This window comes from Brienomyrus brachyistius, chromosome 8 (assembly GCF_023856365.1).
Source record: "Brienomyrus brachyistius isolate T26 chromosome 8, BBRACH_0.4, whole genome shotgun sequence".
Classification (NCBI taxonomy): domain Eukaryota; kingdom Metazoa; phylum Chordata; class Actinopteri; order Osteoglossiformes; family Mormyridae; genus Brienomyrus; species Brienomyrus brachyistius.
Window position 1 is genome coordinate 16,788,136 of NC_064540.1, and position 138,709 is coordinate 16,926,844.

Here is a 138,709-nt window from a genome sequence, read left to right on the forward strand (position 1 = left end):
TCACTGCAGGCCGACAAATTGGAATCGCGTATCTGCAGGAGAAACTCATGTCTGTCAAGATCTCTAATATCTCTGGGTCTGAGGATGTTTCTCCCATTGGTGACGTCAAGTACAGACTCTCAGGGTACAGATACACATCCTGTTATGCATTGTGCATATCTTCATAACAATCTTTTTAAACAAACATAGCACTTTATCTATGTGCCATTTATGTGACTTTGCTACATTTCTTACATTACATCAGAAACATTTTTACGACTCAGTTAAATGTATACATTGGTTTCCTTATTCATACATTCATTTAGGGTCTGACCTGAATAATACCCATAATTTAATCCCCCAGAATGTGAACTTTGAGCCTCTTGGCAGTACAGTTGCACAGCAGACCAATCGCATTGCTTTGCACCCAGTCTGCAGTAATCAGGCTGATGGTGCTGCTTCAGGCAATGCTGCAGGCTCCCGTTTTACTCACAGTGTGTCCCGGTGTCTTGCTTCCTCCAGTATGAGAATCACAGACTTGGACCTGCCGCAGTCCTCTCTGGGCCTCGTCCCTGGCACTGGCATCAGTCTGTCCATTGGCGACGCCTTCATCAATCTGCACGGAGACTGGCATGTCACATACCTCGGGTTCATGTGAGTGTCACTGCAGTCTTTTTCAAATGGACAAACACGTTTTTAGGCTGGACAATGACAAAGACTTTCTCGCACTGCTCACTACAGACAAGACAGTGGATGCTTTGATTTGGCCGTAAGTGGTCTGACCATCAAGGCCACCATCGGTGTGGGCAGCGACGAAACGGGACGACCCACCGTAAGCAGCGATGACTGCACTGCCAGTGTGGGTGACGCCAACATTGATTTTCATGAAGGGGCCAGGTATGGATATTGAACACACTTTTATTGAGGCTATGAATTACAATAGCTTCCTGAGAGATTACCATCATTTCTCCAGTGACTCGTCATGTGATAAGTAAAGCCACAGTTATGTTACTTCAAATGGGGAACAAATCTGCTAGTGCCTGGGAAGGAGATTCAGTGCAACAATAAATATGTTGTAAGCAGTTGTGTAAGAAGGAGTTTAATATGGGGGGAGGGTGTGCAACCACAAAAAAAAGGTCACATCATGAACAGGGATAAAATGGTTACCAGTTTCACGATAAACCTTAAAATTTCTGAGAGTTACTATTGTTACGACCTGGGGCCTGTATTACGAAGCGGGATTACTGGCTTATCGGGGTATCTTGTCGGATTTAAGGTAGTCTGGGCAAAATCTGACAAGTTACCCTGATAAGTCAGTAACCCCGCATCATAGTACAGGCCACTGGTCTAGGGTCGAGGCGTAAACAGCGAGGACAACTGGAGAATTGGACTGAAAAGAAATGACTGACAGGAATTCCTATAGTTAAAAAAACGATATATTTCAAATATACTTTGATATGTAATATGAAACACCAGGGTGAACTTTGAGAGTGACCAAAATTTTGGGAGAGACCAAAATAATAAACAAATTAAGTGAACGACGTACTCGCACACCAACAAAGACTCCCCTAAAACGAAAGAAAAGGAAACAAAAGACAAATCACTACCCAAACCCTTACTGACCGCAAAACAGAGACAAACGATTTGCACACAGAAAACAAACGGCAGCCACTCCCTACAACCCTTACACAGATATATAATATATGTATATATATATATACACACACACAGGTTATTTACACAGGGCAACCGAGTCCAAAACGCAATCCAGAGAGAGTAGTCAATAACCAAACAGTAGGTCAAAAGAACCAGCAAATAACACAAGGGCAAAACAACCAAAACCAAATTGAAATCCAAAAGAGACAGTACTGAGAGTCAAAATAAGATCGTAACGGAAATCAAACACAATAATCGCAAGCAAATACAAAGGCAGCAAAAGCTGTAAGACGAGGTTGTGGGGCGTCTTCTGTGGTCCTTACGGCTGAGAGGCGGGAAACAGGAACAAGGCGATGAAAACCAGTTCACCCAGTTTTGACACGGCACTTGGAGGGAGAGATGGAAAACGTGGAACTGGATTGGGTGGACTCGAAATGGGATGTGAAGAGAAAGTGGAGAGACATTCACACCCACATATACGGACGTAACACTATTACCATTTCAAGCATTAATTGCGTTAATTGCAGCACTTTGAAGAATTCACATTTAATACTGTCCATTATCAAATACAGTTAGCAGCATCCAACATGAGTTTGTTCTGTCTCAGGGACAACATGGTGGAGGGCAGCGACAGAGCTTCAGAGAGTTTTAATGCTAATGCACATTTGATGTGATTTTTATATGTTTACAAAGGGTCTTGGTTATATTATTTAAATGGTTATGCAAACAAAAAGTGGTTACTGCTTCTAATTTTAATATGTAGTTTTCAGTATAAAATTCTGTAAAATGATTTGTGTAACAGTCCTTTTTGGAAAATTTCAGCACATTTTAACAATAACGCCACAAGACTGATAACCTTGATAATTTTGGTCAATATAATTATGATATTTAAAGTTAATTTAATCTCTAATATGATGTGGGAAAGATTTTTAAATAATTAAAAAATAAAGATTTCATCATTTAAAAAATAGTAACAGTATTTATACTAACATCACTTAATAACCAGATCCATATGATACAATTATTTTGTCTAATATAGGAGTACAATCTTCATAAGGCACAGGTGTCAAACTCCAGTCCTGGGGGGCCCGGAGCCCTGCATATTTTTAGGTTTCCCCTTATTTAACACACCCGATTCAGCTCCTTGTGCTAATTACCGCACAGCTCTTGAGCTGAATCATTTGTGGTGGAACTAGGAAAGAGCTAAGCTACACAGGGCTCCAGCCCCCCAGGACTGGAGTTTGACACCCCTGTCAGGAGGTATATAGGGCTCTGTTTACACTGGGTTTCAAACTGCATCTTGGCTGCAGCATCACAATTTGACAGCTGAGACACATCACCATTTTTAGTAAACTCCAGAAACCTCAAAAAAGTGAGCAAAAACATTCACATAACATTGATAATACATACAATGTTTCTAATTTTCCTGAAATGTTTGGAGAAATTGCTAAGTATTATTCCTGCGAAACTGTTGTTTTATCTTCGGAATAGTTTATTCTGTCAAAAGCATATATGGCAAAATCATTGGCACCCTTGAAGAATAAATACAACCAAAGGAATTTGCATCTCTAAGGAAAAAAAGTTTCTTGATATTGCTTTTAGTGTCTAGGAACGTTATTGTTGTCTATGAGCATTGCTTCGTTCACTGGGGTATAAATATGAAGTAACACACAGGTAAAATCCTTTTGCCATCCATCAACATGGATACGGAGCCTCAGAAGGGACATGGAGAGAGAAAAGAAATCGGTGGTTGAAAAAGAAACATGCACTATTGCAAGATCTCATGAAGGTGAGACAGACTTTTGCAAGATCTCACAAAAAAATGGCGAGATCACAGTAAACCTTTTGCCGGATTTAGCAATACATTTCCATTATTCCATTTAAAGTATAAACACAGTTTGTTGGACACAGTCGAATCATAATCAATAGATGCAAAACACATAATATGAAAGTCCACCAGCAGGCGGGCGAAGGAGTCAGTTGAACCCAAAGGTGCTAGACAGCTGGGTCGAACCAGCCCTTCTGCGTGAGCACAGCACTGAATGGAAAGTCCTGGCATCAACCAGGCGCTGCTGTTTTACGTCCACCAGCAGGTCGTTAGCGCATAAAAAAATCGGTAACAGGGGGGTGGACACCTTCGGCACTGCAAAACGCCACCAGAACCGCTGGCCACCAAAACAGACAGCCTCGACACGACTGCCATAAGTGTGTAATACTGCTGCCATTAGCGGCCTCCAAAGTTGGGCCCTAATTCCCGGTTCGCATGATGTATTCACCACCGACTCAGGCAAAACACCGACCTGCGCGCCCGAGTCACAGAGGGAACAGCGACCGGACAGCATCTGAGACGAAGAGCAGGCTGCCGCTAAGGAGCACCGGCCTGTGCTTTTCCCGCCCCCTTAAATTGGCAAGGGGTGGTGCATTTTTTTGCTTTGTCACCGGAAATAATGTATGTTCTAAATAATAATGTCATTTCTTTTTTTTCCCAGTTGGTTGTACAACCTTTTCACAAGCTTCATCGATCACGCCCTGCACGATTCTTTAGAAAAACAGGTGACTGACTAATGTTATAGCATGCCTTAATGTACAATACCAGCCAAAAGTTTAGATACACCAAGCCTCTTACAAAGGAGTGCATGACTTCACATGACCTGGCAATCTGGCCTAAACCCAGTAGATATGGTTTGGGGGGAGTTTGACCAAAGAGTGATGGAAAAGCAGCCAATGAGAGCTCAGCATACATGTGGGACCTCCTTCAGGACAGCTGGAAAAGCATCCCAGGGGGGCCACCTCATGGAACTGGTGTAGAGGAGACAGGGGGTCAGACAGTCCCCAGGTGTAATTGGGGTTAATGGCCTTGCTCAAGGGCCCAATGGTGGCATCACTTTGCCAACCCAGGGATTGGGACCAGGAACCCACAGTGCTGCCCCCCAAATATATATATATTATTTATATGTTATTTTATGTCTTTATAATTATTCTGAAATGCAGAGAATAATGCAAAAGAACCTTTATATGGATGTATCCAAACTTTTGACTGGTACTGTATAAGGAATTACAATGTATTGGACAGACCACCTTATCATTTTCACAGTGACAATGATTCTGTCATGAGATCACACTGTTTTCTTTTACAGATCTGCCTTTTGGTGCATGATGCCATATCTGATCTAAACCCCCACCTGAAAACTCTGAATGGTATGATCCACACAACTCTACAGTTTGAAGCAGCGACATAAGCTCAATTAATGTGACATACTTATTATTTCAAATATGTTATCTTGAAAGAAGAGAAGTTCAGAAACGGATGTAATTTGCTTCTTACCAATTTACACTACAATAAGATGCTGGAAATGTACCACGTGTTTTTTAATCTTCTAGTGCTAGCTAGAGTGGATAAATATGCCGAAATTGAATACTCCATGGTTACTCCTCCCTCCATTTCAAAATTCCTCATTGAGTTAAGCTTAAAGGTGAGATGCATTTTTCCTCAAAACAATCTGCTTACTTACCCAGTAAAACAGTACCTTAGAAAAAGTCTAAAGGAATATGATTGCACCATCTGTTTACGTGTCTTTGTGTATTCAGAACCGTTTTCTGCTTTAGTAGAAACCTTTCAACTAACCACGTATTTTTTACTTTACTTATCCTAATCGTTTACTGAATTAATCTATTCTGACCAAGAGCTCTGCTGGTTCTCATGTACCTGCAGGGTGAGTTTTACAACATCGGCCAACACCAGGACCCTCCCTTCTCTGCGCCACCTTTCTCCCTGCCCCCTCAGAACAGCAGCATGCTGTACATCGGCCTGTCCTCCTTCACAGCCAATTCAGCAGGCTTTGTCTACAACCGAGCTACACCTCTCAGCCGGTACATCACCGACGACATGGTGAGTGAGCTCCCAGTGAGTCTGCCACATTATTCGCTGGCAGCTGCTTTTAACCAAAGCAAATCACACTTCTTACAGTCTGATGATGCATTCCCCGCTATGCTCACAAAATTTCTATATCCCTGGTAGTCCTTCGGGAGGAATTATTCAGGTTTTGGTAGCCTGAAATGAATTTTGACTAGCCCAAATAAAAAACGAAAGGCAAGGAAATTCAAGAAAAAAACACCTTAAAAATTTCAGCATTAATCCTAAAGGTCATTCTTATCATTTCACATCAGGGAAACCAACCAATATATAAGGCAACATTAAAAAGCAGCAGCGGTGACCTTATGGTATGACCCAAATAATCTACCCAGGAATGACTTACAAGAAAGAAATGGAGAGTTCTGGAATGGTCAAGTCAAAGCCCGGATCTGAATCCTATTGCTGTGCAGTGATTTGAAGCAGAAGTGCATGCAAGATACCCTTCAAACATCACACAGCTTAAGGAATTCTGCATTGGAGAACTTCCTGCCAGTCCGTGTCAGAGATTGATAGATGGTTATTGGAAATGTGTAATTGATGTTATGTCAGAATAACTATTAGGGCATAGGGTGTCCTAACTTGTTCCTCAGTAGGAATTGGCATCTTAGTTAATTTCTTTTCATAAAGAAGTGAATTTGTTTCTTGTTTTTGCATAAATGATGCAATTACATCACCTTTATCTACAGATATAATTTGAAATAAGATTTAATACTGATAGGCTGATATTTCTTAATAAAGAAACTTCATTGTCCTGGGGGCATCTGGCTAGCAATTTTGAGAAACCCACTACCTACTGGTTACACGCCCAAAGCCCGGTTTTTATGTGTGACCAAGGTGCTTTTCCCTTCTCTGTGAGCAGATCCCATCACGCTTTCCCATAAGATTGAACACTAAAACATTTGAAGCTTTTGCTCCAGAGGTAAGCCTGTCTCTCCCTACAGCATCCATGAACCTTCTGATAACAAATGACATGGAGCAGTGGATGTGAGATTCAAATCTCCCTGTGCCTTAGATCTCCAAACGCTTTCCTGACATGATGATGAAGCTCCTGGTGAAGACATCTACACAGCCCAACGTGACCTTTGAGCCCAATAACGTGATTCTGCAGCTCACGGGAACTCTCACGGCCTACGCCGTCCTGCCCAACACCACACTGGAGCCTCTCTTCATTTCTAAAGTGGTTGGTGAGACAGAATGAAATTGTAAAGTTTTCTGATACACATGTGACAGGAAAATGACTCATGATCTCTGCAGGAAGCCAGTTTCAGTGGCAATTTCTGGATAAGTGGACAGAAACTGGCTGGATCACTACAACGGTACAGGTAAGTATGTTTGAAGCATAGACCAATGTACAGTCAAATGACAGGAGAAAAAAGTACAATCACATCTTTTCCTTGTAGAATTGACAGCACAGTGGAAGCTTCATATGTGGGAGAATTTCAGGTGAGAAAAATACTATTACTATTTCTGAAACACTATTCTCACTATTAAAGCACTGTCAATAGTGTGTGCATTTGCTACCACAGGGCTGCCATACTATTTTCTCAGATGGCTGGACTACGACTTTCAAATCAGGACAATTATGTGGACAGATGCCATTGGATATGTATGTATGTAACAGCTTTATTACCTTGAAAATAATCTGTAGGTTTTGCAAACAACCCCAATGCTTTTGATATAGGTATTTTTTGGGAATATAATGGAATAACATAAATTTGCCGTAAGATTTCTTGTGAGTCTGAAAGCGTTAGTTTAATGCCAGATGTATGAGAGTTGACAACCTTGTACCATATACATTGAATAACGGTATCATGACTGTTTTACAGACAACTCTCAATGACATCTTCAAGTTGGTTATGAAACTGTTTGTAATACCAAAAGTTAACGGTAAGGGCATGAATTTCTTTCACAAAACTTTCCTTAATGCTAACATCGGAATGAAAGAATGCAAATGACAGAGATCAGAAGAGTTTTGGGATTAGGAGAACACAAGGTGGTACTATACAATGTCTCCATTTGGTTCCTTACATTCAGCTACTTGTAGTTTTTCATTATAGGGGTACAAAGGTATGAGAGCATACCATGACAAAAGAATCTGAAGTAGTTCATTAGTGTGCTTTAAACTGTGACGTCACAACATGTTAATGTCTGTGACACATGCAATATGCTAATAGAGTAATATCACATGAAATATCCGCTAATATACATGACTATCAGAGGAGTAAACACAAGGCAGCTGTGGCTAGTTAACAAGAGAGCAGGAACAAGAGGTAAGACTAATGAGCTTCAGGCATGGCTGAGTAACAATCACGCCCAAGGGGAAGGCAGAGATCAGACAAGCAGGGTGGGGCTGGACGTCACAGTCGACATGTTGGTAACCACTGCTTTAAATCTAAGTAAAACCATTAATGCACTAATGCTATGAACAAATCCTGCCTGCACAGGATACCTTCAGCAGGGTTTTCCTCTTCCCGGCATCGGTAGAATGAACCTCATCAACAGCAAGCTGCAAGTCCAGAAGGTAACACTAGTCACGCCCCTGAACAGTTTTAAAACCTGACAAATGCTCTATGCTGAAGTAACATCTCTGTAGCTCATTGTTCGTCGTTTCATAGCTATGGAAGCCGAAGCCCTCGCCTTCCATTCTGTTAACTCTATAACCCTCACTGCTCCAGGACTACATGCTGATTGGAACAGATGTTCACTTCACACAGTGATGTCCTTGTACTCAAGCTCCGGGACTGGGTGTATAATCTTTTTTCTTACTGCTGACAACAGAAACACTTCTATATCAATGTATAAATGTTGTTTAAATTTTTTACATTAGACGTTTGTAAGAGAGTATTGTAAGAGGAGAATTTTTAAGTTTTTTCTTTTTTTACTTTATCCCAATGATTTCTTATTAATCTTGAATATTGCAATTCTCATGTGTCTTGTTTTTCTCCATACTGCATCTAAATGCATTTATATATTTTCAAAATAGAGTAAATAACATTTAGTACTTCCTTATGCCTAGCTGCAATAAATGTCGTTTTGATCTTCTAAAAAAACACATGCAATAAATATACAATACAAATGGAATATAGATAGATTACAAACAAAATTTCAAAAATTGCTAAATTTAACAAAATTGCTAAAATTTCTGAAGTCCTTTTTTGATTTTGTTATTACGTATTGAGTATACATTAATGACATAAAAAATTAAACAACTTTAGCATAAAGATGAATAGTGTACATCCTGAATAGTGTATATCATGACGCTTGTGTACAGCCCCAATACTAAAAATGCTAGACTGACCTGCATGCATTTGAGACTTGTCACCCAATGAAAACGTTTGGCACATCATGAAACAAAAAATACGACAAAGGGGACCCCGAACTCTTGAGCAGTTGAAATCCTGTATTGGGTCAGAATGACCCACCAGTTCACTTTCAAAACTCCAGCAGCTGGTCTCAGTTCCCAAACATTTACAAGTGCTGTTAAAAGAAGTGTTGATGCAGCACAGCAGTAAACACGCAGCACAGGGGTAAACACGCAGCACAGGGGTAAACACGCCACACAGAGGTAAACACGCAGCACAGGGGTAAGCACGCCACAGAGCGGTAAACACGCAGCACAGGGGTAAACATGCAACATAGGGGTAAACACGCAGCACAGGGGTAAACACGCAGCACAGCGGTAAACACGCAGCACAGCGGTAAACACGCCACAGAGTGGTAAAACACGCAGCACAGGGGTAAACACGCAGCACAGCGGTAAACACGCAGCACAGCGGTAAACACGCCACAGAGTGGTAAACACGCAGCACAGGGGTAAACACGCAACATAGGGGTAAACACGCAGCACAGGAGTAAACACGCAGCACAGCGGTAAACACGCCGCACAGCAGTAAACTTGCAGCACAGCGGTAAACACACAGCACAGCGGTAAACTTGCAGCACAGCGGTAAACACGCAGCACAGGGGTAAACTTGCAGCACAGCGGTAAACTTGCAGCACAGCGGTAAACACGCAGCACAGTGGTGAACACGCCGCACAGCGGTAAACACGCAGCACAGCGGTAAACACGCAGCACAGCGGTAAACTTGCAGCACAGCGGTAAACACGCCGCACAGCGGTAAACACGCCCATCTCCACTTTTTTGAAACATGTTGCTGGCATCATATTCAAATATGTCATAAAACTAAATTTCTCAGTTTCAGCATCTGATATGTTGTCTCTGTTTTGCTTATAATTAATTATTGGTTTACATGATTTGCAAATCATTGCACTATGGTACTGTTTTTATTTACATTTTACACACCGTCCCAAATTTTTTGGAAACAAGGTTGTATTAGGGCTCACAAAAATAGCTAACACTACTTCCCGGCACAATCAAGTTTTCCACCGGGCTAGCAAAACCTACCAATACCCAACCCAAGGGGCTATCAGGAATGATCTCCTAAGCAAAACAAAATTCCCTGCTTTATTTCCCTTTTCCACATGCTTTGACTTTCTGTTTGCAGGAGAATCTTTGACTGCTGAGCTGTTGATCATGATGATGGTTTATCCATTAGGAAGCTTAAAAACTGAGGGTAGCAATTATTATCGGCTTGTGCTGCCATCTTGGTTCATTTTCAGTTATAGTAAGAGTACTCTGAACGCATTAAAGCAAGCAAGTACAGTTTTATCATCACACTAGTCATTACACTGCATATGTTGACGCGAAATAACGTTATATAAACAGTATATAAAACCAAATTAAAACCAAATGATATAAAGAGAAAATGGATATTACTGGCCTGCAACCCTAAATAGGATAAGTGGTTAAAGAAAATGGATGGATGGATGGATCCATACAAAATGAAAATAAAACGGTTGTGATTCGCCTGCTATCCGTTATGAGGATGTCGTTAATTGTTTTTTTTTTTTTTTTTTAAATGTCGTGAATAACACTGAAGCAAACGAAAGTAATTAAAAGTCTGGAGGTTTAATTCCTTAACTTCTGAGTAGAAAAACTGCAGAGAAAAATTGGAGTATTCACCGAAATGGCCAGGGAGACATCATTCACAGGGCATCTGCAGAAATACTTCAGATGCCAGCAAAAATCGCTATTCTGGGGCACTGACTTTGCGCCGCGCTGTCACATCACCTAAGACAAAGTGAAACTGGCTGCTCCTAGAAGCACACATGCCCTTTGCCAGCACAGAACAGCCAGACGATGTAGGGCACCTTCTAGAGTGCCAGGAGAGTACAGCTATGCGATGCGAGGCGCAGACGTCTGAAGGGGCACTGACTTGTGGGTGATGTTGCAGCAGGACGACAAACATTTCATTAAAAATGTGCAAAGATTGTTAATAGAGCTGTCAAGTTATTCTTTTTTAAAAAACACAATTAATCACATATAAAAGCATGTTACAATACCATCAAAAAATTTTATAATCTGTATGTTCAGGACAGAAATGAGATTCTTTGTGTTCAAAGGTACGGAAGAAGCAAAAAGTTTCCAGTGTGTACAACACACGACGCCCGACGCCCACTCAGCCCCACCCTGCCACTGCCCAAGAGAAGCAGAGCTGTCAGTGGCAGAGATGCCTAGCGCATCCTGTTGGGAGTGAACGCACTAAAAAAATAATAATAATACAAATCACTGCACCCAGCAACACCCGACTAACTCAACACCCAACTGACCCAACAACTAGACATGAAGCCATTTGTGAATGATTAATGCGGAAGAGTTGCTAATCCAGAATGCGGAGAACTCTGCATTACAAGATTGTAGAGAGTGGACTTCCAGACTAATAGAACTGCAAAGTCCGATGTTACATCCTCCATTGTTTTTCTTTCTGTGCTATGGGTCTTGGGTGTTTCTCAATATAGTAGCTGACTGTACTTGGTATCTCGTGTACCCATTTCACATCCTCTTCCATTGCAGAAGACCAGTTCCAATACTAAGAACGGAAGTATAGAGGATCTTAAAAATCTCCGGATGTCGTTCTTGCCCCGCTCCAAATATCAAGGATGCATCGGTTGCATCCTCACCAAACAAGACCGATCCCATGATTCATTGCAGAGGAGGATGGGGTCCCCTTCCGAGCCTAAGTTCCTCTTAAGGTTTCTTCCTGCTAGAGGGAGTCATTCCTTGCCACTGTCACCTCAGGCTTGCTTGGTGGGGTTCTGGCTGGTTAAATGTAAAGTGCTTTGTGACAATAACTGTTGTTATAAGCACTATATAAATAAAATTGAATTGAATTGAATTAAATTGAATTGAATTGAATTGAATTGAACTGAAGTGAATTGAATTGAATTGTGTCCCAAGTTCGTTCTTGGAGGCAAGTTAGCAAGACCGCTCTTGCCGAGGCCACAAGAACAGGTTTCGAGTTCTTGGGCTGTGCCCAAATTCAGGGATTGTATTCTTTGAAGGATGCGGTATATGTAGCCTTTGTAGGTTATGTCCTTCGATTGTCCATGCAATGAATCGTGGGATATGGTTACTGCATACGCATCACCTAATATGTCATAAATGATAGGAAAAATCTCAGCACTATATCTAGCCTACTGTCCTAGTGAGAAGCTCTCAAACAAGGGTCATTTTGAATTTTTTAAATTGTACTTTTTTAAAAATTAATTTTAGGCATTTTGCCAAGCCTTTCGGTTGAACTTCCAACACACACACCTCTTTTGCTAGGGTATGTAAACCTTTGAAACTTCGTGGGTAATGCTACCTTTTCTGTAGAATTCAAAAATTAAATCAGATCCGACGTATCTTACATACTTTTCCTCCTACATGCCTCTGAAAATGGTTACAAATTTAAAATCACACTCCTTTGACAGCTTCTCAATCCAACAGTACACTAAATAAAGTGTTCAGAGTATTTTCCCTGTCATTTACCATTGTATTAGTGTTATAGCAGTGTCAAAGTAATTCTTTGAAATATGCTCGATTTTCAAAAACAAATTTTTATGTCCTCATTTGACCATTTTTGCAGTTTTTATATTTTCCTATTTTTGCGATGTATTCTTATGTATCTGAAGATGATCTGACAAAAATTTGGTGTGTTACTAAACGTCCTTCTGGAGTCATGATTTTTATAATAGAATTAGCTGTCATGCTCTTGCTGCTATATAAATTCAATCAAAACACAAATATTACAGCTCACAGTTTCGGAATTCTACAGACAAAGTTAGACAGGAATTTTCAAAGCTGTACATGTCACATCAAAGGAGCCATGAATGTCGGAAGTTGGACCGAAAGACTCATGCAGAAAAATGCATAGAAATAAGTAACATTGCAAAGGCCTGTAGTTTCAAAGCTGAAAGAGATACAAAGTTAATATTAAGGATTTCTCCGTAAGTCTGGTATACAAACACCTGTGAATTTTTTCAAAGCAATCTGAGAGGGTGATTTGATACGGAATGACTCAACTGCATTGTGTGAGCTTCTGTTTTTGCCATCGCTGACGTTGTGGGATGATTCACATTTAATTATGCGAAAATCTCTTCCGGATTTCGAAGTGTGAGTTAAGGGCTGTGTGTATGTTTTTCTTTCACTTTTTCCTACAGCAAACCGAAGTAATGAAGCGCAGACTTAACTCATTCTGGGAATAATTACACAAGGTAACCAAAAAACAAAGTCAAGCTTCTTTTTATTTAGAGTGTAGAGTATTTTTATTTAGAGGATTTTCACAGCTATATGCTGCGGACACTGTACAAATTCTTTTATTTACATACTACCATGCATGACTAACACTGTAGACTCCTGCTTCTTCAAATGTTTTCTCTGTATTTTTGCAGCCGTTATGTCTTTTTGACACGCAGCCACGCATAAGATGAGGGTGTGCTTGGTAGGTATTTTTTATGCAGTAATTTATTCTTAAAACGGTCGAAAACAGAAATTGCTAGAAACATACATTGTATATTAACATTTACTCAGGATTCTCCTGGAATACGAGTTATTATGACACTAAGACTGTTTCGGCAAACTATGGTTAAGAGAAAAAAAAGAGAGAATCAGGAAATACAAAAATAATGCCCAGTTTTGTCGTTTGAAGTTAAAATTAGAACAAACGATACATATTCTAGAAACTTACGTGCATGAAAGCATATTCCTATGAACAAAAAGCAGAAATATCCTTGCAAGGCAACTCAACCGCCAAAATGAAAACCAGACATTCCGGTTTTATGAATGAATGAATGAATGAATGAATGAATGAATGAATTTGCAGAAAGCGCTGGTGCAACAAAAGAAAAAAACAGGATAGATACAAAGTAAGATGAATGGAAGATTAAATAAATAGAATAAAAACAGAATATAAACAAAATATAAATAAGTATATAATATGAAATTGAATATAAAAAGAATGTAAAAAATTTAAATCTATAACTAATTTAAAAATAGAAAATGATGACAAAAAGTTTAAATGTTATGTTATACATATTCCTCTCCTTGTGATTCAGTTTCACAATAAAAATGAAAATATTGCACATTTCAGCGGCATAATAAGAAAATAGGCGATAAACATGAAAACAAAGGACACAGTAGTGAGATAATGGCTCTAGGATAAAAAACTGTTTTTCAGTCTGTTTGTTCTTTATTTGTGGAAATCAGAGCTAGATTATTCTCTGAGCTCCACACAGCCTTTGCATCCGCCCTGATCCATACTTAATTAAACGGATCGGGTATCGGCTGTATGTGACGATCCACATCTGACACTTGTTTAGTTTTTGGCAGTCTGTACAAAGATAGCTTCTATTTCTGCTTAAATTGATTTGTATGATCAACCGCAGGACAGCTCATTCCCATTTTAGTGGCGTTTTGCTAGGCATTCATGCTCAGCAGTAACGCTGCAGTCTATTTGCCGCTCAGTGGGGGGGAATTGGGCACGGTCACTTACTCCTGCTAACATCCTGTCTGTTATAGCCTACTGTATTTTGTATAGCGCGTTTTCACAACATTGCATGTAGGAGGAAAACATCAAATACGTGGGTAACGATCTGGAAGTATTTTACGCTTGAAACAACAACTAGCAGCACAGCGATTTGCAATCTTTGTAAAAAAAACTAAGTTTAGAGAAGTTGTGAAAGTAGTGCTTAATGGAAAATCCATGCAATTACATGCAACGTGGGTAATATGAAAATTAGCAAATGGATAATTTGGGATTCGCTAGCTTGGGCTGTTTTGCACACTCGCTACAGCTTGTGACATACACTATATTGCCATAAGTATTAGGACACCTGCCTTTGCACACACATGAACTTTAATGATATCCCATTCTTAATACAATAATAGTTTAATAGTACAATAAGCGTTTAAGCCTGATGTTTCAGTAAACATAAGAGAATAATCTCAGTCTCCAGCCCCACAGTGAGACATACAGCTTATTAATTAAACTGGCTGCTCCTAGAAACTGGTATTGGATCAGTACCTGGGATCAGCCGTGAATCCCTACTTTGGACTCCCCGAGATGAGTCCCACCACAGTCGCATTTTCTGGGAACTTGTTGAAAGCATTGCTGGGTATAAAGTAGGGGGCTCAACACCAGTGCTGAGTCTGAGGGAGCCAATGGGAGCCAACTTTAGTTCTCTGAGGGTGGTCAGTCAGAAAGTCCTTGATTCAGTGACAGGCAAGTTGGGAAAGACCTACGTCCGTTAGTTTGGTGGCCATCCTGCAAGGAATGATGGTATTAAAAGTATAGTTGAACTCTACAAAGGGCGCCCCCCCCCCCCCCCCCCAGCATTCAAGATGGGTCAGTATGAAGAGCTGTGACTATGGCGCCCTCTGCAGATCTGTTTGCTCTGCATGTAAACTGCTGTGAGTTGAAGGTGGGTGAGAGACTGGTTATGATGTAGCTCTGGACCAGCTTCTCGTAGCAATGACCGATGTAAGTGCAACAGGACAGTAGTTATTAAGGCTGCATGTGCTGGTATTCAGAGCGTAGATATGTGGTCGGACTGGCCTGGGTGTACTAGTGATGTTATCCTATAGCCATTCTTAATGTTAGAATTGGCTTTTTCCAGTGTATTTATTCCATGGCTGCACATTTAATGTGTTGCTCCAGCGTGGGAAATAATAATTCTATATCAGCATGGTTGAAGTCTCCAGCTATGTTATGCACTGCTTCAATATAGGTGTTTTGTGTGATTGCTTAAAGCATTATGTAGGTGTTTGAGAGTTATGTTACCATCTACATTGAGTGAGATATACACTGCAGTAACTATAACAATGGTAAACTCAGGTATAAATAGGTCTGTATTTAAGTCAAATGTTCCAGATGAGGGGAACAGTGACTTTCTAGGGTCTTTGTGTTAGCAGACCAGTAGCTCTATACAGAAATGCATAACCCGCCCCTCCCTCCTTTACTCCTACCCGAGTCTTTGTTCTGGTTGTGGTGGTGAGCTGTGCAGCCTTCTAGCTGTAATTAGTACGAGTAAAAAAAGTCAAGTCTCAATTACAGAATGCTGGAATCCTCAATGAGTTTGTTCACAGCGATTTGTAGCTTCTGTTCGTCCATTTTGTGGGGGGTGGACCTGGTGTTGGAGCGACAGATGCTACAGATAGTGTGCTTGTTTTTGTAGCCTAGCGAGTGCCAGTCCGGCAGCCTCGCTTCTGCTTCCTGTGTCTCCGCCACTGCTTCCTCCTGCCAGTGCTGATAACAATCCAGGGAGAGCCTGAAATCTTGGCCATGTCCTCAGGTATGTTACGATATTACAGTAATTCAGTTGTAATCACATGTTTTTGTACAAAAGATCTTGGCGACTAAAGATCGGATTCACTAAACTAAATTAAGAACATAAGAACTATACAAACGAGAGGAGGCCATTCGGCCCATCCAGCTCGCGTGGGGAGAACTTAACTAATAGCTCAGAGTTGTTAAAATCTTATCTAGCTCTGATTTAAAGGAACCCAAGGATTCAGCTTGCACTATGTTATCAGGAAGGCTATTCCATACTCTGACTACGCGCTGTGTAAAGAAGTGCTTCCTTAAATCCAGTTTGAAATGTTCTCCCGCTAATTTCCACCTATGGCCACGAGTTCGTGTATTTGAACTAATGCTGAAGTAACTATTTGGTTGAACAGCATCCAAACCTGTTAGAATCTTATATACCTGGATCATGTCCCCCCTCAGTCTCCTTTGCTTGAGACTGAACAGATTTAGCTCAAGTAACCTTTCCTCGTATGACATTCCTCTAAGACCAGGAATCATTTTTGTGGCCCTACGCTGCACCTTTTCTAAGGCCACAATGTCCTTTTTAAGATATGGTGACCAAACCTGCACACAATATTCTAGGTGAGGTCTCACCAAGGAATTGTATAATCTTAGCATTACCTCCCTTGACTTATACTCCACACACCTGGAGATATACCCCAACATCCTATTGGCCTTTTTTATTGCTTCCCCACACTGGCGAGAATGGGACATGGAAGCATAAACATACACACCAAGGTCTTTTTCATGATCAGCTACCTTTATTTCAGTGGGACCCATAAAATACCTGTACTTTATAATTCTGCTCCCTACATGGAGTACCTTACATTTGTCTACGTTAAATTTCATCTGCCAGGTATCGGCCCAGTCACTAATTAAATCAAGATCCCGCTGTAGCTGCTGAGCCGCTAATTCAGTATCTGCTACACCACCCACCTTGGTGTCATCTGCAAATTTCACCAGTTTACTGTATATATTGGTATCTATATCATTTATGTAAATTTAGTACTAACAAATAGAAACACATAAAAACACACAGATGGGCCGCCATCTTGGTTTTTTATTTGAAACCTGTACAGTTTCCTTGAAAGATATTTGAAAAGAAAATGCTCTGCGAATGAGTGTCATTTTCCCATCATGCTCTTGGTTTTGAATAATGTGCAGAGGGGACAGAAAAGTTTGAACTTCATTCTGTCTCTAGCCCATTATTGACTCTACTACCATGGACATAAGCAGTCCCTCAAAACAAACTCCATACAGGAAACTCCTTGAGGTCTACCTTGTGTATGTTTAATGTGCTGCATGGATAAGCGCATCTTATTCTCAATTAATGCATCCAATATTCAGCCACAGCTTAATCTGGATCATGCTGCCAATTCTTACATGATCTGGAAGTTAACATGGCACTGTATTGCTGAGATCAGAGACTGATGTGTGTGACTGGTTCTGCAGGAAACACGATGTCTTTGTGGTGCTTGCTGGTGCTTCTGGCTCTCCCAGACCCCACTGTGAGCACCAACCCTGGAGTCAAGGTCCAAATTACCCAGCAAGGTTTGGACTATGGTAGGTTCACATGCTATAGCTAAATGTATAGCTAAATAGCTAATGCCAGATGACAGGCCTGTTCACTGTTGTTAGCCTATGGATAATCCTTATGCACCATTTCAAGCATGTGGTCAAGTATGCTAAACACTAACTATGTTTCAATCCACTGGATGCCTATGTTCTTAGTGACAAAACAAAAATGTGCTTCAAAAACTTTGGTCGTGGAAACGGCAGTGCAACGTCTCAACGTCAAGCATTTATGCAAATTAAACAAAGTTATCAAGTTGGAGTTTCCTTTAAACCTCTTCATTATTCAGGATAAATAAAAAAGATTACCCGTATTAACAGTAGCAAACCTAAGTAATGCATATTAGAACTGAGAATTTCCTCTATTGTTTATTACGCTATACAGTATACTGTATAAACATTTATAAACAAGGATGCACATAACTGGTAAGCAAGTATGCATTCACCTTTAAAAGCGATGTTTGGCAATACACAGTCATAACAGTGCAAATGCGTACGTATCTTATGAACATTCACTCTGACATGACAAGAAGTTATTCTGCATTTTAACCTTTGTATGCTAATTCGTACTTCATATGCGGTGTAAAGGTTAAAATGCATGGTAGCATTAGCTCAATTAGTCCAAACTGTACATGGTTATCGTTCAAAGAAGATGCAATAAAACAAAATAATTACATTTTGGGAGGCTGTACGGAACAAATTATCTTATTATCTCTTAAATAATGCTTTTAGTGGTACAGAATGTATTTTGTGCACGAAAATGAGCGCTTGACATACAAAAGCAGTAAGAATTTCATTGTATGACATTCTGATGTGAAAATGAAATTTGATTTGCTGTATTCAGTCCATTATATGGTCTCTGCGTGCATCTGAAGTCTGCAGACACGCAGACGAATTTATTGTAAATTAACTTGTTCGCGCAAGATAAAAAATTGCACCTTATGGGACTTCAGGGGCTCCGTACAATCACGCACTTTTTAGCATTAAAGTGTTTTTGTGCATAAAATATCTTGGATGGGAACAGCCAACTGATAAATGAAGATGTTAAAGAGAAATAGATTTGCGAATTTGAAGTATTACAACCAGCATTAATTTGGAATGTAATGAATGGTCATGAAGAGTACATTAGCATTCAAAGCTGGTGAGTATATCAAATGGCTGTGGAACAGCCCTAACGCTAACCCAATCCCAGATAACAGGGCTACATAACTGCATCTGAAAGTATTATGGTGACATAAAGCCAGCTTCAGCTGACATGCAGCAGGCTACACATTTCAGTAAATGTTCCTTCCCTTCTGGTATCACTGCAGGCCGACAAATTGGAATTGCGTATCTGCAGGAGAATCTGATGTCTGTAAATATCCCTGATATCTCTGGATCTAAGGATGTTTCTCCCATTGGTGACGTCGAGTACAGACTCTCAGGGTAGAGAAGCACATCCTCTTATGCATCCTGCATATACTAATAACCATCTGTGTGACCTTTTTTAAACAAATGCTACAGTTTACCATAAATTTTTATCTGTGTACCGTTTATCTGACCTTTCCACATTGTTACATTATTTCTGGAAAAAATTTATAGCACAATTTAACAGTTTACCTTGATTTCCTCATTCACACATACATTTAGGGTCTGACCTGAATGATACCCATAATTTAATCCCCCAGAATGTGAACTTTGAGCCTCTTGGCAGTACAGTTGCACAGCAGACCAATCGCATTGCTTTGCACCCAGTCTGCAGTAATCAGGCTGATGGTGCTGCTTCAGGCAATGCTGCAGGCTCCCGTTTTACTCACAGTGTGTCCCGGTGTCTTGCTTCCTCCAGTATGAGAATCACAGACTTGGACCTGCCGCAGTCCTCTCTGGGCCTCGTCCCTGGCACTGGCATCAGTCTGTCCATTGGCGACGCCTTCATCAATCTGCACGGAGACTGGCATGTCACATACCTCGGGTTCATGTGAGTGTCACTGCAGTCTTTTTCAAATGGACAAACACGTTTTTAGGCTGGACAATAACAAAGACTTTCTCGCACTGCTCACTACAGACAAGACAGTGGATGCTTTGATGTGGCCGTAAGTGGTCTGACCATCAAGGCCACCTTCGGTGTGGGCAGCGACGAAATGGGACGACCCACCGTAAGCAGCGATGACTGCACTGCCAGTGTGGGTGGCATCAGTGTCAAGTTTTATGGGGGGGCCAGGTATGGTTCATCAAGGCTATGAATTACAATAACTTCCACAAAGATTAGCATAAATTCTCCAGTGTCTTATTGTGTGCTAGGGGAAGCCACAGTTAAATTACAGGAAATGGGGACAAATCTGCTAGTGCATGGGATTAGCAGAGGGAAATTCAGTGCAACAAAAATTTAGTTGTAAGTGATATCAGGGGGGCAGCATGGTGGTGCAGTGGTTAGCACTGTTGCCTCACACCTCTGGGACCCGGGTTCGAGTCTCTGCCTGAGTTACATGCGTGTGGAGTTTGCATGTTCTCCCCATATCGTCGTGGGGTTTCCTCCGGGTACTCCGGTTTCCCTCCAAAGACATGCTGAGGCTAATTGGAGTGGCTGAATTGCCTGTAGGTGAATGAGAATGAATGTGAATGAGAGTGAATGGTGTGTGAGTGTGCCCTGCGATGGGCTGGCCCCCCATCCTGGGTTGTTCCCTGCCTTGTGCCCATTGCTTCCAGGATAGGCTCCGGACCCCCCGCGACCCAGTAGGATAAGCGGTTTGTAAAATGGGTGGATGGATGGTAGTGGTATCAGAAGTAGTTTTACATAGTTCGGGGTGGGGGGAGCTGCGTATATTGTCACATTACAATGTACACATATGCAAGTCACATTAAAAATATGGATGAAATAGTTACTGTAAAATTCCCAACAGTTAATATTACCTTTTCAATTTTGAATTATCATTACAACCACGGTTGATTACAGTGCTTTGATTAACTTATTTGATGCTAGACAGTTTTTAACATAAGTTGTAGGGAATCCTTACAAAGTCAAACATGTTTATTTGTTATTTCAGGCAAATACACATTATACAGTGAAACGAAACATTGCTCCTCCAGTACCATGGTGCACAAAAAACAAAAGGACAGAAACAACAAAAGACTAACCAAATGCAATTATAGGACAAGACAATGTACAGTGTTCCTATTTTGTTATTGCTCTGCACGCGGTTATTATGAAATCCTCGTCAAGGACGGGTAAGGATTTATTTGCAATTAAACTACAAATGACCTGTGGTCAAATGCGTCATAGACCACCTCAGTGTCAGGACAGAAACACTCGCGGTAGAAGAGTCACTTTTCTCCGAACACGGGGTATTTATTCAAGCCCAGGCGAACAAGGGGAGCAAAATGGCCGAGCTTAGGTTGAGCTGTGAGCAAAGCAGCTCCGGCTTCAAATGGGGCTTGGCAGGGGAGGGGAGCGAGGAGCCTTCAGAGGCTGGCAGGCTGCCGCAGGAATCGAACGAAAGAGGGTCCCTGGGCAGAGCAGACGAAATACTGTATGTCCAAGACAATAACCTCATTTGCTTTTCTTTCACAGTTGGTTGTACAACCTTTTCACAAGCTTCATCGATCAAGCCTTGCGCAATTCTTTAGAGACAGAGGTGACTATCCACAATGCCCTAGCGTGTCTTAATGTATAAGGAATTATAACGTAATTTTTCATGAAAATCCAATGATTTCTTTTACAGATCTGCTCTTTGGTGCATAATGCCCCCCTGAAATCTCTGAATGGTATGGTACTCATACAACTCTAAAGTTTGCAGAAGCAAGATAAACCCAAATAATGTGATCCAACAAGTATTAAGAATGAATACATTTACTAAACTTTGTTTTGCCATTTCAAATGAGTCAGTTTGAAAAGTTCAGAAACGGATGTAATTTGCTTCTTACCAATTTACGCTACAATAAGATGCTGGAAATGTACCATGTGTTTTTTAATCTTCTCGTGCTAGCTAGAGTGGATAAGTATGCCGAAATTGAGTACTCCATGGTTACTCCTCCCTCCATTTCAAACTTCCTCATTGAGTTAAGCTTAAAGGTAAGATGCACTTTCTTGAAAACACTCATTTGTCTTGTTACCCAGTAAAATGGCAGTTTATAAAAAGTCATATGGAATACGGTTGCATTTTTATATAAGTCTTTGTATTTGAATTTTGATAAGGTGACGTATAAACAGTTTTCTGCTTTAGCAGAAACCTTTCAACTAAGAATACATATTTTTCATTTTTTCAATCGCTTATTGAATTCATGCTGACTATCTATTCTGACCAAGAGCTCTGCTGGTTCTCATGTACCTGCAGGGTGAGTTTTACAACATCGGCCAACACCAGGACCCTCCCTTCTCTGCGCCACCTTTCTCCCTGCCCCCTCAGAACAGCAGCATGCTGTACATCGGCCTGTCCTCCTTCACGGCCAATTCAGCAGGCTTTGTCTACAACCGAGCCGGAGCTCTCAGCCTGTACATCACCGACGACATGGTGAGTGAGCTCCCAGTGAGTCTGCCACATTATCCACTGGCAGCTGCTTTTAACCAAAGCAAATCACACTTCCTACAGTCTGACCATGCATTTCCCGCTATGCTCACAAAATTTCTAAATCCCCGGTAGCCCTTCAGATTTTGGTAGCCTGAAATGAATTTTGAATTAGCTTATATAAAAAAAGCAAGGCAACTGAAAAGAAAAAATAAAAAAAACATTTAAAAATTCGACATTGACACACATCATACAGGTCTCATCATTTCCTGTTAGGCAAACCAGCCACTATATAAGGCAACATTAACTGGCACCAGCAGTGACCTTATAACACAGCAGTTTGTCAGTATCACGGTCATCGACATGAAAGCAAAAACAAACAACTCCTCAGACAGCTACAGCTGGACATCCAGGGATAAAATAAATTGATCAGCAATTTTAATAATTAAAATAGGATGTTGGGTTACATCTCTGGTGTATGGCGTTTAAGTCAAGGGAGGTGATGCTATGATTATATAATTCCTTGGTAAGACCCCACCTAGAATATTGAATGCAGGTTTGGTCACCATACCTAAAAAAGGACATTGCTGCCTTGGAAAGGGTGCAACGTAGGGCCACGAGAATGATTCCTGGTCTTAGAGGAATGTCTTATCAGGAGAGGTTAGCTGAGCTCAATCTGTTCAGCTGTTCAATTTTTCCTCTAAATAGCAAATTAAAAGAGGAGAAAAGGCAAATAACAAAGGGAGTTTTATTTTGCTTAGGGGATCTTTTCTGAAAGCCCATTGGGCAGGGTGTTTGGTAGTCTGACGGAAAACTTGATTGTCCTTGGATGTCAGGCTAGTAATTTTGCGAGCCGTGCTGGAACATTTCAAGTTTAATGTGTGAAGCACTTTTCCCTTCTCTGTGAGCAGGTGCCCTCAAGCTCTCCCATACGGTTGACCACCGAAACATTTGGAGCTTTCGTTCCAGAGGTAAGCTTGTCTCTCCCTACAGCATCCATGAACCTTCTGATAACAAATGACATGGAGCAGTGGATGTGAGATTCAAATCTCACTGTGCCTTAGATCTCCAAACGCTTTCCTGACATGATGATGAAGCTCCTGGTGAAGACATCTACACAGCCCAACGTGACATTTGAGCCCAATAACATGACTCTGCAGGCCATGGGAACTCTCACGGCCTATGCCATCCTACCCAACACTACACTGGAGCCTCTCTTCATCCTTAACATGGTTGGTGAGGCAGAATGAATTGTAAAGCTTTCAGATACACATGTGGCAGGACAATGACTGTCACTGCCCATGATCTCTACAGGATGCCAGTGTCAGTGGCAATTTCTATATAAGTGGACAGAAACTGGCTGGATCTCTGCAACTGAACGGGTCAGTATGCTTGAAGCATAGACTAATGTACAGTCAAGTGACAGGGAAAAAATAAGTCCGATTAATAAAATATTGTAACTTTTCCCTGTAGAATTGACATGGGACTGGGAACCTCATATGTGGGAGAACTTCAGGTGAGCATAACATACTGGCACTATTTCTAAAACACTATTCTTACTATTAAAATACAATCAATTTTGCTATGATATAAATTGAGTAGTGTTATCTAGACCCTTTTACAGATGAAACCTCTCTTCAACATCTTCATCAAACTGGTCGTAATACCAAAAGTTAATGGTAAGGGCAAGAATTTACTTCACAATAAAAAGCATGAATATGACGTAAAGATCTGAAGGTTTTTGGAATTAGGAAAAACATAAGATGATACCATATAAATATATCCATTCGCTTCCATATATTAAGCTCTTTGTGATTGTTTATTGTCTATCAAATCCTCAGGATCGTCATATATCTGAAATTTTATTTCTCTAAGTGGAACCATTTATGCAATAACGTTCTGAACAAATCCTGCCTCCACAGAATACCTTCAGCAGGGTTTTCCTCTTCCAGCCATCGGTAGAATGAACCTCATCAACAGCAAGCTGCAAGTCCAGAAGGTAACACTAGTCACGCCCCTGAACAGTTTTAAAACCTGACAAATGCTCTATGCTGAAGTAACATCTCTGTAGCTCATTGTTCGTCGTTTCATAGCTATGGAAGCCGAAGCCCTCGCCTTCCATTCTGTTAACTCTATAACCCTCACTGCTCCAGGACTACATGCTGATTGGAACAGACGTTCACTTCACACAGTGATGTCCTCACACCCCGTGACTGGAGATGTGCATAATCTTTGCTGCTTTCCTAACAGATGACAACAGAAAGACAATTATATACCAAAGTATAAATGTTTGGATATCTAAGGCAAAGAGGTTTGAACCTCACATTCACTGATCCATGTCATTAGTCATCAGAAGAGCGATGGGCACTACAGGGAGAGACAGACTCACCGTCATGGAAAACAAGATTTCGCAAGCCTGCGATTTTAATGACGGTTCCTTTTCAACATTTTCCAGCATACAGTCATGTGAAAGAGAAATGCACCTTCCGCGCTGCAGTGGTGCTGTGTGAAGTGCGGTGAATGATGCGAAAACTGCACTGTCGGTATCAATAATGGTGAAAATGAGTATCTAATCAGATATTAATTTTTAATATCGATTAGTATCTGAGAATCGATTCTTTGACAACTCCAGTGTCTCATTATTTTCAACTCCAGCGTCAGCTATATCTTCAGTTTCTGATCTTTTGCGGTACATTTTTAGCGACGCAGCAGTGAAAAAGGTCCCCCCCCTTAAAGTTTCCAGCTGCGCCACTTTCCGAACGTTGCATAGGCTGTTTAAACCGGTATTGCGATAAGAAAAATTTATATAAGAACAAGAATAAAAAATGGTTTTTGGTATGAACCGGTATACCACCCAATACTATCCTGAATATCACAAAAGCATAAGATGCAGGATGTTTTGATATTTCAAAACATGGTGCACATGAAAGGTACGAAATATCGCACTTTTTACAATATCATTTAGCCCTAAGATCACAAAAAATGCAGTATTTTGTAAGATGATGCCGCTAAGCAATGGGTCTGATCTTTGTTTTAGCGGCAATTCTGACATGGGAGGAATCGTAGAAAGTAAATCAAGCTAAATGATTTAAGTCAAAGCGATGACAAAGACAGGCTATGCTACTCCGAGAGGCTAAATGGTCAACCGCGCTTTACTGGGTAAATTTGTCACACCTGACAATCCTCTTTTAAGATTATTGCATTGCAGTCGTGCTGTGATAATATTTAAGTTCTGCTTTGCAAGATGTCCATACCGTGGTATTTTCATTCCCTTTTTATGTGATATGCTTCCACACAATTGACCACGTATTTGAACCCTGTACCATCTTCCTTCCACCATGTTGCCAAGTAATCCAGAAGAAAAATTTCAATCAACGCTTTGTAATCATGGAGTAATCATGACAGCTCAAATCTGTCAAGTCTGTTTTTGTCTACCATAATCATTACCAAATTCTCTATCACTGTAAACAGAAAGTCAATGTGGTGATACAGCATTTATTTATTTGTGTCACTGGTAAATGTAAATGACAATCAGGAGAGGCCTGGATGGCGATCAGGAGGTAGGGATCTTCCTTTCCTGACAGCCCTGTGGTGATTACCTCCCCATACAGCTCAGGGATGAGTGGCTCATGGCATAACCTCTCAGGCTCTGAGAGTTGGCAGATGTGATCTGGAGGGAAAGCACCACAAAACATGTGGGCCACTACGCAGGTAGCTGAACACTTACTGCATGGTACATCTCTATCACACACAGCAGCTAAAATGAACAAAGACAGGTCATACCTTGACGAGCACATAACCACCAGGACTGATGGGAGAAGTGTGGGTGTCATCACCATGGAGTGGAACATTGTCCCGCGGAAAGATCACCTTTATATTCCCCTCGTTTCTTCCACACAAGTCCTGTGTGGATCTTTTACTCTCCTGGAAAATTAAGGTTATGTAAACACAGATTTAAACAATGAGTCCCTACCTAGAAACAGTGGCAGTTTACATTTTTGCACACAAAACAGTGCTTGCAGTACTTACTCCCTCCACTAGGATAAGCTGTGTGCTTCCGATCAGGCTGGTATTGATCCGTGCTGCCTCCTCTCTGAAAACACTTATCAGCTCCTCTAGACGGTGCTGTTTCACCTCCACAGGCACGTCATCTTTGAGACGGTGGAAAGCATGGGTTTTCTGAATGGAAAATTAAAAAAAAAATAAAGAAAAATGTGACAATTAAAGAGATCTGATTCCTGCCATATTTTTACCACTTTCTTGTCCAACAAACAATTTTAAAATTATGGCATTTACAAGTAAAAACTATATGCTGTTGGAAGGCCAACAACGTATTCCCCAGACAGCCCTCCACCCACCCCCCCATTTTATCCTAAATTACCTATGGGATTGATTAAGTAATTTATTGAGTCAATGAACTCCCTTAGTGAGTTACCACTAAGTGACATGTTGGTACAATATGTATCAAAATGAAATAGGCCCCACACCATCACCTATGCAACATTTCTGGGAAGCCTGTAAAAATCCATCAAATACCTTTGCTGCCACCTAGTTTTACTGCTTCAACTTTGGTGCAATTTGTCTCAAAATGACTTTCATCCATGTAATGTTTTTGAGAAGTGGCAATAAGATCCATCAAATACCCTTTGAGTTATCACATTCACAAAGTCAAGTATCTTTTGCTGTCATTCTTCTAATTGCTGCCACTAAGTGGCGTTAGGTCAATTTTGGTGAGATTAGGCTTAAAATAAAATCAGTTACAGAGTTTTACCTATACCATGCTGTTGTGAAGTTTGAAAAAGTTCCAGCAAATTCTTTTTGAGTAATTGCGCTAAGGAGATGAGTATTTCCAGTAGCAACAGACCAATCCCAAAACTATATGTATTCCCTGTCTGGAAAGTACAATAACAATGAGCAGGTGATACTTAAAAATCATCCACAAAGGGTTTTTAGCACATCTTCACCACCTTCACCACTGCTGACCTTCCTCATGCTGTAGGCAAACAAGAAAGCTGTCTGGTAGCACACCTCCCTCAGCAAGGAAAGTGTTTGCTGGTGGTCCTCCTCAGTCTCCCCACAGAATCCAGCAATGAAGTCACTGCTGAGGCTTACTCCTGCAGTGAGAAGCACATACACCATTCCAGAGCAGATTCACACCCTCTAGTCATTACAGAGCTTATATAGCATGGGCTCAGCCTGAAGTAGCATCACGACAACCTCATCAGTCAGCACATAGCCATCGTTCACCAAATCTGACTGCTGTGCAGTTCAGACACTCTCAAAGCCCAGAACTCTCACTCACACTGAAAAAAAAATAAAAGCAGTCACTCACAAAAATTACCGAAGTCATCCTACACGTAAAAATAGGCTGCTCTTTCCAACACAAGCCCAGTAGATTAAGTGCGGAAGGAGTACCTGGGATTATTCTCCGTATGTTTGCTACAAGCTCCAGGTATGCTTCTCTTGTGTAGCTGTCATGGTTAAACATACGCAAATAAGTTTCATATTTCACAAAATAAAAAATTATACTACCAAAATACACCTCATACTATCATCGATTGACCTTCCAGCTGTTCAACCAACTCAAAAAATGGCAGGGGGATGGGGGACAGTAGCATGTAAGTCTTTACCCCCGTCGCATGGCCTGCAGCACTTGACTGCTGCCACTTTGCGCCGGTAAGTGCAGCTGCCTGCAAATGTTCCCCCTCTCCTGGATCAGCTGCAGAACCTGCACACACACACACACACGATGACCATAACCCTTGCCTCCTCTTAAACAGACAGACATCATGAGGTTGCAATAAACCAGCAGGCTCACATTTTGGTGTTCATGCAAACCATGGGGCCTGTTTCACGGAACAACTCTGAATAACATTACAGCGACTGACTTCAACAATCACTACCACAAAGTACCACTGGGTGTCACTATTTATCAAATTTAAAGTATCTGCAAAATATTCTGTGGCAGTGGGGGATTCCTTTAGACCAGGGGTCTCAAACTCCAGTCCTGTAGGGCCGGAGCCCTGTGTAGCTTAGTTCTTTCCTATTCTACCACAAACGATTCAGCTCAAGAGCTATGTGGTAATTAGCACAAGGAGTTGAATCAGGTGTGTTAAATGAGGGTAAACCAAAAACTGTGCAGGGCTCCAGCCCCCCAGGACCAAAGTTTGAGACCCCTGCTTTAGACCCACGATATTATCCTTGTTGTTGCAGTTGTATGTTGTATTATATTAATACGTTATATGAAACAATATAAATATACCAATAAATATAACTACTAACTGTTGAGAGATTATAAAAACAGTTTTATGGCCAAGCTGAATATCGTGTATATTTTGATGATTCAGTTCAGTGTAGGACACTGTCTGTTCTGACCGGTTATTGATGCATCTTGACCTGTTACGTTGCCATTTAACAAATATAAAGAAAAATAAACACATGAGAAGGCGGGTTTGCAATAAAATACATCCACAGTAGTTATGGTTCAGTGTGATGGAAGTAATTGGCATACCTCATCTGGGAAGTCCTTGGGGTGTGGGGAAGTGAACCGGATCCTCATGTCTGGATCAATGAGGGACACCTTGTCCAGCAGGTCTGCAAAGCGCAGGCCGCCCGGGCGAGGCTGGTAGACTGTGCGAAAGCCACGGCTGAGAGGGGCTGCTTCCGGCCCGCAGAATCGCAGCTCTGACGTGTCCCTGTAGCTGTTCACATTCTGACCCAGCAGTGTCACCTCCTTCACCCCCTGCAGGAAAACGACACACCTCACAAAACACACTTACTTACAAATGCATGCATGCATATCATGAAAGGAGCACATTCTTCTGGCAGGACAAGAACAATTACTATTTAGAATTATTACATTTTTGATATGAAGCAATGTACTGAAAGGTCTGTTTTTATGGTTCATCCGTTCATACTGATTTTTTTATAGATATCATGCACACTGCTGTTCCTGCACACACCTGCTCGGAGAGAATGCGCACTTCCTGTAGGATGGAGGGGGCGGGTCTGCTCCTCTCCCGGCCGCGTGTGAACGGCACGATGCAGTAGCTGCACATGTTGTCACAGCCACGCATGATGGAGCTAGAGCAGGACCACCGACAGAATCAAGGCTCAGTGACTAACTGCAGTGCAGCAGAATTACTCAAATAAACAGTAAGTGTCAGAGTAACCATATCGTAACAGTGCTATACTCACACAAAGGCACTGTGACCCTGAGTAACATAATGGATGGGCATGACATCTGCGTAAGTCTCCTCCAGGGAGAGAAGCACATTGCTGCCCCTCTGACCGCCATGTGCCAGGGAGAGAAGGCGAGGCAGGTCCCGATACGCATCTGGGCCAACCACAATGTCCACCAGCTTCTCCCGCTCTAGAAGCTCAGTTTTCAGCCTCTCTGCCATGCAGCCTGGACACACACACAGTTTTGACACACAGATGAGTACACGTAACAAAATGACTTCAGTGTTATTTATGCAAGAAATATATACGCCTAGAATAAACTTGCTTATTTTGCCATCTCCTAAGGCGAATGCCTTTGTCAACAAGCAACTCAGTCACCTAGAATCCCTATTTTCATTGGAGTTTGGGCTTTTGGCCGTCTCTTTTTCTGGGCTGCAAGCTGTTGCAGTCTGTTCCAAATGGCCTGCTCTGCCTTCTCTCTGAAAATACAAAACAAATACTTAGATATGTATGCACTCTGGGTGACAGATATTTTTTCTGCAAGAGCGAAAATGTATTAAATTCTACCTTACAGAGCAAGTTACCAGAAGGACCACGTCTGCCTGCAAGAGAATAAATCATTTCTGAATTTTTGAAAGAGCAAAAACAGCTTAGCACTACGTTAACCAGCAAAAACACCAGAAAAAGAGACGGCCAAAAGCCCAAACTCCAATGAAATAGGGATTCTATGTGACTAAGGTCTTCGGTTACCTGTGAAATCTCGCTTGTGCGGTGATACCCCGTCCTCTGCAGAAAGGACCACGCAATCTCTGTATCGTTCACATTCATCTGACAGCCGTAGGTTTCGAAGTACACTGAAACGAGTCGTTCGGTTCTGAACAGTTACAGACGTCTTGATAAACACAACTATTAAGCCAAATAATAATATCTATTTTATCTCAATTAGGGTCAGAAAATAATGGCCAACCTTTCCGTGAATTCCCCATGTGCGGGTCCTCTGAAAGATAGAGAGGCATGTCCTCTAGCTGCTGTTGATTTTTAGACGAGTTTTCTTTTAGCGAAGCATTTCTTATAAAATCCTGGAATTTTGGGCCGGTTGCTAGCTTAGTCTGTAAATTATTGGTATTTTTTGTTGTCATTTCTTTTATTGACGAGCAGCAATACCATCGCTTTGCGGGCAATCCGCGGGCAATACACTGCTGTAGTACGCACATTAAAGGTCTTACACAGTATGTGTTATTCATATTAATTCCAAACTGTTATAAAGTAATAGGCAATACTACGGCTCTAAATTCCTGTATGACTATTTTGATTTTCTTATTGTTTAGCTTGCCAAACGGGCAGCGAGCAGAAAGTTTTTCAGCAGCTGAAGTAATTCAGTAATATGATTGTAACCCAAACGACTCCACTATGCTGCCGCCATATTAACGTTTTTATTCCTTGCTATAATTTTTTTTTCTCTTTAAAGCAGATATTACTCCATCATGTGACATTGCTGTCAAACTGCCCTATTCTTGCCCGTCTGTATAGAAATTCCGTAAGAAACACACTCTGCTGTCCGACCCAAATACCTTCCGGAGGGATGCGTGGAACGACGAGACTAAAGTACCGTGTTTCTCTGGGTTATATACTGCAAAATTGCTACTCACTAGTATCTATATGGTTCATAATAGATCAGATGTCCTCTCGACCATGCCCTGGATAAGCAGTTGGAGGATGGGTGGATGGACAGATCACTATTTAGGAATGCAGTATGTTATAGTAGTAATAGTAATATTTTATATTAACCTAAGCCAATGCGATTGAAACGTGAACATTTTTCAATAACCAATTTTATTGGAATTTATTTGAAATATACACTTTGTATTACTTTGTGAGCTTCACCAAAACAGCCTGCCTACACATTATGCTCAGCCCTGACATTCTGTAAATTAAGGTGGAGGACGAAAGATGTATGTCTCCTCATTAAAGCCAAATAGAGCGCATATATTAGTATGAGACAGAGTGTGAAATGGTTATTGAAGCATTTGCTGTAAAGGTGAGAACGTTCATGTGTGATGTCACAGCACCTCCGTAATTAGAGGATTTAAAAGGCGATGGTCTGAGGCGAGACCATGAATCAAGATCCTACAGACCCTCTCTGGCTGCAGAGATTAGTGCTGTGCCCATCACCTGGGGGAAGAGTGTGTAAGGATGACATTAATCTATATGGGCTGCTGTGGACTACAGTGATCTGCAGAACACAGAGTGACAGTATATTCCAAAAAGTCAAAGCACTAGGGTAAGTGCCTCTAAAACGTATTGTTGTCCATCTTCTTCTTTTCCTCTCTACTTTAAAACTGTGAAACTTAGAATAAGTTAGAATAAGAATTAAAATAGTTGGTTTTCTTAGAATTATGTCTATTGTGTAAGCATGTAAAGCCATATCAAAACTGCTTGCTTCTGTATATATAGAATGCTACACTAGGCACCTGGAATGCTATGACCTTTTGCGTTTTGAACTAGAACAAGCCTAGTTTTTGACCTCACTGCAGAGGACGTGACAGGCGTGTCAAGTGGTTGATTGGCTGGTGTGGTTATCTGTCTTCTCTGACTTCCTTTTGAGCATGAAAACACTGCTTTCAACTATGCAGGATGCTGCCCAGTTAGGTAAAACACCCTGTTACATTAGTGTTGTCAGTTTCCTCTGTAGTAAGCTAGTAATTTGAGTGAAAAATACGAGCTCAGTGTTTTAATAGTAGTATAATTACCATGTTTTGTTTGTTTTTGCTTTTTTTAGTACGATTGATGATAATGGATAAAACTACGCTGCTGATGTTGTGCTGCCTGGTAATGCCTACATCCTCTTTCACACTCTACCCCGGTCTTAGGTATGTTCAACAAATGTTAACAGATATGTTAGCGATGTTTCAGACTAATACATTTTATTTTAATATTCAGTTGAGTCTGTAGTTCAGCTATGAATAGAGCCTTATACTTACACTTACACACTGCTAATACTGGAGTCTAATGTATAGTTAGCATCATTTTAAAAAACAAATCGTTAGCTAACTTTAACATTCCTGGACCTTCTTTTATCAGCTTTCTGAAAAGAAAATGCAATGTTCTAGGTCAGCATCCAGTGACGTGTCCCTAATAGAGTCTAATAGATAATAGATAGTAATTTAAACAAGAAGCTTTTGAAATTGTGGCTAAAATGCCCATTTATACTATTGCACTGAGAAATTTAGGTTATATTCTCAGTCCATCAAAACATTCTGAATCATATTTAAAAATAATTTTGATTAGCCTGCCTTTTAAGACTTCTCTGGTCATTAACATACCAAGGTGGCAAAGAAAGTGGGCACCTCTTGGCTTTCTGACACAGCCAAAGTGTGACCTCATTGTCTCAGGCTGTTTAAAGCAGAGCCTTAAGCAATTACACAGGCCTGAACCCTGAATCACAGCCTAACCTCACGGGCTCCAATCATACGGAGCTGTCAGCTTCCTGCTTTCTGCAGACATGCAAATACAGAAGCACAAGGCTTTTTCCCACCCAGCATCTCTGATTTAATGAACCCATTGAAAGTGCAAGTATGGGCTTCCAAATTTCAAGAAAGTGCTTCAAAAGAAATTAAATGTTGCGCAGAGTTCTTATTTGCCTTCTTCTCAAGTCTTTCAATGAGCCCTCTTCATCCGTGTCAGATAATCTGGACACTTCACGGAACAAAGAAAGACTGGATAGCGTCAAATGGTTGATCTATCCAATGAACTTGAAGGGTCATTATCAATGCAAAGAGTACTAGACAATGAAAAATTACACAAAGGGTCTTATAATATTTTTTAAATGTGAAGTGTGTGACCTTGACATGGATGGATGGATGGAATTTTTAGTGCAATGTAGTTTACACTTTCATAGAGACACATTGATAGTGGTGCCCTGCAATGGGTTGGCAGCCCATCTTGGGTTGTTCCCTGCCTTTTGCCTGTAGCCTCCAGGATAGGCTCCAGCCTCCACATGACCCTGTATAGGACAAGCGGTTACAGAGGATAGATGGATGGATGGATAGACATTGATACGGTTGGATTTCATTTGTTCCAGATTTGACCAGAGAGCTCTGGCTTCGTTCTTGGTCAGCTCGTCCGCAACGCTCCCCAACCAGCTGCCTCACACCGAAGGCAAGACCAAACAAGCAGCTGACAACAGGTGAGTGATACACTCAGCCTTTCAGCAGTTACAATACAGAAGCTACACCTCTTGCAAGTTCAATAGAAAATGCCAAATATCACTATGAAAGCTCGACCATTTCCCTTATGGCTTACACATTCCCTCCTGGTGAGTTTTAAATGGCATGGTAGAGAGAATCATGCGATGCATTCTGTCTGCCCCCTTTAGCAGATCCATCAGGCATGCTGACGCCATCTTTACCAACAGCTACAGGAAGGTGCTGGGCCAAATTTCAGCTCGAAAATTCCTCCAAACAGTGATGGGGAAGCGATTCGGGTCAGTAGCTTCACTCGCCACGTGATTCTTGAAAATGTATAATGAACATTTCTATCTTAAGGTATATAACTTCAGAATGGCTTGTTTATGCTACCAATCAATATATAATAAACATATACACACACATACACACACAAATGAATTCCAGTTTAATACCCTGTTAATTTGGAAACTTAAGACAAGTGTAATTTCTAGAATGTCGTTTTTATGTACTAGTGTGGCAGAGGCAAGAGACCATGTGAAACGTCAGTCAGACATTTACAAGGACACGTACAAGCAGGACCTCACTGCCATCTTGAATGAACAGAAGATCAGAAGGTGGCAACAGGACGTCACAAGACACAGGTTAGCGGCAGAGTATCACGATCAGCCAGGATCAGCGGCTCTAACTACAGCAGCTCACAGCCACAGAGCAAACTAACCTACCAAGCTTTCAGACCACTAACAGGACACCCCTCTCTGGTTGTTTCAGCTGCAGCGGGAGTACTTGTGGGCGGAGTGAGACTGCATTTTCTTCCCCTGGGGGACGGAGAGGCGGAGCCAGCGACAGGTGCCTGGAGAAGGCTCATTGATCACACCGTTATTGTTAGTTTTCATTTCAGCGCAATCAGGGCATTCTGAATGAAGAAATCCATTGTGGGAACCCACTGTAAATCCAGACATATCTTACACTTGCATAGTTCTTCATTCTTTGATTTTGAATTGTTTACTCAGAATAAAGCAAAGGAACCTGCCTAACTGGGGGTTTACTGGCTGACTTTGGCTGTTAGGCGCCTCAAACTGAAATTAAAAGCCATTTACTAGTTGTGTTGAATATATTCACAATTTGACTACAAAAACCTAATGAGGGGAGCTAGACAGCCTTAGACAAAATGAGCAATTTGAGGAACATTATTACATCTGCTCTACTGCTCACTGCTGGGACCAGCATTCTAGCCTCCACCAGGGCTCTGTGGATGTGGGGTTTCCTTCAGGTATTTTGGTCCCCCCCCCCACCTGGGTTGTTCCCTGCCTTGCACCCATAGCCTCAGGACCGCCCATGACCCTGAATAGAACAAGCGCTTTAAAAAAAAAAAATGGATGATTTTATGTGACCAGGTGGTGATCTGAAATCACGCAACACTACAGTTAGATGTTTATGGTGAAAAAAAAGAGACATCTTTCATTTATCCCCTTTAATTACAAAAAAAAAAAAATCCCAGGTGTTGAACAATCTTTTGTGGACAGTCTGGTGGCGGACTTTACATCAGGGGGAGGATAGAGGATGAATGACGTTGCACACATGTGGCTGAGAGACGGTCCTGCTTCCTACACACAAACACGAACTGACCAACAAAGCGCGTCTAAACTGCTGAGGCAACATGCAGAACAAGAACTGACAATGTACAAAACCAGGAATGTACAAATGATAAAACCTAGCCGATCACCCTCTCATATCTGTATCTTAAATACATAAAAATCTTATAAGGCTCATTAAAAAGAAAACGAACAAGTCTAGGTCTTAAACAGATTGAATGTTCCTCCTCCTAAGAAGTCATCGCCAAGTAAAATGCATTCATAACAGCATTGCTTTACACTAGACTGTATTCGTACACAATTTTCCAACAGAAGCTAAATCCAAAATTTCTTTAACAGCAACAGCTTGATCATCCAAAACAAAAAAAACGGGATCGAATTTGGGGAGAAAGTTTAACAGCAACTCGCCAGAAGCACATATTTGTCCAAATACGGAGAAGTAAAAATGACAGGATCCCCAGTCTTTGTCGTCATTTGCTTCCAAGTCTGAAAGACAAAAGTAAAACATTTTTAAACAGTCTTGCAAAATGCAGGGGAAAAAATGGTCATAAGCATATTACACACAACTGTACCCATTTTAGACAGTGACGGCTGAGGATGTTACCGGGGTCTCATGCATGTTAAGCGCGAGGGGGGGGGGGGGGGGGGCACGTGACCATTTCAATGAGAAGCCTCTTTGCAAAAAAGCATACCTGCCAACATTTACATAAGCAGATAAGGATTTGCATGTAAAAGGAGGAATAACCAGATGTGTTTGTTTTGCTGTTTGTTGGATTGTGCATCTAGATTGTATTTCATAGACAATCTGGCAACTAGGGTAACAGAGAGATGTACAAAACTCAGGAAATCTATATGATGAATCTTCATAATGAAGTTTGAGGACCATGCAAATTACTCCTAGAGTTTCCTAGAAGAAACAAAGCAAGAGGGTGCTGGGAGATTGAGCCTTGAAATATAGGAGAAACCTGTGGGAAAAAACAGTGTTGGCAGGTATGGGCGAAAGCCAAACCCAGCACATATGACTAAGAGGTCCGACCGCGGTCCAGGTGGGGTGTCGCCTTAAGAACGCATCATCAGTGAGGGACACGCAAACAGGCAGGCGGGGACTGGACCATGGAGGATGGCGTGACATTTGGCAAGGTCCGTGAAGCCACACACTACATGGGGGGGGGCGCAATGAAGATGGGGGTACAGTGGCAGGCAGCCCTTACTTCAGGCTGAGGCGGGGCTGCACTTTATTAGAAATGGCATCTTTACCGCAGACTCCTATATTTTGCCAACCTACTACTTTGCTCTGCGGCAATCCTAAGAGAAAGACAGAAAGAAGAAAGGAGGGGACAGGAAAGTTCAGGATACAAGCACTACAGGAGACAGGGGTTTAGGCAGAAGGAGTTTCAGGAATCACCCGAGTCGACACTGAGCCCGGAAAGCTTCTACACGACCCACGGGATCCGACGCTGGAGCAGCGGACAGCCGAGCGGCAAGCCGCTTCAGATCCACCTGCCGCGCCTTCAGGTCCCAGCGGCTGCCTAAGGGACATACCTCTTGACGGCTTTCTGGGCCAGCATGCGGTTTCCAACCAGGAAAGTGAAGCTGCCGATGATGGCCAAGTACTTCAGTGTCTGGAACATGTCGAGGTGGGTCCAGTATATGTACATCAGGCCCAGCATTGCTGAAACGGGCAAATGGGACATTCTGAAACAAAGCACTGCTTAGGTAAAACACAAGCTCGGGCTGGTAAGTGGCTCTGCAGGTTGGGCCTCTGTGTCTGTGAGCAGAAGGTCACTGGCTAGAATCCCCTGTCCAGCAGACTGATGGTGCTGCTGGGCCCTAGAGAAAGGCCCTTAACCACAACGGCTCCAGAGACTGCTTGACCCTGCCTCAACTGTATGTCACTGATGGACGAGAGTCTTCTACACAAATACATGTAAAAGCTTGTGACCAAGTGGCTTCAGTAAGCATACGGTCAAAGACAAAACCTTAGTTGCACAAAGAACATATTTATTCAAGCTACTGCATGTTCATAATACAAACAAAACTCCTGCATGTTCTCACTCACCTGCATGGCCCAGATGGAACAACACAGAGCTGGGAGAGAAGCTGAAGTTGGAGATATTTGCACCAAGCCTCACCCACTGGGTAGATGAGGAAAGACCAAAATAAACAAGTGGCAGGCAAGGTTTCTACATGACTATCTACTGATGAACAAAATAGTCTTACTAATACATTAATGATGATAAACTTAATTATTTTCCCCCTCCCCAATGCAGAGAGCAGAACAGGGCATAATGGCCTCACCAGGATGAGCAGCAGGAGTAACGGAGAGAGGACCAGGGCTGTGAACGTGCTGGATACAACAGTCGGGGGCTTCTTCTCTGGCTCCCGAAACAAATGCTGTGCAGAGACCTAGTATCAGCACCGCCTCCCATCAGGCATTTCTGAAGACCGAAACTTGTGACCGCTCCTTTACCTTGATCTCAGGCTTGGGTACGTAGAGAGTTTTGGACTGGATCATGGACGGAGCCTCTTCATCCAGAAACTTCAGCACAACATCAGCCTTGACACAGAGTTCAACTCCCATTAACGCACGAAAACGTGTCAATCCATGCACAAGTAGATGAAGATGAATGTAGGTGCCTCTCGATGGGAACCGTGACACTCACCACGTTCCAGAGAACGGGGTTCTCCAGCGTGGCGTCACCCACAATGAGGTAGAGGGCATAGGTGCCCGAAATGGAGTCAAACTCGGACTTCCTCTCCGCCGTGTCCAGCTCAAACTTGTACACATTTTTATTGTCTGGCTCGGCCACAAACACCACCTCCTGGCCAGTTTTCTGATTATGTAGCCTCACAAAAGTCTACAGAGGGCAGAAGGGAAGATGCAAAATCATCTGAATGCGAACTCATGAGAGATCACTGGAGGAACAAGAGCATCCATCAGTGTGTGTGTGTGGGGGGGGTGTGTGTATGGGTGTAAGCATAGAGTCATGCTTTGGGGGGAAGGATGCATGTCTCCGGTGGCCTCTACATACCTGGTGGGGTGTGAGCTCTCCACCTGAGTTGACGTCAACCAACTGGAAGGACATGGCAAAGTTCTGGTGGCTGTCGGCTGTGAAGGAGGCCTTGGCTTTGGAGGGATACTCCACCCTGGGCAAACAAAAGGCAGACCTTCACACGATGTCCTGTGCAGCTACTAAGGAAGCAGGCAGGACCAGGAACTAACCTGGTTGTCTTGGTGCCGATGCTCTGATCCTTGTCCACTACAGACAGATCCATATTAGTGATGGACACTTCAGTGGACACTTTCACTTTTAGCTAGAGAAAGAAAACCAAAAACCATAATCTGATGCAAGCCAGGTCTCCTGCAACTCAAATCACTTGAAAATTGTACCTCAAGTCTCAGGTGCAAAGCAGCGCATTAACAGTGACAAGATAGCAGCATTTAAATGCAAATTGTATTCATTATTAGAGTCGAGGAAGGGTTTGTGATGAACGCATTAATCTGTCATGCTACAGTATAGTCCTTGAAGCATTCAAGAGTAAAAAAGGCTAATTTTCTTTCTTAAAAGTGCTAATGTGAAGACTACATCTATTCATGCGGGTGACCTCTCTCCAAGGTCAGCTTGTGACAGAGAAATCACTCTGTGAGTAGGACTGCGCAACATCGCACCAAGATTGTAGGGCGCATGAGCAATAATCACAGGGCTTTAGATGATTTGTCCAAATGCTGGCTTTTTGGTACCATACGGACAGCAGTACACATACAATACCGAGAGCCTTACTGTAACATCCAGTTAGTCATCTGTATAAATTCAGTGTATTATTATGTGTAGAATTTAGAATTTAAGTGATTAATTATCATTGTTGACACACCACAGCACAAAACGAAGTGTGTCCTCTGCATTTAACCCATATGTGACATTGTGACATAGCAGGGGGCAGCTAATTCAGCACCCAGGGAGCAGTGCTTGGGGGCGGTGCCTTGCTCAGGGTACCTCAGTGGCGCCTTCCTGGTCGGGGATTTGAACCTGTAATCTTTCAATTACAAGTGCGCTTCCCTAACCATTAAGCCACTACTGCCCGATAAATAATATCAGAATAAGTAATATTACAATGAGTAATAAACATGTCAGACTATAAACAGCAAAAATTATGCAACACCACCTACGTCTTTCTACTTTGTTTATCCACAATATTTCCAATTTCAAAAGATCTTGTGGGTTCTAAGCTGTCCTGTATTTTACACAAATTAACTTTTGATGCACCTAATTAATATTTTAGGCATCCAGCTGAAGTGCTTATCAAATTGTAGGCATAAGTAAATGTTCATGCAGTACAAAAACGCTACCGTTTATGCCCATTATCTACAGCCATGGTGATTATTGCGTATGCATCTTATAATCACGATTAAATCATGTGATATCCTGCAGCCCAATCTATGAGACAAATACATTTTGCTTATTATGAAGGGCTACACTCATGCCTTATAAAGTATGACCAAAACCACCAAAATAAATGAACTTCATTACTCTGATCCTCAGCTGCAGCAGTCCAGCCTTTGGACCATTTTGAACAATTCCACACTTCAACTAAAGACGTATAACTGACTAAGAAAGGCAATTATAATTAAAAGAACAAATAACTAAAGTGTTACAGACTATATACACCATATTGCTCCCCTAGAATTCTCATACAAAAACATTAAAAACATTGGTTTCATTCGGAAAACTTGATCAGAATACATACTGGTAACTCAGTTTCGTCTGCAAGAATGTATCAAGTTAAAGCAACCACAAGCTAAGTAAATATATAAGGAAAACAATTACAGATAATCCATCCATCCATGTTCTATGCCCACTTGTCATATGCAAGGTACAGATGGTCCGGAGCCTATTCCGGAAACTACATGTGATAACTGAATTACAACTGGCACAGTAATGATAAAAGCCCTTTCCGATTGGATAACTCACTTCCACATGGTTGGCCACCAAGCGACTGTCTCCAGTCACAGCCACAGAGAACTGGTAGTAACCACTGGCAGGTTGGCTGGCCATAAAATTCAGCTCAAAAATGCCACTGGAAAGAGGAGCAAAGAGGGAGGCAATGTGACAGACAGATTTAAGACAGCATTCACTGGAGACTGGAGCATTTCATGAGCGTACCATCCGGTGCATTTACTCACTCTTTCTGGGTGAAGGGCTCCTGGCTCAAAACCACACTTTTTGAGGCCATGGCATGTGCAGACTCCACCTGCACACTGACCGCGTTCAGAGGCTGTGATAGGACATCTGTGACCTGAAGCTTTTGGGGGGGGGGGGGGGGGGGGGGGGGGGGGAGTGGACATGGTCAGTACCTGAGAGAAACACGCAAACCATTCAGAAGCAGGGAAGGGAGGCCGGCTGCCCGGTTACCTGCAGGACGGGCTGTCGGTGGGACACTGTAGCCGGGCCCTGGGAACCGACCATCACAGGGATATGGAAGCGGTTGCTGGAGAAGGCAGCCGCCGCACTGGCAACACTAAAGGCCTCCGACAGCGAGTCCCAGGACTTCTTACTGAAGATGGAGTTCACAAGCTGGATTACCTGATCCTAAGCAAACAAGGTAAAAATGAAACCACATGCAGAGTTAGGGAACAATACATAAAGCATGTGTCTACATGAAGGTTTTCCCAGTGCAGATTTGGAGACAGCCTACCACGCCAAACGAGCTCACATGAGATCAAGAACGCAAAATTAATGGATAGCTAACAAAAATAACTAAATAAATACTTCACACACTATTATAGTTATCCAAGTTTTACAGGAATATATAAGGATGTTGGAAATATATAAAGCAACCTTTACCCTCTTCGTAAACATAAAGCAGAAAAGATTCTCTTTCTATAAACAAGGGTCCGCTTTCCAAAAAATCCCAACTCTGAGGGAGGGAAAGATGCATACCTCTTTTAGGGGGGGCTCCATGTCCACGTGATCGGACAAGGCGTAGGCTGCAGTCACGAACAAAGCAGTGGCCTCAAGCCCCTCTTCAAACTGCAGGTAAACTCCACCCAAGTCATCCAGCCTTGCAGCCAAATCCTAAGAGCAGTATGCAAGGCACGGGGATTACGTACAGCATTCATGGTATTAAGATCCCCACATAATTATACCGTAAAAACCAAAATAATCGGCAACTCGAGAACGAAAGACCACTGTGAAGTGGCAGCAAAGACAACTGCATCAAATGGTAATGCTTTCAGAGCCCAGGACACCCTGAATCCTGCTGGGCAGACTCACCTCGATCTCCTCCAAGATCCCACCCATCTCCGCTTGCTGTGAGAGCCGAGAGGCAGTCTGAAGTACCTGGATGATCCTGCACAAAGATAAGCTACTAGTTTGAATATTGTGGTTGAATAACCAAGCCTCCATGAATCAAATAAACAGCACTTCCTTTGTCACACCTACCTGTGATGTCCTACATCTACTACAACTAGCAGATGCATGCATAGTAGCAGCTAGTAGTAGGAACTATTAAGATAATTATTTTAAGGAGGAACATGCCTACATACAACAGGCCCTCCATATTCGCGGATTCAGCCAACCGCGGACTGACAATATTTATGGGGGGGAAACCAGAAAGTTCCAAAAAGCAAAACTTGAATTTGACGCAGGCCATGTACCACACTGAATTCACGCGAATGAAGTGAAGGGATCTTGAACTTAATCTTGGTCATTATTCCCTAAACAATACAGTATAACAACGATTAACATAACATTTATTAAGTAATCTATATTAAAAATATATATCAGGATTTACACAAGTTATATGCAAATACCACACCACTTTATATAAAGGACTTGAGCATACACAGATTCTAGTATCTGGGGGGGGGGGGGGTCCTAGAACACCCCCACGGATACCAAGGGATGACCATACTCTATTTTTGGTTCTATATTATAGAATTGACCGAGTTCTACAATGACTATTAAGAAAAAGATACAAAATGAAATAAAATTATATGAACACAACTGAACACAAACGGCCATTTAATTATGTATTCATATAAAAATTCTGATAAAAATTCAGACAGTTCCCTGGTAAACGTCCTGACACACTTACGCCAAGACATTGTCCTCTTTGGTGATACGAGCCACAAGAGCACTGACTACTTCCTGGGAGGCCAGGGGAAGTCCCAGCGAACTGAGCGCACTGACAGAACGGTGGATCTGTGTGACAGTGGAGTCCTCACTGACTGCAGCCAGCAGGAGATCACGAGTCTCATTGGATACTGGTATCTGCAAGTCACAAACCAATAGATACCAGACAGATAAAGAGCCTCCATGATTGTGAAAAGAACAATTTTAACAAAGTTAGAAATCTAAACCAAGCTCTTTTCCCAACCGATACCAAAAATAAAAAAAAGACTTATTACATAGATTGAATGCTATAACTACCTCTTATTCTGACAAAAACTCATGTAGCAAGAGACAGGTACCAGTAGCAGACTGAGCCACCCTATTTAAAGACTGTTGAAGACGCTGTGAGTGTGAAATGAAGTTATATTCAATAATCATATGACCCCAACAATTAAGCTACAGTACCTCACACCCTGAAAGCGCCTGGCTGGCCTCCGCAGCAAAGAAGAGGGAATCAATACTTGAAAGATCTAAGTGAGACTTCAAGAACTGGCAAGCAGCCTACATTGAGGAAAAAGAGACACAGTAAGTTAAACGGTGGGACAAACGGAATCAATTACTTCAATGCATGTCTCCATACACACACACCATAAAAAAATGACACAGAGAATTCCTCACTTTTTCATCAGACACAGAGGCACCCAACTTGCTCAACCCTACAATGGTGTAATATGCGGATTCAAGCTCCGTAAAAGGCTGGTTCAAGGAGGATTTCAGTCTGGCCACATCCGCAGCAGATAAGTGATGAGAGGGAGTCAGTGCCTGGGCACCCAGTGCCACAGTGAGGAGGAACAAACCAAGGATACCTGTGGATTAGAAAGGTTCCTTTATATGTAGGTAACACCAAGAGCATCCTGCGTTTGTATTAATGACGTCAGCATTTTGGTTCACCTTGTCACCCTCTTTCCCCAACTTCGAGACAAAAACAAGCATCCATGAATAGTTCTCTGGCTGAAATCGAATAACTTATAAAGAAAAAGGTAATTTTCTGTCACATCTCTGCTTTCGCCGTCATGGCCCGTGTGACAAACTCATGTATACCTCCCTGACGGAAAGTCTGAAACTCAATTATTCGATTTCCTTAACGTAATTACCAACAAGGTGGATGTAGTATTGTCCACTTATTCATCCACCTGTCAAGAATAGTCATCGCAGGAAAGTAACGCGATAATCATTCGATACCTGTGAAGCTGATCATAATTAGTACGAACCGTTAAGCTATCAACACTGTCAAGTCGAGCAGAAGTACCAAGGGTACCGATTACAATAACCACGTTTGGATAGCTAATTAAATCGTTTCGTATTTGCAGACTTCAACGACCTACAAATTAATGCTAAGTGCACGGGTATTCTGCTGGATTTCTGGAAATTATTTCACACATGCGTCAACTACAGTTCCTTTAGATGCAGTATACTTATGTGGTATTTACAGAAACATTACATTTCATTTTTACTGATTACCTATGTCAAACGTGAATCACTCACCATTCAGCGCCATGTTTCCGACTGGAGCAGAATCGCAGCAGCGAGCGCTTCCGGGTCTTACGGAATGTCTTACTTAACATGTCCTGGGCACAAATACTCATTTAGATGAATGAGAATTTGAAACAACGATCAGACTTTAAAAACAAAAGAAAATCTAATGAGTTTAAAATAATTAAGGTTTTTAGAAATATATTTATTTAAGCATTAGCTAATATATATTTTCCTTATATTGTAATTAAATTAACCTCCCTCTAAAATGGTACATTCCTAGACCTGGCAAAATAATTACTTAATTCAACTGTAAAATGGAGAGAATTACTCATGATGCATGTTTATTTGCACATTTTGTATCGTTGTAAAATAATGTATTTTATTATCTAAAAATCACGATTTAAAAAAATAATTTTCTTTTTCGGAATTCCTCAGGACACGGAGGCGGCTATTGTGGCTGTTTTTCATTGGCTCCTTCCTGCTGGCAGTCATCTTATGCCCGCCTTCTGTGATTGCCTACGTGTGGCATAAGCATGTGGCAATAAGCATGCGCTTTGCAGTGCAGGTCTTAGTTTACTCATTATAAAAAATCAGCCGGCCGCTGGATAATCCTCACTTACTGTGAAATCTTCTTTGCATATTGCTCAAGGGTAGAACTGTACCTGTCCAACTAAATAACGTCTATGGAACACGCATATTTTAAGTGATACTTTGAGTTTAGTTTTTAGAATTGATTTTTCACGTTCACGTTCTTAGCCATTATAGTAAATCAGCTGGGTACACGGAACACGTTAAAGCATTTAGTAAGGAGAATCATATACTACCAGTTAAAAGTTTTTGCATATTTTTTACAACTTTTCCATTTCTTTCAAAAACTGCATACTTTTTATTCTTATTGAGCATAGGAAAGTTGACTGAACAACTATACATGAAAATATACGTCAAATAAAAGAAATTTCCTTTATATCATGGAAAAAGTATATAACAGTGCATGTCTGACATCCTATTAACTGGTTGTGTGGTGATGGCAGAGTCAAACGCAAGGAACATTTGAGGCATTCTTTCCCCAAGAGACATTACTGCTCTTTTTCATGGGATGAAACTGTTAACTATGGCATTTACAGTTAAAGCACAGCCTCAATTCACAATTTGCACTTTTAATGGTTTTTTTTTTGTTTGTGTTCCACACATAACACAGTACAGACATATACAATGATTCAGATCAGGGGTGTCCAACCCATGTCTTCCAGAGTGCCAGAATGCTTGCTTCCACTCAAGCTCTTAATCATTTTGTATTTGGACAAACAATAATTTTACCTAAAGGTTAAGGTGTCAAACAGCCACTAGTAAATTGCTTTTTCATTTGGCCAGTGAGACCCAGAGTTAAAACACCCCTTATTTAGATAATGAGACCACATCAGACATTACAATTAAACGATCAAAAAATTGCATTATGAAAGTTACATACATATTGAGCCTGATCAGGTGTCACTGTAGATGTTTAGTCTTTTTACAGCTGCATTTCAAAACCGACGTAGAAAATGCTCTGGGTACCGTAGCACCATTTCCCTCTTGATTGCTGAGGTCACTGTCAGAGGGCGTCTGGTTCCAGAGCACATGGCTACCTGAGACTTGGCTATTCCACTCAAACATACACACACACACACACACACAGTGCTTGTTTTTAAACAGTCCTTTTCCCCTGACTATTTAAGTATTGCTATGATTTGGAAAAAAAACATGTATAAAACAGTAGATCAATAAAATACTGTAACCTTATTTCCTTAGAGAAAAGTAAACATGAAAAAAACATCCCTGCCCAATTTTTCAGGATAAACTGAATGCAATACGCTATAAATAAGCAAAATGGGAAAGAAATATTGCATTCTAACTGCATATAGAAGCTTACTTTGAATTGTGTTACACTTCAGTGTTGAATAAGCTCTAGCTGATCCTAAGCGTAAATAGAACAATCCAGGGAAAGCTAAAGAACCACTATGTTTAAAATAACAAAAAGCAACACCTGATGTCATCAAAATACTGTGGTGAGTGAGAATATGCAATTTCTTGATACAAGACGTACCAATGAAGCAGTATTTGCTTCTTATACAGTACTTTCATCGATACAGTCTTTGCCAGAAAAACAAATTACAGTCATTTTGACCAATATGTATGGTTACTGAACCAGTTATCCCTTGACAAGCTTGAATTGTTATGTACATGATGAACAGAGGAAAAGGTACAGAGAGAAAAGCAGTGGTTTTGCTTCAGGGCTGTTATAAAGTCTAAGACAGGATGAGGGCGCGGTTGGGAGGCTTGGGTTTCAATGCTTGAAGGTAACGCCGGGCTTTTTCAGTCATGATGAGCTGGTCTTTTGTCCGTCCACATGCCACTGCTTCCCAATCATCAGACATCTGTTTAAAAGGGAATTACTGTCAGTGAGAACAGCAACTTCTTTGTGGGCTTAGGCTACAGATCAAGCAAAGCCAAGCCACGTCAGCTTTGTCGTCATGCCATTCATATACAGATACACACTGGCATGGAAAGTTATCCCGCTGGATCATAGAGAAACATACAAACAGCAAGCGACAAGGGCAGGATTTTCACAATACTTAATGCAAATCACATGACAGCATGAAACGGGGGTGGTAAACACAAGGGTTTGTATACAGTATTCACAGAGTCTTGGGACACCTGCTAAACTTTGTAAAAATAGTGCACATTTGTCGGTCTTGTAATAAAACCATTATTCATTGGCAAAAAATATATATCCTGTTAGAAAATACCAATAGTATTAAGACATTCATTTCAAGTTGAAATAGAGCTATAATTTGGGTTTCAGTTTAAAAGAGCTGTTCTGCATTAAAAAAGTTCATTGACATGCACTTTCATTGGGTGATTTATAATTAGTAACACCTTTGCATTAACATCTGACATTTGTTTTGACAATTACAAAAACGACAAGAAAAAAAAATTGACGCTTAATGAAAAGAAAATGTTTGCATGAAAGATATGAGCATATGTTAAACTGGTTGTCAATGAAGTTCTGTTATGAAACAAATATATTTGCAATGGTTACAGAATTAAGCAAGTGTCCCAAGACTTCCTATGAGCACCTTACACAGTGACGTGTGCATGCAAGATGTCCATGCTTTAATGTTTCTTCCTATGCTTAGGACATGTTCTTGATTATAGCATTCCTGACAAATTTAAATATCAAAATAAATGTACCTTCATAACCGGACATTCAAGTTATGCGGACTCACCGGGGCTGGGGGCACTGCACTAGAGAGGGAGATGGTCTCAGTGGGGGCAACAATGAAGCCTTGATTCAGAATATTTTCATCTTTCTTGGCACAGGAAGAAGAGTTGAGGGAGACTGACAGGGACATCTCGGTCTGGAAAAGAAACCAAAATAAAACACTAAATCATAGTCCTGAAGAAGGATCCCCAGTCAAAACCATATGATGTGTCCATACCTTTAGGTTGGATGTAAAAGTAGATTTTGAAAGTCTGACAGGAACATTTTCAGTGCATTCCATAACATCCAGAGCCAGAGACTTGCGCACTTTTTTCATGGGCGGCCGATGCTTAATAAACAAAGCAAAGAGAGCGCATTTCACAGAGCAGTAGAAGGTACGTTTTCCTAGTTAAATACGTCACGTTTACATCTGTACATAACAATCCACGTTAAAGGCAATGTGCGACCAAGAACTAAACACAGCTGGTTTAAAACACTTAAAATCTGGGTACCTGTTTGCGTTTCTGTTCAGGGGGAGTTTCATCCTCCACTATCAGCTCAATTCCAGCCTCACTGCGCAGAACTTCCTTCAGATCTTCCTCTAAGTTCGGAGTTGGCGGCTATAGAAAAACAGCCGCTTTATTTCTACAATCCGGTGGGGGTTCCACAAACAAGTAATTTACAACTAGAACAAAACACGGCTATGGCGGTATACTGTCTGACCCATAAACACAAATGATACGGAACTGGCAGTCATACCAGGGGACGCAGTGGGCCATATTTTTCCAGGGCGTTTTTGAAGGGTGTCGGAGTGCGGGGCGTCATGTCCATATCAGACTTATGATTTGGAGTGATAAACCTGTAATGGAGATTCATTTTGTTACAGTTCTTACTCAAATTCTACACACCAAGGAGCAGTTCTTCAAAATGTACTGCAGACGACAACCGAGCTCTGACTACATACACAGAGCTCTCCTTCTGGGTGAGTGGAGTTTTGTCCCGGTGCAGAGGTGTAGTGACGATGGCTTTTTGGCTGCACACGGGGGTAGAGGTGAGGGATGGGTTTTCCAGGTCTAGGGTATCCTGCTTGGTCCACAGGTTAAGGAACTGAAAATTAAAAGCCATATTGAGAGAAGTTCTAGAGGCATCGCATAGAACAGTCGTGATAACTAATCAAGGAAATGTTAAGCAGGGTCCAGGCTAAAAAGCATAAAAAAGTTCAAGTCATCTTTGTATGTCACGGTACCTGTGAAGGGGAGAATGGCAGGTTTTTGACCGGGGTGCTCTTGGGGGTCATGCTGTCGTTGGCGTCTGGGGACAAGGCAATCCGTCTACGACTTCGGCGCGTTAGAATGGAGGGAGGGGTAGCTGCCCCAGGGGAGATGGGGATCAGCTCCCCCCGATTACCCCGGCTCAGCTCCTGCAATGTGCCCTCCTCCAGACGGAACTGCAGCACCTCAGTGCCCCGAGTTTCTTCTGGCAGGTCAAACGCGGTCAGATCACACAAACCTTCCAAGTCCTGCAAGATAACAGCAGGGTTTGGGTATCAGACTGCAAATTTCGGTGCCTCATTTTTCACTGCCACCTAAATGCCTGTCGATTAACTTTGATTAAAATTACTTGCCCTCTGGTTTTAAGGACGGCAGAAGCATCACTAAACCTCATGTGCCACCACAAGCTAACATTACGCTTTCTGTGATGTTGACAAACACCTAACAATACTGTTAGCAAACAGCTACCGTAAACAGATAAGATGCATAAATGTAAACAAACAATCTGAAGTTTGGCTGTATTCCACTAGAAAGGATTCCGACACCCTGGTGTGCAACAACCCTAATCTACAATTGTGTGTAAACCGGGAATATGTCAAATTTATACTGAAACATTCAAGGCGTTGAATATATTCAATTCAAAACTAAATTTGCCTTAGAAATATAAAAATCAGTTCTTTAAATGTCGTTGACCATTTTGTGCCTTAAACTGGTGCAGCCATCAGCACCATCATAAGAGTAATATTTTAGCACCAGTATCGAAAAATCTAAACGATACCCAACTATAGATAAGAGGCCAGATAAGTACTTGTTTTTTTGCATCCGTTCCAATATATTAACTTTCCAGGTGCTGGTATACATTAGTTTTTGGTAAACCACTACCAACTGCTACATCTAACAGTCATGTTCATCTTCTGCAAACAAATGCACACGCAAGATTTAAAGTGCATTCACACTAGCATGGAAAAAAAAAACGTCTACACAGCACTGGGCAAAAGTGGGCATGATAAAGGATGTGATGTTCCGTTTCAAGACAGTGTCGGCGCAGATGTTAAATAATGTTAATAAGGAATAAGTCACATATATTTATATTTGAAAACTACTTATTTGTTTCCTTATACCTCACCCAGTCAATAGTGGTGAAATTAGTAGCACACAGTGGAATAACTGCATATTGTTATATTACCCTTTTAACCCGGTAAGCTAGGTGTGACACATATTAATTAGTGATGTTATAAAATGTACCGGAATATGCTTTCTACCTATGAAACCCGTCAATGCTCTCTGCCACTCATATAAAACTTTTCTCCCGTTTACAAATTTTTATCCTAGCAATCGACGGTTTCCTCCACGGCCAGTGAAACTGAAAGGTCAATCCCACCCACGCCATGCCTGATTGACTGAGCAAAGTGAATTCATGGGTCAAAGTTTAATGAAGATGAACTTGGCGCAAAATTCCTTTGCGGAATGGCTCTGCTACCAGAAGTGAGGAATCTGATTTTCACGTTGCGCAGCTATAATGGACGCAAACGAGAGGGAAATGTTTTGGTGCTAATGTTAACGAACCTCTACAATGCGCAAAACCAGATACTCAGTGCAGATGGATGCTTTGCCAATAAGGAATGCCAATGTGCCCCAAGGTTAGGGCGCACAGTGTGAGCTTCAGCACTGCTTCCAAACCCCACTCACCCCCTCCATTAGCTCCATCACCTCCTTGAAAGCAGGAGCAGATGTGGGTGACAGGAACCCTGCACTGTCCACCACCCAACAGCTTGGGTTTGACTCTGAAGAGGTTTCCATCTCTGGTTTGGGTGTCGAACCCCCACGGAGCTGCTGGGGGGAAGTATGCTTTGATACTTCCATTGTGGGTGGAGCTTTCATAGATTCCGTGGAGGTGCAAGGAATATCCTACAAGGTCGAAAACACACACAAGTAGTTATAGGCAATATCCTGTTGTCGCCTTAAACTGTGAATTTTCCCTTTCAGGTCCTTGTGGGTTCTCACATAATTACCGTGCGATTCAGTAAAACAGCAAAATCTGAGTGCAGCAGAGCTTGGTACAAGGCTATTGATCATTTACCTTTCCTGTGGATTGTGACACTGCAGCAGCATCCATAACAGCCACCTACCAAAAAAAAAAAACTAGAAATCAGTGCCAAACCAACTAGCAGAGCCGATAACAATGTGCTACACAGATAGACTCATTAGTCGAGAGTCTCTGTGGACAACAAAGCCATACAGCCAGCCTACCTCCTGGTCAGGATTTGGTTGGGTGACAACTGCACTGTCTTCTAAATTCAGGAAAACATCTTCCCCAGCGTAGCAGCCCATCTCTACTTTGCGTTTGATAGTGGAGTTCCAGTGATTCTTCACAGCATTGTCCGTCCTGACATGACAAAGAATCTTTATATAACCATCTAACAGCCCTAGACAACTTTTTAACCTCCATCAAGTGTATGTGTGTTTCGTTTAATAGTATAATACATACACATATATGCACACATACATTTTTAAAAACCCACACACATTTCTTTGAAGCACTAAATGGAAATACAGACATACAAACTATGATTTAAAAAGTACAGAGTAATTTAGGTTAGTTAGAATTAGGTTAGTTAATTTAACACCTCGGAATACCGAATTAACCACACAGGGAGAACAAAGTAAACTAAACTAAGATCAGCTTAATAAAGGACTTCAGGTTGTTGTGCACAGAAGGGGTGAGTAATTATTGTTGAAAGTTTGAGAAATAGTATAAAAATCGGGAAAAAAAAATCTTAAAATGAAATAAACGATCTTAAATGTTATTTAAGCAAAAGGATAATTAGCTACGATGTATTCATTCACTAAGTTTGGGGTTTACTTGTTCTGAAGTTTATCTTCTGGTTTTTGCATGAGCTCTACAAGCCAATCTTTTTCATTCTGGTTTACTCAGCATGGCACATTTGTGAGAAATGTAACAGAAATGACTGGGGCGAAGAACTGATCACGAGAAGACAATTCTCTCATAGTTTTAAAATAATATGGATTCCAGAGACTATATTGAGCAAATGCAAGTGATTTGTTGGCATAACTCTTATTATGCCAGTGCTGTTTCTTCTTTCACAGCCATGAGTGATGTTTAGTTTTGTATGGACATAGATTAAGGGAGTAGTCTACAAGCCAGAAAAGTATTAACTGGATTGTATGGTTAAAAATAAAGAAAATAACCATTTACGGTAACTGCCCAAGTCAAAGGCTATTAAACATAATTGTATGGTACTGCACCTCAGCTCTCTCTTCAGTTTAATTTCAGTTTCAACTAATTTTATTGATGCTACTTAACATTTATCACCCTTTTGTGGAAACAAGTTATAGCCCATCTTTTATGAAAAAAAAAATAATATTTTGATCCATATCCCATATACGTTTCCGTGTATGCGCTAGGGTTGAGCTGGGGGCGGGGTTAATACAGCCTTGTTTTGAATAATGGCTGGCGAAATGTTAACAGCAATTCTGCCTGAAATTCCCAACCCTAGGGCACAGTATCAGGTTTTACACAAGTAAAACACTTGCTTGGTGTCGATTAATCCTGGTCATGAAAAAAATAAATCCATTACGTAATTACAAAGTCATTTTCCTTTACCCTGCAGAAACATCTTATCCTTACCTTTAACCATTAACCAAAAAAAAAGGTAAGGTAAAAGGTATAAAGCAGCTGTATCTAACTTGACTTAGCTTCATTCATTCACTCACGGCCAGTGAGGAGAGCATTACCTAAAGAAGCAAGGCACTATGCCGTTACCTGCCAGGAAGAAGCTTGGCTATCTCAGCCCAGCGATTGCCAAGCACACAGTGCGCCTTGTAAATGATGAGGTCCTCCTCTGCTGTCCAGGAAGACTTCTTGACGTCAGGGTTGAGATGGTTGTGCCAACGCTCCCGACACTGCTTGCCAAGCCTGCCTTTCAGGTGTTTTGCCACCATAGCCCACTGCTTGTTGCCATATTTATTAACCAGCTGTATCACCTGAATGGAAAAAAAATGTGATAGACACAGAGGGTGTCAAATGAGATTTATGAATACAATTGCGATGACAGCCTGGGCATGGAAAAAAGTCCACGACTCAGAGCTCTTTACTGCCAGCGTACAGAGCATACAGGAATTGGTTGCAGTTTAGTGGAGAAGAAACTTTGAACAACACCACTACAACACTTCTCTCCTGAGGCTTACCTTCTCGTCTTCCTCTTTGGTCCAAGGCCCTTTCACCAGATCAGGATCTAGAACCTTAAACCAGCGATGTTGGCACTGGTGTTCAGTGCGATTCTGCAAGAACAGTCACACAGATTATACCTTATAAAGGTTGATACAGAATTTCATTTATTTAAACACGGAAATAATACACAGCAGATGTACTTCCTGGTCATGCACTACTGAACCCACTTTAGTGAGGTGCAATGTTCATATACAAAAGTACTTACTGGTAAGAAGCTGGCTGTGGATTTCCAGTCATGAGGGCCAAATTTCTGAACCAATGTTCTGAGACAGTCATCCTGGAAGGAAACAAAATGTGATCACCCACAAAGGACACAGTCTGACAACAGTTTAGAAGTAAAGACATACAAACAATTCCCAAGTTTCATGCAAAGCACTGAATAAAATGTACCAAAACTGAAATCAGCAACGGTTCGTTTAAATATACAATGATAAAGCCTACTGATGGAAACAGAATTCCCATTTACTTACCTCATCCTGTGTCCATTTCACCTTCACTTTACCACTGTCCCGCTGGTCAGCTACGTCGGAGTCTGTGTCCTGATAAACTTGCTCCTCCCCCTCATCACTGGAAATGCAAGACAGAGCTCAAACCTGGAGATGCAGTGCACTGAATGTTTCCACAAGTGTGCTCTTCACGGGCTCAAAAGTAAAACAAAATGGTCGAATATTCCTGCACAAAATATTAGGATTCAAGAATGACATTAACATTAAACACACTACAACGGAACTTTGCTTAAATTTCAGTAACATTTAAATGGATATAATGTGACAGGTTATGCAATTTCACTATGCAACCCGCTCATCGAGTTTCCATAATTGCTTTTCCAGCACAGCGCTGTGGAAGAACACGTAGGAGCAACACAACGAATTACCAGTTACATGTAGTGACCAGCTCTCTGACAGTTCATTATAAAGTCAAACAGCTTAACCAGAGCGATGCACATCTGCACATTCAAGCAAAACGATTAATAATAATTAAAAAAACACGTTTAAAAATAAAGGCGGGACACGGCGCGGCCCGTCTGCTCGTCGTGTTAGCCATACATAGACTAACTTACAGCTAGGAAAATGACTAGGTACGCGTCTAAGCCATCATAATTTCAGTTTATGAGTAAGGATGGGTCTTTCAGTGTAATTTTGACATATTTTTCAGCTCGGCTTCAGAGTCGGGTTTTAAGACTTAACTCCCCCGCCTCCAGAAAAACAATAGCAACAAGTATGCTTACCCGCGCGGCCACCAGGACATTTCACTGCACGATTCAAACACTCCTCACTTCCAGTTTTATTAAAAACCCCCTGTCACAGTTCTGCGGTATTATAGTTTTGTCAGGCGGCGTTTCCTATAGTCCTGGACAAAGCTGCCACATAGATTTTACGCGTCTCCCTTTTCCTCAACTACTCTGGCTGCCAAATACTAATCTCACTTATCGCGCTGTAATTTCTATCTCGCGCGCAAGGATGCTCGCAGGCTTCCCGGTAGTGACGTCACTATAGTGCGCATGCGCTCTTTCGGTCCACAATTGTTAAAGCAGCAATATCTGTGATGTACTATGCATTTTGAACTAAATGATGATATAGGTACCATCAAATTAAAATTAAAATATGTTAACATGATTTGGAATATTTGTGGACTTCAACAATGGGAAAATCATCAAGATACCTTAGCCAATCAGTTGCTTAATTATAAGAGAAGATCCGGTAATAATAATACAGAAATCTGCTAAAGTCATATAGATCATACTTTCTTCATACACCCATATTAACGGCCAAATGAATTACTACAATGTTAACTGAAAACACGAACCTCGAAGACAAATCATGGTCAGAATTTAATCAGCGGTATTTAAGCCTAATTAATTAGCAGTTAAAATAGAACAAAAAGTAGCATATGCAATTGATCCACAGGACCGAGTTTTAAAGATAATAATGCATCGTAGTAGACGTATTACTTGTGCTAGGTTGTATTACAATCCTTATGTTTAAAATGGTTCAGTTGGTTTAATTTTTTTAAATAGGCAATCCCATTCCTAAATGCTTGCTGATAGCGCTCCATAAAGTGGGTGGGGTGGGAGCCTATAAATGCAAGCTGAAGCTTATTAAGATATTCCCATACGTTCAGCTCATCATGGAGAAGTCACGAGCAGTTTGTGGTAAGGGTGATTCTTTAAACTGTGTATAGTACAACTTAATAAAATCAATCAAAACTTTAAAGACCAGACAGGCGACTGTTAAAATGCTTTCTGAAGTGGTTTGTGCGTGTATAAGGGAAGTATTCTCATTGACGAGCAAAAGCAGCACTTTCTCTGTAATGCACTGATACGAAAATTAAACTTTGTAGCTAATGTGGGGCTACTTTTCTTCTAGATCTCGATCTGTCAAAGAGCAATGAGGCTTCTTCTACAGATCTAAACCGGGGCTTTTTAGTGGACAAGAGCTTATCGGTGTCTGCTTCCCTGCTGGACTTACCACCGGAGGGCCAAAGATGGCATGTTTCTTGTTCTGGAGTTGTAGTGGAGTACACTGAAGCTAGCACCTCCAGCTTTACCTCGTGGACCCACTCGCCCACCCTGCTATCCCCCTCGGTCTTTCCCGAGTCACAAATTGGTCAAAGTGAGACCCCAAAACTTGCTATTCCTGTTGGCAGCAAGTCCTCTACGCCGTGTGAGGGGGAGAATGTCAAAAAGATGATGATCCTGGGAGGCCCAGTAGAACACACTTCTGTGGATCAAGCAGCCAGCCAGTTTCCCTGGGAGATCTCGCTCATCAAGCCTGGCCCCATCAACTCTCCATGTAACCCGGAGTCCAGTCTGCTTGACGAACCAACTTGGAGCCCCAAGTATCAACCAGCCTCTGCTTCCCTATTTGAGATTTCTTCTCTAGGCTGTTCTGGAATCTCCCCAAATGTCAGCGATGGCGCTCAGAGGTTCTGGAAGGAAGCCTCTGTCTTAAGGTCAAACCAGGCTTCTTCAGACAGGTTTTCTGAGCATGTCACTGAGGTATGGTGGCAGAAAAACGCGGCAAACCTCTCACCCTATGCCTCAAAAACTAACTGGAGTTTGAGCACGTAATCAACAATTCTGACATTCACAATCGAGACTGTCTGTGGTATCAAATCAGGGTGGCTCTGTGCTGGTTTTTAATGTTTAAGGTGGTGTACTATCTTTGTGGTAACTTTAAAGTAAATCAAATTCAATAAACACTGATAAAACATTTGTTTTTTATTTCTTTTTTACAAGACATGCATTTTGAAACACAATTTACATTAACTGCTCAAATGAAAAGACCTTACTTCGGTGTTTTGGTTATAAAATGATTTGGAAGGTAACAACTTTGCAATACAGAGTATAAATTCAGCCTTTATACAAACCAGTGTCCTGCTGCTGCAAGGATGACAAGCGTTTTTTTTTTTTTTTTTTTTCCCCTGCCACCTTCAGAATGGACAAAATGCTGCTTCTGCTGTATCAATCTCATGTTCCTGTAATTGAAAATGGTAAGGCTGATATCAACAATTAATTTCAATGGCCACAAATACATTCTCACTGTTGAATGATGTAGCAAGCAAGGTGATAGTTTACAATTGACCCATGTCCAGTAATGAGATTCTTGTTCTAGAGCAACATGAAAATTAAAATACCCAATATCTACAATTAAATACACAAAGCCGTGTGTGGAAGTTACTTCAGTGGTAGAGACAAAAATGAAATTAGAGTATCACTTCATGAAAACTGCCGAAGTAGGACAAATGTGTTCATTTTGAAGGAAAGGTGATTTTGCAAAACCAGCTGTCTAACCTGATTGAGTTTTTTGAACTCCACCACCTGGAAAAAGATGTGTTCCAGAATGTGTTTGGAATCTCTCTGCTCCCTGTGCAGCTTTCCAGTTACCCCTAGGATGTCCCCGCATTTGCGGACATAGAACTCCAGGTCATCATCGGTGCCTGAATTAAGAAAAAATAAAATCAGATGTAAAATTGTTTTACTGAAGTTCCAAACTGGTCCACGCTCTAAATCTCACATTATCTTTTGCTGGTTAATCAGGTTATGTTAGCGTTGACAAAACGTAGTACTGGACAAAAGTACAAACTCACATTTGTTGGACAGCTGTGCTAATCGGACCTTCTCAGATGAGAAAGTCTCGTCGAGATCAAAAAGATCAAGCATTGGAGGGGGAAGGTCCCTGAAGGCTGGCTGAAACACCTAGAGGAAACATGCAGAAGGCAGCATTAGCTCCTTTAGCTAATACAGCGCAAAGGGCATTTCTGTTTGACTGTCACCAAAAGTGCCTTTAATGCAGGAAAACTGCAATCCGAACAAACATAAGATGAATATGGGTCAGAAAGACCAATGCCAAATGCCAGCTTTAGAGAATTAAAAAAAAGTCGAAAATAAATATTAATCAGGGCTGAACAGTATCATGGCGATTATATAAAGCACACACAACACCAGGGCAACTCCAGGGCTTTAGATGACGAGCGTAAATGTTTGTCAGGACACCAGCTTGTCGGTGCCTCACAATTTGGTAAACGGGTTATTGGTTTGCCTAAGATATCGATGAGATGCGCATTCTTAATGTTTATTGAATTTGGTTACCGGTATATCGTAGAAGCGATAAGCACTGAAGTGGCAGCTATGAAATAATAAACGAAGTAAAAAAATAATTAACTGATCTAGTCGGAAAACAGAAAAAAAACAAAAAGATAACTACATAAGAAATTTAGAAATTATTTTATTTTATATTCTACAACACGGATATTGTAGCGATGTGATTTTTTTTCTAATAAATACTGGGCCGTTGTGATGTTTTTACAGCAATGAAAAAGCAACACCTTTAAGTACCATACTTTTGGTACTTCGAGAAAGTACCAAAAGTACGGTACCTGGTGCAGTGGAAAAGCGCCCGATGTTGTGGATAACCGTCAGTGTTCCTTACTGCTGGCTGAAGTGTGGGCAGAGGTGTCTCAAACTGAGGCTGGATCAGCTGAAGTGGCTCATGCTTCACATTCAGTTGCTTGTAAGTGCTGCAAATGCAGATAGAATATTGAGACCAGGGAAACAGCAGAACTACCTCAAAGATGCCCAGAATACAGAGACATAGTGAATGCTTATCTTAATAATAAGTGTATCCAAGTGAGGGATCGAGATCAAATGCACCTGATAACATGAGGCAGGGAATCTGTGGACAGCTTGAAAAGAGACATATCGAAGAGAGAGGTGAAATCTCTGGGGTTCTCATCTCCCTCTTGCAGACACACTCGTAGTCTCTCCGATAGACACCCTGTATCTGGCAGCATGATGTAGTCTGTAATCTACAAGGCACATACACACGATCAAGGCCAGGCCCACGCAATGTGAAAGTAAGCACTCCTTCACCTAAGTCCCATTCACCTCAGGGTCCTCAGCGTCTATCTGGTTCAGTTGGATACTATCGGTCATTAGCCACTGGAAGACAACGTCCTGCAAAATGGACACGAGACAAGGGCTTGGTAAGCAGATAGATGTAACCCATACAACCATCCTGCACCATGGGTGAGACAATGTCATTAAGAGACATAGCAAAGTGCTAACCGTGATTTTACTGTTCTCCTCCTTGTCCAAGTATTGATCACTAAACATGTGGCATGACCCTAGAACAGCCAGCCTACCCGCCATCTGTACAGCATAAGACAAAAAAGGAGATCTACTGTGAGAGCCTGGAGTTCCTCCGCAGACATTATAGGAACGAGAGAGTCAATTTTTCTGGGCAAGAAGACAGGCGGTGGGCAGGAAATTGCTGCTCACCTTGACATCGTAAAAGGCAAGAATGGGTCTGTTCAAAGGGAAGCAGACAGAGCCAGTGGACAAAACAGCCACCGCCGGCTTCATCACATTCAATGTTGCTCCGAAAGGATAGACAAATGTGAGAAACCTGTGTGAGGAAAAAAAATATTATAATTAACATCAGACAAGTGGGCATGGAGAATGAATGGATGGAAGATTAAAAATGATTTTGATGTGGCTTTTAATTCATATCAGACAGGGTCATAAATTCTCAAAAGTAATATGATTAGTAATATAACTGTATTGCGAACTCACTCTGCGTTGTTTCCTGTGCTTTCATCATCTATGATCCCCGTTATCGTTTTACCAGCAGCACGGCTGATCTCTCTGGGGAGAATAAAAAAAAACTTTAATGGATGAAAATGCAACAGATTGGTAATTCAAATTTATTTAATGCAGTATATAAGGAAATAGGTGAGAACCAATATTTAAAGTAAATGACAATACATTTCGAAACTGTCTACCTCCAGACTAACTTTTCCCGTCTGGAAATCTCATCAATACATGCTGTGTGCTAGCTCAGTACAGGGGTAAAGTTACTGTGCATTACTATGTATCAGTGTACTGGTATTGCCCAACTAAACAGTATTTTGAGCACATGCTGTTCACTAATATTAATAGCCAAAAATTCACCAATACCCAAACATGTCACATCTGTTCAGTATAGGAATTCCAATGACCAAGTGGAAAAATAACTGTCTAAATACAGTAATTTACAGTTTTAGAAAGTGGTTTTACCATCTATGCAAAAATATCACAATTTGTATCAAAAATGCAGTATCCAAGACTCAATGCATGACAGAAGAGCATAAAATATGACACTGGACAAGTATACCTGTTCAACACACCATTGGAGACAAGTGCTTCCTTTGGGTGAAAGTATTTGTAATAAACATTCCTCACCACAGCATCTGTTAATGAAATGTTTAAAGACAGTCACACTTTAAATAGGTAGAACTGAAAGCTGTCATGAGAAGATTAGCAATAAGTTAATAATAAATTCCATTCAGAGTGCACTAACCGTTGTTAACCATTATTCCGAACTCCTCGAGAAGGAAGTTAATGTTAGTGTCATACTTTGCCTCCCCTCCTTCACCCAGCATCACCAGGATATGTCCTCCACTACTGAGATACTGCTTGAGAACCTCTAACTGGGTTTCAGCAAATGATAGGAAACATGGCATGAAAGCAATGACAACAATAACAGAAAAAAATGACTGGTATATCAAGAACTGGCTATCACTAGGTTCGAAAATAGAATATTTAATATTATTACAAACAAATATCAGATTAAAAGTAATTACGAAAAAAAAATGGTTTTTTTCAATCAATATAACCTCAGCTGCTGTGAATTTTTCTCTTGGTCCCGCAGTGATCCACAACTGCACACCACTAAGCTTCTCCAAAGACAGCTCCTCTTTAATACTGTGAAGCACAAGACATTCAAAAATTGAGTTACTTGCCATTTATCTCGTTTGGATAATTGGGCTGCTTTAAACTGAATTGCAGGCACTGCACACATTGAAATAGACGTTTTAATGAAAATAGAAGCAGCTACCTCTGAATTCTCCACTGTGCGCGTAACTTCTTCTGCAGGGACTTGTAGCCATTGCTAGCCGTGAACAGTTCTTTTTTGGATGCGTTGAAGGCTATTACGTTTCGCTGCTCTTTCTCCATTTTGTCGAAAGTTTAGGCTAACTGCATGCCAAACATCTGCAATGGCAGCAGAGAACATAATGAGGCATAGCTCACAGAATGCAACTTTAGCGTACGCTATATTTATCAGGATTTTACATTTGGTTTCCCGGTGAAGACAGGATTTAATTAGTCTGCCAGTTGAGCTGATATAACTTAGATGTAAATAAGCATGCACGGAATCCGTAAAATATAACGCTCCTTTGAACTTGATAGCTAGCTAGCTCTTAATTTCACTGAAAAGCAAAGTCGTGATATCTGAATAACGACTGCATTAAAACGTACGTCTTCCAAATCCCACTTTAAAGGCGAGTCCAAAAAGAAGCCACTACAACAGAAATAAAGCATCCCTCCCCTACTTAGACTTACGACACCATCATCCGTAAAGGCCACCGATCAGAAGGCATTATGGGTAAGAATGTTAGATACATTGTAACCATAACGGCTCGCGCCATAGCAACGGCCCGCCCCCATTATACACAGCGAAATACACTTATTTTTTGGGAGCGATGCCAATTAAAAATGTTCATATGAAAGTTAAGAATGGAAAATTTAAAATGATCATGGCGCTTTTTTGTGACGTACGTGTTCTGTGCAGTGAATTTGCTCTGGCTGTTTTATGGATAAAACCTCAGGTGCTTTCAGTCTTGTCAATTACCACAGTACCAGATTTGTGGTACAATCATCCATTGCCCCATACCCATTTTGTACTGTTAACTGAGGAAATAGTTTAAGTACTGCAGTTAATTCAAAACACTAGCGCTAACTTCCAAACATATGATGCAGTGTAAGTCTGTGAGTGCTTTGTAAATGTCTATTTGGAAATTTACAAAACATATTTTTAAAAGATTAAGGTTATTTTAATTTGTAAATAATGTATTAAACCAATTAAGCTATTGCTTTTATTAGTCCTTCAAAAAAAAAATCCATATATCACAGAAAAGTGACTCCACTTGACATTATGATATACCACCAACATCTTTAACCCAAAGTAATGAAATACTTGTGATATTTCTGTAAACACTGCTGCAATGCAATTCACCGCTTACCTGCTGAACATAAATGCGTTAAGGCAACTGAACATTAAATCAACTGTTTATTAAACTCATTTGTACATCACAAACAAAAGAGGTAAAGTATAAATGAATTTCTCTACGAGGAGAAAAAAAAACAGGAAATGGTTTAAACCTGATTTACACAAATTGATGATTCATTACACATATTTCTAACACCACTGAAACCAGTTTAACAGATATTAAAGTCAAGAGAAGGCTGGGCTATCAAAAATATACACGGCCATGTTTTGTACTGTTCGACAGAACAAACATCTTCACTATGATCGACGTCATGCACATCCCAAAAAAAAAAGGCTGAAAAACATTTATAAAACGGTAAAAAGGGACATTCCAAATATAAAGGTGGAACTGTAAGGAAGTCGTAAGATAGCATGCTAGGTTACTGTTCAGAGAACTTCAAAACTACCACAGACACTGTAAAAAATGATCCAACTGCTATAACCTACTTTTGTCACATACATCAGAACTCAGTCCAGTACCAACTCCCCCAAAGCCTGTTTTTTAGGTATTTGTGGGACAAAAAAAAAAAGTTAGACTTGGCAAGTGTGGGAAAAGCAGCAGAAAAGTGTATTAACGAATTAATAACTGCCCACTGGTTACACACATCAGTAACACAGCAGCTGCCCAACCTGGCCACCACATGCAATATCTATCATCTTATGTCCAATTGTGATATTTGATTAGGTTCACTACCAAGTATTTATACAAAAAGATCGAAAGTAAGAATACTAAACTTCAAAAACAGCCAGCGCAAATGAGCACCCAGCTAAGCAAGATTGGACAGTATGTACAATCAGTCCTGAGAGGCAGACCTCGAGCGGGACTTGGATCGCGATGGAGAACGGGAGGGTGACCGTTTGGCAGGAGACTTTGAGTGACGGACGTCATCCTGGGGGGACGGAGAACGTGACGCAGACTTTGCTCGCTCAGCTTTAAAATTTTCCATAGAGGATGGAGAGTGGGACTTCTTGGTGACAGACTTCTCCTTGGAGCGACTTCTGGAGTCGTGGTCAGACCTCGGCTTAGAGCGACTCTTTGAGCGGGACTTGCGGCTATGGGAGCGAGACCGGGACTTGCGACCCGCTGAGTGGCTACGAGATTTCCTGGTACGAGAATGAGACTTCCGGGTGCGGGAATGGGACCGGGACTTGTGGGCCGGGGACTTGGACCGAGACTTGCGGCCAGACCTGGAGCGGGATTTACCGCCAGACCTGGAGCGGGACCGTCGCTTGCTGCGGGAACGAGACCTGTTTAAAAAGGGTCACCATTTACTTAGGCAAAGCAGCACAAACTTAATGTGAATTTCAGCACTGCCAAAACATCTCACCGTGATCGAGATCGAGAGTTACTACGAGACCGGCTGCTTCTGCGGCTTCTGCTGCGCGATCGTCTCCTACTGCGGGACCTAGAAGACGGTTCCAATGTGTCAGGGCAATTACTATAAAGTTACTTTCAATACATGCAACATATAAATTCTCCAGCAACTAAGCAAACACAAAATTTCCATGAAAACACACACTGTAAAAGGCACACTGAACTTCTGACGTCAGCGCTGAATGTGTACTCCGAAATAACGGATTACTTTGCATCAAAATCATTTGTAAAGGGCAGAAGTGTAAAATAAATCAACAACGAATTTTACCGGAAGTTCAGCTTTGTGATCACTATTCATTTTGCTTGAATTCCTCTGATATTAGGTTTCAAACAAGCACGAGTCCGTGCGGTCACCTGGATCGACTGCCGGAGTAGGAGCGACGACGGCGCGGCTTGTCTTCTACCAGACGAATCCTGCGGCCATTGATGTCGGTGCCATCCAACTTGTCGAGGGCTCTCCTCATGTCTGAATAGGAGCGGAACTCAATGACGCCCTCATTAGTGCGCTCCTTGTGGGCGTCAGCGTAAGTGACTTCTCCTGCTTGCCGCATGAAGTCCTAAAAAAAATTAAAAATCCAAAATTCACCAAAGCTCATCAAAAACAAAAGGTCTTCGAATGATGCTGACACTGAATAAGCACCCACTGCTCACCTTGAGGTCCTGCCAGCTGCAGCGACTGGACAGGTTCTCCACAATGAGACGGTACTCCGTACGAACGGGAGGGCCGTATTTATCTCTGCCAGTACGGCTCCTGCTGCTGTAGCCACTACTGCCTTTAAGGAATAGAGCAAAAATGAAATCAGTGTCGCAAATGCAGGCTCGCTAAGGAGGAGCTTACAAATGGTGACAAAAATAAGGACGATGGCAGAGGCTCCAGTTTAATTCACATTGAAAAGTGATTTCAAGCAATTGCGACATTTCTGCTCATTAATAAAAGCAAACAGAATGCTGGTTCACTTTAAGCTCACCACCCAGATGCTGCTCAGTAAATTGGAACTGATTAATATTGTCACTATGTCAAGGGATAGTTTCCACTTTATCCCTGAGCCCAAAATATGTGAGGAGAACAATCGGCTATGCATTATCCAGAGACGTCAGCAATCTGTGTGTCAAAATCTATCAAATGATAAGACAGCGCAGCATTACCACTGCCCGTGTAATAACTGTAAACCAACCACTCTTTTAAAAAAAAATTGTGAAATAGATGGCGGCAACATCACGTTTCGGCTTTAACCTTTCCATTATTTCTCAACATAAAAACCAACGGGATTCCTCACCATCACCCTGGTCTATTGGCAAAAGGCTGCTGTCATCATGGCTTCCGGTTAGGTCAGCCAAAGGGTCAAAGGGCAAAGGTCACACACACATTGTAAGGTGAAAGCCAAGGCCAAACGGGACAGGCAGTCATCTTAGCCTCAATGGACTCGGACTCAGCCCCAGCCCGCACAGGACTCTTTCAAATTGAAACATCAAGGACTTTGTTAATGTTGAAGTCAAATGGAAGATACACAATGCATGTTCACAATCATAGCCACAGTTATTTACATGACAGCTGGACTCTTCCTTGAAGATAAAAAAAAACTGTAGGCCTCCAAGAAAAAAGCTACGCATGCCAGTTACAGTGCACACAACCCAAGAACATTAAGTGAAGTAAATACAGCTGCCATGTAAATACTTGACCTTAAAAATATCCCCCCTCTTAAAGGACAAGAACACAATGCAACTTTTGTCCACCATGGCTGTCCTTAAAGAATGCCATAAACCATCCTGTGATGTGCTGAATTGAAAATTCCACCCATCTTAATTCCTGTGGAGAAAGAAGACCCAAACCTGCCCCCCCACACACACGCACACTCTCTCTCTCTCTCTCTCTCTCACACACACACACCCCAGCTACAAGTATGGCGATTAAACAATAACAGACCACAGAGATAACCAAGTTACAAGATCAAGCCTCGACAAATATAAATCAGGAAATGATATATAAGTTTCTTAGTGTGAAAACCCCCATTAAAAATGCATGATGTATACAACTTACACCAATATACTATGCACTAAAATGTTCCAAAGTCTTGAAAGAATTGGTTTTGGGAGCTTACAAAGCAATACAACCGCATATTTACAGGCATGCACAAACTGGAGCTGACTTTGTGCGAGCCAACTAGCCTGAAAAGCAGCTATAACAGCAGTCGCAGTGTGTCTGCACTTACTGCACCCAGAACCCCATAACCCCCACCGTATCCATCGCGATCCCGCCGCGGTCCTCTCGCGTGCTCCACAATGACACGTTCGCCACACAGGTCCTTGCCGTTCAGCTCATACACAGCATCATCTGCATCTCGCGTGTCTTCAAACTCCACAAAGCCATACCTGTAACAGAAAGTTGCAAAAAAAAAATCACCAATACGATTTACCAAAAAAACTGTTTTTCTAAAAAGGGGGCAATGTATATTCTTGCATTACATTTCCTAATACTTTAACCATCTCTAGCCCCTTGTCACCAGGACCCTGTACTGGATAGTGAAGATGAATGGATAGCTCACTCCTCTTATTAACATAAAACCTTTCATTAGAATTGCATTATACAGCAAATCACAGTAAATGCTACAATACAATTCTAATGTTTACTGCAAACCTTTGTCAGCCTTCTAAAATTGAACAAATCTAATGATGAGGGGAAAAAACTCTTAATGGGAGAGGTGCCAACTGCTCACGCACCAGTAATGAGGAAAACTGCACTGCACAAATCAGCCGGGGAGACAATGCATAAATAGGACTTACGATGCAGTGAAAGGCCTTTCGAAAAGTAATAAGTACAAGTAACTAAAATACTACATTTTCGGTTATTAATTCTTTTGATGGCACTCACAGATATTTATTAAACTGAGTTAACCCGGAGAAATGTCCACACACGGTAAAAAGTAACAGGTTTTGATAATAATGTAGGGCCATGTGGTGCACAGAATGCGACGCTACACACGCCAGGAAAAAAGTTGAGGCCTAAGTTTACAGGCGTTATAGCCTATTACCAGTGATCATAAACAGTGATGGGGGAATAAAGCAACGGCCTGATCCTGACGCAGCCTTAAATCACAAAACTAGGTCAACTAGTACCAGTATCATCTGATCAGTACATGATAATCACGCTATTTTGTAACAGACCTACAATGCACGGTGCATCAACCGCGATTAATCTTAAAGCTTTAATCAAGGTCCGCGTCCCTGCAATGCAGACCCTCTCGTTACCTTCCCAAAGACCACGTTTCCGTCGCCATTTTGTGGACGTGCAAACAAAACCCGCTGCCGTCTCAGCCGCAAGGACACTTTTCGTAAGCGTTGCTTTTCCAAAAGGCAGCTTTTTTGCAGCAGACGTGGCTCATTTAACCACTAAATAAATACTCAGAAATCCACACCCTCCCAACTGCCGCCCTAAATATATCCTCACCCATTTTTCAGGTCAATCTCTAGCAGCTTCCCGTAGCCGCTGAAGAACCTCTGGATGTCCTTCTCCCGGACGTGGTAGCTGAGCCTCCCGATGTAGACGCGCGGCATGCTGGCCGATCTCCTCCGCAGTGCACGGTGCGCTGTGCAGTGAGGGGCGTTCGCTCCTGCTCGCGGCAGGATTACCGCCCTGCTCCACGTCACCGGGCCTTTGGGGGCGGGGCGCCCGCTGCCGCGCTCCTGGGAGTTTCCCCGCCTTAAAAAGTCATGTCGGAAAAAATCGTAGATAAGATATGAACGCCGCTACAAAGTCCGTATTTTCCAGTGGAGAAACTCGGGATTTCTTTAAGCCCCGAGTTCCGAGTTGGGGGTCATTACAACAGGGAGGCCATGGATAGTTCCACTGTAGAAGGCAAATAATTTTGAAAATAGTAAATTTTATGTAGCATGTTATTGCAAAATTCTGAATTATTATGAATGTTGAGGAGATTATTAAATGGCGTATGGAGGGAAGCACCGGCCTAATCCTGACGCAGTCTCAGTGGGTAAGCCAGTAAGCAGTCTTATATCTTGTAAGGGGGAATGGGGGTTATTGGCGGGATTAGCACTCCAGCCACCATAAAACAACTCGCAATAGCTTGGAATAAACAGGCACAATGCCCTTCTGCTTTCTGCAGTTGTAGCTCTGCTGCACGCATCATGAAGGGGATGAGGGAAAGCCTTCGGGAGTCGAAACTGTTGGAGAGCTAATAGGGTCAGGCCTGTTGGGGATTGAGGCTGGTGTGGCACTTGGGTCCCAGTTTGAGTAGGCACGTGGAACATCTTGCCTTACTGGCAAGATGACCATCTTCCTCTGCTGTCAGGGGAGCTTCTTAAACTCCGCGTTTCGGTGGTCGCACTCTCTGAGGTACACAGACAGGGGAGTGGATCAGATCCCTGTAGGTGGGTATACCTACTTTTGGTGAAGAAAGATTTACTGATCTTGACTTTGCCGACGATGCTGTGATCTTAGCGGAGTCTGTTCGGGGCTCTTGAGAGACTGAGCGAGGAGTCTGAGTGTCTGGGATTGCGGGTGTCCTGGATAAAGACCAAGATCCAGGCATTTAATGACTTCTTAGGCACAGCCATCAGTAGTGTGTCTGTCTGCGGGGGGAATGTCGACCTTGTTGAGAGATTTACTTTCCTCTGCACCGACATTCATGTCTCTGGTGCCTCTTCCTATGAAGTCAGTAGACAGATTGGAAGAGCATGGGGGTCATGAGGTCACTGGAAAGGGGTGTGTGGCTCCCGATATCTTTGCGAGAGGACGAAGGTCCATGTCTTTAAAATCTTGGTGCTTCCTGCCTTGCTGTATGGCTGTGAGATATGGATGCTATCCAGTGACCTGAGGCAAAGATTGGACTTCTTCAGTACTGTGTTTCTGCGGAGAATCCTTGGGTACCGCTGGTTTGAATTTGTGTCGAATGAGCAGTTGCTAGAGGAGTCCTGAATGAGCCACATTACCTGCATTTTGAGGGAGCATCAGTCACGGCACTACGGGTGATCCCTGAGGGGGATCCAGCTTGCAGGATCCTCATTGCTGAGGACCCAAGCGGCTGGACCAGGATGAGGGGACACCCACATAACACTTGACGGCGGCAGATGGACGGCCATTTACGGAGTATGGGACTGGACCATGTTTCTGTCTGGGGGTCACCAGCCGGGATCCCGAGAAGTTTCGCTGTGTGGTGGGTGTGGCAACACGCTGCATCAGCACATGCTCCCCAACCTGACCTGTACCAAGGAAAAAAATCGATAGGATTTATCTCAGTATTTGATATGTAGCTGGTCAATTACATGCTGTTTCAGCAAGGTATTACAAAAAGGTACACTAAGGTAGGGTTTCTCAAAGCCTGAACCGAGGTCTGGATGTAGACCACACCGTCAATTAATTCAAACCCAGCCAATAATGCACCTTATGAATCAATATGGTTATAGTCAAATGACTTAATATGGTCCAAAGTACAAAAATACAATGTAGAACCCCCAAACGCTGCAAACACATAACTAGTCATAATCCTCTAGACGATCAGCGTATCAGTATTAAACTAGTGTTTATATTAAGTTCCCGTTGTTATTAGAGAACAGCGACTTAAGTAGACATAAAATAACAACAAAAATATAGTAACAAAAAATAAATAAAAAGATAACTAAGAACAAGGTATAAGAAAGTGTGTGCAATTTGCCTAAGGAGCAATAGTTGTGCAAAGCATTATGCTTTATATTAACATCACAAGTAATTATTGCACAGTTATTTCAGTGGTCATAGTGGTCATTATAATGCAGTTACAAATATAATGGAACAGGTGTTGATGGATAGGCATGAGTTAATGTTTCAGTTTACTAACAAGAATAAAACCAGAACCAGTCTATTGACGCTGAGTGACAGACACTCGGAGGGAAGAGATGTACAGTTTGATGGCCACAGGAAGAAATGATTTCCTGTGGCATCTACGTAGTGCATCTGGGTGGTATGAGTCCGTTACTGGAACTCCTGTGATTGTCCAGCCTGCCATCCTCCTCTCCGACACTTGTCAGAGACTCCAGCTCCACCCCCACCACATCACCGGCTCTGCAGATCAGTTTGTTGAGTCTCTTGGCATCTGCTATCTTCAGCTTGCTGCCCCAGCACACAACAGCAAACAGGATTTCACTGGCCACCACAGACTGATAAAACATACTCAGCATTTACTTACCAATGTAAAAAGACATATATTATATATGATGTCTAATATCTAAAGTTAATTACAGTGGGGCAAAAAAGTATTTGGTCAGCCACCGATTGTGCAAGTTCTCCCACTGAAAATGATGGCAGAGGTCAGTAATTTTCATCATAGGTACACTTCAACTGTGAGAGACAGAATGTGAAAAAAAAATCCATGAATTCACATGGTAGGATTTTTAAAGAATTTATTTGTAAATTAGGGTGGAAAATAAGTATTTGGTCAATAACAAAAATTCAACTCAATACTTTGTAACATAACCTTTGTTGGCAATAACAGAGGTCAAACGATTACTATAGGTCTTTACCAGGTTTGCACACACAGTAGCTGGTATTTTGGCCCATTCCTCCATGCAGATCTTCTCGAGAGCAGTGATGTTTTGGGGCTGTCGCCGAGCAACACGGACTTTCAACTCCCTCCACAGATTTTCTATGGGGTTGAGGTCTGGAGACTGGCTAGGCCACTCCAGGACTTTCAAATGCTTCTTACGGAGCCACTCCTTTGTTGCCCGGGCAGTGTGTTTGGGATCATTGTCATGTTGGAAGACCCAGCCACGTTTCATCTTCAAAGCTCTCACTGATGGAAGGAGGTTTTGGCTCAAGATCTCACGATACATGGCCCCATTCATTCTTTCCTTAACACGGATCAGTCGTCCTGTCCCCTTAGCAGAAAAACAGCCCCAAAGCATGATGTTTCCCCCCCCATGCTTCACAGTAGGTATGGTGTTCTTGGGATGCAACTCAGTATTCTTCTTCCTCCAAACACGACGAGTTGAGTTTAGACCAAAAAGTTCTACTTTGGTTTCATCTGACCACATGACATTCTCCCAATCCTCTGCTGTATCATCCATGTGCTCTCTGGCAAACTTCAGACGGGCCTGGACATGCACTGGCTTCAGCAGCGGAACACGTCTGGCACTGCAGGATTTGATTCCCTGCCGTTGTAGTGTGTTACTGATGGTGACCTTTGTTACTTTGGTCCCAGCTCTCTGCAGGTCATTCACCAGGTCCCCCCGTGTGGTTCTGGGATTTTTGCTCACCGTTCTCATGATCATTTTGACCCCACGGGATGAGATCTTGCGTGGAGCCCCAGATCGAGGGAGATTATCAGTGGTCTTGTATGTCTTCCATTTTCTGATAATTGCTCCCACAGTTGATTTTTTCACACCAAGCTGCTTGCCTATTGTAGATTCACTCTTCCCAGTCTGGTGCAGGTCTACAATTCTTTTCCTGGTGTCCTTCGAAAGCTCTTTGGTCTTGGCCATAGTGGAGTTTGGAGTCTGACTGTTTGAGGCTGTGGACAGGTGTCTTTTATACAGATAATGAGTTCAAACAGGTGCCATTAAGACAGGTAACGAGTGGAGGACAGAAAAGCTTCTTAAAGAAGACGTTACAGGTCTGTGAGAGCCAGAGATTTTCCTTGTTTGAATTGACCAAATACTTATTTTCCACCCTAATTTACAAATAAATTCTTTAAAAATCCTACCATGTGAATTCATGGATTTTTTTTTCACATTCTGTCTCTCACAGTTGAAGTGTACCTATGATGAAAATTACTGACCTCTGCCATCATTTTCAGTGGGAGAACTTGCACAATCGGTGGCTGACCAAATACTTTTTTGCCCCACTGTAAGTTCATGAAATGCTGTAGTTACAGCAAATTGTTCAAAAAGTTGAACCAACTGCACTAAGGTGTGTGGTTAAAAATAAAGAACAGTTTAACATCCATACTTATAATACAATGCCCTATCTTGTCTTAGTGCCATCTGTTCATCAAGCCCTTTTTGAAAGCACTGAAATCCAGTTTATACTTACAAGTAGGCCTAGTATTTTTGCTGGAAATGAACAATCTGCACATCGCAGGTTTAAGACAAACCATTAAACAAATAATATAAAGAAATATGTCATTTCCATAAACTCGAGAATTTTTAGAAAAAAACATATGGTGAAAAAGAGTTTTTTGTGTGTAAAGCAATTGACATTAACTTTTTAAGTATATTCAAATTATGTTACTTATTTCTCTGATTTGATGATTTTTAATCATTTTACCCAAATGAATAGCCAAAAATCAGTAACACAAAAATACATAAACCGTTTTTAAATCTTTGAACTTTATTGTATGTGACCCACAATAATCAATCAATCAATCTGTATGATATGATGTATATTTTTGTTCAGTTTTTTATTGGTTTTGTCATTTTTTCAGTAACTCTTGCCCTGAATTTGATTAAATACTTTTAATACGGAAATAAATGGTGACATAACTGATTAACAATCCCAAGTAGCAAAATGTATACAATTAGACAATGAAGTTGCATAATTTGAATCCGTCTTCAAAGTGCCCCCCAACTTCTGTTAATTCTACATCAATTTAGGGATTCAACATATAAATAGTTAAGATTATAAGTTTTAATATTAGGTGCAATTAATCAAGATTAATGATACGATTAGTCAGTCAAGTCAGCTTTATTTACATAGCACTTTAACAACAGCCCTTGCTGACCAAAGTGCTTCGCTTTGAGTGGAGAAAAGAAGCTGGTGTGAGGACCTCGGTGATCTTGATGCAGTATATGTATATAAAATCGCCAGTAATAAACCGAGTTCTGTACTGAACTGGCAGCCAATGGAGGGAAGCCAGGACTGCAGCTATGTTCCCCTCTTCTTTGCATCATTTTAAAACTGCATAGCAGCATTTTGGACTAACTGTAGCCAGGCTAAACATGACTGACTGAGAATTACAGTATTTTAAAGGAGATTAAATAAAAGTATGTGCAAGCATTTCCCCTGTCACAATAAGAAAGGTAAGGCTATTTTTGAAATTGTCCTGAGCTGGAAAAAAATATTCTTAGCAGTCTTGCTTATCGAACTTGAAATCAGAGTCAAAAATGACACCAAGATATTTGGCAAAAAGCCTAACACAGATAAGTCCCAACACCCAGATTTCCCGTAATGCTTTTAGTCAGTATTGGGGGGCCAAATGACTTCAGATATTCTGTCATTTAATTGTAAAAAAATTTGAAACATCCAACCTTTGAATTCACCCAAACAATCATGAGACCTGTGCAAGGGCAGATATATCTGTGTATCACCAGCATACAAATGAAAATCCAGATTATGCTTCTGAATGGTATCTCTGAATGCACGCAAACAATATAGAAAAAAGGACAGGCCCCAACACAGACCCCTGGGGTACCCCATGTTTGATGGTATCCACAGAGGAAAATAACTCACTAATATTAACTAAAAAGGTTCGTTCTTTGAGGTAAGAAATAAACCAATTTAGTGCTGCACCTTGAAGACCAACACAATGTTTATATACAATCAATCACATACTTTATTGGACCCCATCGGGAAAAAGGAAAAAGTGCTGCTTTGAAACTGATCAAGTTTTCATTTTTTTCAGAAGAGGTTTCAGAAGAATGAAACAGGAAGGAACTATGCTGAGAAATAGTGAGGAATTAAAAATAGATAAAACACTTCTGCAAAATATCAAACATTTCTTTAAAAAGTTTCAAAGGGATTACATCAAGGGGAGATGTAGTACGTTTCATGTGAGACTATATCTGTTAAGCAAGAGAATGTGACAGGTTAATAGCGAAAAAAAGTACCTATATGCAAGTGATGAGAGACATCAATAGCAGAGCGAAAAAATTATGTTTTCTATTTCTCTTGCACAATTCAATAAATGTTTCAGGGCCAAGAGTCACACAAGCATTAACTAAAGAGTTAATTGTGTCTAACAAAACATTGGGTCAGTGAGGATATTTTTTTAGATAATTTGAGAAATATTTAATTCTTTCTGGCCTAGCAGTTTCGTGAAATTTAGCTAAGGAAGTTTACTTAGTTGATTTATATTGATTCCCAGCCCTAAAAAAATACAGAAAAATGAAAAATAATTTTAAAGAAAAGTTTCAATGCATATGCTAATCATATTGAGCCTAGACATTAAACTCTGTCTAGGATAGAACAATTACTTTTTTTGTTTTCCACAGGTTAATGGCCACACCCACCCATAAAAATTGCATTCTGTAATTGTATTTCTTTTGTTCTCCCCCCTTCTGAAAACTAAACAATGCTCGTTTACACACTATATTTAGAAAAGGCTAATTTTTTGTTATTGGCCAGACAAATAATCTAAATGCCCACCCAAAGATGACATCCAGGTAACACCTTGGATTGTCTTATTCAGTAAATAGTCATCTGAAGTTTATCTGTAAAAGTACTGGTTGTATTTATGGGTTACAGATCAAAACTAACTCAATGATACTGTTTAATGAAAGTTCATTTAAAACTATCAGTTTTATAATTCAGGGGTAGGGTGTGATTATCTCTGGGGTTTAAACTGGTACAGACAAATGTTTCACCTCTATTAACTGGGCTTTAATAGAAATATTTAAAAATGATTCTAAACTGTATTCCACAGGATTTGGCTTACTTGAATGTGAAAAACAGAAGTCTGGAGTTTGCTTCTGGCCGGAAAAGCAACTTCAAAATCATATCGTCTGCCGCTGGGGCTCTGCAGATTTGAGAAAACACACCGCATTTATATCTACAGATTACTCTGTGCCACAGCTCTGACCCTCAGCACTCCTTCCTGGGTACAAGAGGCGGCTAGCACTCCATCGCGCCTCCAGAGCCGGCCATGAACGAACCCTCTGCTGCCCCCTGTAGAATGCACACATATTCATTTATTTGGTATTTACGCAGGTATTAACAAGTGACATTACTCTTTCTAATCTGAGAATCCATAAAGGCACTATTTTGCACTTCAGGTTTACAATAATCAAATCTCTTTAGTGAAGCGTTTTTAGAAACAAATTAGTATTTTTCAAGGAAGCTTGTATAAATGAAAACATAAACATACTGTAACCAGTACAATTGCTGACCACCATTACCTACCTGCCCAGGGACTCTCGCATTCATATAACATCCAGTGATCCGCACGAAAGGTATTGTGGAACCACATTGCGTGATCAAGGGAGGCCAAGAACTGAACTCGATAGTCTGGGTAAGGCAACAATGCCGTCCCAAGGAAAGCGTAGTCGGACACGTAGGCAGCCACACAACAATGCAGTTTCATGCTTCCTTCGCCTGTAAATAAAAATGCCATGAATTTATATTGTGTTATTTGCCAGCGCAGAAAAATTATTTCAACAAATGGGTATAAAAGTTTCCCTCATTAATGTATTTTCTAAAAATGCTTAAGGTCACAGGGGGCAGGGCTGGAGTCTATGCCAGGCAGGACTGGGCACAGGGCTGAGGGAGAACAACACACAGCAGCGGTTCTCCAACACTGTGATCTATGGTCTGCGTCAGATTTTTGTTCTAAGTCAGAAGGCTGGAACACTTTTTAATAACAAAACACCATTTCGTGAACTTTTGGCACTAGCTGGAGATCTGTAACATACCAATATATCCTTTGGCTCGAACCCAGAATAGTTTCTTTGGCTCCATGGCGACACGTTTGTAGAAATCAGGTGGGTTCACTGGCTTAATCTCAATGGGAACCTCATCAGCCAAAATTTTGTTAAGTCCCAGTTTGGCATTCTCAGCCAAATCTGGATTACTGTCAACACAATAAAAATCGCAAAAAAAACACAACCTAAGCCATGGTTTAGAAAGTGGCAATTAAAATGCAGTACATTCACAGACAGAATGATGCAATGTAGGGTCGGCAGTGTACCTCAGGTATCGGTGGATGAGCTCTTCAAATGTCAGTAGTTCTTCAGGAGGGGGCACATTAGGCATAGTGAATTGATGTTGCAGAGGGCTGGGCTGTTGCGTGTGGAAAGACGCTTGGCATGTCAGAATAGGCTGACCATGCTGAATGGCCTTCACAGAGCGAACGGAAAAACTCTTCCCATCCCTTGTCCTATCTACCTGATACAGAACTGGAACTTTGGGGTCTCCTGCGAGTAGAATATGAGGTGATGTTAACTCCTTACACACTATGGACAAGCTTGTTACGCACTGCTGCAAAAGAATTTTTTTCACAATGTTAGCTCACCTGCTCGGACAAAGTAGCAGTGTAGAGAGTGTGCAAAGACATCGTCACTGACGGACTTGGCAGCGGCGACAAGCGCTTGGCCTACTATCTGGCCCCCAAACAATCGCTGACTACGGGGTACCCAGTGGTGTGTACCTCTTTAGGAAACGTGGAAGAACTTTAGATCACTGCTAGTCACGTTAATTACCACCATCTAAAATAATCAGTTATGTGTTCAATTCAATTCGGCATAATTAAATGCATTATACCTTAATCGACAACGCATAACTCTGACACTGAATACTACTTTCAGCAATGGATAGCAAAACAGTATATTGACAGTTATATATATTTAATTCCATATCGTCTATAAATGTCAACAGTAATTCATGTGTGCTAGCATGCCAAACATATGACATTAACATGAGATTATACAAAATATTATCCTCAGAGCTACCTATGTAGGTCTGTGTCGAGTTTCTCCAGGTTTAAAATACTTGTAACCAAGACACTCCGTAGATCAGGGTTATCTTCCGACGGCGATTCCGAAGCATTTTTAAGTGAGTCAGCTGAGCCTGAACTTAAACTGTGGCCGGCAGCACACGCTACGATTCCCTCCGCGGCAGCCATATTGTTTCAGAGGACTGTCACGTGGGTTTGCGTCACACCGGAAGTCCAATGTCGACACACATACACACGAAATTAAAACTATGCAATAAAAACTACTACAATCATTTCTATAAATGGTATAATGGGGCAAACAGCTTTGCGAAGAATGCAGATCAGTCACGAAGCAGCCATGACGTAACGACAGTCCAGTTTTATGTATTTTGAATTTAATAATCAAAGTTAATTCCTACAAGAGACACAAATAGCAGAATAGCGGCGTAAATATATCAGGTGGACGATGTAAATCGGATGTAAATTCATTCGCATCATTTCTGATTCAGACTGCTGGTGCATCCGCGGGAACCCATCCGTACAAAAAATACTTTGTCAGTTAACTTACTTTTTTTGTCTTTATTTAAATCATTTAGTCTTGATTTAGTCTATATTTTGATGAAACTATTCAGGGACTCAAGAGTAAAGCACAGGAGTTGCTTCCCAGTAGTGGCAAATTGTATTTCAGTTAAAGGGACAATTAAATATATAATATCTATTACATTGATAATGCTGTTAACAATCTACAATTAAGAAAGAATAAATATTATTAAATATATGTAGTCCAGGGGGCGGCATGGTGGTGCAGTGGTTAGCACTGTTGCCTCACGCCTCTGGGACCTGGGTTCGAGTCTCCGCCTGGGTCACATGTGTGTGGAGTTTGCATGTTCTCCCCATGTCGTCGTGGGGTTTCCTCCGGGTACTCCGGTTTCCCCCCACAGTCCAAAAACATGCTGAAGCTAATTGGAGTCGCTAAATTGCCCATAGGTGTGCCTGTGTGAGTGAATGGTGTGTGAGTGTGCCCCAGTAGGTGTACTGCGAACAGTAGTACTGTTGCTTCCGGGCTTTCCATCCATCCATTTTCCAAACCGCATATCCCATTTGGTCGCGGGTGGTCCGGAGCCTATCCCGGAAGCAATGGGCACGAGGCAGGGAACAACCCAGGATGGGGTCTGTTCATGTATATATACACACATATAACATGTATCATTGTGTATATGTTCCTTATATATTAAATTATATATCAAATACATTCGAATTAAACAAAATCAGGTGTAATGTACTGCAGTTCAAAACAATATTAAATCCAAGGGAAAAACAGCTTTTGTGTTTTTTTTACTTTAATTGTGTTTTAACACATCGTTAAATGGACGGTGTCCGTATTCTCACGTGTTCGCAATTATAGAACCAGGTATTATTTTGATATATTGCCGTTTCAATAAATATATTCAACACTGAGACATATATTTGAATTATACAAGCCTTACAGTAAGCTTTAATTAAGAATGAAAAACTAAAAATACATTTTATAGTACACTATATATTGTGCGAAAAGGGATGCGTCGAGGATAAATGTAGCGCCGTCCTCTCGCCACGCCTCTTTTTAAAGTTACCTTTAAATTGGCGATTTCCAAAGCCAGTACCACGCTAAGTGGGAAACAACAGACAACAGGGCAGCAATAATGCGGGTGATTCTGACGCTTGTGCTCATGGCTGAGTGGTTATTTGTGTTGGTATTTGGCTTCCAGGAAATATTCTGTATGAGTAAGTTTAATACTCCTTCAGAATTAACCTACGTTTGATTATGCTTGTTTGTATTGCTGGTAATGGTAGATGTAGAAGAATACTTAACCCTACAGGTAGTTGTAGCAAATTGCTATGTTGATTGTCACTTTCTTGTAAGTGAAAGGTGGCCCTTATTGTGCCAAAACCCACTTGTAAGTCAGGGACACGCTTAAAAAGGTGATTGGATTGTCTTTGAGCTCAATAGATGAAGATGCACTAACCAACCAAAAATTCACATTGTGTTCTCCAATCAAATTCCTCAATCTGAACAAACTCCTGAATGTTAAATTGTACCTTTTGGAATGATTTAAAATGAGTAACTAAAGATGTGCTTGTGTTTGCTTTTGCATGCAGTTTGGTTTATTTTATAACTAATGCAGTTATGAATAAACCTATTATGGCTTTCCTACCTAGTTGGTAAACCAGGGACCTGTCCAATAAGTATGAGGGAACTGCCATCAAGCTCATTGTGTACCTGTGACAATGAGTGTCCTGACAGAATGAAGTGCTGTGCCTTTTACTCCATCCGTTACTGTGGGCGACAAGGTCTTGGTAAGTAATGCCCCTCCTTTCTTGAGTGATACAAATGTGCTCCTTGTTCCCCAGTCACTGGGTAAGACTAGGGTGACCATTGGCGTGACACTAAAGGGCCCCTCCCAGCAGCAGTCTGGACAGGGCTGGAAAACCAGATGGTTCAGCTGAAATCCAGAAGTGGTCATCCTCAAAGATTCATTCCCCCCACCCACCCCCTGATGAAATGTGGGATTCATGTCCTGGCACTTGCATGCAACTTTCTTGGAACCTCACTGACCTGAGTACTAGCTCGTAGCTGGGCTGATGGGGAAATTGTGATATCTGTTGGTGCAATATTTAATGTGCCTCTGATCTTTTGCTTCTGAAGGAAATCCAGGTCCATGTAACACCATAAAGAAAGGAGACAGAATATGTACTGCTAACAAAGATTGTCCCAAGGGCTGGAATTGTTGTTCTAATGGTTGTGGCCGCCTGTGTGCACATCCAGCTACAGGTAATGTTGGCAAGGACTGGAATAATGGCTTCTGGTGGATGGGTATCTTTCCTTGGGGCCTGTAACGTCAAACACTTTTTTTTTTTTTTTTTTTTTTTTTTTTTTTTCCCCCCCCCCAAGCCCAGTAAACCAAGACTGTGTGCATGAAGAGCAAATGGCTTGCTGTGGGATATTAAACATGCAGTGTTCCTACTGTCTCCTTCCATATTCCACAGTTCGGCTGTGATTTTAAACCCAGAGTAACTGCTTTGTGGCTTGTAATAACCCAATGCATGTGCTTTCTCTACAGTATTGCCTTCTCCCTTTGGCCCCCCTATCCTGCCATGAGTCATACAAAGATTTCCATTGTTCTGGGATGTTGAAATGCTGCCAAATGGCCTTTTGGAGTGCATGCAGCTTGTCCCTATGATTTTCCACTTGGAGACTGGGTGATGATGACTTCCCAGTCAAGGTGTTTTTGGTACTGTGTGGTCAACTAAACAATAAATGCTTTTCTGTGCAAAGCTTGCTGAGGGGTGTACTTCTTGTGATGGGGAATTATTTGATCACAAACTCCTTTTGCCATATTCCTAAGGATGAACTTGGTTGTCATGTAACATCTACTATTAGAGTACACTGGTGTACTCTAACATATAGAGCAGTCCTCCCCCTATCACTACATACTAATACTAGCCCATTTTGGTAATGAAACTTGTCCAACATCTGTACTTCTACTAGTGTGTCTTATGATGGAAAGCAAATTGTATTGACCTGGCAGCTAGGTTGCTTTTCCAAAGGTCTATCACCTGTTTTTCATGCTCCCTGTTCACTTGCTAACATCTTGTACACATTCTTTCATCTCCTTTATACTTGCCACCTGTTTCACTCTGATTCTCTCCCTGTCCTCACCAGCAGGGCTCTATGCTGGCTCTTCTATGCCCCAAGATCCTTTGTGTTCTGAGGAAGCAAATGCTAAGCAACAACCCCTTCTGGAGCCGTAACTGACACTGTTCTCAACTTGGCTTGTTGATTTGGATTTTCATTAGTTGATTGGACATGCAAATCTCTCTCTTCCCAGGTGTCCCCTGATCCGTCCTCTCCAGTGAGCTCATAGAATGTGCTTCAGGGAGGTTGTGACCAGAGAGAAACACTGAGCCAAACTGTTCTCTTGCTCTGTACTACAATTTGGCAAAATTTCAAGCATGTATGGATTTTTCTTTTTCCCATGTTGGCATTTGTGTGACAAGTTTTCAGAATGCATAATCTACTATCTCTGTTCAATGTGTCTTTCTTCAGACGTGTGTCTCTTTACCCTACTTAAGCCTCAGGTCTAGGGGTAAGAAACACCCTTTCACTGACTGGGGCTTGATCACCTTGTAAGCTCCTTCCATTGAGTATTTAATAGCTCTTATGTATATATGTATGCACTATTCACACCTGGACACATCCTACCCCCATTTTTATGGCACTGATGGGATGTATCTGGTTCGTGTTTCACTGCTGCATCATTCATCAAATTACCATGCGATTTGAATACGCGGAAATGCGGCTATTTAGAATGTGAATAGCGATCTGTGTGTGAAGGCAGTACTACATGCCCCCAATGCAGGTAAAAACAAAGGTGACATGGTTTGTTTTTGCTGATTTAACCTCATTTAAAAAACTTCAATACTTCCGACAATGGACGTTTTGAAAAGACATTACGGATTTAGCCCGTGTTTTTTTTTCACGATTCTACATAGATTTCAGCGAGCTATAAACGGAAATAGACGTGAAAAATACCAACTCCCCTACGTGGGTGTCTCCTCGGCCTGGTCCAGCTGCTCGGGTCCTCAGCAACGAGGACCTTGTGAGTCGGATCACCCTCAGAGAATGCTATCACATGGCTGTAGTGTCATGGCTTACACTTTCTTCATAATGCAGGTAATGTGCCTCATTTAGGACCTCCTGATTAACCACTCATTTGACAGTCATACTTGCAGTACCCAAGGTTTCCCTGAAGAGACATACTAAAGGAGTCCAATCTTGTCTCGCAACCATAAAGCAAAAAAAGGGAGCACCAGGAATCTAAGGACTTGGACCTTTGTCCTCTAACAAAGATATTGGGAGTACTGCATACCCTTTTCCAGCAGCCTCATGACCTCCATACTCTCCCATTCCGTCTGCTGTCTTCGTAGGAAGAGTCACCAGGGACATGAATGTCGCTACTGAGGTAAATGAACCTCTTTAAGCGGTCAACATTCTTTCCACAGACAGATACATCGCTGATAGCTGTGCCCAAGAGGTCACTAAAAGCCTGGACCTTGGTTTTTATCCAGGACACTCGCAAGCCCAGACACTCAGACTCCTTGGCCTTGCTCATTATACGGGTCTGCAGCACCCAGTAAGGCAGCTATTGCCCCCGGAACAGACCCAGATGTCCAATCCATATTTACCCTGTCTCCTGAGGTGATTGAGCTCCACCCGACATTGGGGGTGTCCAAGCTCTACCAGTCTCCCCAGGTTCCCTGAAAGTCGTCCGAAGTGTCTGAGCTCCACGCAAGGTTCCACCAGTCACACAAGGTTCCCAGTCTCTCACCTGAGGTGCTCCACCCATCTCCTGAGGTGCTCCACCGATCTCCTAAGGTGCGCCATTCACCTCCTTAGGTGCTTCACCCATACCCCAACATCCCCGCCAAGTTTTACCCATCTCCTAAGGTGCGCCACCTTTAGCGTGAAGGTAACAAGCCCCCTACATGAAACAGTTTACCGCTTCCCCGTTTATGTTCAGCTGTCTTCCTGTCTTCCTAGTCCCCGTTAGTATGAATCTCATGATGTCCCTTCCCTGGTTCCCTTTCCCTGTCTTAGAGGTCATGACGTGATATTTTGAAGTATATGTGTACTCCATTTGAAGAACTACAGTTAGCAATGAAGTAGGTGTAGGCATTCTGACAAAAGAACAATCAATGTAATATATAATGGAAATTGGAATACTCCGATGCAACGAGTAGATGGTTTCAAGTTTCAGAGAAAGTTGTGAGTAATCAGATGTATCCAATAGATGGCAGTGTGGTACTTAGAACAGTTACAATGCTGCTCTATTATTTTAGATGCCGTCATGTCACCCACTCCAACACATTAGGTGGCGCTGTGCACTCAATCGAAGATATGCGCTCCTTAATCAGTAAACCAAAGAACAAGCGGAGGCCTGAATATATTTCGCTGTACAAGGGCAGTACGTTGCTGTATTTCTTCGACTATGCTAATCTGCTCGCTATGAACATTAACAGTATCTGAGTTTAAATGTAAATGACAGACATTTCTTAGTTATAAATGATTAAATGTATTGGGTGGGTTTGATGCTTTGTTTTATATATAAAGAAACTATGCTTCTATTTCATGCTAATCCATTTATAATATCAACGGTAAATCCTGCCTGACACATCGCATCGGCAATCAGGTACAGTGCTGCCTGCGTGCTGTTTTATTTGTTCAGTTTGCGTGTGTTGCTAGTATATAAATAATTTAAATACTATATATTAGTTAATTTGTTCGACAAATATCTTAAAGGTGAATATCATGTAACCTTAACGCATAAAATAGATAATGTCGGAGACGTCTTAAGATTTCTGAGGTATATTCGCTGTTTTAAATAGCTATTGTACCTGCTATTTTAAATCTAAATAGTGCCGTATATTTTCAGTTGAGTAGCTCATATTTATTGAGCCTTGGCTTTATTACACAGAATTAGCATATTTTCCAGTCAGAACCGTAATATCATTAGTTTTAATTTTTCCAGCTACAGTAACACTTTGCATTGCTGCATTTTTGGTGTGTTTTTGTCCAGGCTAAAAGATGTGGTTGAGAAACGTAAACGCTTGCATCTCCCTATTCAATCAACAGCCCTAGTGATGCAAATTTATCTACAATCAAGTGGATCAGTCTTCTGAAAGATTACTTTTTCGGCGATGCTACGACTATTAACACAACCGATCAAGTTCTTCAATTGCGTATTGTTATAAAGGGCCGTCTGATATTTAGAAATAATAAAAATTCAGTTACTGAAATTTGTTAATGACCACGACTCAAAATGCACATTGGTAGTGTTTAGAAACCAGCTGGATATATATTGCAGAAATTATCATTTCAGTCTACTAAATAAGATGATCTGAAAATGCATAGGCAAATGTTTTGAGTTTACTGTATGACTAAAGTTTTCCCATATTGCATCCATAGACGTGATCTATGCTTTTTTTTTATTCTTTAAGTTTTATAGAATTGGGTCAGCCTCCACACATGGGTACCTTCGTGAGTTCAGTGTTTTGAAGCCTTACCATCTGTATGCATATTAATACTGTGATTTTGTTTAAAAATGATCCCATGGACCGTCTATTACATTGTCTGATTACAGGTCATAAGTGTGGCTAATGTTCCTCGCACAATGAATCTGATCATATTTTTGGAAGGGAAAAGTAAGCCCAGCACAAATTAGTCACAGTAACATCTACAATAATTCTAATTTCATTCTGATGTAAACTATTTTGTTACAATTGTTTTCAATTGTTAAATAACCTATTTAGATTTTTGAATCTGACGCCATGAACCTAGTGCGGCTCTTGTGCCGCCACAAGACGCCCTTGGTGATCGGGGGACTCTGCCTTTTTGGAGTGATTCTCCTCTTTCTTGCAAAATGTACTTCCGAAACCCTGAAATCCATAGACTTGCCCGGGGCTGCCCCTCATTACGAAGTTCAGCAGCCAGAAGCACGTTCCAAGGAGCTGTCGGCGTTTCTGGTGGTCCTGATAATAACCGGACCCAAGTATACGGAACGACGTAGCATCATCCGCAGTACTTGGCTAGCAAACCGGGACTCTGATGTGTTGGGCTACTTTGTTATTGGCACCGAGGGGCTGCCCAGGGAAGACCTTCAGAATTTGGACACTGAACAGGTACGCCATCGCGACCTCCTCCTGCTGCCACAGCTGAGGGATTCCTATGAGAATCTTACCCTTAAGCTCCTACATATGTATACCTGGCTGGACCAGAATGTGCAGTTTAAATATGTCCTGAAATCTGATGATGATACTTTTGCCCGCCTTGATGTCATCCAAGAGGAGCTGAAAGTCAAGGAGGTCAGCAGACTTTATTGGGGCTTTTTCTCTGGCAGGGGAAGGGTGAAAGCAGCAGGGAAATGGAAGGAGAGCACCTGGGAGCTGTGTGACTACTACTTACCTTATGCGCTGGGTGGGGGCTACATCCTGTCAGCTGACCTGGTGCACTATGTGCACCTCAATGTGAACTTCCTGAAGGTCTGGCAAAGTGAAGATGTGTCTATGGGGGCTTGGCTGGCTCCGGTGAATGTGCGCCGCACACATGATCCCCGCTTTGACACGGAGTACAAGTCGCGGGGCTGCAACAACAAGTACTTGGTAACGCACAAGCAGAGCTTGGAGGACATGTTGGAGAAACACCAAACCTTGCAGAAGGAGGGCCGTCTGTGCAAGAAAGAAGTAAAATTGCGCCTCTCCTACATCTACGACTGGAACGTTCCGCCCTCCCAGTGTTGCCAACGGAAAGATGGCATTCCATGAGGCGTCTCACACCATTCATGGGCATTTATTTATTTTCCTCGGCTTCCATTCTGTTGTGGAGTTTTACTAAAGCCATTTGTATTTTTTTGGGTACAGGGCATGGGCTGAATGGAGATATGAGCGTGTATGTTTGAATTATGTCCTTGTTTTCATTCCCACAAGGTTTATCATTCAGTTGATTCTGTTTCATTATGTCTCTATTCAGAGATCTGTGCAATGTTGCCTTGTAAAGTATTTTAATTTTTTTTATTTTATGTATTTATGTATTCATGTACTGTCAAGCTGTAACAAATTTCTGTAGTTTCAACTGTAGTTTCAGATAAAATATGTGCTCTGAAACGCTTCTCCAATTGTTTCTGTTTGTCACTTTATCACATCTTGAGAAATGGATGTTAGTAAATTATAGTTTGCTGGACAAATTTTGGTGAAAGGTGGAATCAAATCATGCATTTGAGTCATATTTTAAATGCATTACCTTTAAGTTTATGATCTATTTTTTTTATTGCAGGCGTGCTTAGAAATAAAAAAATAATTCAGTATGGTTTGTTCAGTGTATAAAAGTTAGTTTTCCAGAAAGAATAAGTGCAATAAGTTATATTTACATGTGAACTACTTAGAAGTTCTGTTCGAACTTCAAGCATTATTTGTATATTACTGCAGTTTTGCAAAGCTTTTAATATGAAGTATTGAAAACTAATATTAAATATTAAAGCTTTAATTTTGTATATTTCTTTGCTTTAGCTGATATGCATTGTTAAAAGGCTAGTGACAGAATCTTTTCGCATTTAAGGGTATTTTACACTTTAGTCTAGCACCTATTTTTATTCTGCGTAGGCAGATGACAGGTTTTATCGAGATAGAAATATGAATATTTTGCAAAGCTCTTCCTTTTAAATAACATACTTTATGATTTATGGTCTGGTTTGGTTATTTCATAAGTTAAGGATTCACCATTTGGTACGTGTATAAAAAAACTATAAATGAAAAACGGTGAAGTAGCATAAGAGAAGCAAATAATGAATCAAAGTGTTGGTAGAACCGATTGTATTCTAATCGTTATATAATAATTAAAAAACCTCACATTTTCCAAGTCAGTACTGCCTGGTGAAGAAGTTATCACTGACCATCTTCTCTACTAAACTGCACTATATTTTAAGTGCAAGATAATACCAAATGATCTAGCATTGGTGTCTGTGGCTACATTGGAAGGTGACATGGAGAAGATACAAAAATGCTACACCAGGAGATGAGCAACAGGCACTTCATCGGCAAACATTTTTTTCTGTAGTATGCAGGACTAACATTCTCAAGTTTCACCCTACTGAGACAGGACTGGCCACCAAATCTATTTGAAATGTATAGAATAGGCAGCAGTTGGGAACAATAGAGAATCTTAAATACCACCATCACAATATATTTTTGTCCCATACAAATGTGGTGGAACACTTTGGATGTGATACATACATATCTGTTGGCACCATACTAAACCCCCACTACGACGACAGCAACCATCCACTAATAAACATTCCTGTTGTCTTTCGTCACTCTGCTGGAAATTTGCATAAAATCCTTTAGGGAGCTAAATAAAAAACTGAGCATCTGATTAACGGAATTTAAAATTATCAGAAAGGTACTTAATGTATACCACAATAATGATTTAAACATCTCCAGTCCTTACAACAAACCTGCATAGTCAATTTGTATGCTCTGAGCTTCACACGCAATTATCATTTCATCCGAAAATAGGACACAAGGCAGGCTGGCGTCCTGATGGGATTCTGGTCCATTGCATATCACATGCACACACTCACACATACAAGCAATTTAGAGACACCAAGTTACTCACACAGGAGCGGCATGGTGGTGCAGTGATTAGCACTGTTGCCTTACACCTCTGGGACCCGGGTTCGAGTCTCCGCCTGGATTACATGTGTGTGGAGTTTGCATGTTCTCCCCATGTCGTTGTGGGGTTTCCTCCGGGTACTCCGGTTTCCCCCCCACAGCCCAAAAACATGCTGAGGCTAATTGGAGTTGCTAAATTGCCCGTAGGTGTGTATGTGTGGGTGAATGGTGTGTGAATGTGCCCTGCGATGGGCTGGCCCCCCATCCTGGGTTGTTCCCTGCCTCGTGCCCATTGCTTCCGGGATAGGCTCCGGACCCCCCGCGACCCAATAGGATAAGTGGTTTGGAAAATGGATGGATGGATGGAAGTTACTCACACTGTGGCTTACTATACACACTGCAGCACGGAACCCAAATGATAAAAGCTCAACACATATGGACTGATTGTGGTATTATAACTACAAACAGTGGACAGTGTCAGTAATCAAATCTGAACCAACGGAGGGAAAAGAGTTAAAGTGTGTCGTTTGCCTAATGGAAGAGTGCAGAAGGGCAAGAGACAAGAGGAGATTAGGTAATGAAAGATTGAAAGTAAAATAAAAAATTCTTTCACTTACTTCCAACTATCACCTTCATCTGAAAATAGGACGCAAGGCAGGCTGGCGTCCTGATAGGATTCTGGTCCATTGCATATCACATGCACACACTCATTTGGTGAGTACGTTTCCTTCTTCTTCCACTGCCTCCGTGGATCTTAGTGGAAATAATCCCTACATATCATTTACTGTAGTATTCTTTGCTTTCATTCATTCACTTATTCAATTTGATTCAATTCAGTTCTGTCCAGGTCACAGAACACTGGGCCAGGTCTTTACACTCACAAGGATACTGCAGGGTGGGAGTTTGACCAACAGTCTATATGTGTTTTTTGGAAAGGGGATGCTCCAGGAGTGTGGGGTGCAGGGTTCATTGTTATGCGTCAATAGGTCCCTGTATAACTGGAGTGAGAGATTGGTCCTCAGTGCCAGCAGTAGGTCAGACTCATTCTCATGTTGGACTCTGCAAGACTTATGGACAGAATGATGCTGCCAAGGAGTGGAGGGTGTCTGGTTTGATAACCTTAATGTGTCTTTGCTTTGTGCAGATGATGATGATGACCAAGAGCACCATCTAGTGGGGTCAAAAAATACAGCAAATGGTTCATGAAGTTTCATTTGGCCTTTTGCAGACATTTCTGTCCAATAGAAGGTTGAGGAATGCCAAAACCAAATGCCACTTGGGCAGTGCCCCCCCCAAGCTGTAGTCACGAGCAAGTCCCACTCTGAAATCCCAACTCCCAGACTGTCACGTTGTTCATTTTTAATGGAATCATCTCAGACTTTACCTTTCACATGACGTTTAAACTCCAATACTGGGCATATTTACTTCACTTCTCTTTCTAATTCTCTCTGCTCCCCCTTCATTTGCTTTATAAATAACATTCACCAACCACAGGGGTGTTTTTAATCGTTTTATCTAAAACAAACATCCGTCTTGAATTATGTTTTTTCCCACTCGGTGTAATAGATTCTGCTTTTGTCCATCTATCATTCTGTTCTTGATGATGAGGCCTCGTGATGAATTTTGACTCACCATATAAGGAATAGTGCTATATACCAAGTTTTTGCTCCCTCCCAGCTCTCCGCCAGATAGTCCACATTTTTGCTCCCTTCGTGCAGGAGAAAAAACATGGACTTTCTGGTGGTCCCTGAGGACCGGGTTGGGAAACACTGCTTTAGGGGACCTTCAGTGCATAGGCTGCATCCTGTTCAGTTTCAGGTCACTGCCAAAATCTAAGGGGGAAAACAACTGGAACTCAGCGCAGAAAAGTCTATCATTATACATATTTTGTGAAATACGATTGGTTGTTCTAGGATAGATATCTGTATTTTTAGCTATTCCTGTAAACTCCTCAAAACATTTTCCTCAAAAGTCCATCTACTATATGATGCTGCATACCAAGCACTGTCATAAATAAATTCTGATTGTTTTTACTTAAGAAAATATGATTACAGAATATTATTTTGTATTATAAAGTTCTCAGTCTCCCCTTTATTTAATGTCCCATATCAATCGTGAAACAAGTTCTTCCATTAAAAAAAAACCCACATATTTCAGTTAGTTAATTATTGAGGCACTATTCCAACTGAATGATCATAACTGGCTGAAAATGCAATGGACCCGTGATACTTGAATTTTCCAAAGTTTACCATGACCATTAACTGAAGCACATATAAATGTTGTTTGCAGATATGGATGAAGGTTGACTAGCTGAAGTTGCAGAGTGTTCCTGAGGTCATTATGAGGTCATCAAACTCAGAATATGCTAGCAAGATAAACCGGAAGGACATGTTTTATTACAAAATAATACTGTTAATAACAATTTGGCAGTATCTTACAACAAAACTTTCAAAAAACAGTTTCACCAAAGATGTGGTGTATGATTCAAATGGGAAAACAGTTACATATGGTTCTGTTAGTCTAATATGGGAGAATTTCCAGTCACGACACTGCATAGCTAAAAGGTGGCAGCGCCGGTGGGTCCTTGAGGGGTCACCTTGGCCAGGCGGAACTCCTTCCGAGAGTCGCACAGGTGGAAGGAGGCGCAGGTGGAGTTACAGCAGGGCAGGAAGCGGCAGATGCTCACCCTCCACAGGAACCAGCCGGGAGACCAGCAGCACCAGCACATCACAAGCGTACCGACCAGCAGTCCCAGAGTTATGTACAGGATGAGCCACAGAACATCAGTCTTGGAATCTGTGAATCAAAAGCAGGCACAGTCTTAGGATCATAATGTGATTATGATACATACTTCGGAGAAGTATGTTAAATCGAAAACTGCTCTTTGGGTGGTAAATATTTTACCCAGCATTGTCTAATGTATGTGGAATGAGAATGCTATTGTGTCATTCTACATACAACCTCCATGTTTCTCTTATAGATACGTTTACTGACCCTGGCATTTGGGACCCCATGACTTCATTGTTTTCTTTTTAAAATAACTAATTATTACGAACAGACCAATATCAATGTGGGGCAGCATGCGGGTGGGTTAGGACTCAGTCCCCCTGATCAAATTTAAATCCCCTGGTTAGCAGACTGATGCTGCCACTGAGCCCTTAAGCCCCCCATTGCTGACCATCTCTGAAAAGGAGATTAATCACCTCTTCAGAAAACAAAACATCAGGAAAGACCCTGGCTCTGGTGGAATCTTTCCTGCCTCCCTGAAACGCCGTACAGATGAACTCTCTCGGAGATCTTACGGAGATCTTCCATCAGTCTCTAGATCTGAGTGTTATTCTTGTCTTCTTCAAGTCCTCCACTATCATCTCTGTTCCTAAGACCTTGACGAGCACAGGCCTCAATGATGACCAAGGGTCTCTTTCTACGTATCTCAGATCTATGACTGATGTCTTTCTCCATCCCCTTCAACTTGAAGCCAACAGATCAGTAGATGATGCAGTGAACATGGGAACTGGGTCTTCAAAACCTGGATAAACCTGGGACGTACATCACGATCCTGTTTGCGGATTTCACCTCCAGCTTCTATAGGACCCTCTAGGTAGGGCCATACCCAGGATTTTTTAAATACTGAGGTCAAAAGTGTTAGCCCTTCCCAGCTGTGCCCTGCAATGCATCGTTGCTATTGGAGTTGCAGGAAAAATACAGTGGACTTGACCTCAGTGTCCTCAAAGGTAGGTACAGGCCTGACTCTAGGCTTCTCTCCCATGGAGTGCAAGGTAAGAGCACCAGTCATCCATTAATATATTGTAAATACATTAACAAAAAATTATTATTATGGATTGATATCACGAACACAAGCCACATTTTCCAATATAACTTTATAATATAATTTCTTTTTATTGAGCTTCCATCCATTTTCTGTACCTGCTTCTCCTGTGCTGGGGGGCAGGCTGGAGCCCACCCCAGACGCTATGGAGGAAAGGTATATCAATCCTTCTCATTATGGACACCACTGCAATAATTGTTCCTTTGCCCTGCACACACCTTACTCTTTGGTGCAATATTATATGTAATCTATGGATTTAATTTGTATTTTTCTTGCTGAATGTATTGTGCATTGAAGTGTACAGTGTATAGTATATTCTGTAGTCCATTATTATGGGAATAGTTCCCTCAGGTTTGTAAATTAAGCACGAAGGGAACGTATTATTCTATCTAATACCGCTATTTTCAAAACATAAAAAAAGATTTATAACTTCAGTGTTTTTCCACATTTGTCTGCTGATTATAAATACTGATTTACATAACGGGCACCCAAATATGCATTCACCTTTAAAAGCGATACGTGCGGCAATTGATGAATGTAATAGCGCAAATACGTACGTATTTTACGTGCAGTGGCAAGAAATTACCATGCATTTTAACCTCTATATCGCAAATGAAGTACGGATTAGCATATATAGGTTAAAATGCACGATAATTTCTTGTCACTGCATATAAAATACGTACGTATTTGCGCTGTTACATTAATCGATTGCCGCACGTATCGCTTTTAAAGGTGAATCCGTACTTGCGTACCAGTTATGTCAATCCCTGATTATAAACTTTGATCTAAAGTGTTCTTTACTCTGGTGACTCAAGTAGGATTTAAAATAATGTAAAATAATAAAATGTAATAAAAGTATTTCTAAATGTCAGTAAGAGATTGGGGACCACCAGACAATGAAGACTTACCTGTGACTGAGTCTGGCTCAAGACTTGTGTCTGGTGTCCCACAGCTTTGGTTGGCAGGTGGCATCAAAGGACGATTAGTGGATGGAGAAGATGTTACTTCTGACTCTCTAGTTTGAGCGAATAATTCTTGACCTTTCAAAGAAGACATCACATACTCTTAAAATGCCTTCAGTCAAAGAACAAAAATATCTGTAAATATCATCCTACAATCCCATACATTTTAAGTGGTTGTATGACGCCTGCATGGATACATGTCAATTCCATGAAAATTCTTAAAAATCTTGCAGTTTGAGTGAATTCATATTGCTTTATTAACTCTAATTATGTAGCTCTTCCATAGGAAGATGATAAAAATGACTAGCCAAACATAATAATAATTATTATTATTATTAAGTAATAATATAACAATGTGTTTCTTGCTTTGATAACTTTTGCAAATATACACAGATTATATAATAACTTTTCTACATTTTTTTTTCTTAAACATATTACACCCCCATTAAATCATCATCATCTTCAAAAAAGTTATTATATAAGCATACTGTCCCATGAAGGTTTGTTGCATGATTTCGATACATATCTAAACATAATTATGAAGATCGTCCATTCTAGCCAACCTGATGAGTCATACATTAGGACTACGATGTATTAATAACTTCCAATATGCAAATGACTCCTTAGTTGTTACGAAAGCCATCTCTTACCTAATCTAATGGATGTGAAATCCCCCACAAAGTCTACTCTTGGCTGAGTTCCCCTGGTCACCAGTCTCAGGGTCAGATAGTTCCCAGTGGAGATGACAGGACTGGGCAAACTCTTTCCACATAACGGTGGTCCAATTGGTGGGGAACCCTTGTGTTTTCCATCATAGAATTGGACGTAAGATCCAGCATGACAGGGGTCCCCATTCACTTCCATAGCAGTTAGATCACTGTGATACCCAGGTCTTGCATGACCCGGAAAAGAGATGCTTTTGGAGGCCTCCGGAAGCAGAGTTGTAGGGCTGAGGTGGTGCTGGTTGAATGCAGAAACCCGTAGCAGACTGTAGACTAGGAAGAAACGGAAGTGGAACTGCACCCTGTCTCTGTCAGACGCTGCCTGCATGGTGAGGTGGCAGTCTGTCCCCACGGTGACAAAGTAGTACTTCCGGGAATCCTGATGAGAATTGACAATGATCCCGTCTCCTTGGATGGTCTGGTCGCAGAGCTCCACAAGATTAACTATAAGGATATATTACCAAATGAACTCCACAAATTCCATTAGACGCAACATTTAAACGTATGATTTTTCATGATGTCATCTTCAACAATGCTGCCAAAGTCCGTTTTTAAAACAATCAGTCAAGTTAAAATTTGAAATAAGAACCCATTTAAACCGAATCTTTTTACTTAAGAGCTAGACAGTTTTACTTGCTATTAGGTTTCTTTTCTTATAAACTAAATTCATGTGGAGTGCAGTCATATTGTCAATATACCTTTTGTTTGATGTGGCAGACTTGGTTGTTATGTGTGATTACAAAAGCAAAGTGCAATGCAAAATTTGCCAGCTAAAGTTTGTAGCAATTATGCAGTTACAAATGTTAGATTGTAGGGCAACTTTTCTTGACAGAAGATATTTTAATTCAAGAATATCTCCCGTCTGCATGCCCCACCTTGGCTGTAAGCCAGAAGTAGCAGAGAGATTTATGACCTCCTCAGGATTTATTAGCTCAGTTTCCAGGGGTGAAGGAACGGATCCCCTTTTAATGATTTCTTGGAATACTTAAAAAAACGTGTTTGTGACAAAACCGTTTCTCAAAATATAAGTGACATATATTTATCTGTGCTTTGAAAAATACTTAGATTAAAAATTTGTAACAGCTTTGAGCTTTGGAGAGAAATGAGATCTTTGCCCATAAAGTTTGACTTGCACTAATGTACGTGTAGCATATTTAAGTAAAACATTTTACATACCACCCGTTTCATGCAAATAAAGTTAGTTAACTCTGAAAATACCATTAAGAGTAGATTAATTTACATATTTTAAATAAGTTGATATGTTAATTACTTTAGTTAACTGCTGTGTGCTTTTTACTAGCATAATATCTTTAGGCACATCATTTTAAAAACGTGTCGTCATAAAACGTTAAATAACTCAGAGAGTTGTATTTTAAAACAAAATTAATAACTTGCAGTGAAACTAACTGGATCTCTAGGGTACTTACCGGTCTGGATAGCATTTACCTGTAATGCCATAAAATTCATTAAAAGAAATAATTTTGACAAATGTGATCGACGCTTCATCAGTTTAGCCATCCCAACATTCCAAACGTGCACTATTTGCAAATGTATAATGTATGAACTTTTCATCAGAAAATGTTTTGTTAATTTGATTACAGATCTTGTTCTCGGTCCATTATACTCGCAAGATATATATACATTTAGTTTATCTGTTAACGAAAAGAATATTTCTGTGTAATGTTTGCAGTTTGAGGTCCCGTCGTCTTCGTGGCTTTGCGCATTTGGGCTTTTTGTCTTTGTGCAAACTGGGAGTCACGGCGTTTCTATGGCAACGCCTTCCGTTTATTGGTTTAAACAAGCTCACACTGAACAGTGATCAGGGCTCTTCCTGACACCAGCTTTTAAAAAATGCATTTTTTTCTGATTAATAATAATACCAACACACCAAAAACCAAATTTACTCCGTTTCCCTCATAAAATATGCATTAAAAAATTAATTAGAACGACGTTCCATTGTATGTGCATGTAAGTGTGTGCCCTTCTATATCTCACTGTGACCCTCTGACGGATGGGTGACAGTGATGTAAAATGCGTAAAGGACATGCGTTGTACGCTATGATTTACTGTGTGCTAGTTTCTGCTGTCACGCCTGTGAGAATTAGCATTTGCTTGTGTAAATTTGCATTACAAACCCATTCCGTTAAATTTTTCTATAGTACTTTTTAAGTAGGGGTTTGGACATTTTCAAGTCCTGAGTTATCGGGAATACATCGTGATATCCGATACTACTAATAATGAATATTAAATATATATTAAATATACTAAAAATATATAATATATAGAATATGTCCTTTTCTATTACATATAATACTTGCTCAGAACACCACTTCGTCTGAGCATTAAGACCAATCTGATGGTGGTGACATAACCAGCATGGATTGGTCACGCTTTCATCCCTTCTAGTAAGCAGGGTCATGTCAACACAGGTACAGCTTGGGTATGGCTCAGATACTTTACAATGGAAAAATGCCAGTTCACGGTATGACTTGAGTACAGCTCGTTGCTTGGCGGCAGTGGAAAAGCACCATTAGAGTATCTGATCAACTGGGAAGGGAACAGCCCAGAGGAGAGAAGCTGGGTCCCAACTCCATTTTGTGCTCTTGCTCATGAGCAAGCAATAAACACGTAGCATCTTTTTCTCTACCGTTATTCTTGCACTGAATCTTACCCTGGGCATGATTAATGTCATTTAATGGAGAAAGAAAGAACCATCTTTGTCGTTGAATTTATTTTGAATGGCTTTTTTTTTCTCTAAGTGAAAGGAATGATTTAATTCTTTGTTCAGACTATCAAACGTTTCAGTCATCATCACTGCTGGAGGTTGTGTACCACTTTTAACAATTGTTTCACTTTTCATCGTCTGGATCAGCCGTGTTTATGAAACTACGAATCTGCGTGAAAATTCAGTTTCGAATTTCTCTGGTCTCAAGATACGCAAAATACACAAATCAGCAAATAAAATAGTAGCGTTGCTTGCACTAACAACCCATAGACATATGTGACCCATCACCACAAAATGAGTCTTAAGTCGCACTGGTAGAACTGCACCCATAAGACTCATTTTGTGGTGATGGGTCACATATATACATATAACAGACAACAAATACACTGTTCTGTCCTTATTGTCCCACGATTATACAAAACATTTAGGCAAATACCTTAGACAAATTTCATGGATTATCGCAATGATTCATAATCATTACACACTAGTTCCTGACTAGTTTGTGACAAAGTCCAACAGCTGGATATAACACACTACTCACTCTTTAGTCGCATCAAAGTTAAACAGATGCACATAAAAGACACAAAAACAATGTGTGCACACAAACATAATCATTAATGATGCAGTTCCATAAATTTAATGAATTATTTAGTACTGAATTTTGGTCATTGTGCCACACGGGAGATTCATGTGCTACAGGTATAATGTTTCTTGAGTTGTATTAACCCACAGCCTCAAGAGGACACCATTGCCATCCAAGAGATCTATTATGCATAACTACCAGAAGCAGTCATTTATTTGTGCATTCTTGCTTTTGGTTTTTGCACTTTTCTTCAGCCTATTGTAATAATTTGGTGAGAATAATGTACGATGCCACATTATATTCCGATTTTATAAGAGATAATTTACTCTTAAAACACACACACAGACACACACACTTTTGTATTCATATTTTTGTGGGGACTGTTCATTCATCTCTATGGGCAAAAAAAACTTAATCCCAAAAATGACAAACCTTAACCCCTACCCAGCCCTAACCTTAACCATAAGTAACCAACCAAAATACAAGACGTTTGGCACTTTTGCTTTCTTGATCGCATTCACAGATTTTTATAAAACTGAGGTTATCCAAATGGGGACCTGAAGAAGTGTCCCCAAAAGTAAGGAAGTTTCAGGTTTTTCCGCACCTTGGGGACATTTTGGTCCCCAAATGTGATCTATGCAAACCCACACACACACACACACACACACACACACACACACAGTGCCGGTTGGTGGATTGACGGGGCCCAGGCAGGATAGGCAATGAGGCCCCTAACCCTTACATCCTGTTTTCTCCTGCCCCCAGTGATCTCCTAAAAATCGCAACATGAACATCTATAGTGCCTGTGCACTTTTATTTTAAAAGTGTCAAAAGTGTTCATTCAATGCAACATGAAATATCAACAAATACAAAAATAAACAATAATTAACCACAATAAATAAAATAATCAAATACAGTTAGAAGAAAATAGGAAAATATGTATTAGGGTGTCACGCTCCAAATACAAAATGATACTTTTAACTGTAGCAGCAAATGCTTTCAACATTATAACAAACATTTTAATGTGCAGTATCAGTTCACACTGATTTAAAAAAAGAAAAATAAAATAATCATTGCACTCACCCATCATGAGAATTCTTAGACATTAACTCTGCTGGACTTCTTAGAATCAAAGTCATTGATTACATCAGAATATGATACTGTGTCACAAACCTCACGATTAACACTGGTGGTGCTTAGCTAGATGCTAGTGCTAGAATTATAATAATAATAAAGCCTTGAAACACACTTTCTTCTTTCTGCGCGAGATGCATAGTGTTTTGAAATCATGTAATGTATTTTAAATATTTTATTTTTGGACACGATGGGGTCATGGATCGATATTTCCACAATAATGACTGAAAGGCAGATGCATTCACGCTGAATAAAGAAGATGGGTGATGATCATCTAAATTTCTTTCAAGGATGTGCATGTTTACTCAAAGTGGGGATGCGATAATACAAACAAAATAAAATACACAGCCAATATATAGCTCTGGAAAAAATGAAGAGACCACAGCATATTTTTTGTTTCACTCATTTCTCATTTTATGGGCGTACGGTTGTTGTTTTTTTGCAAACTGCAGCCTACCTCTTCCCTGTTTCTCGTTAATGAAGGGCTTCTTCCTGGCTTTATGGAACTGCAGTCTTGCTTCTAGGAACCTGATATGAACTGTCCTAGCGGTGCACTTCACACCTGCACTTAATGTTTCCCATTCCTTCTGAAGGTCACATGATGTCATCCCACATTTCATGAGGCACTGCCAGATGAATTGACGGTCATCTCAGATGACGTAAAAGCTTTGCGTCTAAGCAACTTTTTGGTCATTTGATTGTCCAATAGGCTTTAAGCACACTTTGTCACGTAATCCAGTGAACTGGAGAACAAGACCGCCCTACAGTTCACATCCATTCGTGTACATACAATATGTTCGACAAACTGCCATGTAGTAAAAATTTAAGATCATGGGCAAATGTTTCTGAAATAAAATGATTTATTTCAGAAAATGAACTGGATCCTGAACCAGTGGGATAAGAGCAATGTGATATGTGCTATCAGTAAGAGCCATTTAGCAGTATGTGTTAATCAGGGATGTGCTTTGGGAAAATTGCGTTACGAAACGTGCCATGGTGGAAAAGGTCGGGAAACACTGGCTTAGCTTGACAGGTATGTCCAACTGCCCCAAATCAGAATGCAATTAATGCATTTTCAATTTTGGAAATCAGGAAGATACTCATGTGTTTGTATGGTACATAAGTTGTACTATGCAAAGGTCCTGCCTCACTATGTATGAGTAAATTGAATTGTACAAAGATAGTTTGATTTAGTGAGCATTTTAGGTTATTCACAACTCTGTTGAAAGGTGTTATATAAAAATAAATTGAATTGAATTGGGGTTTTTGGAGGCTACCTAAGATCCAGACATTTCTTCTGCAGGCAATAATGTAAAATTAGTATGGTGCAAAACAAGAGATGGTAGAACATCTGCTGCCTTCCTTCCTTAAATAAGGGCCATAATTGACACCCATTTCTTCACAGATTGAATGACCTCCATAACTGATCTCCACACTGCTATTAATTGGAACACACCCCTTTCATTAAATGAGTCAATTACCCCCAATTACCAGCATGCATGTCATGTCTGTTAAGTCTGTTGTTTGGCCATTACTCTACTACACCTAATCATGAATTTGTTCCCATGTTGTATCATCATTTCTGCCAAAATCAGTACTTAAACACATTAGTAATGTTAGACTGCTATTATTTTGCACATAACTGTATGTGGTCTGCCTTGCTCACTTTCAATGATTTTTTCCCAGTGCAATATGTCTGAACTGCAAAGAGGTTTCTGAATCATTTGACCCTTTTGTGGATGTTGTTTTGGGACTCGTGGTAATTTGCACTAGGGAGGACACCGTAACGATACGTAAAGACATAAAGATCTTGTTTCCTTTTCTCTGTTGTGCATTTGGGTGTGTGAAATGCATGATACAAATAAAACATTATATTGTTATTCAGTATACTACAACTGGTCCTTGCAGAAATCAAATCTGATTTCGTTTTCCTTACAGAACATCAGCAAAACATTTAAGCAGTCTGTTAACCCTGAGTGACAATTTAATCTCAAAAGAAGTACAAAAGAATTTCTGAACACATAGTATGCAATCAAGATGTCATTCCACTAAACCTGGACATTATATAAAAAAATCATTATTTTTCTGTAAATACAGAGATATATGAAAAATTCCACACAAATTGTACCATAATTTAGATTAAAAAGAAAATATGAATAACATAAACGTATTAGGGAAAGTGGTCAATTTATTATTTTTTTAAAAGTCAGATTTTCTTTGCTGATTTTTTTTTTTAATTGATGCAAAAGCTGTCATATGAATGAGTACTCATGTCACAGTCATGCCATTGTGCTGCATGTTCCATCTAACACAACATAGTTAGGAGACAAATACATAAATGGTTTTCAGGAAAACATGTCCAGTACAGAGTGTAGAAAGGGAACTCTCAAATAATGGGCAGGGATAATGTAAAGTGCTTTCAGACAATGTAATGGTGTGAAAATGAGCTATAGAAATAAAATTGAATTCAACTGAAAAAGCAGAGCAGTAAGGCTCCCTGTACTGCTTATATTTGCTTAAAAGTAATGGAGGGACATGTTCTATCAGTAAGTTAAGTTCTTCAGAGTCATTCTTCATACACTTACATATAATTCAAAGTGACTTCAGTGCATTGAGCAGAGTCTGATAAATATTTAATAATTCTTATCGGTGTGGAAAAAATGGTGCAATGATTGAAGAGATTCATCATTTAACACACTTCCAACATGACAACCATTTTCCTATGTTATGGTGGGGCGTGGGGGCGGCATGGTGCTGCAGTGATTAGCAATGTCGCCTCACACCTCTGGGACCCAGGTTCGAGTCTCTGCCTGCGTTACATGTGTGTGGAGTTTGCATGTTCTCCCCATGTCGTCGTGGGGTTTCCTCCGGGTACTCCGGTTTCCCCCCACAGTCCAAAAACATGCTGAGGCTAATTGGAGTTGCTAAATTGCCCATAGGTGTGCCTGTGTGAGTGAATGGTGTGTGAGTGTGCCCTGCGATGGGCTGGCCCCCCATCCTGGGTCGTTCCCTGCCTCGTGCCCATTACTTCCGGTCCCCTATGACCCAGTAAGATAAGTGGTTTGGAAAATGGATGGATGGATGGTGGGGTGTGAGGGGTAAATTATTTTCACACACCACAGAGTCTTGGCCTTAACCTCATTGAAAGTCTTTGGGATTTGCTGAAAAAGACTTTACAGAGTGGTTCAGCTCCCAATGTCGGTACAACATCTTGGTGAGAAAGGAATGGAAATCTGGATGAAAATAAATGTGGCGATATCAATAAGCTCGTGGAAAGAAGAACAAAACAAATGTGTGCCGTAATCTAAGTTAAAGGAAGTCCATCAAAATATTAAAGTGCGACTTATTTTTTGGCCGGGCAGTGTAGATAATAAATAAAACCTGGGGTTTCATTTAACAAAGTGTGCACAGAGTAATTCCTAAATGGGTGTGTGTGAATAAGAAGTGTGCCCAAGCAAATTGGCAAATCGTGCGTAAGCGAAGATCCGTCCGAAGTGAATGTTGATAAATCTTACGCGTTCTAAACGTTACTGCGCTTGCATGACATGACCAATAAAGAACCATCATCAATGAACCATGTATGGGCATATAACTTCCGCATAATACATGTCAAACCACATGCTAAGAGAAGGTATTGCAGAAATGCAAACCGTGAGAGACATATATCCTTATTCCTGTTTGTAATATATTTTGCATTGCACATTTCTATTGTTATTTTGCTATTAAGAAATAAAGTTTAACAAAAACTGTGCAGAGGGGGGAAAAAAACAGAACTTCACCGAGAATGAGGTGGAAGTTTTGCTGGACACAATAGGAAATAAAAGAAATAGGTATTGTTTGGTAACTTTACCAGTGGCCGGTCACCTATTATAAGAATGGCAGCGAAGGTAACCACCACAAAAAGCATTACAGCCCACAGATACCAAATCTGCGCCGCAGGGAGTGAAGCAGAGCCCACGTCAGTGTCACTGCACACAGCTGCCATCATAGGCAAAACATCGGTAATAGGACATTCAAGATGGTGAGACTGATAGTGCCGCTCTCTCACACATGGACCGGCGCAGAGTCAGTTCCGAATGGGTCGCTTGGCCAGTCAGAAACAAAATAATTCTAGAGGTTTGAAATTGAGCCAGTTGGAAACAAAGCAATCTTACGTTTAAAATTCTGCAATGTTTTAGAATGTTAACCAACAAGTTTTCTCACACACACAATAGATCATGATTGTTCTGCATAGAAAAACATGCAAATAAGCGACATGTGCATCTGTCTGATCGCTTGAGCGCAGTGCGTGGTTACAGAGGTGTTGTTGTTAAAATGCAAATCTATCAGGATAATAAGACTTGAACTGTGGCATCATTTATCAAAGTTCCCCCGGAAGGAAGACAAAATTGGTTGAAATTGGGCAGAAAACTTCCGGGCCGGGCATTGAACTGGCTGCACTGCAGTAGACCAACAAGTGGAAGCTGCTAAAAATGAATAGTGCCAGACATGTCAGTTGTCTTTTAAAGCATATGTGTAGAGACATGATGTATTATTTCTTTGTGCATGGACCTTATATGACTTGATTCTTGTCTTTAGCCTGCACATACTTTGTGGAAAATAACTAGATCTTCTCGTCCATTAAGGGTGATAATTAAGTGTGAGTCTGAGCGTATCCTACTGTATGAGCGGATCAGTTTGCTTCAGTTACACTTCTCTACCATTGAGCATTTCTGCGTATGCATGGCTGGGAGTATTCATAAGTATTCTCACATTTCTATGCATAGGAAGAAATTGATAAATGACCATTCTGCACATAAAAATATGCATACTCCTGTCTCCTGTCTGTGCATCATAACCAGGCATGTAGTCATGTTGCAAAATTACAAATCTAACCCTCCCACCCCGACTAAGCCGCTGGTGGTCCACTGCCACAGACACTTTTTTTGGTTTCAATTTGAGATAAATTGCCTCAAAATTGAAGCAGCAGTGCTGGGTGATAGTAAAGGAAGGAAAGGGAGGTCGCAGAAGACACTTGATCTTGTAAAGAGAGTAACTCTAATAGTATTTGACGGATCTTTTTCAAACGTCCCAGGAACATTGTAGTGATGATGATCTGGGCTCTGTTTCACTTTCAGACAAATCGCAATAAAGTAGGAGTGTCACGCAGTGGTGGCACAGAAAAGGACAGTCTCACACACACAGACCTGGCGAATCTGATCACATCAAGAAAAGTCACTGACAAGTTGGTCTTTTACTGAAGACTTTTTGGAGAGTCGGGAAGAGTGTGTAGAGTAGGCTTGGGTGCTATTGAGGTAATATTTTTGGTATACTGTACCATGATGATATACCCTGGTATACGGGGATGACATTGGTGTTGTTCCGACAACATCTAGCTTAAAATTAAAATGAGTTTTAATTGTTTGTGCAAGTACAGGTATTTATACAGTACATTAGATATTTTACAAGTGATTTCCATTGGTTACATTCTATCATTCTGTTATTGTCATTATTGTAATACTACGTGTTTGCAGACTGCTTCTGCTGACTCTGGAATCCCCCTGCAGGCCACAAATATGAGGTGAGGTGAATTGGTGTGTGTGTGTGTGTGTGTGTGTGCGCGCGCCTCGTGACAGAATTAGAAACTCAGCTGAAGTATGTCCTGTGTCTGGTTGTTGTCTCCTGAATCATAAAATGTCTCCTTACTATATGAACAAGGATGGAAGTTTAATATGTTTCTAAAAAATGCATTTCAGATTGTGTAACAGTTATGTGAAATTAATGTCTTTGGGTGTAAATAGGTGCTGATAATAAAATTGGTCAAGCAGCTCTTTACGCCACTGAACTAGCAAATATTTGGAAATATTTGGAAGCAAATATTTTTACTTATATACAGCAAGTGTCCTAGTTGTGAATTTAGTTAGTTTGTTAGACTTTTCTGGCTGGATTTGCAGATGCAGTAAAGACAGTGCTATAGTTTCCCCACTGGGGCTGTTTGTTTCGAAACTTATTACGGTAACTGTCAATGGCTTTTCTAGTGTGCTACAGGCTGCTCTGTGGTAACTGGGGGCTGAGGTGGGGGAGGGTGACATTCTGCAGTTCTATAGGGCTGAGTTTCAGTTCTATATACTGACTTCCTGTTTTCTTTTTCATCCGAAGCTAGCTGTTGCTGTTTTACACTTGCTGCACTTCACACATGACCACAGACTTCAGGGCTATTTAGGACTTGAGAAGCATACATGTTTTATTTTCAGTAGTTAGTACGGCACGTTTGTAACTCTTCACAATTACAATCCGAACATTTCTGAAGAACTTGCTTTTCGGCTATCATTTGCCTTTGTTTATTCCACCTTACAGAAGTTGTCTAACGTTGTCAGCCCATCTGTTTATCATTTTATATATTTGTGAAACAGAGTTTTAATTTTGAATATAAATGTCTTTCTCTTGTCTTTGCAAAAGGATCAGTCATGACTGGCCAGAACAATTTCTTAGCAGTTATACCAACCACCACTTATCTTTTGCATGTGTGTGTGTGTGTGTGTGTGTGTGTGTGTGTAGAGCAGTGCACTGCACATAGCTGCAGGTTGTCATTTGCCTTCCATGTGAAAACTACCTGTTTTTCTTATTTTCCTCATTTAAAGCATAAAAACTCTCCCACGCAGAGCAGTTAATATAGTTTCTCTTCCACGACATTGCTTTGTTTCCTCTTTTCTGTAAAAGTGGATGAGAATTTTTATTCTGAAACTAGCGTACCGACCCCTGTCGCATATGGTCAAAGGGCCCAGCTGCTCTTGGCCACGATTCTCGGTTGCCTCAGCATGGATGGAATCCTTGAACATGGTGCATTCACACTCAGTGTCCCCTGCCTCACCAGCAACGTGAAAGGCGTTATGAAGAAGGTATCACTTGAACTCATTTCACAAGGCAACACCAGCTAAACATTCCCAGCAATCCCAGTAAGCTTGTCTGGGTCTTCCCAACTACTGTTGCTGCACCAAATCCTTCATGTCACTGAGGAATGATCTGTCCTTGTCTCCACTACAGTGGAAGCATTTTCCTCACTCCTACTTGTTCATTTTTAATAGTAGTTAATTTAATTAAAGAACATATTTTGTTAATTGACCTTCTGAGATATCAATCATCTAAACAAGATGTACTTGTTGGTGAGTTTTATGTATAAAATGCACACACACACCAGGCCAGTGGTGGTAATAATAGTTGTCAACCAGCGGGGAAGGTGGCAACGGATGCCAGTGGTAAAGCTCACTGAAAATTCAGTGTTGCAGTGGTTAGCACCTCTGGGAGCAGTGTTTGAGCCTCTGCCAAGGCTCCATGTGTATGGAATTTGCATGTTCTCGCCATGTCGTCGTGGGGTTTCCTCGGGGTACTCCAGTTTCCTCCCACAGTCCAAAAACATGCTGAGGCTCATTGGAGTTGCCAAATTGCCCATCGGTGCACATTGCGAGTGAGTGGTGTGTGAGTGTGCCCTGTGATGGGTTGGCGCCCCATCCTGGGTTGTTCCTTGCCTTGTGCCCTGTGATGGGTTGGCGCCCCATCCTGGGTTATTCCCTGCCTTGTGCCCTGCCACGGGTTGGTGCCCATCCTGGGTTATCCCCTGCCTTGTACCCTGTGACGGGTTGGTTCCCCATCCTGGGTTGTTCCCTGCCTTGTACCTTGTGATGGGTTGGCGCCCCATCCTGGGTTATTCCCTGCCTTGTGCCCTGCCACGGGTTGGTGCCCATCCTGGGTTATTCCCTGCCTTGTACCCTGTGACGGTTTGGTTCCCCATCATGGGTTGTTCCCTGCCTTGTACCCAGTGAGGGGTTGGTTCCCCATCCTGGGTTATTCCCTGCCTTGTACCCTGTGACGGGTTGGTTCCCCATCCTGGGTTGTTCCCTGCCTTGTGCCCTGTGACGGGTTGGTGCCCATCCTGGGTTGTTCCCTGCCTGGTGCCCTGTGATGGGTTGGTCACCCCATCCTGGGTTGTTCCCTGCCTGGTGCCCTGTGATGGGTTAGTCACCCCATCCTGGGTTGTTCCCTGCCTGGTGCCCTGTGATGGGTTGGTTACCCCATACTGGGTTGTTCCCTGCTGTGCGTCTCCAGGATTGGCTACAGAGTTACTCCCAATAAAGCAATATGGAATTTATAATATTGGCTGGTTGGTGCTGCTTTTGAACATGAAAGCTCCGCATTAATATATAAGCAATGGATGTAAAAATATTATCTAGATATTATTCAGAATGACTTTCACAACCATCATAGAACGATAATAAAGACAGTAATAATACTTATGTTTAGTACTTCACAACATGGTTTCCAAGTAACATGCATTATGTTGGTCTGTACACAAAGAGTGCACTTTTCTTTTCATGGCAGAACAGAGATTATGTTAGAGTAAAGAATGTGCCTTATAATAAAGTTATTTTATTATGCTAGAATTTCTATGAGTTGATTTATGACAAGATATTTAATTTGAAATTTCAAATCTATCTGCGCGTGCACATTCTCTGTGGGTGTCAGTAAGGAACTGTCTGTCATGTGCTTATTAGCTGAAAAATTAAGATTTTCCTCCTGCCTTTTTTAGAGCTACGTTAAAAGCACATTTTATTTTTAATATGTTGCAGTAGTTGATCGCTTTGCACCATGATTCTGTATGTGTGGCTATGGAAAGTGCAGTAGGTCTACACCGTTACTGCACATTTAAAAATATCATATCCACTTTCATTCTAAAATGGAAGTATTCAGTTAATGCGAAAGATCCATTCAACGGAATTATTAATTGAAAGTGACACACAGACGGAAACGATTATTCAGTTTATTTTAACTGTCCGAACTGGAAATGGAGATAAATTGAATGAATATATCAATACAGGTATCATTACTCTGAACCTATTGCAATTGATTAAACATCTATTGACTATACTGGGCTTAACAATTTGTACAAAAATACTGGATCAGAAGGACAGTCAGCCGGTACTACAACTTGAATCACACCTTAGGCACAAACCATGTCATCGGGGTTTCTTTGCCTCTTATCGGGCACGACTTACACCTTTTATCTACGCACAAACTTTTGAGACGCTCCCAGTGGATTCGTGTTTATTGGTTATTTCCGAATACGCCTCTGAGGACGGCGCTTACCGAGAAGTAGCGCGCTGTCTGAGTAGGTTACTTACGTGTCAGATACAGTACTACAGAAGTTAAAGCGAATTAATTCTGCATTTTCAACGGGGATATTTTGCACTAACCACGTGGATCCACTATACTGATTGACACAAATAAGTAGCTACTGAAAAACTATCACATTGCAATGGATTAATCGTGAAGGAACTCAATGCAAGTGAGTAAAATATTTATATGAGAATAAAAAAGAATAGAAAAAATGTAACATATTTTTTATTCACAGCGTATGAAAATGCCGAGAAACAGTTTTGCGTTTTTTAAATATATGTCTGTTTTTGAAATATGTACTCATTGCCGCAATAAAAAAACAATACATGACATTCGACCTGATGGAAAAAGATATGAAAAAATGTTCTATAACTTTATGCATATTTTAAATGTATGAATATATTTTCTTATCCTTATTTTACCTTGCATTTAACTCCAAAGAGCTATATAATACTTCAATTTATAGATATCATAAACGATTAGTACGTTATTCAATTTAACAAAACTTAATTAGTTCTAGAGAACAGTTTTTGTACCAAGTTTCCTGTTTACTGTGAGTATCTGTGTTAGTTGAAATGAAATATGTCACCGTTATATGTAACCTATTTTCATATCTAAATGACCAGAGGTAAGGATGAAATTAGGCATGTTGGTGACTTCGTTACTTAAGCCAGCATAATTTAATTGTTTGCCTCTCAGTCAACCCAGTGCAAGACCGACTTTAAGTGTAAAATGCATCAACAATCTAAACTGGTATTTACTCCCTGTTTTAAATAGTGTTTTAATATTTTATAGTAGAGTTTTAATTTATAGCACTCGAAAATAAAAATGTGATGTTATCCAAAAATGCGATACAGAAACAAAAGTAAAACGACTTTTCTAGTAGGCTTACATTTGAGGAAGTGTTGCTTCCTACGTTCTTTTTAAACCAGAAACGTAAGAACTTCGTTTTAATAATTCACTCACTGTCTGGGGGGTGGTCATCGCCTTTGCCTAAAGGTGAGACATAGACGGTCTGGTAAATTTGTATAATTTTAAATATATGCGTATAAGATATAGTATGAAATAGCTTTAAAAGATTAACTTAAGAATTAAACTTTTCGGTAACGCTTTACATTAAGTGCACCTTCATAATGCATTCATAATGCATTCATAAAACATTCATATGCAGCATACAAGTATACCATAACATCCTAACATCCCTTAACAGCTTTAATGTACATTAATAACAAGCATTACATGGTTATACACTTATAATGTTTGTTATTAATGTATATTACAGCTGTTAACTGATGTTAGGATGTTATGGTATACTTACATGATGTTTATGAATGTTTTATGAATACTTAATAAATACATTATGAAGGCGCATTGAACGTTTTAAGAATGCAATAGAAAAGCATTATGAAGGTGCAGTTAATGTAAAGCGTTACCAACTTTTCATATAATTCACAGGGTCTCCTTTATCAACTTTTTAAAACTAATTAATTAATAAGAGAAACTTTTAATAAAATTTGTCCAAAGTATACGTAATTCTTTTTTACAATATCTCAGAGGTTTGATGAAGGGTTGATTTTACCGGAAGATTCTAATGAAATGACTGACTGCCAAGTTTAATTCCTTCTAAAAGTGACAAAGCATGACAAAGCTTATTTGACTACTAACCAAAGCAATGCCTGATGTGGACCCTACCAAAACACGAATGTGTAGTAATACGTAACAATATCTAACGTATCAGTTGATAAATTTCATTTAAAGTAAGCAAAGCTGTCAAACGTGGCTTGCCTGTCATTCCTGCAACAAATGAGATTTTGTAATAGCAAACTGTGGTTGTGCCCGGAATACGGAACATATTTCTTCCACGGGATGAGGTTTTACGATGATTTCAGGGTGATGAGCAGTGGCTGTGTTTGAGTTCTTGCTGTGCCCAGTCAAAAGGCTGGCATTCTTAATGCAACTTTTCTCTGATCCTTCGGGGACAGATCCATAATATATATTGTGGAACGAATTTTTTTTTGCAACATTGAACATTTTTGCAACATTCAACATTTTTGCAACCTTCAACAAGATTCATGTAGCATTTTATTAATCTGCCTGTTTTTCTATGTCTTGTGCATCCAGCTAACTGGGCTGTAAATGAGTGGCCACCAAAATGCCCCCTGGGGTTTACGGTTTGCAAGGCATTTGGGAGGATGGAGGCCAGCAAGTGGACATGGATTTCCTGCTGCCAACAGGGATCTACCTGAACTTTGCTGTATCGCGCAGTGACACCATCCGGACCATCAAGAAGGTATCATTTTGGCTACTGTTCTGACAAATTGTACAGAAAGTATGTTGAATATCAGACCCTAAAAGTGCAATTTCACTGTTATTTGAAAGAAATTAAAAAAGAATTTTAGTTTTATGTGAACGTTGTATATTTTGCATAAATAAATAATAATATCAAAATTATTAAATAGCCTCTGTACCCTGACAATGTTGGAAAGATATTCCCTCAGTCATCATCTGCTTTCAAACTAATCAACATAGATCATTGTTTTAATATTATTTAATTTGTTTTGCAATAAGAAAAATAATTATTTTGGAATGTGGAACATTGTGTTATTAGTTTCCTGGACTGAAATCCCTTTGCAGGAATGGCTGAACGGATAAATCAGCTATTAGCTCTTAAATCACTTTAAAGACATAGCTTAGTAATCAGAACATGTTTTCCTCTTTATATTGTTTTGTTGATTGTATTAATGTCCAAATACTGGAAACAATGGAAAAATAATTAATATTCAATTGCAATGTTATATATAATAAAGGAGAAAAAATGGCATATTTTTTAGGTTTATTGAATGTAGAGATATTTAGTTGAAAGTCATCATGAAAAAAAGCTTAACTCTTTTAAGATCTAGCATTTTGGAAGAATTAGATGATATAGTATTGGTAACCTGTATACCGCCATATTCAGACGGTGTATTAACAGGGTCTGAGGCACTGGGCTATTGAAGTTATTGGCAGCTAAAGAGGGGAGGGTGGTGGTGGAGTCCCTGATTATAAAATGTGGCAAAAAGGTGAGCTGGGGTAGTTTCTGATGTTAAGAATGAAAAAAAATGTTAGGGGGGATTGCTCACATGATCTGGATTATAATTTCAGGGGGGAACGCTCACACGGTCTGGATTATGATTTCAGTGGGGAACGCTCACATGGTCTGGATTATGATTTCAGGGGGGATCACTCACATGGTCTGGATTATAATTTCAGGAGGGATCGCTCACAAACTATAGATTATAATTTCAGTGGTGATCACTCACACAGTCTGGATTTTAATTTCAGGGGGAATCACTCACAAGGTCTGGATTATAATTTCAGGGGGGATCACTCATGCGGTATAGGTTATAATTTCAGGGAGGATCGCTCACACGGTCTGGATTATGATTTCAGGGGGGATCACTCACATGGTCTGGATTATAAATTCAGGGGGGATCGCTCACTAACTATATATTATAATTTCCGGGGGGGATCACTCACACAGTCTGGATTATAATTTCAGGGGGGATCGCGCACACTATCTGGATTATAATTTCAGGGGGGATCACTCACGCGGTATAGGTTATAATTTCAGGGGGGATCACTCAAACGGTCTGGATTATGATTTCAGGGGGGATCACTCACATGGTGTGGATTATAATTTCAAGGGAGATTGCTCACACGGTCTGGATTATAATTTCAGGGGGAATCACTCACATGGTCTGGATTATAATTTCAGGGGGGATCGCTTACACGGTCTGGAGTATAATTTCAGGGGGATCACTCACATGTCATGGATTAAATTGAATTTTGGACCGAACAAGTGAAAAGGAGCACAGTATTTTATTTTTTTAAAGCAAACAATCCCATAATACTCAGGGTGGGGAGCAATTCTAGGTTTAAACCTTATTAAACAAAGTTAGTTGAGGTCCATTTTAGTGGAGGCCATTGCATTAAAACTCTCCTGTTTATAATGTATGTTAGTTATTTTGTTTAAATTTGTCATTTAGTGATGACTCTTTGTTGAACAAATAAGCAGCTTTAGGAATGGGGACAATAAGATAAGTATAAGAGGAGAGTAACAAGCGGGGGATTATAAACAGGTTAAGAAAAGGTGAGAGAGAGAGAGAGAGAGAGAGAGAGAGAGAGAGAGTGAGAGAGAGAGTGAAGGTATAAACTCAAAGCTGTCAGTTAGATGATTAACAAAATTCCTAAAGATTGAACTGGGTAGCTGCTAGTATTAGAGGGACCATATTGCATGGATAATGCAGCATGGTAACTGTATACATTAACTGTATTTTACTGGGGCAAATATTATATATAATACATTTGCGTTATATGTATTTGCTATGGGGCTGAACCTCAAGTGGATGTTGCAGCAAGCAAATGAGCCCCAATATACATTAATATCTAGGGTGCATTTCTTGAGTAATGATCTAGAAATATTAGACATTAATTTGAATATCATCTAGGAACCATCTGGAAATATTCTATATGGAAAATCATTTAAATAGCACTTTGGTGGAGACACAAATAGCTGAATGTGACATTTGGTGTAGAATCAGGTTCAACAGTTTCAGTTTGCAGCCATCTATATTCTCCAAGGGTGTAGATTTGTGTATGGACAGTAAGGAGATGTCCCTACCAATACTAGGGGAGTACCATGTGCGTTTAGGGGGGTGTGGGGTTTGGGGCTGAATTGGTCCCAACCAATGTTGAGACCAAACCGACACCTTTGATCTTCCACATGGTTACATTCACCTCAATATGACCCTATTGCAGGGTTCCCCCATTTTGGTCCTCAAGGAGGGCTGGGCTACACCACAGTTTGTAGACTTTCCTGCTCAAACACACCTACTAAACCTGGCAATTAGCTGGTGAGCTGAACTAGGTGTGTTTGAGCAAGGAATTCTGCAAACTGTGGTACAGACTGGCCCTGCGGGACCGGAATTGGGGAACCCCTAGGGCTGATGTAATATCAGTGCAGTGCAATGAAACACACCTGAAATCAGTGTAATTAAGTCCCTTCTGGTCAGTGTGTCTCCTTGTTCAGGGGGCTGAGCTGTTTTTATACTCTGAAGGTTCTCTGGTTCTTTTAATTGGGTCTGGTTGTTCTTTGGTCATTCTTTGTGCCTTGGTTTCCACTAAGGGTATATCTGAAATTAGCGAGAGGGCACTATACTATATTTTACAACTGTACAATTGTCTCATGTTCAAAGGAATAGAATCCAATTTTAGAGCAGCAGGTATTTCTTTTAACGCCAGAAGTAAAATGAAAGAGAAACACTACAGATGGTGTAAAGAGAAAGAATACCATGCAAAAGACATTAACGTAAAACATTAATGACTCACATTAAACCGACAACTGGAAGGGTGCATACAAAAGGTAATTACAGTATAGCGTGCTGTGCACTTCATGGCTTGGTGGGCTGTGCTGATGCCTAAAGCCACCAGGGTTGAGGGATTGAATATTGCTTCTGTTATGTGTTTTAGAACTTTACATTTTCTCCCAAAGGCACAGTTGGGCTAACTGATATATCTAAATAGCTGGTAGTGTGTGCATGTGTGTCTTCTTTGATCCGGACCTGGTTGTACCCTGTTTTGTCTGAGGCCCCAGTTCCCACCTGCTAACCCTATCCAGGATAAGTATGGATATAGTTCAGCTACACACAAGAAAACCATAACATTCAAATATGGTAAATAGAGCAACAGTGCCGTCCTTCCTGTACCCACTTATCTCGGGGGTCTGGTGCCTATCCTGGAAGCCACAGGGTCAATGACAGGGGGAGAACATGCAAATTCCACACACACAGAGCCAGGACAGAGACTCAAACCCTAGTCCCGGGGGTGTAAGACAGTACTAACCAATGCGCCACCCCACTGCAAGAATGCAATCTGTAGTAATACAATATGCACATACAGAATGAAAAGAAGTAACACTGAGAGACTATGAGATAGTGGCTATCTGTATGTCACCTGCTTGTTATGAACTGATTTCATATTTTCTGACATGTTGTCACTATTATGAAACAACTCAATTTCCATTCAATTAGCATTAAGTCTCAGTGTAATAACATTTTTGCCGTATATTTTTTCATAGAGAATCTGAAATGAGTAGAATGGTGAGTAGAATGTAAATGCTGAAAAACCCCTTTCTCCTTCTGATTCATGTTACATGATTTGCATTATACAGATTGTATGGAAGAATGCAAAGAAGGAGCCCCTCTTCTTTGCCCTGAGCGACCCAGATGCATACGTGTTCACCTGCATCAATCATACGGCAGAGCAGGAGGAGCTGGAAGATGAACAGAGGCGCCTTTGTGATGTCCAGCCCTTAATGCCCATCCTACGACTTGTGGCTCGAGAGGGTGACCGAGTAGAAAAGCTCATAACGTCTCAGATAAGCCTACTGATTGGCAAAGGTTCGCTTATCAGTTCTGCAAATACGGTAGAATTACAGCTTTATGGTTTTGTCGCAAATCATAGTGATTGTGCTCCTCAGGACTCCACGAGTTTGACTCCCTAAAAAACCAAGAAGTTCATGAGTTTCGGACAAAGATGAGGGCATTCTGTGAGGAACGGGCACTGGATCGCCAGAGGTTGCCTTGGCAACAATGGATGGAGTACAGTTTTCCATGTGAACTTGAGCCTTGTCCCTTGAGTGGAACCCTGAAGACCCAAGGGACCAAAAAAATCATTGTTAACGTAAAATTTGAAGCCAGTGATGTAAGTTCCTAAATGTACAGTACAGGCTGGCAACAATCAATACATCGTGTGACTTAGATCTTTTAAGTAATGAGTTACATGATAAATGTAATTCTGAAATAATATAATTTAATGTTTAGTCGTTTTTAACTTCTCTCTTCAGGAAAGCTTCATGCTACAAGTGGAACCTCAAGAAGTACCACTGACCCTAATACGGAACGCACTAAAGAAGAAGGCCACCGTCTTTCGGCCAATGAAGCAAGAGAAACCAGAGGATTACACCTTGCAGGTTAATGGCAGATGGGATTATATTTACGGGAATTACCCACTCTGCCAATTTAAAGTGAGTGAAGCCCATACAAAAGCAATCCAATCATTCATTATACAATTACACTACCCTCATAAAGGCTTTATGAATGGTTTATTAATTAATCTGGTTATTAATTACATTGTAACACCTTAGAAATCATTAATCAACAATCATAAACAAGTTTATTTTTTTATCTTTGAGTTTATACCTTCAGTTTTTTTTTATTTATAAGTGGCAAAAGGGAGCCGTGTTGTAAAGTGGTGCCTGGATTTTGTTTAACCAGAAGTTGTTGAAGAAGTTTAGGGGATTAATATTAGGAAGATGAGTTGGACTGATACCTGTATGTCTGGAGATTGAATTGATACTGTTTTGCCGTGAAAATGCATTTTATTCGATGAGGAAACAAGAATACAAATAGGAGGTCATTTAACCCATTTTGGATGTTTATACATTTAATGCTTAATTGTGGTAAAAATGCTAACTGTACTAATTAAAACAAATAACGGTGGCTCCATTCCGCCCTCGATTTCGCTTCCCCTTCCTGTATTTAAATGCTTTCTATTTTGATTTGGTACCACAGCCAGTTTCAGATCGCGTTGGTAATTCGGAATGAGTCACCAGGGCCGACCTCATGCACTCCTCTCCGCGTTGCCTTCACCATCTTCACGAGAGACAATGTTTTTAAGGTTTAGTGCTTAGACGGCAGCTTCGAGACAACTGGAATCATTTTTGTTGCCCTACACTGCATGTTCCATGCTGGATAAAGCTGCTCTGTAGTGGCATTTTTATTATTAATTTGCATTTTCAGCTCAGGCTTATGTCCTCTCCCCATCTTTATCATTTACTGTCTGTGAATCTACCAGTGAGTTTGGTCCCATCCTGAAAATGGCTAAAACGGCTTGTGAGATTATGACCTCATGCCAGATCACTGAATGGTAATTTTCTTCAATCGAATTCACTTTCTTCCCCAGTACATTTTTAACTGCCTGCGCACTGGTCTTACTCCACACTTGACCATGGTCCATCATTCCACTATCAACAAATTCCAAGAGGAGCAGGGCAGCATGAACGGTCAGGTTTCCAAAAACCGTCCCCCCACGAAACCCCCCCCACTACCACTAAAGAAGGTAAGAGGCTAACTTATTGGAACATGTCATCATTTCATTTTAAAAGCCTTTCCAATTCTTTAGTGTAGCCCATTTTCAACAGATGTTACGTTATATGCCGTACGTGTCTTTCAAATAGGGATGGATTCTTTAATGAATTCTTGTTACATTAAAAAGTGACAATTATACATGGAAGTTCGCTTAGAATAGCTTACAGAATACCACATGAGAGTAGCTAGCGAGACCAGCTTACTACAGCTGTTTCTTATGAAATGGAAAGTACTGTTATGCTGTTCTTTTTGGGAGAGCGGTATAAGAGATATCAATGGTTAAGCTATCGTGTCCTTCATAACTTGCAATATTAGAAATGGAATGTTAGTCTATTTTTTAAAAAAACCACTTAAATAATAACAGTGTGTAAAAAGAATTTATTACACTGTCTGATCTTTTTGAAACTGGTAAATAGTAGGCCTGTATTAGTGATGCATAATGGTAATTTTAATTTGAGAACGCTTGCCGAAGAAAATTTTACACTTCCATTAAGCATTTTTAACCACACAGTTATTACAAATAGTTAGAACATCTTTGTTTTAAGGAGATACCTACTGGTTAAATATTACTTTTTAAAAGAAAGTAAAAAAAAAAAAGCAGGATTTCCCAACACAGTTATTTTCAATTAACATAATTATGCGGAAATGGTGAAATTGTCTTTGTTTCTAAACAGCAAACCACATCCTCCCTGTGGTCCATTCAGGATCCCTTTGCCATCCACCTGGTCCAAGGAGGTCGAGTTAATGCTGATGAAGGGATGAAGGTAGATCTATTTTTTGTTAAGTACTACATCAGATTGTTTGTTTAGAAGGAGGTAAGGGAGAAAACAAATTGTCAGACATTACGGTTATGTGACTGACCACATATTTCCCATAATTCATCAGTGGTTTGGGGCAACAGCGCATAACAGGAAACGAAGAGGAACTAGGCTTTCGCGCCTTGTACTGGTGTCTTAATTCTAAGAAAAATGATTCCATTTTGGCGCTCATTCTTTGTTTGTCTACCCATGTCTTTGTGGTTTAGACTTAGTGAACGAATTAAAACAAGTTTATCTTGGAGGTAACACTGTGAAAGCTGAAATTCATTGTTAGCCCTTGGGAAGCAGTTATGTTCACAGAATATTAAGACCAAGTCAGTAGTGTTTGTTTTACCAATATATCTAATTACATAATAATTGTTGTTGTCTGGGTCACGGGGGGTCCGGAGCCTATCCCGGAATCAATGGGCACGAGGCAGGGAACAACCCAGGATGGGGGGCCAGCCCATCACAGGGCACATTCACACACCAGTCACTCACACATGCATACCTACGGGCAATTTCGTAACTCCAATTAGCCTCAGCATGTTTTTGGACTGTGGGGGAAACCGGAGTACCCGGAGGAAACCCCACGACGACATGGGGAGAACATGCGAACTCCACACACATGTGACTCAGGCGGAGACTCGAACGCGGGTCCCAGATGTGTGAGGCAACAGTGGTAACCACTGTACCACTGTACCACTGAAATGATCATAATGAAAATTAAAACTAGACAAAATTGGTTCTGTGAGAGCTGATGTATTCAGACTCTCAAAAATCAGATTATGCCCCAACAGCGAAAAAGCCATTCCCAGTCAGTAAAATATGACACTTTATATAATTCTTTATAAAGTATGGTAGTTAAAATTCCTCTCATTCTTATAAGAGTTACAATTCTTTTAACCTTGCACAACAGACTCACAAATTACAATAGCCCAAATATACTCGCGTATCTGTTTCTGTTGATAATTTTCATGGGTGACTAGTATTTAATGTCTGAGCACTTGGCGGCCATGACAGTTGTAGTAACAGTGATCTCTCTTTTCCTCAGCTGGTGGTGCAGGCTGGTCTCTTCCACGGCAGTGAGCTGCTCTGTAAGGTGGTGACCAGCAGCGAGGTGAACGTCTGCTCAGAGCCAGTCTGGGATCAGAAGCTGGAGTTCGACATCAATGTGTGTGACCTGCCGCGAATGGCCCGGCTCTGCTTCGCTCTCTATGCTGTGACGGAGAAGAGCAAGAAGCCTCGATCCACTAAGAAGAAGAACAAGAAAGCAGTGAGTTAATACAGCATTCATGAGTTTAAAAACACCACTCTCAGTTTTACGTTACATACACTCTCTTAGATTGGTCTGGAATTAATAAAAAAAATTTTTGCGTTATTAAATCATATTGGGAAGACAGTGGAAGAATATAAAAATAGCGATACCCCAAAATATATTCTTTTTCCTTAACCATTTTGTGTTGTGTGTCTTTCTTTACGCGTTTGTGTGCTTGTTGAAGGCACCGTTTAATTACGAATGACAGATAAGGGCCAAGAAAACATGCTTATGAATATTTATTATTTCCAGTAAAACTTTGCCATTTGTACTTCTCTTTTCCGCAGATGGTACTATTCAGAGAAGTTTGGGGTCTGCATGTTATTGGAACTAAGAATTTTCTCTCGCTACGTGTCTTGTATGTGTTTCTGCTGAACCTTGTGTCATTATTCGCTGTTAGTGCAAAATGTAAGTTTGAGAACAGATGAGCACCAGCAGGTGTTTAGGAAAAATCCATCCATCCATCCGTCCATCCACTACCACTTTTATATGAGTATAAAAGGCTTTTAACAAATGTGCAGTTTGCCCAGCAGTTACAGCCAGGGGCAGACACTAGGAATGTTGGCCTGTGTGATGTCTGGTGCCACACAGTACCAAACGGTACCAAACGGTACCATCTTTCAAATGTGATGTGAGCTTTTTTATTCCGAAACAGAAGACTTTCAGGGTAAAAGTTCCTGTCTGTCTTTTTTCTATAGCAATGCTGTAGCCCTGTTGTTCATGCTTGGCCGTTGTGTTGTGTCTCTGGAGATTGCGTGTTTTTCTCCATGTTGTGCTGGTTCCTTCCTTGTAATTAATACCTGAATAGATTGTTTCTAAGTTGGTCATAAATTGGTCCCCAGCCATATGCCCTGTTGACCCCATACTGAGATAAGCGGGAATAGAGCTGCCCCAAGGTGCTTTACATGGCTGTGCTTTATTTACATCACAACATCAATAAGTCAGAATAATACAAATATGGGGAAAAGGAAAGACAGAGAGCTAAATAGAAAACGGAGGGATTTTATCTTTCACTAATTCATACTTCCAGCAATTGACTTAGACAGTGTATAGATATTAATAGATATATTTGTTTTAGATTTCTTATATTTGTAAACATCCTGGGATAATTAGAAGGATTATGGCAGATAATAATGCATTTCGAGAAACCACATTTCCCCTTCATAGTAAGTGTTTTTGGATTAGTTACTCTTAATGCTGTATTGCCAAATAGTGTGGTAATAAAAATGCTTAAATCATTACGATATTAAAAGTATTTGATATGATATATTTGATAGGACATTACAGATTAATTTGCATGTAAATTCTTATTTTTCCACTCCAGGATTGTCCATTGTCATGGGTGAATACAATGGTGTTTGATTACAAGGACCAGCTTAAGACTGGAGAATATAACTTGTCTATGTGGCCATCGGTACCAGGTAAGTCTGTTGGACCAACATCTCAAGCTCTGCTCTGTGTCAGCTATGGAACACACTGGACCAGTTGTGCAAATTATGATATAATATAATAGTCTTTATGATACTGACTGTGTTTGTATAATATATACTTTTTATTTAATAACTCATAGCTTCCAATATTTTAGAAACATCTTTGCTTATCTTTGTCTGTTGTTGCCATATTTATATATGGTTAAACACAAATGGTATTTCATGTAACTACCCCCTTGCTTGGTTCATAAGACCCCTGACCTAGACTTTATGTACGACAGTGTCTTTCAGTTTTCATGCTTCCTGAAAATTATGTAAGCATAACTATGCACAAAAGCAACACTTCATCACTGGAAGGTTACTATTATTATTTTAAAAAATTATATTCTTTCTTGAAATGGAATACAGTATTAGCTGTTCTTGCATGTTCTTGCATGTTCTTGCATGTTCTTGCATGCTCTTGCATGCCCTTGCATGCTATCTGTACTCATCAAAGATTTACGATAACCTTAAAAGCCTTGAACACTGGGTGGGAATGCAATGGTGCCAACTTTACACTTTAGACACTCTGTTTTTTTTCTGAAAAATGCTGCGTGTGCTTTGGTGAGTGATAGTAAACAGAGGCACTTTCCAGATCTGTCCTCTTCCGTGCTTTTTCAGTAATTAAATGTATTCAGTGTTTTGTTATTAGTGTTTGTAATATTTTAGTTGAGGTTTATGTGCCTAAAACTACAATGGGTGTGTTTGCTTTTTTCCATCAATGTTTGAATGGCATATTTCTGGAACGCTGTAAAAAGTTAAGTTTAAAGCAAAGCTGTAACAAATAGTTTAAAGCAGGGACGGGTTATGGGTTGTGTGGGCCCCTGGGCAAATCGTTTGCTAGCCTCCCCCCCCCCCCCCCACCACCACCACCAGCACCACCACCAGCACCACCACCACAATTCAAGGGCCCTTGGCAGCCAAACGCCCTCCCTATAGGGTCAGGGGCCCTTGTAGGCAGAGGATCAAAGAATGTAGGCCCTCTAAAATAGACAAACGAAAATACATTGTTGATAAGCATTGCAAATTGTTTTGGGCTAGGGGCCCCACGGGCCCCCTGCACCCCAAGGGCCCCTGGGCAGCGGCCCCGCTGGCCCGGTCTGTAATCCGTCCCTGGTTTAAAGCAACTGTAGATAGTACATTTTATAAATCAGATTTTTATTATATAATATATTTAGCAAATTATCGGCCAACATATACAACAAGTATTCTAACTTGCAATATCCAGGTTAGTAATAACTGTCAGTTAAGATTCTTACCAGCCAGGTCATTTGTTCTTCTTCATTATTTAACAATATTGTCTGAAAAAATAGTCTAAGTGAATAATGAAATAACCAACTGGCTTCTTATTGTAAATTTGCAGATGACAAAAGTGAACTTTTGAACCCAATGGGTACCGTGGAAATAAATCCCAACACTGAGAGTGCGGCGGGGCTCCTTGTACGCTTTCCGAATATCCGGCCGCATCCAATCTACTATCCATCACATAGCAAGGTGGTCTGCTTCGTACTTCCATCATGCTGGTCGCATTTTTCTGTTTATTACGGGAAATGTTTAGTATAGTTGTAGATGTTGCAAGTTGTGATAAAGAACCATTGTTGGTGTCAGGTAATAAATACATGAAATATACCTGTTATCATGCAAGTTACCGAAAATGGGGGGAGTCGCGTAAAAACAAAAATACAAACTATGTAGAAAGATTATGAAATATGCACAGAATTATGGACTCATAGTATGTTTAAATGATTTTTTCCACACCAGGATTATCCTTTGTCATGAGTGAATAGAATAATGTTTGATTACAAATTACCAAAGAATTACATATTTTTTCGAAGGCATATTTGTATGGCATTTACTGTGATTTTAAGGTATTTATGAGTGTGTAGGATTGCATATGTTAAATACTTTAAGGTATTTATGCTGCCTTATGCCTGTAGCCTCCAGGATAGACCCTGGACCCCCCATTACCCTGAATAGGATTAGCGGTTACAGAAAATGGATGGATGGATGGATGCTTTGTCATCATAAATACACTTAAATCAGAGTAAATTCCACAACAAAGATCAATGTAAAATAGCCACTAAATGCAATATTTTGGTGTTTTTTTTAAGCAAGCAGTTCTCAGATCTCCTACAGTTCCCAGGTTTCAGATATTATCACCGTTGCAGTATTGTAATTTGGAAAATCTACAATTAAAATGCTGAATTTATGTAGTCTTGATTAAAATAAAAATTTTACAGAAAATGTATCAATATGAATATAACATGTGCTTGCACTGCAGTATATATATAATCACATTTCAAATTAACCCCTAATGCTCTCTGATATTCTTTCAGACTTATGACATCCGAATAAACGGAAACAGAGCTGTAGCCACGAAAGAGGAGGTGAGAAATTTATGTTTGATAACTGAAGCATGGATCACTCATGAAACAAAGAGGATGATAATTCCTCAGTACATTATCCATATGATTTTACAGCCAAACTTTTATAAGTAAAAATTTTATAAAAGGCTAATCAATTTTTTTTATTCTAAGCATTCTTTCAGTAACTGCAATAATAGCAACTTTGGCAAGAACATAAGCAAAATAATTAACAATGACAGTTTTTATAGTAATCTTTAGAAAAATAGTGTATTGGAGCTAGTCATTTACTACCTTATACTGCATATAGAAACCAGTTGCCTTGTCTGACGTGTTTTATAAATGTACAGAATAAATGTTACCTGAACGTTTGCAGCACATGAAACTGAGGGAGATAGTGGAAAATAAAAACTACACTGAGTTTTTTGAGGATGACAAGGAGATTTTATGGAAGCTACGCTATGAAATGTTTGAGAAATACCCAGAGAGTTTGTCCAAATTGCTCCTCATCACCAAATGGAACAAGCATGAAGATGTAGCGCAGGTGCATCTCAACCGTCAACATTCAACAGATTCTTCTTGATGCTTACATATGAAAATGTGCCTATTTTATATTTTGATTTCTTTTCTCTGCAATGCGTTTTTTTGGTTATCTCTTTCAAATCACTAAATTATAATTTGAGTAACATTTGAGCACTTTTGCTTGCCTTCGAAACAGTATAATAAGATATTTAACATGAATTGGGGTACTTCGTCCTAGATGATCAGTCTCCTGCAACTGTGGCCTGAACTCCCAGCTCTCCATGCCTTGGAACTCCTGGATTACAGTTTCCCAGATCCCAGTGTGCGCTCTTTCACAATAAGGTGTCTAAGAAGGCTCAGGTAGGGAGACTCCATCAAATTAAACGTTTTTCAAACTTTTTATAGTGCTTACACCACAATTAACTATCAGGTATGATATATGACCATGAATATATATTTATGTGTGTGTGTGTGGGGTCCAGGTATACATTACATTATGGGGACCAAATGATCTGACAATGCAACAAAAACCTGTCATTTTGACGCTGTGGGGATCATTTTTTCAAGGCATGGACTCAACAAGGTGCGGGAAACACCCCTTAAAGAGTCTGTACCATATTCATGCATCATGTAGATGCTGCAGATTTGACTGCTGCACATCCGAGTGCCGATTCTCCTGTTTCCCCTGTCAGATTCATTGAGGAGACCATTGAAGAGCACTGAACTCATCGTTATGCTAATGGAAGCAGCTTGAGATGACTTCTGTTTAGTGACATGGTACATTAGCCTGCTGGAAGTAGCCATTAGAAGATGGGTAAATGGTGCCCATAGAAGGATGGACATGGTCAGCAACAATACTGAGATACTATGTCATTTAAGCAGTACTGAGATACTGTGTCATTTAAGCAGTACTGAGATACTGTGTCATTTAAGCAGTACTCAGATACTGTGTCATTTAAGCAGTACTGAGATACTGTGTCATTTAAGCAGTACTCAGATACTGTGTCATTTAAGCAGTACTCAGATACTGTGTCATTTAAGCAATACTCGACTGAGGAAACATTCCCTATATCATTACATCACCGCCAGCCTGGACTGGTGACGCAAGGCAGGATGGATCCATAAATCCATGCTTTTAACACCAAATTCTGGTCCTGCACTCTACATATCGCAGCAGAAACTGATTGTCCATCAGACCAGGTGCCCTTTTTTCAGTTTTCAAAAGTCCAGTTTCAGTGAGCCTGCAGTGGCCTCAAACTGAGATTCCATCAGACCAGGTGCCCTTTTTTCAGTTTTCAAAAGTCCAGTTTCAGTGAGCCTGCAGTGGCCTCAAACTGAGATTCCATCAGACCAGGTGCCCTTTTTTCAGTTTTCAAAAGTCCAGTTTCAGTGAGCCTGCAGTGGCCTCAAACCGAGATTCCATCAGACCAGGTGCCCTTTTTTCAGTTTTCAAAAGTCCAATTTGAGTGGCCTCAAATTCCTCTTTTTAGTTAACAGGAGTAGAACCCAATGTGATCTTCTGCTGTTAAAGTCCATCCTCCTCAAGGTTCAATATTTTCAGAGATGCGTTTCTGCTCACCACTGTTGTAAATAGTAGCTGAGTCACTGCCTTCCTGTCAGCTCAAAACCAGCCTTGCCATTTTCCTTTGACCTCTCACACACAGGGCTGATTTCCACCCACAGATCTGCCACTCACTGGATTTGTTTCTTTCCCACAACATTCTTTGTGAATTCTAAAACTGCTCTACATGCACATCCCAGGAGATCAGCAGTGTCTGAAATACTCAGACCATCCTGTCTGGCACCAGCCACCAAGCCATGTCCCTTGGATTACATTTCTTCCCCGTTCTGATGTTTGATCTGACCCTTAACTGAAGCCCTTGACCAAGACCAGCTTAATTTTATGCATTGTTCTGCTGACATTTGATTGGCCGATTAAGTATTCACATGAAGGAGCATGTGTACAGGTGTTCCTAATACAGTGGCCACTTAATGTATATGACAAGAATTCGTTCAGTTATTCATTTAACAATAAAGTGAGTCGGCACAAAAGCAAAATAGGATGTAGGAGGGACCACAGATTAAACTATGATCATGTGACATACATGCACAAAGAGTGATGAAACAACGTTTCTCCATGGCCCCAGTGCAACATATAGTAACGTATATATAGTACATTTAACATCACAGTAACAGGGCGTGCAAGGTGCAAACAGCCAGTACATAAATAGTGCAGAGATAATAAATAGTGCAGAGGCGTAAACTTTGCATGATTTGTGCAGTTGCACAAGGCAGTTGGCAGGATTTATCCCAACATAAGACACCACAAAGTGCAGTAACAGAATCAAAAACAATAATAGACAGGACGATAAATAGACAGCACACGATTCCAATTTGTAGCATAATTTAATATGTGCCCTTGAGAGGTAACGTGGGCTATCCCACAAAAACAAAGTTTTGAGAAAATGAGCTCCAAAGTTGAAATTTAAAAAAACAAATCAGTGTGCCTATACCCTACAATTGATATATATCATAGGTAGCACAGAGGTGTGACTTGGATAATAACAACTTATCCAACTGAAAATATTCAATAAAAATGGGGTAGGGGTCAAAAATGTGGGATAGCCCACTTTACCTCTCAAGGGCACATATAATAATAATAGTAATATAATTTGTATGTGTGACATTGAAAATACAGGTGCGTAAAAACAGACATATTAATTTGTAGCATATTAATCTATATTCTTCTGTTCTTTTTCAGTGATAATGAGCTTTTCCAGTACTTGCTCCAGCTGGTTCAAGTCCTGAAGTATGAGCCTTACCTTGACTGCGAATTGTCAAAATTCCTCCTACAAAGATCCCTTTCCAACAATAAGATTGGACATTTCTTGTTTTGGCATTTAAGGTACATTTATAATGTAAAGAGTGTTTAAATAATGACGACTGATTTGTTCTATCTGTTCTCACATGCATTTTCATCCTCTTGGCATCCGGACAAAAATACCTCTAATCTTTCAATGTCTATCGATGCAATACTGTTTTATTGTCAAAGTGGAGTGTAATTTAAAATTTTAAGTGTCTGTCTGCTAGCCCGGGTCACTGATTGTTTTGGAAAATTAGCTTATGTCATATTTAAACCCAGACGTCGAATATGTTAGAGAAAATAATATGTTGAATTAAAAAAATTTGATCTTGCAGATGCCATCATAGTTTCCGGTGATTTTTGGGAATGGAAACGGTGGTAGTTGACTTAGCCTGGCTGTGATCTCTGCAGGTCCGAAATGCATGTCCCATCAGTGAGCCTGTGCTTTGGGCTCATTCTGGAGGCCTACTGTCGGGGGAGCATTTACCACATGAAGGCTTTAATGAAACAGGTGAGACCTGGACATACAGCATTACCAGAATGTTTCTTTTAATTGTTTCTTTCATTTATGCAGTAAAAATCTCAGACAAAGAAAAACTGCTTATGAATTTGGTCATGATTTACTATGGCTGGGGAAATAATATTTGGAAAAACTGATAAAAAATGTGCAAGACTTATTAACAATTTGTTATTATTTTATTATTACTATTATTATTGTTGTAGTTGTTTTTGTTTAAAACTGCACACCCACACTTCATTGTACAATTCAGTATGTAATTATTTTATTTAACATGCTTACATCTTGTTCTCCAGTCATTCCACATCGTTCCACATCATTTTGAATGCTGTCTTTGAGTGTCTAGGGCTAATGCTGTGGTTAATTTATTAAAAGACTCTCCCTCTGGTAACTTCATAGTCAAACCATCCATCACTACATGTCTTTTTTTGCGATGTCATTACATCAACATCGCTCAACCTTTTTCCCAAAATTAGATGTTGTGCCAACTGTCCCTGATAATTTTGCTTTGCTCGTGCAAGCAGAAGGTTTCCATCTATTAAAATGATTATCCAAGTTTGTTTTGTTTCTTGAAAAGGGAGGAATTTTCTGACATTGTTTGCAAATAGTTTTTCGCAGGTTCCTAGACTTGTAAAAAAATTGCAACACTTCAGAAAGTGTTTTATAGCCTGTATGAGTTAACACTCACGATGCACTCGTGTTTATTAAATAAAACCAGGACTGGAGTTCTTGGATAATGGGTCGCTGCACAGAATCCTTCCAGCTATTACTTATTGAAATCATTAGCCGTTACTTACTGATTTTGCATGTATTATCGGTAATACATGCCCCAGCCCAAATGATTCTTTTTATTTAATTGATTTCAGGATTTTGTATTTGTATTGTATTTATTAGCAAAAATATAGTGTAGCGCCTGTATGTCTAAAATGTCTTGCTGATTCACTTGACTTTTCTTTTTTACCCAATAGAATGAAGCTTTAAATAAGATGAAATCCTTGAATGACTTCGTAAAGTCAGCTTCTCAGAAGGGCACCCGGACACAGACCACAGGAGACATGAAGGTGTGCATCAAGCAAGAAGCATATCTGGAAGCTCTGTCAGATCTGCTGTCACCCCTCAATCCAAGCCTCATCCTCTCTGAGATATGGTGGGACTCCATTATGTTTTGTTACATTAACCACAGACGTTTTGATTGGGATAGAATTAAAATGTGCTAATATTTATACTGCATCTGAATTAAATAATTATCCACTGTCAATAATAAGATATTAATTTTGACCAGATTGTAAAAGGGTATTTTACCAAGTAGTTTAGCAAAATCTGGTTGTCCGGCTTTGTCTGTTTATACTATGTTTACAACGTTTTAAAAACAAGTGTTCCCTTTACTTTATGCTTAATTGCATATCCACACGGCAGCAGTAAGCATAGTTTTAGAAAATTCAATCCCGATTCTGCTCAGTTGTTTGCATTTTAAAAATGCAGGGAGCTTTGGATAAATTCTCCACATCAGCTGTGTGGCCTGGGACAATGCTGAGTTGTCCCACCGCATCACGATGCCTTGCTCTTTTATGCCTTGAGTATGGCTTGTTGGTATTAGAGGGTATAGTACAGTATAGTAAATACTGAATTGTCCACCGCGGAGATTAAGCTCCTAGCTGCTCGTTGCAGGCACTGTACTACACAACTGTCCCCTCTGCATCCTTTGCCTTTCTAATTACCACAGTGCCCCCTGGTGTTGAACTCCCAATTATTCTTTTAGTAGTCGTAGTTGTATCTCCACATTACACACCGGTAAAACAGAAAATCTGTAATCTTATAGTGTTATCTACCTCAGTTGTTGATAGATTTTTATCTGTTATTTAGACTGATATTGATGATGATGATTACAAGTACATAAGTTATTCCAGTATCAGCTAATTTGTTTTTTTATGTGTTTGGACCAAAGCTGATGATAAGCCTTCTTAGCCGTGACCTTTGTGTGCAGCAGTACTGCAATTAGCACAGATCTCAGAAATAAATTGAGCCACATCCCTCAGTATTTCTGTGCCTGGCTCTTGTCATCCCTTAACTGATTTTAATTTAACTTTAATTTAATTCAGTGCTGCTAACTTACCTTTTATGGTAACACTTTTGTTGATGTGCAGCCTGCTGTAGTGCGGCGATGGTCTTTATTAAGTGTGTATTCTTTATGGGTTTAGTTTGATTTGATCGCGCTGTATCACAGTGACAAGTTTGATGCATAGCGTTTTTATTACATGGTCAATTGAATACATTAAATTACTTAGGTGATGTATCTGATTTTTTTCAATTTAGTAAACTTAGTAAAGTACGGCATTGATTATGACTTGAAAAGTACAGCATTGATTATGACTATGGAATAGGTGTTCTACTGGTCTATATTTTCTTTATTTCTTATGTATTGCTATAATAGTGGCGGCATGGTAGTGCAGCGGTTAGCACTGCTGCCTCACACCTCTGGGACCTGGGTTCAAGTCTCTGCCTGGGTCACATGTGTGTGGAGTTTGCAAGTTCTCCCCATGTCATTGTGGGGTTTTCTCTGGGTACTCCAGTTTCCCCCCACGGTCCAAAAACATCCATTTTCCAAACCGCTTTTCCTACTGGGTCACGGGGAGTCCGGAGCCTATCCCGGCAGCAATGGGCACGAGGCAGGCAACGACCCAGGATGGGGGGCCAGCCCATCGCAAGGCACATTCACACACCATTCACGCACACATGCACTCCTACAGGCAATTTAGTAACTCCAATTAGGGATGGATGCTATAATAGTTAGGCTGGTGTACATCATGTGATTTTTGGCTGTCCCAGACAAAAGATAAAGAATCGTGGCAATATCTATGGTCTTGGTTCCAAAACAGTAGACTTACTTCACACTGTGAGAGAGGTCCAAACGCTTTCTATTTTAGTGATCAATTGTTGACACACCACAACAAAATGTGTCTTCTGCATTTAACCCATATATAACAACGTGACATAGCAGGGGGCAGCTAGGGGGCGGTACCTTGCTCAGGGTACCTCAGTGGTGCCTTGCTGGTTAGGGATTCAAACCTGCAATCTTTCAATTACAAGTTCACTTCCCTACCCATTTAGCCACTACTGCCCACAACATGAACATTGCCATGGATTTTGTGACCAAAAAAAGGATGGGACAAAATTTTGACAATGACAGCAAATTAGCGTGACCATCTCACAACCTACGTCTGCTAAGCAACCAGCACTGATGACGTTTAATTCTTGTATATTGACTTGTGTCATAGCCTAAGATTCAGTAGGTGTTGTCATTGTACGGTCTACATACATACAAGCTTAATGTCGTACCCAAGTTGATTAGATCGGTGTCGCATGCAGTGGCAATGCAATAAACTTATATGATTGCTGAAACTGCATAGTCTATATGAGGCTAAAGAGACAGGATGTTCAGGGAGGTGTGGAGCTGGGCAGCCTGGTCTTCATGTCTTTTCTGGGTCAATGGGCATAACGCACTTCAGTCTTATAAAACTGATTATGGTGCAGGTGAAGAAAATGAATGTGCTTATCACTTGTTACATCATGTCATTTCTGAGTTTTTCTGATAGGTATAGTTAACTATATGCTATTTCACTATTTTATTCAGAACTATGAAATGTCTGAAAAATTAATTGAGTATTTGGCAACATAAGTAAGCACCCTGACTAGTATTTTCAGACATTTTCTGTAAGTTTCGAGTATTTTTAAACATTATTATAACATCATAAACCTTCACTGTGTTCCATAGTCCAGACATGTGCAAGTACATGGATTCTAAGATGAAGCCTCTCTGGTTGGTCTACAAGAATCACAAGGTGCAAGGGGAACCACTTGGTATTATATTCAAGAATGGAGATGGTAAGAAACTGTATTTATATGTGTGTGTGTGTGTGTGTGTGTGTGTGTATATATATATATATATATATATATATATATATATATATATATACTCTGAGATCAAGCCAGCGTAAATTGCAAGACATTTAGTTCATGGTATCATGGTTCTGACAACAAATCTTTTTTTTTGGAAAATACATAGATAAAGTAGATACAATAACTTTATATAAGAAAGGCTTTACATTAGACTTCCATAAACATTGATAGCCTGTATTGAGTCTGTATTATTCCTTTCCGTTTTGATGGCTTCAAACAGTTGATCAGTAGTGGAAAGGCATTTCACAGTTAGTTTGTATTTAATATGAGACCAAATATTCTCTATAGGGTTTAGATATGGACTCTGACCTGGCCAAAAGTTCAGCCTAATGGACTTATCCTTAAGCCTCTTCTTGGTGGTCTTTGCAGTTTGGGTAGGAGCATTGTATTGAAAAATAACTAATATTGATTGTCCCTCCTCTGAAAACAGCTTCTCTGTTGTGGGAATGAGCCTTTCTGCAATATTCTCCTGTACTCAGCAGCATTGATTGACTTTTCACCATGATTCAGCACCAGCAGCTGAAAACGCTCCCACACCATGTCACCTATTCTGTCATGCTTTACTGTGGTTGAGATGCACTCTATTCAAACCATCATTCGTCACTCCATACGACTATACTAAAAATCACTCAGCACCAGACATTCCACACGCTGCCAAAAAGTGAATTCTGTTGTTGATGTGAGAGCAGTAAGTTGTATTTTCATGCATTTTCTAGACACAAAACCAGCTAGAAACAACCTTCTTCTAATTGTCCTCCTAGAAGGAGCCTTGTTGTCTTGAATTCTCCTGACACTTTTCAAAGCATATTCTTTTGGCCCGGAGTACAAACATATGCAACACATACTAACCCTAACCTTATTCATACCCTGAAGCACTTGAACATCTAAGTTAAAATAGCAAATAGCAAAACTATTGTTATTTGGGACCCCATCCTGGACTGTTCCCTGCCTTTCACCTAATAAGCGCCGGATGACCCTGAACAGGGCAAGCAGTTACAGAAGATGGATAAATCTATGAATTAGTTATTCATATATGTGTATTTGTGTGTGGTATTTGTCTAATTAGATGTATGCAGCATTGATGTAAAAGCCATTATCCAGAATTGATTTCACCTGTGAAATCCACTTAATTTGGTTAAAAGAAGGATTTGTACAATTTCAGACAATTGAAACTTGGTGAATGTGAGGGATAATGGGCAAAAGCAGCAGGCAGGAATTCAAAAAGGCTTATTCAGGAAAGAGGTGAATTGGACAGATCCACAGACGGTCTAGTGTCTATCTGTGTTTTTCGATAGGATTATTTCTTGTGGAATGCTGTTAACCAGGAGTTGCCATGGATGGGGTGGAAACCCTGAATTTTTTTATCCAGGTTGGGGTAGGGTGGGTTAGGGCTAGGGGGCTTGGCTCATGCATGTAAGAGTCAGAAGGTTGCGTGTTATGAAAGGCAAAGACTTAAGATGCAGGTTTTGAGCTCCAGGAGTTTCCTGGCTGATATTTATTCCTAAATCAATTTTCAACGCCCTCTCTTGCCTCAGACCTTCGACAAGACATGTTGACTCTCCAAATGATAGAGTTGATGGAGATTCTTTGGAAAAAAGAGGGATTGGATCTGAGGTTAGTGTTTTGGATACTACAGTTATCTATTCAGATATTACCACTTTGCTTCTTGGGAAGCTTACTTAATTCCTAATTCTGGTCTCTTCATTCCTTTTTGGATTGCAGGATGATCCCTTATGGTTGTCTCTCGACTGGAAACAAGACAGGCCTGATCGAGGTGGTGAAGAACTCAGACACCATCGCCAACATTCAGCGCAACAACAGCAATAACGCAGCAACTGCGGCGTTCAACAAGGACGCTCTGCTCAACTGGCTGAAGTCCAAAAATCCAGGGTGAGCATTTGTTTGACTTGAGATAAGCACTCTGTGGACCTTCTGTTATACTTCAGAAGCATTAAAATTATATTTGAATATTACATATTTATCATAATTCACTGTTGCGTAGCTCATTAACAAAAAAAACGTAAGTGGATAATTTATCTAAGAAGGTGCCGCTATAGTAAAAGTGTCACCTCAGTAGTGAATATAAAATGATGCAATTGGGAATATGCTCAACTTTCACCTTTAAACAGACAGATGGATCCAGGACTGTCAGCTCAGGGCAACACGGCAGCTTAAAATATCTGATCTAGATTTCTTCTTGTCCCTTTTGTTTACAGAGATAAACTGGATCAAGCCATTGAGGAATTCACTCTATCCTGTGCTGGCTACTGTGTAGCCACTTATGTTTTGGGAATTGGTGACAGACATAGTGACAATATAATGATCAGGGAGACGGGCCAGGTGCGATTGACTGAAATTTTTATTTTATTGTAACACTACTGACTCTTTTACCATAACATTGTACATTAGATTGATGTTGCATTGAGTAGCATAAAAGGTCAAAGGGTAACATCCACAATTGGGGGCTAAATAATTTTCATTCCCTGAGTAAAATTGTGTATTTAACAATTCTTATTATAATAATGCTAATTACCTTCAGTTTTATTGACTTTTCTTTAAATTAAGCATTGTCTTTTGCAGCTGTTTCACATTGATTTTGGACACTTCCTTGGAAACTTTAAGAGCAAGTTTGGCATCAATAGAGAACGAGTGCCATTCATTTTGACCTATGACTTTGTTCATGTAATTCAGCAAGGAAGAACCAATAACAGCGAGAAGTTTGAGAGGTAATTTTTAACTTTTGCAACTCCGAGCTGGGAGGGAACAAAAATGTGGGTCGTCTGTGGGTCCCTGAGGACCAGAGTTGGGAAACATTGATCTAGAGCAAGAACATAAGATATTTACAAACGAAAGGAGGCCATTTGACCCATCAAGCTCTTTGGAGGGGATTCAATTAATAGCTAAGAGTTGTTAAAAATAAAAACATAAGAAACAAGTGGACAACATGCAAACTTCATCCATAGAACAGGGCTTGGATTCAAAATGTGCATAGAGTCATAGAGTGAGCCTAGAATGCGGGATCTTGCAAATCCCTCCACTGTCTCTTGGGGTCTTTTCAACAGTCTGCAAACGTGGTTATTCCAGTTATCGTGCAAAATGTCTTGAGTTGCTTATTGTGTGTTCTCAGATTCCGGGAGTACTGCGAGCTGGCCTACAAGATCCTTTGTCGAAATGGAACCCTGTTTGTGAATTTATTCTCCCTAATGCGGGCTGCAGGACTCCCTGAGTTGAGCTCCTCCAAGGATATCCAGTACCTTAAGGTAAGTCTCGGGAATATCTCATATATTAAAAACTTTAATATGAAGGTAAAAAAAATAACCAGCTAAAAAACAACCACACTTTGCATATACGCGAAGTGTTGCCTTCCTTCACTGTATGTATTCTTCAAGTAGGAAAAGTGAACGCTATGTCTATAAAAATCTATGAGCACATTCATAACACATTGTCATGCATTCACAAAGCATTATAAACATGGCTGTAAATATTTATAAAAAAAAGCATAAAGCATCGTAGTGTTGATTATAATTCTTTAAAAGCTTTGAACTAAGCTTTCATCTATAATGCATTATAGACTCCCTTGTAATTCTTTTTATAGCAATTCTTACTCTGACCATTATAATGCATTGTGGATGCTTTTTAATGCATTATGAAAGTGTTTATAACGTACTATAGATGAGTTCTTCATTTGAGCTTACGTATAAAGTACTATAATCAATGCTCTACTGCCTTACGCCTTTTTAAAAATATTTTAGTCATGCTTATGCTTTGTGCATTTTAATCTGTTATAAATACTTATAGAATTCTTCCAGGCATTTGTAGAAAGTGTTACCTTTAGTGCTTGTAAATGAACATGCTGTCATTTTATATGTTATATTATTTACTTGATTTTTTTTCTATTGATTCATAGGACTCGTTAGCACTGGGAAAGTCAGAAGAGGAGGCCCTGAAGAACTTCAAAGTGAAATTTAATGAGGCACTCCGTGAGAGCTGGAAGACTAAGGTAAACTGGATGGTCCACAGTGTTTCTAAGGACAACAGATGATTATGGACACAAAGGACAAATGTTTACTATCATTTTAGGAATCAACCTTGGGACTATAAATATTTAATTTAACTGATAAGAAGGACAGGGGTTGTTCTTAAAATTCATGTAAATATTAATCATTTCGATTCTGTATTTACACTGGAAATTTTATATTTATTGAAAAAGATGCACAACTCACAAAAAATGTATGTGGAATTTCAATGAGTAACTGGTCATACTCTGTGGATAAAAAGGCAAAAGAACACTTGTTGTGTTAAAAAAGTGTTTACATCCATTTTGGATGAAGTTAAATATCTATTTATTTGTATTTCTTTATGTTTGTATTTTTCAAATATGGTTAGATCCATTTGTATTTTGTATCTTGAGTGTCAAAATATTTATGAAGAACCTATGCAGACAATCAAAAGAATGTCCAAAAGAAGACTTACGGGATTTATTCCGCTTTCAAAAGTAGAAATATGTGGTAAAGTTCATTCACCGTTTTCTAGCTGTCCATGCAGTTTACACAATAATTGTTGCTACATGTTACACTTGTGCTACACGTGACACTTTTAGAGCTGTGGTGTATTTGCTATTAGAAATTTCACACAAAACATTTTACAATAAATGAATAAAACATTTCCGGCTTAGTCAGGTTCAGCTAATTTTTGGTGATAGCTGGAGCAAAAACCCTGCATATTCTGTTAATAAGTAAGGGCAGAAGATAATTACCACTGATATATGATGTTTCAGTGGCTAAGGAATGCATACAACTTCATATTCTAAACCTAGAATAATTACAAGCTATTTCTCTAAATGTAGATGTGCTGGGGTTCCAGCAGCACATTTTGGTAAAAGGTCTCAGCATCTTCTACTGACTCTGCAGCAAAGTTTCATAGGAGGTGCCACATGTATGGATTAGGGATATGCATCCCCGTCACTGAGTCTGATGCGATACACCTCTCCATGTATTGCAAGTGATCTGATACATTAAAGAAACATATGAAGCAGCTAGTAATGCGATTTGATATGACTCAGATAAGGGCAATAGCATTATGAACTTTTATGCCAGTACACCAATGCAAATCGGTGAATCTTACCATCCCTAGTATGGATGCATAATGACAATAATCTATTATCCATTCTATGAAAATGGAAACGTGAAAGACTGAGGACCTGCAGCTAACCAGCAGAAAACAGCACAGACGTAGTTTCAGTGTAATCAATGATTCTTTTTGATGACTTTTCCAATCTTCCTCCTTGTTGAATATATGTAGATTTCCTAGCATCTGTTTAAGTCTGTCTTTGTCAGTCTTGGAATGGTTTGCACATATTCTCTTTAGCGGACATTATTTTACACCCCTAAAAACACATCATCCACAACAGATTACATAAATTTACTGTACCTTGTGTTTTGCAGGATTGTGTCAATTTTTCTTCAGTGCAGTAAAAGTGCTTTTTAACAAAGCTTTCTCTGTGTATTTGCAATATTTTTGATGGGATGAAATGTTTACAAAGCATGAAATATGCAGCCTTAAAGTTCTGTTTTGCTGAAATCATTTTTGTATTTTTTTTAATGTTGTAGAAAACGTTAAATCGTGGAAAATGTGCAAATAAATTTTTTTCCCCCATATTTCACATGTCTGTGGATGTTAAGTGTCAGCCATTAATTTAAGCCTTTTCAGTTGTGGAGGATAAAGGATTCTGGGAATTCACAAAGGCCATAAACCCTTTGCATACTTTGCATACAAACCCAGTGCAAAGCAGTAATCCCAGAGATACTTAACCTTTTCCAGTAGATAGATATTGCTAAGTGAGCATTCGCTATGTGACTAACATGAGACTGCGGGGCACAAGCAGCACTATATCTGTGACTTGCATTTCACTAAACACTTAAAATAGCATTACACCAGCTTCACTGTTTCGAGGGCGGCCAAAGGAAGAGTCACCCCTGTGACATTCGCGAGCCTCCTCCAGAACGCGCTGACCCAGGATAAGCGGGAAGACGAGTGGGAAGAAAAGTCCGAGGCCTGTGACTATTTGTTTTTGATGATTTTGGTTTTTCTCTGTTCTTTTTAGTTTGTTTTTTTTTCTTGTTCTTGTATCTAAGGCAACTCAACCAAAGAAATCAGCATAGATATAACATGGACGTTCCAGGGGTTGCCAGCAACTGTGGTTCGGTTATATATTTAAAAAAAAAAAAAATTAAATTCTTTTATTTATACCCGGGTTTTTTCCCTCATGTTTACCCTGAGTGCCAATAATTGTGGAGGGCACTGTATAGGAATTAAGTGGATGAATATGGCCAAAATATACACTTGGACTTCAGACTATGAATGAAAATATTTTCGATACTTCCAATGTTTTGATCCTCTCTGCATCTTGAGCTTAAGACTTTCATCAACAACAAGAACTTGTGAATGTCAAGGTGAGCATTTGACTAAAGATTTGTCATCTAAGCCGAATTACAGCATGTAAGTGGGAATTTGTGATCAATGGCATATAATGGACCAGACAGCTTTGTTTTTTTAAATAACCTTTATAATTCTGGAAAAGATAATGTAAAATAATACTGAGGAAAGATGGATAAATTAGCACCCGGAATGTTAAAGGCAAAACAAAAATTAAAGGTAAAGTATGATTGCAAATTCTTCTTTATGTAAGAATGGATTGGCCACATTGTCCAGTAATGATCAGACAAGAAGACAATAATTAGCATTGGATTCCTCAGAACGCAAGAGCAAACAGAGCCATTCTATCAGAGTGGTCTGATAGAAATAGACAAGACCGTAACACGTTATTAAATGGAACTTCCATTCATAAAAAAAAAAAAATCACTAGTTTCAGCACCATTTTCCTAGGCAGCTGTAAAAAAAGGCCCATCAATTTCCAACAATTATCTACATTAATCTATGCTGTAAAACCCTGAATAGGCGTTTGCAACCAATTATCTCTGAAATAGAGAACAAACATTCCTGAGATTCAAAATTGCTACAAATCATTTCTTCATTTGAACTCATGCGTTCTATTACACATAAGACATGTTCATTGTGATGTGAAAATATGCACCGCCCGGCCAAAAAAAAAGTCACCGTTTGAATTCTTTGCTGGACCGCCTTTAGCTTCATCATGGCGCACATCCGTCAAGGCACTGGTTCCACAAGCTTATGCAACATTTTTTTTCCCATCCAGATTTGCATTCATTTCTGACCAAGATCTTGTATTGATGACAGGCGAGCTGGACCCTCCGTAAAGTCTTCAGCACATCCCAAAGATTTTCAATGGGGTTAAGTCTGCAGAGGCTAAATCAGGTGTGAAAATGATTCCTCGCGCTCCTTAACCATTCTTCCACAGTTTAAACAAGATGAACGTAGGCATCATTATGCTGGAATGCGTCCATGCCATTAGGGAAGAAAAAAAATCCATGGATGATGGTGTAACCTGGCCATCCAGTAGATTCTGGTACTCAGCTGACTTCACTTTATTGCTGTATAACGATGCTGAGCTGTAATAATGATTCAGTCACTGGCTCTTAAGTATTTGCCGATTTAAATTCAAATGGTGACTTTTTTTGGCCATATCATGGCAAACAAATCATGCACAAGCTGGTATTCAAACTAAAACACAGAGTAAAAGTATCCCTGAAATGTTGAATTTAAAGGGAAAATCAAAAAAAGAATCGTTTTGAAAACACTGTGGCATATTCAAATACTCTGAGGCTTGTTTGAATGCCAATTCAAAAATGTTCAATAGTTTATCATGAAAATCAAACCATTACACACGATGAAACGCACAAAACCAGTGCAACACCAAGAACCTAAAATATATTCAATTATTTGTCCATTACCTTTACCAAAATAAAAATAATCTTGATAGTTGTGCAAGGGTTTTGACGCGTAAAAGAAATCACATATACATACACATTTTCAAATTATTTGGTTTCAGTAGATTTAGAGGAATTGCACCAGTGACCGAGGCCTTCAGCCTAAAAGAGCATCATAGTCGATATACCACACCAGCTTGCCACCAGTAGGCCTGACACCTGTTATGGGCCACTTCTGTGGATCATCCTTTATCCGGCTCAGCTGAATGATCATCTCATGTTTGCTTTTACCCGTCACCAGCACACCAACCCTCTGAGCTTGATTGATGGCAGCTAGAGTAAGGCTCATGCGCTGGTGCGGTTTCGCCGGACTCTCCGTCAGGACCACCAACTTGTACGCATGGGTGTCCAGCTGAGTGCTTTGGAAGAGTGAAGCTGTGTGTCCATCATAACCTACACCCAATAGAACAAAGTGAAAACTGGAACCGTTGACCAATCGGGAGATGTCATTCTCGTAGAGCAGCGGGCCGCCGTCCTCCTCCACACAAAGACGTCGATTGAGGTGTACAGGCATAGGATGAATGTTGAAATAGGGCAGCCGTACATGCTGTAGAAGGTTCTCGTGCAAGGCATGGAAGTTGGAGCCAGGCTCTGACAATGGCACACAACGTTCATCCACCATCCATATGTGCGTTTGCTGCCACGGAAAGGAGTAGTGATGTACAGCCAAGCGCTGGAACAGGGCAACGGGGCTGGAGCCTCCGGACAGCGCCAGGTGGAAAACTCCACCACCCTCTACGGCCTCTTCGGCTGCTGCCTGCAGGTCAGCAGCGAGTCGATCAATGAGCTCCTCCGGCCAGGCCGATACCATGTCCGAGTCACGATACTTGCCGCGCATGACCTGGAAGTTCTCAGCTGTGGCTGACCCCCCAACAAAGTCACGTGAGCTCAAGATTACAGCTTCATTTGTGAAAGCAATCTTCCTGCCTTGCCGCTGGAAGTCGAGGAGATTTTCCGTGTCAGTGCCTCCGGGATATATGCGTGGAGCCTGCTGTGCTAGGCTGTGTAATAAGGGAGTCCAAAAAGCCCAGGAAGCCAGCATGGTTTCTACTCGGATAATGCTGTCCTTTCTGCCATGAAAGATTTGGGAGACGACAGACTCATAGGCCTCCCTCTGGAACGTGGGCATGTAGATGTAGTAACCTGACAAGGGCAGGCCAAACAAGGCAGTATCTCTTTCTCCTGTCACCTCCTTCCAGCCATCATCTGAAACAGTAGGCTTGAAGAGATTCTTGCTGACGAGAATGGCCGAGCGCTGTAGGATACCATGTCTCAGGAGGAAAACTATTTGCTTGGGGCTACACCGGAGGCTGCTGGAATTCCGAACACTAAAGACCTCATTCTTGAAGAGGATGCGGGCATAGGCCACTTGCTCATCCAGCATCTTCCCAGAGGTCAAGAAGATAGGAACTCCATCAAACTGAGTGTTCCTGACAAGAACCACAACACCTACAGGGAACAAAGATGATTGCTAGTGATATTATAATGAAGCACAAGATGACTACCTTTTTCAGCAATTGTACGTAATTCTATACAACAGCAAAAAGGGAATATAATTGTAATAAAAAATAAATATTAGATTTAGATCACAGCCATAAAAAAGACCCAGTAGAAACATATAAAGACAAATAATTTATAAACCACTGAGGGTTTAAAAAAAAGTGTTTTTTTTTTTTTTAAATATCATCAGAACAGAAGATGATCTCTGCTATCAAACAGACAGATCCAACAAAGGAAAATCCATCTTATTTACAATCCATTTCACCCATTTTAAGAAATCTTCATCCAAAAATATTTCTCCAACCCAACCCCCCCATGGTACGCTGAAACATCCAAAAGGTATGTGGAAATAAGATAAATCTGAAAACGCACCTTGATGGGTGTATTGGGTGATACGCGCTCACAAAAGCACACAGAAAGTAAGTGTGACATCAACCGAAAAGCCCTCCTTGTGCGTTATATACCTGCAAAGGTCGGTGTGTTGCTGATGTGTTCCTTGGTCCTGTTAAGCTCCTCCTGTACCTCAGAGTTGTAGGCTTGGTATTGACCAATGACAGCACTAGTCCGGTCGATGTCCTTCAACGAGCTGAAGACTTGCAGCTTCTTGTTGACAATCTCATCGCTGTTGCTCATATTGGCTGGGACTCCCATCGTCAGAAGGAGAAGGATCTCCGTCAGATGGTTCTGCAGCACGTCCCGGATCACCCCATACTGATCATAAAACTGAGCCCTGCCTAAAACAGAATAGACACATTAAGCAAAAGGCAATTTGTATCACACTTCATAGTGACACTTAATGTTGTAAAAGTTCAGTTCTCTTCACTGAAATCAGTAATAGGAAATCCTTTGTAAAACAGTGAACAATACACAATACACTTTGTGAACAATAGAAAATGATGCGAGTACAAAATGCATGAATTCTACGTTCCATTTAGGGCTGGGTGATATCTACCACATTTTATTTTAAAAATATCAAGATCGATCTGTCTATCGTTATATTTAATAATATAACAATAATACTGAGTTATCCAACAACCCTCCCACCCAAAAAAAGCATTATAGTCAATATTCAGGCAAAAGTCACTAATTGGTAAAATGGCAAACATTTCTACAGAAAGCAGCACAATGGCGTAAACAGACCACTCTTATATGAAGGTGTAATTTCACAGTACTGGCTTTTGTTAAATTATTTGTATAATTATTCAGAAAGTTCTATTGGAGGAGTTCTGTCCTGCAGTACAAGAGTTATTTGCATTTAATCTGACATTACTAGATTATTTTGTTTAATTTTTTTGTTTGTTTCAATCTTTTTTAGTTTTGTGGTCCATCGCACGTGATTTTCACAGAAGGAGAGTGCACCTTTAACATCCAGAGTTTCTTTCAGAACTATCTCCATTCGCTCTATGTGATGTTTGTTCCAGATGGGGTCAAGGAAGTTCTTGTTGTCTTTCCGAAATGGCAATATCTGGGAAACCACCTTTCACAGAAGTATACAAAAAATATATATTTGAAACAGATAAAGAATCAAACTAAATGCATACTTGGTTATTCCTTCTTATGTACCATTCCACGGTCTCATGTAACTTTCATTGAAAAGACAATACCATTTTATCAATGATAGAAAAAAAAAACTATGTATGTATAAACCCATTGGCCCTGTAACTTAAGTCTTGTTTCTGTAAACCACAGTGCTTATTCAAATTGCAATGCAGTAGTTTTATCATGTTAAAAGATATGCTCATTCAACATGATTCAAGAAGATCAGGTACCGAGGACTGTAGTCGCTCGCCGCTCCTATGCTGCTGGCATGCTCACTCCCAGACTCACCGATTCACTTGCACTTAACATTTCTTTTATAACGGAAGCCTATCAGCATTCATGATAAGTATTAGTAACAACAGCATGTTGATGTTCGATTGCATGTCACACTTACCCAATAAAGATTGTCCTAAAAATAATTATAATTACTGTAGTAATCTCACAAAAAATGATAATATACATGTCCAACATGTACAATAATGGACACATAAAAAAAATAAAGCCTGCAACATTATTTATGGATTTGTTCTAAAAATGTTTCAACTGAAGTTATGGGCAATAAATTAGATCAGACGATACAACAAAACATTCTCTATAGTTATGTTGCAAAAATGCAGATAACTGGTGAGTGTGAGCCATGGACCACAGAACAGGAGGGCCAGCCAAGGGTCACACGGACCCCAGATCAGGTAACTGGGGGCATAATTAAGAATGCGATGATGAACAAACATGCAAAAAATAACCTACTAATAATTTAATGTAAACCAATAAAACCTTATTAAGAAAAGCCTGAATTATATGCACGTTTTTTTAAAACAAAACGTGATTTTTAGGCACGGCAAACAGCACTGAGCACTCATTGAGTGTTTCCACGTCATATTTTATATCCAGCACTCCTGTATTTGTAGATTGTATATTTAAAAGTACAATGTTGGCAGCATCAGTCAGATCTCAACATGCGTCGCAAGGGAAAAAAGTGTATCGTACGCTGAGCAGGGCTACACTATTCAGGGAAGAGGATAAAGTGACAGGTGGTTTAATCAGAATTTCTGAAAAGCAAACAGACAAGGGGACAGGATGTCATGCCCCCTCCCCCCCGGGGATCAGATACATTCCACAGTCCATGGTGTAAGCAGGTGGGAAAATGACACATGCATGATCCAAATGTGATGTTATGACCACAGGACCCCTGCCATTGGAGCAAAATGAACA

At 40.5% G+C, this 138,709-nt stretch overlaps 14 protein-coding genes and 1 long non-coding RNA gene across 32 annotated transcripts in view; 7 read left to right on the forward strand and 8 right to left on the reverse strand.

The window, feature by feature from the left end:
• LOC125747306 (bactericidal permeability-increasing protein-like) overlaps nt 1-9,810 on the forward strand; it is a 23,632-nt gene extending 13,822 nt beyond the window's left edge. Inside the window, exons 11-17 of one of the 2 annotated variants that reach the window (XM_049022376.1) lie at nt 6,561-6,728; nt 6,803-6,870; nt 6,949-6,991; nt 7,075-7,158; nt 7,375-7,435; nt 7,993-8,069; nt 8,224-9,810. In XM_049022376.1, the coding sequence (XP_048878333.1) occupies nt 6,561-6,728; nt 6,803-6,870; nt 6,949-6,991; nt 7,075-7,158; nt 7,375-7,435; nt 7,993-8,069; nt 8,224-8,265 (543 nt within the window). In that variant the 3' untranslated portion in view covers nt 8,266-9,810. The remainder of the gene's footprint in view (nt 1-6,560; nt 6,729-6,802; nt 6,871-6,948; nt 6,992-7,074; nt 7,159-7,374; nt 7,436-7,992; nt 8,070-8,223) is intronic. The other variant, XM_049022378.1, reaches the window with a different exon arrangement.
• Nucleotides 9,811-13,001: 3,191 nt separating this feature from the next.
• LOC125747307 (bactericidal permeability-increasing protein-like) lies at nt 13,002-26,512 on the forward strand. 3 transcript variants are annotated; one of them, XM_049022379.1, is made up of 18 exons: nt 13,002-13,144; nt 13,322-13,371; nt 16,103-16,219; nt 17,686-17,796; nt 19,116-19,230; nt 19,631-19,762; nt 19,850-20,005; nt 21,353-21,416; nt 21,504-21,546; nt 21,768-21,853; nt 22,116-22,292; nt 23,198-23,257; nt 23,351-23,518; nt 23,601-23,668; nt 23,760-23,802; nt 23,899-23,965; nt 24,209-24,285; nt 24,440-26,512. In XM_049022379.1, exons 3-18 carry the CDS (start codon nt 16,210-16,212, stop codon nt 24,479-24,481), a joined length of 1,419 nt encoding a protein of 472 aa, XP_048878336.1. In that variant the 5' UTR covers nt 13,002-13,144; nt 13,322-13,371; nt 16,103-16,209; the 3' UTR covers nt 24,482-26,512. The 3 variants fall into 3 exon arrangements, with proteins under 3 accessions (XP_048878336.1, XP_048878338.1, XP_048878337.1); XM_049022381.1 differs by lacking the exon at nt 19,850-20,005; XM_049022380.1 differs by lacking the exon at nt 13,322-13,371 and having other exon boundaries at nt 13,003-13,144.
• On the reverse strand, nt 25,768-31,023 carry cdk5rap1 (CDK5 regulatory subunit associated protein 1). 2 transcript variants are annotated; one of them, XM_049022374.1, is made up of 13 exons: nt 30,436-31,023; nt 30,219-30,322; nt 30,036-30,070; nt 29,847-29,947; nt 29,484-29,694; nt 29,249-29,369; nt 28,798-29,028; nt 27,917-28,014; nt 27,702-27,757; nt 27,270-27,400; nt 26,316-26,465; nt 26,070-26,210; nt 25,768-25,956 (listed from the first exon to the last, which is right to left on the reverse strand). In XM_049022374.1, the coding sequence occupies exons 1-13, from the start codon at nt 30,710-30,712 to the stop codon at nt 25,882-25,884; spliced, it is 1,731 nt and encodes a 576-aa protein (XP_048878331.1). In that variant the 5' UTR covers nt 30,713-31,023; the 3' UTR covers nt 25,768-25,881. The 2 variants fall into 2 exon arrangements, with proteins under 2 accessions (XP_048878331.1, XP_048878332.1); XM_049022375.1 differs by having other exon boundaries at nt 30,219-30,342.
• A 1,059-nt stretch (nt 31,024-32,082) lies between these two features.
• On the forward strand, nt 32,083-34,553 carry ghrh (growth hormone releasing hormone). Its single transcript, XM_049023111.1, has 6 exons — nt 32,083-32,117; nt 32,248-32,338; nt 33,550-33,654; nt 33,844-33,951; nt 34,168-34,296; nt 34,424-34,553. The coding sequence occupies exons 1-6, from the start codon at nt 32,096-32,098 to the stop codon at nt 34,521-34,523; spliced, it is 555 nt and encodes a 184-aa protein (XP_048879068.1). The 5' UTR covers nt 32,083-32,095; the 3' UTR covers nt 34,524-34,553.
• On the reverse strand, nt 34,086-44,054 carry rpn2 (ribophorin II). Of its 2 annotated transcripts, XM_049023109.1 has the most exons (18): nt 43,905-44,054; nt 43,038-43,225; nt 42,825-42,920; nt 42,343-42,518; nt 41,520-41,595; nt 41,187-41,321; nt 40,659-40,835; nt 40,430-40,548; nt 40,218-40,323; nt 38,471-38,562; nt 38,280-38,394; nt 37,911-38,105; nt 37,718-37,804; nt 37,546-37,641; nt 37,307-37,382; nt 36,790-36,919; nt 36,459-36,552; nt 34,086-35,733 (listed from the first exon to the last, which is right to left on the reverse strand). In XM_049023109.1, the coding sequence occupies exons 1-17, from the start codon at nt 43,915-43,917 to the stop codon at nt 36,501-36,503; spliced, it is 1,929 nt and encodes a 642-aa protein (XP_048879066.1). In that variant the 5' UTR covers nt 43,918-44,054; the 3' UTR covers nt 34,086-35,733; nt 36,459-36,500. The 2 variants fall into 2 exon arrangements, with proteins under 2 accessions (XP_048879066.1, XP_048879067.1); XM_049023110.1 differs by lacking the exon at nt 36,459-36,552.
• A 982-nt stretch (nt 44,055-45,036) lies between these two features.
• Nucleotides 45,037-54,590, reverse strand: mybl2b (v-myb avian myeloblastosis viral oncogene homolog-like 2b). The gene is made up of 15 exons (XM_049021824.1): nt 53,888-54,590; nt 53,130-53,226; nt 52,865-52,936; nt 52,617-52,709; nt 52,192-52,412; nt 50,658-50,793; nt 50,488-50,532; nt 50,097-50,315; nt 48,383-48,655; nt 48,101-48,243; nt 47,896-47,995; nt 47,649-47,756; nt 47,375-47,485; nt 47,162-47,293; nt 45,037-46,309 (listed from the first exon to the last, which is right to left on the reverse strand). Exons 1-15 carry the CDS (start codon nt 53,905-53,907, stop codon nt 46,181-46,183), a joined length of 1,899 nt encoding a protein of 632 aa, XP_048877781.1. The 5' UTR covers nt 53,908-54,590; the 3' UTR covers nt 45,037-46,180.
• A 72-nt stretch (nt 54,591-54,662) lies between these two features.
• On the forward strand, nt 54,663-55,871 carry si:ch73-303b9.1 (uncharacterized). The gene is made up of 2 exons (XM_049021837.1): nt 54,663-54,811; nt 55,026-55,871. Exons 1-2 carry the CDS (start codon nt 54,787-54,789, stop codon nt 55,727-55,729), a joined length of 729 nt encoding a protein of 242 aa, XP_048877794.1. The 5' UTR covers nt 54,663-54,786; the 3' UTR covers nt 55,730-55,871.
• On the reverse strand, nt 55,862-60,596 carry ift52 (intraflagellar transport 52 homolog (Chlamydomonas)). Of its 5 annotated transcripts, none has more exons than XM_049021830.1 (14): nt 60,542-60,596; nt 60,036-60,190; nt 59,815-59,902; nt 59,499-59,628; nt 59,313-59,388; nt 58,733-58,804; nt 58,439-58,565; nt 58,226-58,309; nt 58,046-58,114; nt 57,812-57,966; nt 57,591-57,678; nt 56,749-56,857; nt 56,453-56,598; nt 55,862-56,136 (listed from the first exon to the last, which is right to left on the reverse strand). In XM_049021830.1, the coding sequence occupies exons 2-14, from the start codon at nt 60,152-60,154 to the stop codon at nt 56,092-56,094; spliced, it is 1,308 nt and encodes a 435-aa protein (XP_048877787.1). In that variant the 5' UTR covers nt 60,155-60,190; nt 60,542-60,596; the 3' UTR covers nt 55,862-56,091. The 5 variants fall into 5 exon arrangements, with proteins under 5 accessions (XP_048877787.1, XP_048877786.1, XP_048877783.1 ...); XM_049021829.1 differs by having other exon boundaries at nt 60,532-60,592; XM_049021826.1 differs by having other exon boundaries at nt 60,458-60,592.
• Nucleotides 60,597-61,249: 653 nt separating this feature from the next.
• srsf6b (serine and arginine rich splicing factor 6b) lies at nt 61,250-66,290 on the reverse strand. Of its 4 annotated transcripts, XM_049021834.1 has the most exons (7): nt 66,068-66,290; nt 64,845-64,992; nt 63,798-63,801; nt 63,274-63,395; nt 62,977-63,179; nt 62,576-62,653; nt 61,250-62,480 (listed from the first exon to the last, which is right to left on the reverse strand). In XM_049021834.1, the coding sequence occupies exons 1-7, from the start codon at nt 66,172-66,174 to the stop codon at nt 62,042-62,044; spliced, it is 1,101 nt and encodes a 366-aa protein (XP_048877791.1). In that variant the 5' UTR covers nt 66,175-66,290; the 3' UTR covers nt 61,250-62,041. The 4 variants fall into 4 exon arrangements, with proteins under 4 accessions (XP_048877791.1, XP_048877789.1, XP_048877790.1 ...); XM_049021832.1 differs by lacking the exon at nt 63,798-63,801 and having other exon boundaries at nt 64,859-64,992; nt 66,068-66,286; XM_049021833.1 differs by lacking the exon at nt 63,798-63,801 and having other exon boundaries at nt 61,250-62,495; nt 64,829-64,992; nt 66,068-66,283.
• Nucleotides 66,291-66,438: 148 nt separating this feature from the next.
• acot8 (acyl-CoA thioesterase 8) lies at nt 66,439-75,466 on the reverse strand. 2 transcript variants are annotated; one of them, XR_007399173.1, is made up of 7 exons: nt 75,268-75,466; nt 74,832-74,968; nt 74,508-74,733; nt 74,233-74,390; nt 73,724-73,915; nt 73,260-73,489; nt 66,439-67,836 (listed from the first exon to the last, which is right to left on the reverse strand). XR_007399173.1 is itself a non-coding variant. In XM_049021835.1 (6 exons), exons 1-6 carry the CDS (start codon nt 75,438-75,440, stop codon nt 73,374-73,376), a joined length of 1,002 nt encoding a protein of 333 aa, XP_048877792.1. In that variant the 5' UTR covers nt 75,441-75,466; the 3' UTR covers nt 70,916-73,373. The 2 variants fall into 2 exon arrangements, 1 of the variants encoding a protein (XP_048877792.1); XM_049021835.1 differs by lacking the exon at nt 66,439-67,836 and having other exon boundaries at nt 70,916-73,489.
• A 1,392-nt stretch (nt 75,467-76,858) lies between these two features.
• Nucleotides 76,859-78,566, forward strand: LOC125748048 (uncharacterized). Its single transcript, XR_007399446.1, has 4 exons — nt 76,859-77,015; nt 77,451-77,588; nt 77,938-78,063; nt 78,353-78,566. It is a non-coding gene; the product is annotated as an uncharacterized LOC125748048 (long non-coding RNA).
• A 2,617-nt stretch (nt 78,567-81,183) lies between these two features.
• On the forward strand, nt 81,184-84,706 carry b3galt6 (UDP-Gal:betaGal beta 1,3-galactosyltransferase polypeptide 6). 2 transcript variants are annotated; one of them, XM_049023838.1, is made up of 2 exons: nt 81,184-81,481; nt 81,869-84,706. In XM_049023838.1, the coding sequence occupies exon 2, from the start codon at nt 82,620-82,622 to the stop codon at nt 83,610-83,612; it is 993 nt and encodes a 330-aa protein (XP_048879795.1). In that variant the 5' UTR covers nt 81,184-81,481; nt 81,869-82,619; the 3' UTR covers nt 83,613-84,706. The 2 variants fall into 2 exon arrangements, with proteins under 2 accessions (XP_048879795.1, XP_048879796.1); XM_049023839.1 differs by having other exon boundaries at nt 81,925-84,706.
• Nucleotides 84,707-87,828: 3,122 nt separating this feature from the next.
• On the reverse strand, nt 87,829-92,716 carry ldlrad2 (low density lipoprotein receptor class A domain containing 2). Of its 2 annotated transcripts, XM_049023836.1 has the most exons (5): nt 92,395-92,716; nt 90,896-91,411; nt 90,192-90,323; nt 89,382-89,426; nt 87,829-88,250 (listed from the first exon to the last, which is right to left on the reverse strand). In XM_049023836.1, the coding sequence occupies exons 1-5, from the start codon at nt 92,537-92,539 to the stop codon at nt 88,012-88,014; spliced, it is 1,077 nt and encodes a 358-aa protein (XP_048879793.1). In that variant the 5' UTR covers nt 92,540-92,716; the 3' UTR covers nt 87,829-88,011. The 2 variants fall into 2 exon arrangements, with proteins under 2 accessions (XP_048879793.1, XP_048879794.1); XM_049023837.1 differs by lacking the exon at nt 89,382-89,426.
• Nucleotides 92,717-100,464: 7,748 nt separating this feature from the next.
• Nucleotides 100,465-132,208, forward strand: pik3cd (phosphatidylinositol-4,5-bisphosphate 3-kinase, catalytic subunit delta). 3 transcript variants are annotated; one of them, XM_049023308.1, is made up of 24 exons: nt 100,465-100,703; nt 100,923-100,969; nt 106,681-106,849; nt 110,768-110,996; nt 111,077-111,300; nt 111,443-111,622; nt 112,561-112,716; nt 113,420-113,509; nt 114,597-114,818; nt 116,185-116,281; nt 117,693-117,823; nt 118,666-118,716; nt 119,069-119,236; nt 119,453-119,574; nt 121,976-122,119; nt 122,489-122,588; nt 123,563-123,741; nt 126,367-126,476; nt 128,087-128,165; nt 128,274-128,441; nt 128,768-128,891; nt 129,132-129,277; nt 129,679-129,811; nt 130,459-132,208. In XM_049023308.1, the coding sequence occupies exons 3-24, from the start codon at nt 106,712-106,714 to the stop codon at nt 130,591-130,593; spliced, it is 3,126 nt and encodes a 1,041-aa protein (XP_048879265.1). In that variant the 5' UTR covers nt 100,465-100,703; nt 100,923-100,969; nt 106,681-106,711; the 3' UTR covers nt 130,594-132,208. The 3 variants fall into 3 exon arrangements, with proteins under 3 accessions (XP_048879265.1, XP_048879263.1, XP_048879266.1); XM_049023306.1 differs by lacking the exons at nt 100,465-100,703; nt 100,923-100,969 and adding an exon at nt 104,475-104,728; XM_049023309.1 differs by lacking the exons at nt 100,465-100,703; nt 100,923-100,969 and adding an exon at nt 105,528-105,558.
• An 886-nt stretch (nt 132,209-133,094) lies between these two features.
• The window catches only part of h6pd (hexose-6-phosphate dehydrogenase (glucose 1-dehydrogenase)), a 10,475-nt gene continuing 4,860 nt past the window's right edge, over nt 133,095-138,709 (reverse strand). The window contains exons 3-5 of the mRNA XM_049023310.1: nt 137,318-137,435; nt 136,423-136,692; nt 133,095-135,907 (exon numbers count right to left, since the gene is read on the reverse strand). Coding sequence (XP_048879267.1) covers nt 134,556-135,907; nt 136,423-136,692; nt 137,318-137,435 — 1,740 coding nt within the window. The 3' untranslated portion in view covers nt 133,095-134,555. The remainder of the gene's footprint in view (nt 135,908-136,422; nt 136,693-137,317; nt 137,436-138,709) is intronic.

What these genes read in the sequence shown, in the direction of transcription:
- ift52 (XM_049021830.1), bottom strand. Translation starts at nt 60,154, where the DNA reads ATGGAGAAAGAGCAGCGAAACGTAATAGCCTTCAACGCATCCAAAAAA. An exon ending in CGGAATAATGGTTAACAACG is followed by an intron (nt 59,389 to 59,498) that starts GTTAGTGCACTC and finishes TTTCATTAACAG; the next exon opens with ATGCTGTGGTGAGGAATGTT. An exon ending in AGCACAGGAAACAACGCAGA is followed by an intron (nt 58,566 to 58,732) that starts GTGAGTTCGCAA and finishes TTCCTCACACAG; the next exon opens with GTTTCTCACATTTGTCTATC.
- cdk5rap1 (XM_049022374.1), bottom strand. Translation starts at nt 30,712, where the DNA reads ATGAATAACACATACTGTGTAAGACCTTTAATGTGCGTACTACAGCAG. An exon ending in CTGGTAACTTGCTCTGTAAG is followed by an intron (nt 29,948 to 30,035) that starts GTAGAATTTAAT and finishes TTGTATTTTCAG; the next exon opens with AGAGAAGGCAGAGCAGGCCA. An exon ending in TTGCCTACAGCATGAGGAAG is followed by an intron (nt 26,466 to 27,269) that starts GTCAGCAGTGGT and finishes TTTTCCATTCAG; the next exon opens with AAAACCCATGCTTTCCACCG.
- b3galt6 (XM_049023838.1), top strand. Translation starts at nt 82,620, where the DNA reads ATGAACCTAGTGCGGCTCTTGTGCCGCCACAAGACGCCCTTGGTGATC.
- si:ch73-303b9.1 (XM_049021837.1), top strand. Translation starts at nt 54,787, where the DNA reads ATGGAGAAGTCACGAGCAGTTTGTG. An exon ending in GAAGTCACGAGCAGTTTGTG is followed by an intron (nt 54,812 to 55,025) that starts GTAAGGGTGATT and finishes CTTTTCTTCTAG; the next exon opens with ATCTCGATCTGTCAAAGAGC.
- ldlrad2 (XM_049023836.1), bottom strand. Translation starts at nt 92,539, where the DNA reads ATGAAAAGTTCATACATTATACATTTGCAAATAGTGCACGTTTGGAAT. An exon ending in GGTAAATGCTATCCAGACCG is followed by an intron (nt 91,412 to 92,394) that starts GTAAGTACCCTA and finishes ATATCCTTATAG; the next exon opens with TTAATCTTGTGGAGCTCTGC. An exon ending in TGAGCCAGACTCAGTCACAG is followed by an intron (nt 89,427 to 90,191) that starts GTAAGTCTTCAT and finishes TTTCCTCCATAG; the next exon opens with CGTCTGGGGTGGGCTCCAGC.
- srsf6b (XM_049021833.1), bottom strand. Translation starts at nt 66,174, where the DNA reads ATGCCGCGCGTCTACATCGGGAGGCTCAGCTACCACGTCCGGGAGAAG. An exon ending in TGGGGTTCTGGGTGCAGTAA is followed by an intron (nt 63,396 to 64,828) that starts GTGCAGACACAC and finishes TATTCCTTAAAG; the next exon opens with GCAGTAGTGGCTACAGCAGC. An exon ending in TACTCCGGCAGTCGATCCAG is followed by an intron (nt 62,654 to 62,976) that starts GTGACCGCACGG and finishes ACCGTCTTCTAG; the next exon opens with GTCCCGCAGTAGGAGACGAT.
- rpn2 (XM_049023109.1), bottom strand. An exon ending in ACCGACAGCCCGTCCTGCAG is followed by an intron (nt 40,549 to 40,658) that starts GTAACCGGGCAG and finishes CCCCCCCAAAAG; the next exon opens with CTTCAGGTCACAGATGTCCT. An exon ending in ATCGGCACCAAGACAACCAG is followed by an intron (nt 38,395 to 38,470) that starts GTTAGTTCCTGG and finishes TTGTTTGCCCAG; the next exon opens with GGTGGAGTATCCCTCCAAAG.
- pik3cd (XM_049023308.1), top strand. Translation starts at nt 106,712, where the DNA reads ATGCCCCCTGGGGTTTACGGTTTGCAAGGCATTTGGGAGGATGGAGGC. An exon ending in AAGCCTACTGATTGGCAAAG is followed by an intron (nt 110,997 to 111,076) that starts GTTCGCTTATCA and finishes TGTGCTCCTCAG; the next exon opens with GACTCCACGAGTTTGACTCC. An exon ending in CTGAAGTCCAAAAATCCAGG is followed by an intron (nt 128,442 to 128,767) that starts GTGAGCATTTGT and finishes TTTTGTTTACAG; the next exon opens with AGATAAACTGGATCAAGCCA.
- ghrh (XM_049023111.1), top strand. Translation starts at nt 32,096, where the DNA reads ATGCAGGATGCTGCCCAGTTAG. An exon ending in AAACAAGCAGCTGACAACAG is followed by an intron (nt 33,655 to 33,843) that starts GTGAGTGATACA and finishes TGCCCCCTTTAG; the next exon opens with CAGATCCATCAGGCATGCTG. An exon ending in GTGATGGGGAAGCGATTCGG is followed by an intron (nt 33,952 to 34,167) that starts GTCAGTAGCTTC and finishes TTTATGTACTAG; the next exon opens with TGTGGCAGAGGCAAGAGACC.
- LOC125747307 (XM_049022379.1), top strand. An exon ending in AAGTTTTATGGGGGGGCCAG is followed by an intron (nt 20,006 to 21,352) that starts GTATGGTTCATC and finishes TTTCTTTCACAG; the next exon opens with TTGGTTGTACAACCTTTTCA. An exon ending in TGTACATCACCGACGACATG is followed by an intron (nt 22,293 to 23,197) that starts GTGAGTGAGCTC and finishes CTCTGTGAGCAG; the next exon opens with GTGCCCTCAAGCTCTCCCAT.
- acot8 (XM_049021835.1), bottom strand. Translation starts at nt 75,440, where the DNA reads ATGGCTGCCGCGGAGGGAATCGTAGCGTGTGCTGCCGGCCACAGTTTA. An exon ending in CTGCTACTTTGTCCGAGCAG is followed by an intron (nt 74,734 to 74,831) that starts GTGAGCTAACAT and finishes TTCTACTCGCAG; the next exon opens with GAGACCCCAAAGTTCCAGTT. An exon ending in CTCATCCACCGATACCTGAG is followed by an intron (nt 74,391 to 74,507) that starts GTACACTGCCGA and finishes TTGTGTTGACAG; the next exon opens with TAATCCAGATTTGGCTGAGA.
- mybl2b (XM_049021824.1), bottom strand. Translation starts at nt 53,907, where the DNA reads ATGTCCTGGTGGCCGCGCGG. An exon ending in CCACAGCCAGCTTCTTACCA is followed by an intron (nt 52,710 to 52,864) that starts GTAAGTACTTTT and finishes CTGTTCTTGCAG; the next exon opens with AATCGCACTGAACACCAGTG. An exon ending in ACCCAGAAGGAGAGCTCTGT is followed by an intron (nt 47,996 to 48,100) that starts GTATGTAGTCAG and finishes TCTCCATTACAG; the next exon opens with GTTTATCACTCCAAATCATA.